Below are 142,199 nucleotides of genomic sequence, written 5' to 3'. Positions count from 1 at the left end.
CAGAGAAATGGATGCTGCTGCCTTCTGCCACAGCCGGCCCGTGGCCGGTCCCAGGGAAGGCTTGGGGCAGGTGGGGCAGGTAGGGCAGGACTGCCTTCTGCCAGCACCAGTTAACCAAGCTGGCAGCACCAGTGGGGTGAGCATTGCCGGTGCGTTCGGTATGGGGAAGCAGTGGCATGGAGCAACTTGTCCACAGCGGTGCAAGGTGTCAGCGGTACCAGCCGGCACATCTCTGGTGCCTGCCTTGTGTCCAGCAAAACCCCAACGGGCTTGCAGGGCAGCTGTCTGGGGCGGCAGCAGTGATTTTCGGCATGAAGGAGGGGAGCCATGGGGGACAGAGCTGTGTGAGGCTGGTGGGAAGGAAACCGGGGCAGCCCCAGGCTGGGGTCAGGGAGCTCCTGCATGTCCACATACACGCGATGTGTCTCAGGGGGCAACACGGAGCTGCTGCATGGGGGAAAGGAAGGAGGAACTGGGAAAGGGAATTTAGGTGTTCTTAATGGCACCTGAAAGTTTTCCTGGGGTTCAATTACCGCTCAATCAGGTCTCTGCGCAGCGCTTCCTGCAAGCACGGCAAAGAAATTGTGACGGTGATCAGGGCGTGCATCATTTAAATACAGCAGAAGTCCTAAAAATGTCGTTGACAGTGTGATCCAAGCGTCCAGCCTGGCCTCTCCAGTTTCTGCTTGGCTTTTTGAAGGCTGACGGTGGGTGGACAGCAGGCGGAGCAGACGTGCGGCACTGCAGGAGTCGGGGGCTGCCCCATGGAGGGGCTGCAGGTCTCACAGGAGCAACTGATGGGCCACAAGGGCAGCTGCTGGGCTCAGCTTATAAAAGGGGTGCGTGCCCTCCCCATCTGCCGCTGAGCTGCTGATGGGCTGCTCCCCATTCGCCCCGGTGGCCAGTGGTGCTGGGGACTCACTTGCCAGGAAGGGGCTCCCATCGGGCTGTTCCCAGACCGAGCTGAAGGGGTCCTGCGCGCTGGGGGGGCTCAGTGGGAGCAGTGTCCTGCAAGGGCCTCTGGCTGCTCCTGGTGTCACAGGGATGTGCAGCTTGCTTGCCTTGTTCCAAAACAAAGCCAAAGATGCGGGCGCTGCAAGCGGTTCTTCCCAAATCCTGACCTGAGGGTACTTTAAAAAGAATTAACTGTGCTTTTGTGGTATTGCCCGAGAAGGGCGAGGCTGGAAAACTTGCCTTAAAATAACATAGAAAGTCAGTCTCTTTCCTCCTGCAGCAGAGGAGTAATTACCACTTTGTAAAGCTTTTAATTTTTTTAACATTGCATATAAATACTGCTGCTCAAGAGTTCAGAGGCAGGGATTTTAAATCTAATCCACATTTAACAAGGCTATTAAAGAAAATGTTTAAGCTGCCAGAATTTAACTGATTACAATATTTAATAAATCTTACCCGAAAAAAAGATGTCTTTAAAAAAAGAAAAAAAAGCAGCAAGGAGCCAAGATCACATGGCTTTTATATATGCACTACTGAGAATGCTTTAATGGGAAATGGAAACCCAAAAGATGCAATAATCCTGCCAAAAAGGCCCAAATGTATTATAAAAATGTTTAAAGCTCCATTTGAGTTTTTCTAATTAACTTGATAATGACACCAGCATCCTCTCTCTATCAGTCTCCTGGAAGATCAGATGCTTCTCGATTGTTAGAGCAATCTTAAGAGTGGCAGGAAAAGAGAGAGGGTTTTTCCCTTTCCCCAGGAGGCCAGGGCGCTGCTTTTGAAGCTCTCGTGTGGCTCTGGGGCTGTGCGCGGCCGTAGCGTGCTTGGATCAGGGTTGGAAACGTGCAGGTAGTGAGAAGCTTGGCCACCGATGTCCACAGGAACCCCAAGTGCGGGAGGTGCCCTGCCTGCCCCCTGCCCACCCGCAGCCGGGTCTCTCTGCTGGCAGTTGGAAAAAGGCAATGGGCAAAAGCTGCTTCTTCCCAGGGGCTCTGGGCAGGAGCCAGCAGCTTCTCGGTGCTGTTCCCCGGCTCCCTGAGAGGCTGTCGTGTGCCAAGAGCTCTACTGGCGGGGGTGTGCGACCCGCACAGTAGTGCCTGTGAGGTGCAGCCAGGGCAGGGGCCACTTGTAAGGTGGCTTTGTTGGCTTTTCTCTCCCCTGGGCGGTGAGAGGGGTGTCAGGCTGCTGGAAGAGGGGTGCCAGTGGAGAGCATCCCTGCGAGCAGCAGTGCATTGCCTAGCCAAATGTGCCCTTAGAGCTTTCTGACAGCCCTCCTGAGCCCAGTCCCTGGGAGCTCAGGGATCCCTGCACAGGCCTCCAGTCTCTCGCCCCCTCTTGCTCTGCCACACACCCAGTTAGAGATTTTTGTTAGTTTTAAAAGTCATGTGTCTCTTTTAAACCCTCTGGAAGAAGGCGGGTGAATGAGGGCAGCTGCCTGGGCTCCTGGCAGATGCTCAGCCTGTGTTTGGATGGGTGTCTGCCTGCAGCACCTGTTTCTGCAGGCACAACAGGAGGAAGAGCCACGTATGGCGCAGGAGAGATGCTAGTGTGAACTGGGAGCAAGAGCAGCTGAGCTTTGGGATCAGCCTTTACTGGAGCCACCTGGGACCAAGGGTGTGGTGAGTGCAATGATGTCTGCAACATCACCTGTGGCTTGTTATTCAAGTCCCAGGGGATTGTTAAAAGGAGCAGGACTCTACCAGGCAGCCCTACATAAACTGGAGCTTCTTGTCCCTTTTCTGCAGGTCTTGTCCTGTTTTCACAGGCAGCACAGTGTTCCTCTGGAGCGGCCATAGGCTTTGATGGAGCATCAGTGCCTGGATGGGCTGGTGAGGACAATCCCAGCATGCGAATGGGCACGAGGGGAACCAGGTATTTGCAGGGTGATATCAACCCCATCACGTTCTTCAAACACAAAGGTATGTAAACAGGTGCTGGCGTTAGGTGCTGGAGAAGACCCTTGTTGTGAGCCCTCACTGTAGCAAGCAAGCTTCTGGTCTTGGTGCCAAGGCTGCTCTGAAAAGGGAGAAAGGCATCCCGGTGAATTACCAGGAATCCATATTTTGAGACTGCATTTCTTGTTGGCTGAGTCAGAGAAATGCCCCCAAGCTGCGGTGTGTATTCTGTAGGAGATATTAACTGTAGAAAATCTGAGGTCAAGGTAGAGTCATATAATTTCATGGTTGAAGACTCTGGGCTGCAGCAGAAACCTTACTGATAAGGTGTTTGGCATGGTAGGGGAAATGTCACCGGAGGAGTGCTGAATGCATTTGGGGCAGAGGCTCAACCCCAAACACCCCGGTGCGTGTCCTGAGCTCTGGGGGTGGCAGGAGCTGGGAGCCGTGGGGCTGGACCTGCTCCAAGGATCCCATCTGGAGAAATGCTGCGAGGGGCTTACAGCTCTCCACGTCCTGGCTGGCCCCTGCGGGGCGTCTGCCTCTCCCAATGCCAGCACCTGGGGTGTCCTGCTCTTTTGCCCAGCCTGGCCATAAAAAGATGGTGCTGAAGCAGTACTGAGCCTCCAAATGTCCACCAGAATGAACCTGAGATCATGAGCTGACTTCCAAGGCGGCTGCTGCTGCCATTTGCCTCTCTTTGCTAATCTGGTCCAGGCTTTGCTTTTCAATAGCAGGCGTCTTCTTGAGCCTTCCAACTGTGTTTTGTGGCTCTTCTTCCCTTTCTGCAACTTTCACACCTCATAGCAGCATGGGAGGGGAACAGATGTGACACTCCCGCTGCGTCTCCCCAAAGCTGCATGAAGAAGTCGTCCTCCCCGCTCCTAATTGGCGCCGCTGTTTGCACGTCAGCCCATTTGGCCACCACCTCACGCTGGGCCCTTATGCCGCCCTGCTTGTCGGCGCATCTCGAGTGCTTCCCAAGGTCAGCGCTGTGCAGGAGGCAGCTCCTCCTGCAGGACCTGGCCCCGTGCCCAGCTCCTGGTGCCCAGGTCCCACGCGGCAGGGCTTGCCCCATGCATGCATGTCGGTGACAAGGCTGAGCAGCCTCTGACCCATCCTTGTCCCCGAGAGGCAACTCCTTGGTGGGGATTCCTCATTGACAGTCGCTTCAGCTGCTGCTTAATCCATTTAGCACAGGGTCTGTTGTGGAGCACGATATTTCACTCAGAATGGCATGTGATACGGTGCCAAACATCTCGCAGAAGCCTGTTACATCAGTGTAATTGCCTTAATCAGCCCAACTTGTAATCTCGTCGAAGGAGGAGGTGGGGATTGTCTGACAAGGCCAATTTTCCATTGCTCCATGACAGCTGGACCTATCCCTGCCCATTAAATCTTTAGGGTCCCCCCACGAGCTGTCCTGTTGCTCTTCCTTGAGGCTGCAGTCGCTCCCCAGCACTGTCTCTAATTCCCCTTGGGGTAGCTCTTCTCTTCAGCCTTTCTAAACATCACACTCCTCATTTGTCCCCGTATAGTTTTCCAGAGCACTGCAATTCCCCCCAGCTCCAAGCCTGAATAGAAACGAGCAATGGGCTGGACACTTTTTCCTTCTGCCTCTTCCCAGGTTTTGTTGACGTGAATTTTTCAGGCGGGGGACACTGAGAATTGTTATAGTCACTGTCATTGTGATGTCCTCAGCTAGTCACTGATTGAGAACGTTTACCTGTGTGTGACAAGTGGGCACAAGGGTTCTGAGTGCAGAACAAAAGTACCTGCTGAATATATGTGGAACAGGTACGTACAAATTGGCATCATTGCTAAACCCCTAGAATAGATGGCCGTGTTGGAGTTTATTTTGTCACCAAAAGAATGTAATCTACTCTTAATGCTGTCAGAGAACGTTCTGCTGTCCTGGAACTTTTATCTGCTTCCCAGAGCTCCCAGCTTTGCCTGGACAGATATTGCCTTCCTCCCGTCTGCGCAGGCACCTGTATTTCCAGTTGCTTCCTCAGCTTCCTTGGGAGACAGCAGAAGCCTCTTAATCAAAGTTGTTGTTTTCTGCCCCTCCAGCAGCCTGCCAGCCACTCGGGCGCAGCCGGACCAGGGCTGTGGAGGGTGAAGGGATGCAGGTGGGACATTGGGACGAGCCGTCCTCACCGCGCCGGCTGCGGTGGCAGTAGTGCACGGCTGGCTGTAACTCAGCTATTTACATAGTGTGCCTGCAGAATGTGATGGATGTGCCTGTAATAGATGTGGGGCATGCCCGGCACGTGGTCACAGCACTCCTTTACAAGTCTTTAGTGACAAGTGTTCAGACACATTCTCGTACTGTACAAATTGTCTAACGCTTGAAGCTGTCAGACACAAATTCATTAGTCAGGTGTATTTTGAAGATACAATCTCCAGGAGCCAGCAGTGCTGCCTGCAGTCTCTCTGACAGCGGTGACACTGGCTCCTTGGGACTCTGCTGGCTGCTGTGCCATCGCCCCCAACCCGCTCGCCTGCCTCGGGGCTCCTGTGTGGCAGCAGCCCCCCAGCCCAGTGCTGTTGCCTCGCGATAGGGTTTTATTTCTCTCCTTTCTCCTCCAGCTCAGAGAAATTTGATTTGTTCTGCCACATCTCTCAGCAGTGTTAATCTGCATTATTGCAACTGAGATTTACTACTACTTAAAGTTTGAATTCAGAAGCATTTTCTAGGGCTGTAGATCTGTTCCCTTGCTGTGTTGCAGCACTTCAACCCTACAGCACAGTGGCTGTAGGAAAGGCTTTGCAGTGCCGTGCTCCGCAGCTGGGCCTTGGGGAAGATTTGGTGCTAATCAGACACTCCTTGTTCGGCATTTTGTTCCTCAAAGAGCAGCTTTGTGCGCGATGCGCAGGCTGGCTCGGCTCCGCGTCGGGGAGGGTCTGCTGGCCGGGCAGCATCCAGGCGCTGGGTGTTTCTAGCGTGGCTCGAGGGGCACCTTTTACAGCATCTCTGCAGCCATTTAACAAGTGGGTCCTAAAGAGAGCCCAGGAAAATGGATCTGCAGCATGTGTTGCTGTAGGCTTTGGGTGAGATGCACGGGCAGTGCAGGGTTAGCGCTGGAAGCAGCGGAGAAAATGACTGCTATTTATGAGCATCTGCTGTCTCTGGTCTGAGCAATGTAAAGCAGCTCTGACAGCACGTGGCTGACTTGACAACCGTTGAGGTATTCGCCTAATGCAGCAATTCCACGGCTTCAGTGGAATTCATGAAATGTGCCTCGACAGATTCCCTGAATCATCGCAGCAGGATGCCTAACCCCCGTGGAGACCGGGAGCGCAGGCGTTCCCCTTACAGTAATAATTGTATTTCTGAAGCATGTCTCTCCTGCCATGCCGCACGGGGCCCGGTGGACACCGTTTCCAAAGTAAAATCTGTCGAGAAGCGTGCGGCACCCCGCACCTACCCCCCTCACCCACCAAACCCCAGGGGAGCGGGGCACGGGGGGACCGGAGCTGCCGGGGACACCTCACCCCGCATTCCCGGAGCAGGACCGTGCGTGGTGGCAGGGTGACAGGAGGAGGGCAGGAACCGAGGGGAGCGTGGCTCCTGTGTGCAGGGGGGGGTGTCCCTGCCCGGCACCCCCTCCCCTGACAGCCTGCCAGAGCCGACCGGGTCGGTGCCCCCAGGGAGCAAAGCAGGGCTGCGGTGGGATGGGTGAGGACAACACCTCTGCAACAGGATCTTGTGCATTGGCTGCTGCATCCCATCAGGCAGAGAAAAGCCCTGTTAACCATTCCTCCTGCAGGAGAAATAAGCCTTTTTAGAGATCTATAAAACGCTGTCATTTTGTAAAGAGCGGACGGTGAAGCTGCTGTGCACTCTCTCTCCCTACGCTGGTACTGGTGCCCTGGAAGCAGCAAGTCATGGCGTGAAAGGGCTGCTTTCTTTTTTTTTTTTTTTTTTTTTTTTTTTTTGCTGGGGGTCAGCATGTGAGTTGGGAAACGAATGGAGTGTGTGCCTTTCCTGGGGATACGCGAGACCCGCTGCTGATGGCTCTCCTGTCACTGCTGCGGGTTAATCCGTCAGCGGCAGCACCTTGCTGCTCCAAGGCAAATATGTGACTTGTGCTGAAAAACAATAAAAGACCAATGGAGGAAAGCATCTTTGAAAACAGTAGGCAAAGAAAAAGGCTAGCAATTTTACATTTAAAAAAAACAAAAACCACAAAAAAACCAAACAAGCGATTTTTGACTGAGTTCTGATACCTGTCTATGGAAAATGGCTGTGGAAGGTGTGTTTCCTTGTTTTGAATTTTGCCGCAAATAAATATTGCAGGAAGTTTTGTAAACAAACCGCCTTTTCTAAAAAGCCACAATGTCCCCCTCCAGAGCTGCCGCCTGTGCAGGGGTGGGGGCTCTGTCCCCTGCGCCAGGAACTGGTGGCTGGATGCGGGTCCTGCTCCCTCCGCTACTGCACATCTGCACCAGGGGGAATGGGGGCATCTGCATGAGCTCCATGGGGACGGAACGTCTGCTGGGCTGAGCACTCTGGGGATTTCCCTGGACGCTGCAGCTATGGGGGGAGCGAGGTGATGTGGTCTGCGGCCCTCCTGGACCTGGCGGTGAACCGTTGCCTCCTAGACCTCATCCATGGCATTCCCTGCCTCAGCGTTACCTCCTGGGGGGGTTTCAAACTGTGCTTGCATGCGTTAAAGAGGCTTCAGGGGTGATAGATATTTTGAAAAACAAGATATTGATGCAAGTGTTGAGCCACTTTATTGGCTCGTTCACTTATTAGCGGACGTGGCTCCCTTCCTGCTGTTTGTGCTCGGAATGGATTTTTATTGCTTAGTTCTCTGTAAGTGAAGTGCTAGCAAATTGTAAAATCCTATTGCTTAACATGTAGCATTAAGTATTGAACTAGCAAAAGAATCAATTACAGGTTTGGTCACTGATTAGCTTGACTTTTTATGGAATTTAACGTCAAGTCTCATTATAATTCTGCTCTTTAATTCAGGAAATAAAGCACGTGTGTGGGGGGATAATGGCTGCGAGTGGCTGTGTTCCAGCTCTCCTGCTGGTGGGATGCTCAGGACCATGCTGCGGGGAGGACCTGCAGAGCCAGCGGCAGGGCGGTGACGGCCAAGCAGCGCTGCCTCTGTCCCCATCAGGGCAGGGCCGGCCCTGGGGCTCTTTGGGGGTCCCCCAGTCCTACAGGGGAGATGCCTGAGCCTGCGAGTCTGGCTCTTTGCTTCTCTGCCCTCGTTTTCTCGCCTTGTGAAGGGACCAGGGGCTGGCTGCATGGTTCAGGAGGGGGCTGGTCCACGAGCCCGATGCACTTTGATGCGTGTCCTTCCCACTCGCTCACCTTGCGATTCCCTGCAGGCTGGTGGTGAGAGGGAGAGCTGCCGAGCTGGCACCTTCCTCGGTGAGGGCCCTTGTAACCTGCTCCCCAAGAACGGGGCAGCATCCCACCTTGCATCGTGGGCTTTGCAATCAGACTTTGAGTATTTCATTCCTAACAAAACCCTGGGGGCAAAGTAACTTATATTTGGCATCTGAAATTCTGATCAGCCCTCTGAGCCTCCTGCCTTCTGGGAAACGGGGTAGGAAGTGGTTGCAAGTGGTTTGCAGGAGCCTTTCAGCAAAGGGCTGAGCTGGAGCCATGGGGCAGAAGACTTGAGCCTGGGTTGGATCACTGGGGTCCACCAAGGGCCTTGAAAATCTGCCTGGCTTCTGGTAAAATATCAGTGGAGTGACTCAGGGCAAGTGAAATATGAGGAGGTATCTGAGCCCAGGTTAAAGATCCTAGCAGAAACACTTAAATCAATTGTAATCAGTGTCTGCTCTATCCTGCAAAACCTCCAAGGAAGGAGGTACAGGGAAAGCCGTGCTTTTCTCTGGGGGACGGGCTATCAGTGGGGTGTCCCAGCAGAACCGACTGTTCATAGCTGTGCAGGGGGGTGGGGGCATCCTGCATTTTGCCTTTCCCTCCCTGCGTCTCCCGGTGCTGCCAGTGAAGATGGGGAGGGAGGGCTTGCTCTGAGCTGCTCTCCCCTTCCTGCTCCTGCTTCTCCTCCCCGTCTCATGGAGCGTTTGTCCTGCACGTGGCTCCCGTGTCAGTGCCAGCCTGCGTAAAAACCCTTCTGGGAAAAGGGCTGTGGACCGTAGCAGGGCACTGAGGCTTTGTACCACCCTGGGAATCCTTCTGCCCGGCGTGGGCTGGGGTCCCATAGGGCTGACCCCCCCCTCCCCTGCCCTGGTGCTGCAGGCTCCCATTGCCCGCAGCCTCCTGGCTCCCCTCTTCAGTTGCTGCCTTTGCTGATGGACAAGTGCAATTGGATTTCCAAATTACACTAGCTCGGATTAGATTCAATATCCCTTTTCTCTAGCCAGACAACCCTTTAATTCCTTTTCTTTCGATTGCGTGGGGACCCTTCCGTGCATCACAGACCCTTCGGCAGGAAATCTTTGCTGCACAGAGGCTGCCCTGTGCTGCCGCTGCAATAAACCGGAGAAAAGGAGCTCCGGCACAAATAGTGGGAGACCAGCAAGTTTTTCCTTCCATCACGGAGATTTCTGGAGGCTCCTTCTTGTCTGGCTGAGCTTATCCCCCTTCCAGGAGAAGCTCTGCTGGCATACTAATTTATAGCGTACTTGAGCAGTCCCCCTACATCCTGAGCCAGGATGGTTTGGGAAATTAAAGTTTGTAGGAAATGCATCAAAAATCTGATGTCCTCAAGCAAGACATCTGTTTTTCCAGGCAGCAAAAGGGAGGCTATAACTAACTGCGGTGACTTGGGGGGGGGTGTCAGCAGAGAGAGGAGGGAGGGACAAGCGCGCTGCTGGGGCTCAGGGTGAGGGGGGATGCAGCGCCTGCATCTCGGCAAGGGGGAGGTTTTGTCAGTGCCCAGGGTCTGTTGGCGCTGGGAGCACGGTGCCAGCCTGGGATCCACGTAACGCTGTGCCTGCACTGTGCTGGGCACGTTCCTGGTGCTGGCAAATAATAAATAACGATAATGATAATGAGAGCACTGTGCATGTGCCCCTAGGGCTCTGCAAAAAAACTCTTACATCAAAATCCAACCGGAACATTTTCCCCCTTGTCTAATTCACAAAATATGCCCATAAAACCAATAATTTAGCTGTACAAGGGCAATTCCCTAGGTATTTAAACAGAGATTGATAGCTGCTGACTGTATCCCATCCTAGCAGAGAGTGAGACCCAGTGGAATTACTGGGACTTTGCACAGATGCAGAAGCGTTTTGGGTTTGCATATTCAAAAAAGCGTTAAATGACCTGATATTTACTGCTTGAGATTAAACTCTGGGATAGGTCTGGTCCCACCCGCGGCCATGTCTCCTAACTTGCTTGAGACGTCCCTGGGCTCTGGGCCTGGCTCAGCTCCCGATTTTCAGGAAAGGAGCTGCAAACAAGTGCTTCTCCCTGTCTCCAGGTTTGACTTTCATATCGTGGCTTTTCAATGTGCTTAAATCTACGTGGTGTTTAAAATTCAGCTATGTTTGTCGGAATTCAATTACCCCTGAAGATTACACAAAGATTATCAAAGTTGTAAACAGCAGAATATGCTCAGAGATCAATGAAGCGCAACAAAGACCATATTTAACAGGAGAAATAAAAGTAAGAGCATGCTGGCAAACTCTGACAGTGGAGCGTAATGTCGCATCATCACGCTGAAGGTTGGAAAGTAATTGAAATCTATGTTATAGCACAATCTATGCCTGCGCAGATTTGCAGTCATGAAACACAATTTCAGCTCTAATACCCGAGCAATTCATTTGGTTTAAGCAGACCCAGGCTCCGAGGTGTTCTTGTTAGGCATCGCTGCGGAGCACGTGCACAGGTTGCAGGGTGGCAGCGGTGCCGCTGCCCAAGCGCGTGTCGTGTGTCCCCCCCGCCGCCCCTTGCTGTGCACCCTCTCCTGGCAGCCTCCCACCAGCAGAAACCCTGCACCAGAGGAAACTGAAGGGTTTGGGGGACAGGACAATTATCTTTAATATGAGTGAAGTACCTTGCCATTTTTGGGTTGGTTTTTGGTTTTGGGGTTTTTTTTGGTAGGAAGGTAATTTCAGCTCTGCAGCCATGCCCATGGGGCATCGCTGGGGCAGGCACCAGGGCCAGATGCGTGCCAGCTGCCTCCAGGGCCACAGATCCTTGCGTTGGCAGAGCTGCCCTGCACCAGGGCAGTGCCCTGCCCTGGGGTAATACCCTGTCCTGGGGTGTTACAGTGCCCTGCCCTGGGGTAATACCTTGTCCTGGGTTATTACAGTGCCCTGCCCTGGGGTAATACCCTGTCCTGGGGTGTTACAGTGCCCTGCCCTGGGGTAATACCCTGTCCTGGGGTGTTACAGTGCCCTGCCCTGGGGTAATACCCTGTCCTGGGTTATTACAGTGCCCTGGGGTAATACCCTGTCCTGGGTTATTACAGTGCCCTGCCCTGGGGTAATACCCTGTCCTGGGGTGGTACAGTGCCCTGCCCTGGCAGAGGAGCTGCTGCCTGAAGAGCTTGAGGTGGCTGAGGAGCAGCAGGAGGGACTAAGGATGCTGGTCCCGACCCCAAGCCCCCTGTCCCAGCACCTGGCTGTCCCCTCTGCCCCATGGGACACCGTACCCTGTGGTACTCCTTCCCTGCAAGCAGCCTTCCTGGCCACCCCAGCAGAGATCTCCTCTGGCCAGTCACACCTCCATCATGTTTTGTGGCTTGCCATTGTCATTCTGGAAGCAACGCAGCCAGCTGATTTTTCTTCTCTGTAATATATTGCCACTATAATACCAAGTCTAGCAGAACAATGAACTCTGGAGGATGGAGATACCTTCCTCCTGTTTTGCAAACTAAACATAATTTTTATTTGTGCTCAGATTTGTGGCTGCTGCAGAGGGGGGCATGGGATGGAGAGGGGGCTGGCGCGGGGCAGGGGATGATGCTCCATCCCTGGGTCCTGCCTGAGGACCGAGCACTCTTCCTCTTTGTCCCTGCGGGTCCCCAGCAGCATTGAGATTCAGAGGAGGATGCCTCCTTTTGTCAAACACCGCGGGGTTTCAGAAGAAACCCTTCAACCCAGATTAATTACTGTTATCTGTACCCACTGGGGCCCGGTCCACCTGCCTGTCTGCTGCAGCCAGAATGTGCTGAAATTCTCATTCCCTTTCTGCCTTTCTTTCTCTCTTTTTTTTTTTTCTTTTCCTATTTACTTCTGCTTTAATCTGCATATTATCATCAGTGCAAAGACCTCTGAAATAACATCTGACAAATGATGCCTATTAAAAAAAAACTCTGCACTGTCCTCTTTCACCGCCTTCCAATTTGGACTAGCACTATAACTATGCATCAATAGACAAGCAATATTATGTTAAGAACATGATAAAATACCAGCAGCTTCATAATGGCAGCAGCCAAATGGTAATTTCTGCTTCAGAAATTGGTCATTTATTTTGCTGGTCTGTTCTTACGTTCAAATTAGATGAAGTTTAATATACTGTAAAATTGAATGTATTCTATCCTTTTCAACAAATATGGCATGTATGAAATGATTTATGGGTCTTACAAACCTTAAAATGTTAAATAATCTCCTTTTTCCTGCGCCTTAAGTCAGTGATGCCAAATAGTTTAAGTACAGAGAAGCAAAACTTTATTAGCTCCCATCCTGATCATCACTTTATTTTGCTGCATTTACAGAGGCAGGAACAGTATTTAACATATTAGAATGAGTTTTAGAAGCAGCCATATTAATTGGTACATTAATTTTACCCTATTAACTGTAATTGGTAGGAAAGCGATTCTTCCCCGGTGAATGTTGTAATTTGTGGTTTAAATTTTTAATAAAGTCATGATGGCACTGCAGATCCCTAAATAAGGGTGCTCCTTTCGGCTCGAACTTCTGGCCTCTGCCGTGATCCCCCCAGCCGGTGCACTGTGGGGCTGCCCCATGGCATCTGGGGACACTGGCCCATGGCTTCATCTCTGCCCAGCATCCTCCCTGGTATCCGGCTCTGCACCCCAACTGAGGTCCCCCTTGATCCCCTAATGACAGACTCCCGTGATTCCGTATGAGCTCAGTCTTGCCCGAATCCAAACGTGCCTCCATCTGTGCTTCCCCTACAAGGAGTCGCAGCGTCGGGCGCGATGGGCTGGGTGGGTGTGAGGATGCTGCAGGTTTGTGTCCCTTGACCTGCTGCTCGTGGGTCTTTCCGAGGTGTGCGCCAGTGGGACGTCGAGGACGCTAAGGCTGTGGTAACCTCCATCCCTGACCGAAGGCAGGCGTGACAGCTGCTCCTTGCACATACACAGCCTTTGCTCCGGTCCCCGCTGTCACCATTGTGCGGGATCCATCCCAGCATCATAACCGCGCACACCCTGGGTTGCTCCAAGGGCTGACAGAGCTCCTTGAAACGCCTTCCAGCTTTGCACGCATGAGTGTGCCACACGGCAGAGCGGGCAGTGAGATCCTTCTGTAGTGATTTGGACGCAGCGGCCCTTGGAGAAATCCCTGCATTCCCGTGAGTGAGAAGATTGTCTGAGTCTGAGCTGAATCTGATCTACAAGTTGCTCCCCGTGCAGACAAGGATATCAGCTCCTTAACCGCATGAGGAGAAGGGAGACAACCTCACCCTGCCTGACATTGCTCTTCACAAGCACTGTCCCTGGGCTCTCTGCCAGCCCGCAGGCAGAGCTGGCTTGCAGGGTCCGGTGTCTCTGATCCGTCTTGGAGCCGGCAGCACGAGGTCCCTCCGTCCCTGCGGAGCCGAAACAAGCAGGGCTCTGACCCTCCCAGGTGGTGAGTGAGCTGCTCTGCTCCGGAGGTGCCGAGCAAGGATCAGCATTCTGGATGGGTTTGCTAAAAATTACTGACAATGTGTGAATCCCACCTCGAATTTGAAAATAGGCATTTATACCTGTTAAATTCAAAGTTTTCTAGTGCCTTGTGGCATCCAAAGCTTGCAGCAGTAGCTTGTGTGCAATCAGCTCCCTACGAGGCTGGTGACAGCAGCTCCTCCGAAGAGCGGGGAGGCTGGTTTGACGGAGGCTACCCTCCCCTGCAGGGTACCTGCTCGGCTACGGGTCAGGAAGTAATTCCTCTTCCCCAGCCTGAGAGCGCATTAAACCCTCTCCTGAGGTCTGGCCCCAGATCCCAGGAAAATCACTGGGGCGACTGCCCTGGCTGTGGGGTGGGGTGACGGATGGTGCAAAATGAGCCAAGGAGCAGAATGAGGGTGACTCTCTCCTGGCTTGTAGTTATTTAAAAACAACTTATCTCCTTGCCCTTAGCCCTTTCTCCGTTTCCTGATCCGCAGCTTGTCCCTGAGGATAAGCCTCAGAGCAGCACAATCTCCTGCAGTCCCCTGGAGCTGCAGCCCTGTGCACCAGGATAATAGAGAAGCCTTTTATTCTGTTTATTTGCTCTATATAATTTTTCCTGCTCTTGCTGACCCTTCTGGGAAGCGTTCCACCCTTCAATCTCTCTGCTGGGTGCCAGAATTGTTGAGCTTAGGCTATATTTGCATTTCATACCCTAGTTAAACCAACATCATCAAGGTCAGAACGCACTGATGAATTGGAATAGGCTACCAGACAGCGTCCCCCGTCATGGCGCAGGGGCAGCGCAGAAACCAGACCTCCACTCCCAGGGAGAGCCCATCCTCGTTCCAGCCCGCTCCCAGCAAAGAGGAAGGGGGATTCTGCCCAGGGGCCCTGTGGCTAGAGGTGGCCAGGCAGGGGCTGCTCCGCCTTGCATCCCGTGGGTCTGCTCGCGGGCAGGTGCTTGGCAGAGGCAGGGGCTTCAACTCCGGGGTTTGCTGCCCTGGTTTACAGCCCTTTGGTCACCCCCCTCGGACAACGGGTAAGGGCAATGTGGGGTTTTTAAGGGACGCTCTCCCCTGGAAACGGCTGGCTGTTCCAGCAACATCCCCTCTCTCTAGGGACCTCCAGGACATTCAGGGGCAGGGTTGGATGTCCATTCCTGGCCAGTTCCAAGCTTTGCTTGGGGCAGCAGGTACCCTCACTGCCTCCTCTCCGCCCTGCTGCTGTGCCGTCACCATCCCCTTCCCCATTCCCATCAGCCGGTCGAGCCAGGGAGGTTTCTCCACTTGGGCTGCCCTTGCTCTGACCAACCCGTCCTGCAAACCCTCGGCACAGCCGAGCCGTGGCCATGGGTGACAGTCCCCCCAGGGCAGGCGCAGGGCCCATGTTTAAACGCTTCTGTAAAGGCGTATGAGGAGAAATAGGCAGAATGAGAGAGAAAATTCAAGAAACAGAAGCAGCAACCCTCCTGCTCCCCAAAGGTAGCTGGAATTTATGCCCCATTTCAGAGCATAACCTCAACGCAGGGATGCTAATGTGCGTCTCCATGCGTGCATGTGCGTTCGTACAAACAGGCTTTAAAAGACAGCAGCTGTACAGAGCACAGAGCTACACTATAATGATTTTTACATCCGTGCACCCAGTCTGTCTTTCCTTTCATTAAGGAACATTTCTTATGGAAAAGTAGCTGGATTTCTAATGTGAAAAAACAATTCTGCTCAAGACTGAGAGCTGTTTAGAATAAACGCCAGACACAGTGTGATGGAGACATTGCATGGAGACTTAATGCTGGTCACATCTCTCTTCTCTGCCAGTAAGTCAAGGATGTGTCTTTGCTATTGTATTTGGTGACTCATCTTTCAAATAATCATCTCTGGAAGAATTTCGTGCCAAGATGAAAAAATGCCCAGATCCCAGAAGCATGTGTGTCTTTCCATGAGCACACGCTAGGAGGGAGCTCTGGGGCAGCTCTGCTCGTCCTCCCCGCCATGGTGGGCCAGGGCGGTGGGGAGATGGGCTGGCACGGTCCGCTTGCTGGGCCAGCGCCTGCTTTGGGCACCGGGTGGGGAGGGAATGGACACAAACTCTGGCAGGAGGTTAGTACTGCCTTTTGCAGGTCCTGCTTGCTGTGATTTGGCTGGAGAATGGTGTCAGGCAGGTAGCCCCAGGCCACCAGCAAGCCCATGGCAAGGGGCAGCCAGTGGCACTCTGTCACGCTTGCGTGTGCCCACCTGCCTCTGGGCTGGGGCCGCGACCGCTCGAGCATCCTTCCAGCACCTGGAGGTTTCCCTCACCCTCAGAGCAAAATATGCAAATGAGCTGAGTAAACGAAGTGCTGTATGCTAATTAATTCAACAGACTCACTGTTCCATAACATCAAACCTACACAAGGAGGATGTGCTGGAATTAGCTTCCCCTGGAAAACATTTCCTCGTCGCTTAACAAAAAGTTACAGCAACTTATTAAACACTTAACAAGAAGGTGAGTACCGGAGGAGCGGTAGGTGCTGTGTGGGCTAAATCCGAGCAGCCGTGCCCACAGAGAGAGCAGGATTCCTCAGGGGCACGGGAAGGCTCCAGCTGGTGAAGCTGAAACGTGCCAACAGCATTTTATTTGTAACCCGCAAGAAACCCGTAGTGCAAATGGCCCAGAAAGCAGCATGACCAGGCACCACAGGCTACAAACACCACCTCTTTCCCTCCGTATCTCATTGGGGTCGCTGCCATACGCACAGCACCACCAGGATGCTCACAGGGGTGACAGAGCTGTCACTCACGAAGCCTTAAAAGTGACTCCACAACCTGCTTCTCTTAAAGTACATGCCAGGAGTAAAGTACACTCGCATCTAAAGTGAAACCCAGCCCCAAACCATGTCTGTTTGGGCTGCTCTGTGATTTATCTGGGATAAAGCAGCCCTTAATGTGAAAGGGGAGATAACATTGTGTGTCTTCGTTAATAGCGGGGCACACTCAAATGCAGCAGCGTGCAAGCACCATCCTGGGGCACCGCTTCTCTCTCACGCCTTCCAGCTGTGCGGCGCCTTCTCCCTCTCCTTCTCTGCTGGGATATGAGCTGACACCTCCAGCGTACACAGGTCTCTCTGGACCCAGTCCGTCTGGTTCTTCCCAAGGGAATCCAAAGGGAACTGCAAATATCACCCGAGAGCACCGCCAAAATGAGTGACGGGGCTGCGGGTGCTCTCCAGAACACAAACTGGTAAAGCCCCGCAGCAGGAGCATTTGCTATCACCTCGGCACAGCTGGGAAGAGCGGGTGGAAGAGACTGCTACAAAAGCGAGGAGGAAAAGGCTTTAGCAGAAACGATTTGACAGCTGCAATCAGGCCAGGAGCTGAAGGAGCTAAGGAAAGAAAGACGCTGTTGGGTAGAGGAGGAACGGTAGCAGGCAGCGCACCAGCTCCTAAGGTATCCTCTGCACGAGCACACACATTTAAATCTCCAGAAGCCCTACGCTCCCGCAGAGATCACTAGGCCAGCATGAGCACAGGGCTTCGAGGTTATTATTTAGTCTGGCTCTTTGCTTACGTATTCAAAATGCAAAATACTTTTCCCACCTGGAAAGGGGAATTCCACCTGGTTGAGGCCAAGGGTGCAACTCTGCACAGAGGGGCGATGGAAAGCTGCGGTTCCCAAACCATCTGGCCGGCACACGAGGTGCATGGACGCGCAGGAACGTCCTAAAAACGCCCATGCTCTTGCAAGGCACAGGCTTTAATGGGAAGGCCGTGTCTCTATGCATAACAAGATGGTGCAGGTCAGCTTGTTCGCTCCACACCACGGGAGGAACAGTCTCCTCTGCTGCAGCGTTCGCATCAACACCGAGTCTGTCTCTTCTTCTTGGACACCATGCGCTGGTTTGTACCTTGCACCCTCGGGGATGCCTGACCTGTGTGTGTTACGGTCATAACTCCAGCTCTTATTGCTCTGTGGCTCCTTGTTTTCTGTGTTTAAAAGAATAAAGCAGATGCTGCAATTTTTGACAGGACCAATGGCTGGCTTTCTGGTTTGAGAGCTCTGCTGCCGCAACAGGGCGAGACAGATGGACAAGCCAGTGGCATATGCCATTTCCTCTCTGCATTGCATGAAAAGACATTTTTCCTAATAGAATGGGGATAAAACTCTCAGTTCTCAGGGAGTTAGAGTATTTCTAATGTACGTCTGGGAACACGGGCTTGGGTTTCGGGGTTTTTTTCCTCTCTGAGAGTAATTCTCATATTGTAAATCTAACAAATCTACTTTGCCACCTAAGTTGTCATACCTGGAAGGAAAACACCAGACTTATGATTTTATTATTAAATCTTGCTAGAAGAAAATGTTAGTTAAACTATTTTTCTACCTTACCCTGTAGAGATGGCCCCCAACCAAACGGATGAGCCGAGTGTTTGCTGTTGCGTACGCACTCCAGCTCAGGAGCCGTAGCTCTCCAGAAACTGCAAAGCCCCTCTCAGCGTGGACCTCCTCTTCCGTGAACTCCGACAGATTGCGTGAACTGGAAAGTGGCCAAATTGCAGCCCAGATAAAGAGAACTTTTTTGCATAGTCACTAATGAACTGTCTTTGCAGACTGGCATCACGCTCGGTGGAGGCTGTCGTGGTGCCAGTGTTTAGGATTAAGGACTCGCCACGGTTGTGGCATTCAGGAGATGCAGTGGGCTTTTAAGACAAAGCAAACTTCTGAACAGTAAACCTTTGCTAGACAGTAAACCTTTGCTAGACAAACAGGGCAGCCCAGAAAGGGCAGCCAAAATCATTGGCACTTGGGCAAAACACCGTAAATTGCTCGACCTCCTTCAAGGAGATCATCTGCTGAGAGTGGCTCATCTTCATCTGCCAGGCCTTATTCCAGCAGCGCCCGTTGCCCACAAGTGTTTTCAAAGCCATGGGACAGTGTGGAGCAGACGGTCACAGTGCTGAGAAATTACACAAAATTAGCAGGAATTAACTGTGGAGAGACACGTCTTCCCAGGAAACGGAGCACTTCTCCATCCTCTACCATCGTGCTGGACCAGGTGAGAGATTTCCTGCGCAGACACATCATCCAGCCCTCCAGCTTGGAGCCGGGCTGAAGTCTGACCCCCATCCTGGGTTTCATCCCCCAGCTCACAACCTGCTGAGCCGGGGGGAGCTGGAGGCAGCGCAGCCTCTGGTGCTTTCTGCATCTGCCCTCCCGTGCAGCGTCTGTCTGGAAAGGTTTCCTCCTCCTCCAAGCAGCCCAGCTGGATGGAGCAGACCCCCTCTGGCCGGCAGGTGGGGATGGGCTGCCCTGGGCTGGGTTGTGCTCTGGGTCGGCCCTGGGGTTGGAAAGATGCTAAGCCCCCCCTTACCCACCCCATTTTTCACTGGAGGTTGGGTGCCCTCCTCCTCCTCAGAGAAGGACGTATCGGGGTGCCATCTAGTGCCAGACCCGCCCAGCCATCCGGGACACTGGGGACATGGGCACTGTTGCTCCAGGACACGGTGAGAGCAGGGCACCCATCCGCATGGGACCCGGGAGCCCTGCGGGGTAGTGAGCCCTAATGAAAGAGGTGGGAATCCTTTCACCATCTCCTATAGTGGGATTTGCTGCGTGGTCACGGATCGCCCTCCCTTCCCTTCGTCAGCAAGGAGGGAAATGATGGCAGTGCCCTCGGTACAGAAGACAATGGCTGCTTTGTCTCATGGTCGTACACAGGATCTCACCGCCATGCGGGATCTCTGGCCTGCGTACCTGGCCCTGCCCAAACCCCCACGTCTCTCTTCCCTCAGACCCCCTCTCCGCTGCAGACAGAGGAGGCTGAGCATTCCCTGCTCCGGGCTGGAGCAAGGTGCCACAGGGAGCCTGGGGTGACTGAGCCCCCAGCATCCCGGACACACACTGGGGTCGGGGCACAGAGGAGCGGAGCGGATGAGAATGCCCACTCATGGCAGAGTCCCCGCTCATTGGGTCTGCGTCCACGGCATGGTTCCTGCTGGGAACCACGAGCAAGAGATTCCCGTAAGGGAGGAAACACGGCTGGGATCTGGCCAGTGAAACTAGAAGCCGTAGGTCACAGACACAGTGAAAACCTTAAAAACACTACTCAGAGAGACTGATGTCCAGGGGATTGTCACGTGAATGGAAAGATTTCCTGGAAAAAGCTGAATTTGTCAGAGGACTTGCTCTCGGCTGCTTATTCCGCTCAGAGGAAATCCTTCAAGAGGGGAGGGTGGTCACCCTTGATGACCTGCGTATTCCTCACTCCTTTCATTAACTGCAACTTATTCTGAGAGCAGCTTTCTAAGATAAAGGCAAAAATCATCCATCAGCTTTCCCTCGTTAAATTAGGGCTGAACTCCAGCTGAGTCCAAGGCTGGGTGCTGCGCAGGGTCCCTGGGAAGGGGGAAGGATGTCAGTCCTCAGGGAGGGACACTGGAGCGCTGATGGACCTGCCAGGGGCTGGGCTGGTGGTGACTGTGCCAGCTGGGGGGAGCATGGCTTGGCCAGCACCTGATGGGGCGATGAAAGCCACCCCAGCAGTTCTGCCCGGGCCGCTTACGGCTTCGTAACCCCTTGTCTCCTCCTGGGACGTGTCTCCCTCTGCCTCTGCTGCGCTTCGTTTCGCCTCTGCTAATGAGGGGCTGCACGCCTGGCAGCTCTGTCGTACCTGCTGCTCAGGCGCCCAGCCAGAGCACCGGCCCGCTGGCTGCACGCTGGCCCCACAGACGCTCAAGACAAGCTTTGAAGGATGCTTGCACTATTAATGGGGTATATTTATAACTGTTTATCTCTGTCAGTTGGGTGGAAAATTGCCAGATGTGTCGTTTGCCTTCATTACACAGACATCTCTCGTGTTATCTGGATCAGTGCTTTTAAGCGGTGTGACGCTACCGGGGAAAAGCTCAGTGCTTCCGCGTGGTGTTGATGTTTGTGGGATCTGCCTTAGGGAGTGTGGAGAGCAGCACCCTGGGGGCAAGTCTCCCTGCAGGACAGATCTCTGTCCTCCACTGCTCTGGATATTAGTCTCGTGGAAGGAAAAGGGAGTAGCAGAGCCGAGAGCTTCCTAACTGGGCTCCAGAGCAACCAGGGCTGCCTGGGCTGGGCACTGCAGCCTCAGAAAGCAGTACCCTGCCCCTCGGGCCAGCTTGTCGGGGACGGCTGTGTCTCTGTGCCATGGGGCCTGGCTGCCTCTGGGCAAACGGGCACGAGGAGGATGGGTGGAGTGGCCAGCACAGAGCGGGGCTGGCACTGCTGGGGTCGGCTGGCCAGAGGGCGGCTGCCCCTTTTCCAGGGCCATGATGTGCCAGCGCCTGCGGGGTAGGGACCACCCTGGGGCTACGTCTCATGCACAAACACAGATTATAGTGCCTGCCGCTGCTTAAGGTTACAGGATTAATTATCCTTCTTAAGAGCTGTAAAGTCCAAATGGGCGCACTACCCCCATACAGAAGCTTCTGTAACTGTTTCCTGGAGTCGATACCATGTGCCGGCCACCACCGCTTTGGCGGCATCAGAAAACCCACCGGATGGGGCCATTCCCCAGCCATGAGAAGTGCTCAGGAGTGGGAAGGGGCTTCCAGGTGGGCAAGGGGTCCCCACGTGCACTCCATGTGCAGGAGAGGCAAATCAGAGTCGTGCGGGTATCCCTTCCAACACAGAACAAGGGAGAAAGATAAGACCAGCTTAAATAGAAAGAAATTGTCTCCAAATAAAATGTTTTTCCTTGTTTCCCATGATACAGTGAAATTTCTTCACGGACAGATAGTCAGAGAAGAGTCCATTACACTCCACGCTTTTTGCCTTGAAACATAAATAGCTGCATATCATATAAGTGTTTGTTATGAGGAAATGTGTATGCTAGAAAAAGTTAGACATTAAATCATTATTTCATGCAGAAAGATATTGCTAAAGGGAGAGGATTACTTACTATATTAATTCTGTCCTTCAGCTACCCGTACATCTCTCTGCACATAATGACTTTAGTCACAAAACGTATTGTTGAAACAATCCTGGTTCCTCTCAATTCTGATTTCCTCGGAGACTGTGCACATAGTGTGCCTCCCTCCCGGCCCCATGCCCAGCTGCAGCACGGGGGGCAGCAGGGGCAGAGGGCAGTGGGGCAGCAGGGCAGTGGGGCAGCCCACCCCCCCAGGATGCCCACCCTGGGACAAAGCGAGGAAGGGTCTGCAGGAGGTTCCTCCATCCCGCCTCCGAGGATGGAGAAAGGGGAGGGAATCCAGTGGCTGCAGACCCTTTCCTTCCCTGCACAGCCGGGGTGCCTGGTGGATCCTCTCTAACGCAGGTGAGACGTGTCCTACCTCACCCAGAGCAGCTGTGGGGGCAAGGGCTGGTGGCACAGGGAGCTCACTGCTTTGTTCTGCAAAGCCACAATATCTTTCTCCTCTGCCATCCTAGACCATCACTAGGTTAGAGCAGAAATTCTTCTTCATCTGTAGGTAAATCCTTCCATGGAGAAACCTTCTGATCTGGCAGTCTCTATCCTTGCATGAGGTGCATACGGGCAAGTGCTCATATCTATTGGGATATTAGACCGTGCGTTACACCAAAAAATTTCCAAAATATCCTTGTTGGTAGTATAAAGTAACAGTCAAGTGACCCTCAAATGATTTCTTCTGATTCCAAGTCTTACCTGAAGTTGGAAAGAGCTTCTTAATAGGCATCAAGAACTTTCTAATCAGACTGTTTTTCCAGTGAGTGACTCACAGAGGGATAGTTTCTGAGGTCAGCAAAACCAAAAAAAAACCCGAGCAAAAGGCACCATGAAAGCTGGGGAGGTGAGAGCATTGGGGTTTTTTTTGGTGTTTCTGCCTGGAACAACCAGGACGCCACAGCCTGTTGGCCCAGAGCACAAAAGCCACCGCACTGCACCGCGCGGGGGTCACAGGCACCCGGCGCCGGGCCAAGGAGGCAGCGGCAGAGGGCAGGGGGCTGGAGAAAGGGGTTTATTCATGCTGACAAAGCTATAACAGGTCATTGCGGGTTTGCAACCTGGCCAAATAAATAATCCCCATGTTTCTCTCCTCCCAGGCTCGAGTGTCAAAGAAAAACTCTTTGTTCCGATATGTGGAAAGCTGATGGTTGGAGCTCTTGCCTGATGCTCTGGTTTCCTCTATTTGCTGACGTAGGTGCAGAAAGCTCAGTGCTACACACAGCACGGGGGAAAGCAGTAAGCAACAGGGTCTTATATCATCATCTACTATGTTATCCTTATTCAAAGGGCTCTGTTTGAAACCTGGCATTGGCATATACAGAACATGTTGCATCTTTGCCGGTACCTCTTCAATCTGGTTTGCGAGACATCCTGGAGGATGTGACCTTGGAAGGCAGGCGGAATATTGAACCTGCATAACAAGAGCATCTCCGCATCGGTGGCAGCCTGTTGGGTACAGGGCAGTTAATAAATAATGAGGATGTCAAAGATAACAGCAGGAAAGTGGGAGCAGGTAACAGCTTTGCAGCCAGCTTTCTGACAGCCGCCTGGCAACGTCCAATTAAGAGGTGCGCGCCGCCGTTCAGCCTAGCGCGGAGCATGTCCGGCGCCGGCACTGGGGCTGTCAGGATGCCGGCACCGGGGCAGCCTGTGACACCGAGCTTGCAGCACGCGATCCCAAAGGTGGAGGGAGCAGGCAAACGCTTTGCAGTGCTGTGCGGGTCTTCCGGGGAGCAAATCCCTGGAGGAAGGGAAAGGCACCCGGCTACGGCGCTGGAGAGACAAAACGGCAGGGGATTGCCGGGAGGAGCGATGGTCCTCGTGAAGAGTTGTGCAAAGGGTGGTGAAGCCCCACATGGAGCAGGGTGAGGAGACATTACAAGAGACAGTTGGATCTGCTAAATGTGGGACTCGCTATCTCGGGGCTTCCAAGAGAGGAGCACATCGGCCCCGGCCCCGTGCCGAGGTGCAGGCGCTGCCGGGGCAGCTCCTTGGGATTGCGGTCCCAGCTCACACAGGTGTTTGTTTCAAGGGTTGAATTATATCACGCCACAACTCAGATATTAGGAACCTGACTACATTTGAGGTATAATTGATCTTCTGATGACTTCTTAAACAATCTGGTAAGTGGGGACAACTTTCCAAACAGCAAAATCTACACCAAAATGATCTTGGTTTGAATAATAAGTATTCCATCCTTGTTTGGTAAATATACCCAGCGTTAATGGTGCTTAATGGTGCCTGTAATTGGTGTCTAAAGTTATTTAAAAGTAAATTTACTAGAAAATAATTAGCAATTTTATAGTTCACTACTTCCTAATTTTGTTGATAAAAGTTTTTCAGTGGTTTTTATCAGATGACACAATAGGGCCGTGCTGTGAAATAGCTTTTTTCAAACTGCCAGGAAATTGTGCACACAAAATAAGATAAAAAAAATTTTCCCCCTAATTTCTTTGCCTGGCAGCCAGCCCTCTCTCTCCTTTTATTATCCGCTGATTTATCCTTAATCAGCAGCAAGTGAAACCTCCCAGGCATTGCTCGGGGATTTGTTTTTTGTGACCTTGGGTGATGCACCCCGAGCTGCCAGGCCAGCGAGGAAAGCTGTCCCCCCACCGCAGTGACACGTTCTGCTGTCACGCACCGCGGGGACAATCCTGCTGTCCCCAGCGCTGGGTGTGGGGGGCTGGTGGCCGGTCCCTGCCTGCAGAAGAAAGCAGAGGTTGTGTTCTCCGTGGGTCCCTGACCTGATCCCGTGCAGGACATCTTTGGGGATGCTCCCCATCGGGCTGGAAACCCCTCCAAGCCTGGGACCCTGCAGGTCCGGTGCTGGCCCGGGTGGTCCTGGTGTGGGTCTGGTCCTGGTCCTGGTTGTGGCATGCGCCTTCCCTTGGCCCTTTTGGCACCGGGGCAGACTGGCTAATGGCGGGGGGACAGCCAGTGGTTGCCGTGGGTCTGCGGCTTGTGGGGTGTTGGTGCTGCTGGGGGGCCTGGGAGAAATGGAGCAGAGAAATGCGGCTGCTACAACGTTTTATTGTTTAGTGCTGTGGGTTCAAGTGTTCAGTTCAGGATTTTCATATTGTTCAGGTACAGAGTGACACCGACAGACAGAGACGCGTTTGGGAGAAGGCGACAGCACAGCAGTTTGGTTTCAGAAAAGACTAACTCTCCGTTTCCAGTCTCTGAACCATAAAGTACCAGCTTTTCCAGAACAATGAATCACCCAGTCTGTGTATAAAATTAAATATAATTTATGCTTTGCTAATTGAAATCAAATACAAAATTCAATTTCCTGTGTATTCTAATGCTGACATTTGAATAGTTAAAAAAAAAAAAAGTGTTATTAACCTGACTCCTTCTCGTTTGGCAGGCCACTCCCCGGCCAGATAGATAGAAAATAATTCCCCTGCCAAGCCCCTGCATTAGCACAGCAGACACGGGGTGCATTTCAGAAAAAAAAAAATAACCCCCCCAAGAGGACACCCCCCCCATGCTGCCTGTGTCCCCAGCTCCCCCCCCCCCCAAGGTGGCTGGTGTGTCCCTGCTCTCTCCCAGCGCTGGGAAGGGGATGGTGGCACTGCGGGGGCATGCAGCGGGGCAGGTGGGTGTCTGTGGGGCAGACGCTCAGGGCGGAGGAGCGGGGCATCTTCTCCTGTCCCAGACAGAGATTGCAGCCGATATAAAAAATAAACCTCTGAATATATGGCAGAAAGAATGGGAGCAAGAGTCAGGCCCAGCATCTCCGGTGGCCAGCCCTGCTTCTGTAAACCATGGGGTGGCCCCTCCTGGGGGGCCGGGGGGGCCAGGGCTGGCTGTGCCCAGCTCTGGGACTCCTCCCCTGGGAGCCCTTCTCCAGGGCCTGCTTCCAGCTGCAGGACTGAGCCCCAGGCATGACTCTGCTTCATCCCAGTGCAGGATGGACGCTCCTTCCCAGCCGCACACCGTGACTTCCCTAACGAGGTGCTTCATTGCGTTGTAATTCTCAAAGATGCGTTTTCAGATCTCCTGTCCTTACAGCAGTGGGCATGATGAGAAGAGGTGGCTTGATGGCAGTCGGACACCAGAGGCTCTTCCTGGGAGAAGGTGGCTGGAGATACCCAGGCAGACATGGGGCAGTGCTGAGACCAGACCAAGCCGGGGCTGGGGTGTGCAGGGACACTTGCTGGGTGGAGATGGAGGTTTTGAGGGACTCTTTCAAGCTCAAGGAGACCTTGCTTGGAGATACTGCTCCTGGTTAAGCTGTGGATGGTGGCTGCGAGAGTCCAAGCTTTGGCCATGGAGGTGATGCACGGTGCCATGCTGAGAACCATTAACAACCACGGTCACACACAGCTGCCAACCTCCCAGGTCCCGGCGATGCCACGACCTGGGATGGCATCCCCCCGCAGCCAAGCCCCTCCAGCAGGCAGCCAGGGCCACCAGTCCCACTGTGTCCACTGGCAGTCTCCACTCAGCACCGTCAGGGCCAGCCCGCCATGGTGTTGGGGCTGCAGCACGCTGGGAACAGGGAAAAAATTCTGGATATCCTGTCGGTGAGGAGCCTGGACACTGGGACTCAGTGAGCCCCTCATCCTCCAACTGAATCCATCAAGCAGCTTGCACCAAATTGTATAACAAGAGTTTTCGCTTAGGAGCCGATCTGACACTTTAATAACATGTGAAACACTGTAAAATTATTCCTATTACATGCTTCCAATTTTCATGTAATAATTTTGGGATTTGTGGGTCTGTGAAAAACCGTGTTATGTCAGGAGCTGTTTTTAAATCTAATCAGGCTAATAGGAACTGACACGGCGTTAGCAGGGACCTTGCGGTGCCCCCCCCCGCATGGCCCGCGGTGTAAATTTTCCAAATGGCTTCAGCTCTTCTTTCATCCAATCCAAGGCACCAGCACCACTCCACGGTGTAAGGAACCACAGGACAGGCCGTGAAACCCGGAGCAGGTTCAGCTTCTTACCAAACCTAATGGTGATTTCACTCGGTTAGCTGGATCAGTAGGGATTCCTCGATCAAAACTGAGTCTTGGTCCTCCCAGAACGATCCCACGCTGAACCTCTGCTGCTTCCCAACAGCCAGGGACCCGGCAGCCGAAAGGGGACAGGGGACTCTCACACAGCTATGCTCCACCTGGGAGGCATCCTTACCTCTCATTAAAACAAAGACAGCGCCCAGCAATATTCGAGTGCCCTTAGAAATCGCCCGTGCGAAGGGAACATTTCAGCAATGGTATTTTTTCCTTTTGTTCCCTCTCTTACTGTTTTTCTCTCAGTTACGGAGCTGGAATTGGTGCAGCTGCGTCAAAGAGCTGCTGTCCTGCTCTGCGCTGGTTCCAGCATGCAGCTCTCATCACACTGCTGGAGGATCCAGTTGGGCAATGGGTTTCTTCTACAGTTTCACCAGGATTTGCAAATTTGGTTGACTTCGTCATTTCCACTAGAAAGCGCACATTTTTTTTGTGCAGAGCAGTGCTCACCCTGGGAATTAATTGCTTTTTTGTAATTCTGAAGTAAAGATGAAGGCTGCTTCCCCATTTTGCTCACCCAGCCGCCAACAGCAAGCAGCAGAGATCTTGTTTTCAAGGTGCAAATGAAGGGCAGTGCCAGGGGTCAGCCCTGCCCAGACCCTAGGCTGGGGCTGTCCACCCCCCTCCATGCCCCTGCCCTGCAGTCACCCCCTCAGTTCCCACCAGGAATGCCCGGCTCCAAAGCCCAGAGCAGGGAATGGCACGGCCTTGCCGGGATGCGCTGCCGGGCACGCATGGCTCTGCACTGCGCCTCGGCAGCCCAAATGGGCAGAGAGAGCCCGGCTCGGTCCGAGCGGGTGCCTGGGAAGGGTCTTCGGTACAGCTTCCAGGAGGAGCAGGGGGGCTCCGGTCTCACTGAGCATCCCAGTAAAGCAGGAACAACTCTCTTCCAACAGCGGCGTCATACCCATCTGTTGGGGGAGAATCGGGCCCAGGTGTTTTGTGGCACTTGGTAAATACTAGTTTTAGTGCAACAAGTAATTGAAATGTCTGGTGCAAATGAAGTTTCTATACATAGTTCCTTTGCAGCATAACTGGCTTTATTCCTTCCACACACAAATACCAGTGTGCATGTGAATGCACGTGTCCTGAATTTACCATGTCTGATGCTGCTGTTTGGGCAAAACTAAAAGCCAGGGCAGGAGAAATCAAATCTGTTTGTTTGTCCCAGTGCTGCTGGGTTCTGTGAGCCACCCTCCTCAGCTAGCCATGGCAGGAGGTCCTGGTCATGCCTGCCTGGCTGCGAGGGGGACACCAGCAGTGAACAGCACGAAGCATCCCATCGCCCCGAGGAGCCCCTCTCCCTCCACTTTCTCCTCCTCCCACCTGCCCCCTGATCCCTCAGCGTCACGGGGGGAGTGCAACCCGAGGTGACGTGTCACTAAGGTTTCGGAGCCAGAAAGGCAGGGCAGCTTTGGCTGCAACCCTGACAGCGCAAGATGCTTGCGCTCGCATGGCTGAGCCTCTAGCCCCGCGTGAGTTTTGGGTCTCTAACAATGATTTGCATCTCAAAAGAAAAGAGCTTTTTTCCTGATTTCGTGGTTCTACTTATCACTTTCTTCCTGCTCCCACTGGAAATCTTGGCCCGTCATTTGGTAAAACATGACATTGAACGGTTTGTAAAACTTCCGCAGTCTGTGGATGACATCTGGGTCTATTTTGGGGTGAGTTCGACCCTTGGACTTGCCCAAGCACCGGGGAGCACTGCTGTCCTCTGGCTTCTTTAGACAGGGGAACCCCTTGGTTTTATTAAAGTAAAAATGTTTCTCTGTCACAATCCTCTTGAGGCCTAAGAAGTCCTGGACCTTGGCCATTTCCCCGGCCGGGTCAGTGATGAGCCTCTCGCCACTGACAAAAAGGATTTGGGAGAGGGGGAAGTACTGGAGCCAGTTCTCCAAGTGCAGCGCGTAGATCCCAATGCGGATCGCGCTCCAGGAGGCATCGATCAGCCCTAGGGTCCGGTTCTTGAAGGCCAGCACCTCGAAGGTGGGGATCTCCGGCTTCTTGGAGAGCGTCTGCGTGTAGTCCGAGATGGCCCGGGTGACCGGGTTCCTCACCACCACGATCAGCTTTGTGTCCTTAGCCATGGAGTGAATGCGCCTGGGGGCCTCGTTGGTGACGAAGTAGCTGGGGGTCTTCTCCATGGTGATCTGGCCGTCCAGCGTCTTGGGCATCACGTTCCTGCGCGGAAGCAGAGGAGGAGTGGTTAGCAAGGGGCCAGGCATGGGTGGGCACCTCAGTGTCCCTCCTGCCCCATGCAGATGTTGGTGGGACATTCAGGAGGAGGGATGCTGCTGCACCTGCGGGCCTTGGGGACCAAAGCACTTCTGGCTCTGTTTCTTCTCGGACCCTGGACATGGTGGGCTCCTGAAGTGTTAAATCAGCCTTGGTAACACATTATACAGTCAATTCGCCATAGGCATATGTAGACAAAAGTTAATTGACAATAAACCTGTACAATACCTGTCTGTTCAGCAAGCCATCTGCTTCCATTTGCTCAATTAAGCCTATTCACTTCAGAGCCTTGTACCAGAGTGGTGCAGTTAGGATTACACAAGACCTTTTTGTTATGATGACATGCTTTTAAATGTCTCAGCTAATAAAACTTAATACAGAATAAGATCCCTTGCTTCTAGTACAATAATTAAATTTATTTACTATCTTGTGTGTGAGAAAGAATGACTTTTCTTTTATCTCTAATTCACATGCTCTGTCAATAATTAATTGCTGCTGGGTTTTGAGCTTCCTGTGCAAGCACTTTTATTAGCCAAAAGGAATTTGCCTACTGGATAAATTAGCATGTAGCAAGACTTTCCTGGATAGCATATTACCATATAGTGAAATGAAACTGCAGCGAGATAGCATTTATATCTAAGAAAATGAAGAGGTAAATGCTTGTCCCAGCTGCCCCCAGTTAAAGATTACCATAGCAAGCCGGAAGGTATTAAATGATGTCCCCTGCAAGCGCGTTACAGCCTCTTTCACGCCTCTGGGTGCTGGAGAGGCGGGAGGGCAGCGCCACGAGCACTACCCACCTCCCACTCCGCACGTCTTGTGGCTGTGGCAGTGGCCAGTCCCAGCCTTAAGGCTTTCAAATACCCGTGCCTAGGCACAACCACACAAAGCGTACTTTGTTTAACCTGTTGTTGGTTAATTTGTCCCAAAGACGAGGTGCTTGCTAGCTGGGAGGCAGGAGGAGGAGCGGTGTGGCTGCTGCCGGGAAGCCCGTGCAGCGCTGGCCGAGTCTCCTGCAGCAGACACGGGGGATGGCAATGCTCAGGGTCTTGCAGGATTATCCCTTCACGTTGCGACTATTTTTAGCACAAACATATGGCGAGGAAACAATGTGAATCGGCTGGAAATGGTTCTGTGAGAGCACCTCGGGCACCGGCAACCGCAGCGATGCTGACGTCAAACCGTCGGGCCCCAGGAAACAGCCATTTCAGGAATTACGCAGCTGAAGTCTGCAAGCAGAAGTGCCTGTCAGGCAAGGCCCAGCTAGATTTGCCTGTCAGTGTTGCCTTGTATTTGTGACTGTTAAATGCATCGGCTTGCTTTAAAACTCCCTGTAATTTGTGTATTTACCGCCGGTGTAATCCACCCAGCTGGGCTTGTTTTGCCAAAGCGCTGCTGGAGGAGGTGCCGGGTCTCCTGTCAAGGCAGGAGCGAAGGTGGGTTTGGTGCTGCCACAGGGCTGCTCCTGCCTTCAGCATTTTGGGGTGAAGAGGCCAGCGGGGTCCTGGGGCTCCCCCTCTCCTGCAGTCAGCTCTTGAGCTCTGAGTCAGTATTTTACCTTAAGAAAAGCCTGAACAAATTGAGAAGGATGCAAGCACTTGAGGACTGCAGGTGCTGCAGAGTGACAGGCTGGCTTGGGGGTGGGGGGTGGGGGTGGGATCTAGCCCCCAGATTTAACAGCTCTATAGGAAGAAAGCATCTTTTATGGCTATCCACATCACAGCAAGGCCCACAGCATGACCAGGGGTTGAGTCCTCAGGTGCTCACTGCCGTACGAGTAGGGTACCCTTCGGCTGAGCGTGAGGCTGTGGAGGGGAGCGGGGCGAGGAAAGTGGACAGAAAAAGAGACTGGGAGGTTGGCTACCTGGGCAGGCAGCAGTTGCCCCAAGGAGGACTGGAGTAGAAGTGCTCCCTGCTGCTCTCCAAAAGCGTCTGATGGCCAGGAGAGCATTGCTGATGGCTGGAGCGGGGCTCTCCCTCCCCAGTGCTGCGCAGCACCCGCCTCCAGCTTGCCACCCAGGCCAGGGGCAGTGGCCAGCTGGGCAGAGGCAGCACTGGCCACAGGGAGCAGTGGCTGAGAGCTGACACTGCAAAGGCATCCCAACAAACTCCTGCAGCTGCACCGAGGCTCACTTGACTTCTCAGTCTCTGCGTGATTCCGACCAGTGTTTGTATTCCCACGGAAATTACGTTCTTTCTGCAGCAAGTCTCTGAAAGCGACTAGCCAAAGATAACCCCCGATTTCAGGACGTAATCCACTGCAGAAATCTCCCTGCTGCAGAGTCCCACTCCCTGGCCTTGGCAGACACTGCCTTTGAATGCGCTGCCAGCTTGCCGTGCACCAGTCCTTTCTGCGCTGACCACAAAACACAAGCGTGGCTGTGTAAAATTTCCCGTTTGATTTTTTTTTTTTTTTTTTTTTTTAAAAATATTGCTTAAGAAACTCGGAACTGAAATGCTAAAATTTCTGCACGGAAATTAGGTCTCGGTCTTGATGTGTCAGAGCAGCGGAAGGAAGGAGGAGAGCTGGGGGGGGGCTGAATGGGAGGAGGGCTGGCAGCTGCCGGGGGCTGCCACAGGCAGCACCGCTCCGTGCGGCTGTTCTTGCAGCGCTGGTGCCAATTGCCAGCAGCTGAGGGTGGGGAGTGATCCACCTCCAGCAAGGACTCGCACTGGAAACCACTTTGGCAGCGGCTGGAGGCGGTTTCCAGCCCTGTTGGAACGAGCACTGCACACAGACTGAGCCACAATCCCTGCCCCGAAGAGCTTCCAGAAGAAGAGTGGGAGCCTGCGAGGAGGAGCGGCAGCCAAACCGTGCAGGAGCCAGCGCCTGTGGCTGTCCTTGGGGCTGTGCGATCGGCCTCGGAGAGCACGCGGAGGAGTAAGGCAAAGAACCGAGACCAGGGAATAAAGGCACTTCCAATCCAGTGACTTTGCCCAGGGCACTCCCAGAACAGGTTTCTATTGAACCATTAATTACCAAAATCAATCTGTTACTCTTCTGTTCCTTGCTCCACAAAACAGTTATTTTATCATCAGCTATAGCTAGCAATTTTTATGCATTTCCTTTCTAAAGGATTCTATCACAAGCTAGCCACAGACCACGTTTTACCCTGCTGCTTGCTGTCCTGTGCTAACACCCAGAGCACCCCCAGAGCACCGGAGCTGCCAGCCCCCAGGGACAGAGGTGACACCACAGCTGGGAGTTTTCCTGCCAGCTCGCCTGTCTTTAACACTGGCCAGTAATGGGATCCCTTGAGGAAGGACTGAGAATCTCTCAACCAACTATGGGATTACTCTGCCTGTGCTCCTTTCCTCCTGATACCTATCACTGAATATTAAATGAAGTCCTGGAGCAGAAAGCTTTAGTCCTGCTTCTCAGCCTCTGTAGTTAGTGGCAAGTCTAGATATGGTTAACATGCACAGAGGCGTCCAGTCCCTCCTGTGTCGTGCTAAATTCTGTGCTCAAAGACATCAAGCAGCAACAACCTCCATGGACTTGTCCCTCAGTGCTCAGGCAGTTCTCCTTCGTACCGGCTCTGTATTCACTGCTGTCCTGCTCCGCCAGGATGGGAGAACAGAGTTCTCCACCTTCTCCCTTTATCCCAACCTTCATTTTACACCATGGTAAAGTCTGAAGGGCCTGGACCAGCTCCAATGCTCCCTTTGCCCCCTCTCCACAAGAATACTGAAGATCTCAGCTCACTGCAGGTTCTCCTGAAGCATCCCTTCCAGGCCAGGGTCTTGTTTGATCCTGAGCTGATAACCGGGGCGATGCTCTGGGGAGGCTGACCTGGGGCAGTCACTCCTGCTCCTGCTGCCCCAGCTGGGAGCTTGGATGAGGGCTTTGAGACAAGGGGGTCAAACGGGACCAACAGGATTGCAGTGAACCCGTGGCGTGTGGCATTATGGGCAACAGGAGGAGGCTGTGTGGTTTTTGTGTGATTTTTTCAGCTGAGACAGTGGCAGCCTGGATAACGGGAGAAGTAGCAGTGCGTAAAAGTCCTTCTGCCTTGCAAATGGTGCTGGAGTGCCAGGCAAGCAGAAAACACCATTACCCCGTGGTGTTCAATTACCCTGACACCCGCGCAGCAGCACCGCACACTTGTTTGTGCCGTCTCAGACAGGATAAGCTGTTTTCCCATGCAATTGTCTGAGCAGAAGGAGGGACCAGCACAGGCAGAGTTGGCTGGTGTACGCTCCTCTGAGTCAGGCACCCTGGCAGCATGCAGCAGGCTGTCAAATGTCAAAACGTGGCGATTATGAGATGCTAAAAGCTCTGCTGGACTACGAGCGGTGGACTCTCAGACAATAGGGCTCGAGGGGGCCATTGCTGCTGTCTGCTCTGACCCTCCGCGTGGCACGGCAGAGACCTGCCCTGGCCCACCAAGGAGCACTGCCTCTGCCAGCGCGTCTGCTCTGCAGCAAGGAGCTCCCGGGAGCCGGGGGGGCCGGGTGGTCCTGGGGGAGCTCCCGGGGTTAGTTAACACCACTCACTGCTCCTTAGCACCTCAGCTGCGCTGTGAATTGGTCTAGCCACAGCCACTGGCTTATTGGTTTTTTGTAATACATCTTTGTATCTGGAATCTCTCCAAGCTGACAAGATGCTGTTCTGCAAATAAGTGCCTGCGGACTCTCACGCTCAAAGCTCCGAGCAAATGGGGGCTGGCCGGGCCCCTGCCGCTCGTGCCGATGCTTGAGCCGTGCAGTCAGACCGGAGGGTGGTACTGGTGGTATTTGTGCTGCATTTGCTCCTGCTCCCCGCGACCAGCATCTCCCCGTCACCGCGAGCTGTCTACAGCCACTGGGATGTTTGGGCAGGTTCCCAAGGACCCGGTGCTTGCACAAGCCTTCGTTTGCTTTGTATTATGGATCGTGTTGGTGATTTGTGGGTTTTTAGATGACAATGCCTTAAAAGAGATGAAAATTAATCAGAATTCAGAGGAAGTATGGCTGCTCTCCTTCCCCCACGCTGCCGCTCCTGCCCATCCTGACGCTGGCAGGGCTGGGTGACAGCCAGGAGCGGGGTTCCCTCTCCTTCCAGGCACTGCCATGGCAATAGCCCCTTCATGGACATTTTGCAAACAAGGATTTGGGTTCCCTCTGCCCTAAGGTCAAGGCAAGACGATTGCCTTGCCTTTAATATTATACTTACTTAGCTTTTACTTTAAATTATGGTTTCAATAAGCTGTTGCAAAAAAAAAAAAAACCAAACCCAAATCTCTAAGCCTTTTCTCTGTGGTGGGGACGCTTCAGACAATACGCTGGAAGCAAGCTGGAGTTGCTGATGTTCAAGTATAAAACAAACACACCAGGGGTTTATAAAAGAAGCACGAACAAACTATTAATTACAACAGCCCCTTCAGATGATGGTATCACAATAAACAGGAGCCAAGAAATTGCAGAGCTAATAATCTGAAAGTGTTGCCACATTTAAGGACTGCGTTTAATTCCATGCACAATAAAGACAAATGGATAGATCGGTTGGCACTGAGGAGAGACAGCAGGGAAGTAGTGATCAAGGAAAAGAAGAGGAAAAGCAGATTCAGCTTTTGCTGTACAGTTTTAAGGATAACATTCGGAGCTGCAGTGTGTCCTTGAGACACCCCTGGCCTTGCAGAGCACCGGAACGACTGCAGCTCTGGGATGCATGTGCAGAAATGCTTTTTCCCAAACTCTGCCTTGTTTCAGAGTTACTTTCTAGGTGCTGCCTTTCCCGGGCAGGCACACGGACTGCCTTGCTGAGCTCCCATGGAGCAAAGGCAGCTTCGAAGGAGGCTTGAGCCCGTCAGCCCCGGGAGCCGGCGCGTCCTGCCGCCCACAGCAGCTGTTGCTGAGAGCAATACATGGCACCGCCGGCTCCTGCTGCTGAGAATAACAAGGGTGTTAAACCTGGAGCAGCCAAGCCTCTGGCACGGCAGGAATACTCCTCGGAGCAGGTAACCTTCACAGGGCTGCTGCCATGTGCTCCGCTCTAATTGTGTGCGTGCCGACAGAATGCTAACCAGCTCCATGCGTGCGGGCAGGAGGCCACGCTCCGGATCGCTCTGCGCCCGTGGCTGCTGCAGAGCTCTTTGCCATGCTGGGCCAGTGCTTTGCTCCTGGGGAGGACTCACACAGCCTCTTGGACATGCTTTGGTTTTTCTTGCAGCGTTTCTTTCCCTTTCGATGCCAGGCTGGTTGATGAGGAGGCACGGCCGTGCTGCTGACCACCTTCACGGAGCAGCCCAGGAGATGAAGCACTGGAACAGGACACGTCGACTCATGGTCAACTCACCTCTCGACCCTCCTCTGCCTCCATCGTACCCACCTGAAAATGGGGGGGCAATGACAACAAGCCACATCCACACAACAAGCTCCTTCCACACCCGTGGAAGGAGCTCCACCACCACCTAGCACTAATGACTCCTTCATTCTGTTACGGAGATGGGCGTCATTTCTTCACGCTTGCTGGTAGCAGCATCCCTGCACTGTGCAATGTCAAAATGAAACTTTTATTGCCATTCCTGGGCTTGGATCCAGGAATTACCTGGTCCTCACAGCAGATGATCAAATATGTGCTACTAAGTGCTTGCTTGGGCTTTTGATATTTCTCTCCTTTTCCTACTGACTCCCCAGTGCTGTGGGAGGCTAAGGAGGGCCAGGCTCTGCGTGCCCCCAGCACTGCCACCGCTCCTGCGGCTCCCCACTCAGCCAGGGGACTTGCTGCCATCGCCCCTTCAAGTGTTTTTTTGCTCTGTGCATAAAAACTTCCGCCAGCCACCATGTGGCGATGGACAGGACATCTGGCTCCTGCGCTCCTCCGGTTTGTGGCAAAGGCCAGCTCTAAGCCCTCATTGGGAAAATGTGCTGTAGTAATTGTTCTTAACTGCTGGCTTCAGACAAGCTCTTTATTTTCAAGGGATACATTTTATAAATTTGTGAATTTGCATGTTGCCAAAATCCCCTTGTGGTTTATTTAAATCCAGATTATCTTGTTTATTCCTTCAGTCACAGCTGTCATTTATCTCTGTGTGGGCAGCTTGCTCACGATGTTGCAGGTTTCCTGCAATCCCACTCAAAAGGAGTCTTTGTTAACTGTATTTTCACGTTCTTAACAAGAGAAAAAACTTCACAGCAACTTCCAGGGCTGGGAGAACCACAGAGAAGGACATGGGGTTGCACAATTGCTCTCCGAAAGAGTCGATGGCCAGGTACTGCAACAGTGTCACCTGCCCGCAGAGCTCATCTCTGCTGCTCCTCAGTGTGGAGCAAACATCTGCTTTTGTCTTCTGACAAGACAAACATGAAGTCATTTTCCTTTTTATTATTAACACATTCCGGTATAATTGCTTGAGCTGTCAACTGTGACCTGCCAGTAATTCAGCAGGCGTGGGACTTTCAAGGGGAGAACGGCATTGCAACTGAAGAGTGCAATATGCATTAAAAGCAGAACCTATTTGCTGTAAGCCCCCAAGTCAAATCTCTTGTTGAATTTGTTCAAACATAAATTTACAGCTGAATTTACATAGGTTTAATGTTTTATAATCTTTTTGGTCTGTGAATCTATATTCAAGACTGACTGCATTAGCTTAGAAATATTGTGCTTAACGCTGAAAATAATTTTAATCTCTCCAAAGTCCAATCCTTTGCACATCGCTAAACCTCAGAATCCAATCCCTTCTAATAAGGGACACAAAACTTGCATCTGTCGCTGCCTAATAGATTCATACTGCTCTAATTCAAATGACTTGCACATGTCTGTTAAAAAACATTAAACGCAAATTGTAAAGCACTTTCAGAAAAGCGTGTGCCAGTTCAGACTGGGGCTAAAGCAAAACAAATCTCCCCCAGGAGACTCACTGAGACAGTTCCACGGTTTGGAAGCTGGTGTGCCTCTGCCGGCTGTGGGAGAAGGGGTGAACCATCCCAGTCTGTGACTCCAGCTCTGTTCTTGCAGGACTCAGTGCCCCAAATTAAGGGCTGCGTGGGACCGTTGGTTTCCCTCTCCAAGACAAGCAGTTTTCCTTTGTCCCAGATTTGCAAAGCCACTTGGTGTCCAAGTGCAAAACACTCACGTGGGGCAGTCTGAGACTGCAAGGACGCTTCCTTGCTATGTGCCAGCCACCTCTCCTGACACTTCCCTGATGAGCTTCTCCTGTGCCATAGAGGACTCTGGGGCCCAGGACAACACAGCCGGATGAGGGGGCAGCCCTGGCTCCTGCTGCAGCCAGCGGAGTAAGGGGCAGCTGGGGGTTGGGAGCGTCTCGCTGCCCCACATCAGGGCCATCTGTGCCCCCTCCACACCCTCCCCTCCGGTGCCGCCTGGAGCCGTCCCTCCAGCAGAAGTGTCAGCCAGGATGGAGAACGGTCCTGTGTTGCCATACCAACGCAGGTGCTAACGCCGTGTTGACTAACTGCGAGCTGATCTGATCAGAGAATGGCAGCATCGAGTTGCTACGGTAACCGAAATGCCAAATTGGAAAAATGTGTCAATAGCAAAGTTATCCAAGAAGAGGCAATCGTGCGCAGCAGGGCACCGGGCAGCTGCCTGCCCAGGCCACCTGGAGCTCCTGCTTGTGGGCTGAGGAAACATCTCAGGACATCACAGAGGCTCGGCTGCATCCCAGGTGCCAGCCCCGGGACCTCCGTTTCACAGGGCATGGCTCCCCTGCGCCCTCCTTCCCTCTCCTGCTCCTCTGCTTTCCTCGCAGGCATGGCCAGAGAGCCTGTGCCTCTCATTGCAACAAACCCCGAAGGAACAGGACTCCCCTCCGGCGATGGTGCAGGCAGCCCGGGATCGCAGGGCACTGCCAGCGCTGGCTGGGCATGTGCCTGGAGGAAGGATGCCACCCTCAAGTATCATTTGAGCCATTCTCCCAGACGCTGAGGAAAATGCCTTTAGAGCACTCTGATTTTTCACTGTCTTGCTCAGTCTACAGTCCAACAATCGCAAAGAAAAGGATTCTGTGTCTCCACAAAATGCAAAATCTTTAACAGCTCATTGGCATGTGCTTAAGTTGGCCTGGATAAGAAGTTACTCCTGAGAGCCCGCTATTGATTCTGTCAGGGATTCAGAGGTTTTATAGGCATCGCTCAGGATCTCTTTAGTACTTGTACCTTCTTAATGGCTCTCATCGCCAATAGAACTGAAAATATCCCCTGCGCACTGGGAAGTGGCTGAATGTGTGCCAGGACACAGTGCCGCGCTGCTGCCGCAGGAGCGTGGCTGCCCTCCATGGCCAGCCGGGCAAACCTCCCCGGCAGCCCTGGGGAGGAAACCCTTCCATTGCTCCTTCCACGTGTTTTAGAAGGTGAGGGAGATACCGGGGCTACAGGAAGAGGTTGATGAACTTAACCCAGGAAGGCTCCTCTCCTCCTACCACTATGCAACAAAATCAGTGGGCAGCTGGCTGAGTAGCAGACAAAAATATAAATATGCTCCGATTTCACTGGGACCATCTGGCTCATGTATGATAGGCGGGTAAGAATGCTATAATCATGGAGCAGAGAACTAAGCTGATCCATTAAAGTCTTTTAGCAGAAGCAACTGTGGAACCTGTATTAATCCAGCGATGCTTTGTGCACAGGCATCACAAGGTTAGATCCATTCAGTTGCAATTAAAAATAACCCTCACTGTTCAGGCTGCTTGGATAGCTATTACAGCATTGCATTCCCCAAAGACTCTCGTGTATATAGATTGTTGATGCTTGCACAATGCAATCTGAAATTATGATCTTAATGCTAAATCTCGCTTTCTTCTGTTCTTTCCTCAAGTGGATCTCCTCTGGGATATGGCTGTTGCCTTGTGCCGAAATCCCTCGCCCATCTGACCGCACAGCTCACGCACAAATTGGACAGCCTCCGATTAGACAGCCTTACTAATGGGGAGGGTGCCCTTAACCACCGCCTTCCTCACCAGCAGCCACGGCGAATGCATAGGGGTGTGCTAACTCCGGAGCTGCCCGGCCTGGCCCAGCAGCTCGCCTGGGATCAGCCACCAGCGCTCCGCAAGCTCCTGGCAGGGCTGGAAGTGCTCAGCACATCCGCCCCAGCGCACACCATCGCGGGTGGCTCACAACTACAGCCCTCGGCACCTCTTGGCTTCAACCGCGCAAAGCAATCTCGGTCCTGTGGATGGAGATGCGTGTTCAGCGTGACATCGTTTTACCAGGGATAAATTTGGCCTGATCGCTCCAATTTTAGTGTAAGATTTATAGTTGGTCAGCGCTCAGCCATGAAACAGGTTGTGAAAGAGGCTGGAAATGCATATTTCTGAGCCCGCTGCAGTCAAAATTGTTTTGACTAAGCCTCACTGCCGTTCTCTACACAAGCGCTGCAATGCTATTCACTGGGAATATCTCCGTGTCATCTACCAGATTTAATTACTGTATTAATCACAGTTATGGCAACGCAGCACTGAGTGCCCTGCCTCACACACGTGCTGGAACTCGCTGACAGAGACAGGGTGAATCCTGCCTCCTTTGACTAAGGACATTCAAGTCAAGGAAGTCTGTTCCGAGTCCAGGCTTCCCTTCAACGTACACGTCCCTCGAGTGCTAGCTCATTCATTTTCCACTGTCATAGGAGGAAGGGAAGAGACCTGGACATCCATGACTTGGTATAAATCCTAGGGCTGAGAAAGCAAGCAGCCAGCCCAGAAAGAAGCATGCCCACCCTGAGGGTGCGTGTAACTACATCAAGCTCCACACTCAAGGGAGGCTTGGGCTTGCAGAAGGGGTTCAGACAGTTTGGGGAACAAACGGCAGCTATGTAATGAGCTAAGAAATACAAACTAGCTCTGAAAAACTTGGGGTGTCCCAACACCCATGTCTCAGTCATGGGCGGCTTGCTCTGCAAAGTGGGTCCTGCTGAAGAATGGAGGTGCTCTTGTTTCTCTCCACCCCTGTGGGGAGGTGTAACTAAAGGTGTCAGCCAAACCCACCAGCAGAGCCATTGCCACCCAGACTGGCCCAGAAAGCTGTTTGCAGCCCCAGCTCGGGCAGGAGCAGCGGGGGACAGGAGCTGGTACCCGGGGCTGGGCAGGAGCATGGGGCTCCCTCTGCCGTCCCCCTGCACACTGGAGCCCAAGCAGCGGCAAGATGCCGGCTAAGCTGAGGCATGCACAGGAACGCACACACATCCCTGGCTGTTCTAGTCCACTCATCAGTCTCGGACAAACCTCAGGACTGCAGCCGTGTCTGCCCACATGCCAGTCCTCAGCGTGCCTGTAGATAAAATGGGCACAAACTACATAAAATGCTGACATACATGTTGGTCTACACTTGCAGGACAGAAATCCTCCCCAAAACACTAGATCCAGTGCACCTCTTTGGCAGCAGGCCATCACAGGCCTTCCCTTCCCACTTCCTTGGGAAGACCCATTCCCAAGGTGGGAACTCACCTGGGACACACGGCAGGACAATCCCCAGCACATCCAGCCATGTCCTCCTGCCCTGGACACAGCTGGCAGGCATCTGCATGGGCACCTGTGCAGAAGTGTTTCCATCCAGCTTTGCCCTGCTAATTGCAAAGTAATATCTCTGGAAGTTTCAAGGCTGTTAATACATGCTATTGCAGGCTACAGTTCCTGGAAAAGCCAATTTGATGTGGAAAAGATACAGCTGAGGAAGAGAGAGCTATACACACAGTCCAGTTCACTTTAAACACTGAATTGACTTAACTGGGCAGTTCAAGCCATCCCTGTTTCCCAAAGACGGGCCCTTATGGAGAAGGAAGGACACAAAAATAGAATATTAAAATGTAGTTGTATGGAGCTATACATCGTGCGGAGTCCTTTTTCATCTTCTGGAAAATTTACTTCTACCAGGAAAAAAAACAACCCTGAAAATAATGGCTGCCTAAGTGAAAGCACTGCTGCTGTATCATGCTAAAAGCTTTTCAGAGAAAAACAGTAAATAAATTCCACTTTTCAGATGTATCTGGATGTTATCCTAACACAGTGCCAGAGTAATAGGCGAGCCATCAACAGCTAAAAGGCTGGGAATTGTTATGGAGGGACAACAGAAGAGCGATATCTGCAGAATAGGTTGAATAACAAATGTAATTGTACACATCCCGCTGCTGAGCTCTTGCACTGCTGGCAGACAAGTGAAAGGAGGAAGACTCTCACCCCACTGCTACAGAAAGGTTTGACACCAACCCACCAGTAAAGGCTGCCATAGGAGCTCCTGGCTGGTCAGAGGGAGGCAGCCAGAAGTACAGCCCTCCTGCGTCTTCAAATCTGTGCAATTACTAGCTTGATTTCTAGCTGTAGATGAGAAGGGTCAGCGCAGACCCACTGGTGTTGCAGGCAGAGGTGAACACAAGGGCAGGTGGGGAGGAGGACAGGGTCCTGCAGGGAGGTGACAGGCCCCCCAGGGGACAGAGTATGCTGGCGGTCGCAAAGCCAGTCCCAAATCCCTCCACATACACATTGGGTGGCCAGATCTTCCCAATTGCATTAACCTCTCAGATGTCCAAAACACAATATCCAACTATTTAACATGTTTGCGTCCAGTCTCTGGAACCCAATCCAGCACATACCATGGGCAGAGCCCTGCTGCCCTCCCTTAGCGTCACCAGGCAGCAATGAACACCACCACCCCGTCCCCCCTTACTGCTTCTTCCCTGCTGCCCCTGATCTCCCCAACTTGGCACCCGAGGCAAGCTAGCTGCATCAGTTCCCAAGGCACCAGGGCACCCTCAAGGCATTGCGAGGCACCATCTCGGTCCCAGCATCAGACAAGCCCATGGTGGCCAAGGCATCCCCCAAAGCGACTGCCCAGACCTGAGACTCCTCCATTCCCATCCAGGAGCTGCTCTTCTGCCCCAGGAGGGAGCGATGCCAGCCAGGCTGTTGCCGAGGGCACAGCTATTTATTATTTGCTTCTGTCGATTATTTTGGGGTTTAAGTTCATTTATTATGTATGCAAAAATGGTAATACACTGGCATCTGAATGTCTTTTAGGCATACAATATCCTTATTATTCAAAATGTTTTTTCCTCCATAATTGAATGGTTTACCTTATTATTACTTTATGTTAATGACCCAGCATTTCCATTTTTCTATAGGATGCTTAATTGTAAGCAAAGTGCAATCAGAATCAGAGATGCCATCTGTAATTGACAGCATCAGAATAACAGCCAGCATTGCAGGAACAAAGTACCAAAATAAATGGCAGTGGGGAGAAAGCCGCCTCTGAAAATACCCAGGAAGCTGTTCTGGGTTGGGACAGAGCCCCATCCACTCCAGATCCTCTCCCCGAGCAGTGACAGTTTGGGCATTAACACAGATAGAGTGCTATTTATATCAGTTTGTACATTTAATCAGTTTTTTTGCAGTTTTCAGCGAGATGTGAACTATATCCCTGTCCAAGGCATTTGGTTCAAATCAGCTGAGACAGAGAATAATCAAGATTTATGATTCTCATTCTGACTCGGATCACACAGTCAGTGCAATCGGTACAGCAGAGCTTCCTCTCTGAGCCCGAGTGACATCCCTTCACTCTCCCTCGCAGAAGTGATTTAACGTCCATCTCAGGAACTGTCAAAACACTGCTGCAGCTCCAGATAACAGCGACTCCGGGCTTCCCCCCCCGTCCCCCACCACACACAGCCACGCGGTCCCCTCCCAGGCCGCCAACCTGGAGGGTTGCCGCGACCAAGTTAGGGGTTGTTTGGCACAAATCAATAAAATATAATTTCGCAAAATAAAAGGGATTTCATCTTGTTCTGCCTCTCAGTACAGTTTAGAGCAGCCAGGAGTAGCAGTCTGTGGTGTGCGTGACCTTCGTTACACAGGGCATCTTTGCTGGGGGAACAACATTGCAGGTTCTGCACATGCCAGCGGTGTCTATGAGCCATACCTGCCCCACTGCAAAGGGAAGCAGCGTGGGAACAGAGCAAGCTCTGGGTCTGCAGCAAGGAGGGAGCCTGGGAACGGCTCAGGAGGCAGCTTCCAGTGGCAGAAAGGGTTGTCAGCGCTTCCAGCAGACAGGTCTATTTCCAGGGCTCAGCACTGGTCCAGGCAGCCAGAGCTGCGCTCTCCGAGACCTCAGCTGGGAAGCAAATGTTTAGATAAAAATTAAATGATCCAAAAGCAACTCTATTAAAAAAAGAGCCAGGTGATGGGAATACGGCAATGGCAAGGTTGTTTCCAAGCTGTTTTGAAGGCAGCCATGCCGCATGAACCGGCTGGCCATGGTGTGCTGCTGCTGGTGTCAGCTCTCAGGATGGTCCAGCGGGCTCTTCCCCAGACATCTGCTCCCACAAGCACAAGACAGAGATGAACCCAGGCCTGACAGCTCAGCAACAACTGCGGAGGAGGCTTCTGCGACATCATATGCTTTTGTGCCCCGGAGAGTCCCTGCAGGCTACATCCACACCACCCAGCAGACCTGGGCAGGATCCTTCCTTGGGTAGTGCGGCGGAGCCAGTCGCTTGAATCTCAGCTGATAAACCCCATCTCCCATGTCTGGTTCATGAAAACAGAGCACTGCGACCCTGGCGATGAGGGCTTGGCAGGCGCGGTGGATTCATCCAATAAACGGGGTGACGGGAGCTCTGTCTTGATTGCAGCAGGCGGTGAGCTGGGAAGGGGAGCGCGGGCTCATCTTCCCTCACGCACACCCTCGAAGTGAAGGCAGAGAAATACACCAGCCATGAAGAGAAAATAAATGCTGTTTGCTTGCAGTACTGAAGTCTCCACGTAGTGACTTTGTCAGTACAGGTACTTTTGTTTTCTTCAGGGTTTGTTTGGCCATCTTTTCCCCATACACATACGCACGATGTGCGGCACAGCTTAGATTTAGCCAGGACTCTCTGTTAAATTCACACATGCATTCTAACGTTCAGGTAAGTGAAAAGACAGAGTGATCCCACTCCAGTCAATAGAGTAAACAATTCCTGGTTTGGATAAACAGAATTACTAGTGCTGAAGAGCCCTGGGCAGCACTGCACACTCTGATTAGTGTAAAATGCTAAACACAAACCAATTAACACTCTCTAAGTCTGCTTATCATATGTCACTTAGTGCTAAAGTAAAGCCCAACACTAAATACACATATTGATTTAGCCATTAAATCTAGCATCACTCAAAATAGCTCATCATATTACTGAGAAACAAGTGAAGTCACCTTAATTTTCAGAACCTACTGTATTATGAACAATGGCTTAATTGCTCGATCCAGCACCCAGGAGTTACTACGGATACCAACATTACTTAGCCCAAAAATTAAACCTAGAAGGACCGCAAGCAGAAGCGGTGAGAGGACATCTCTGTGCCACCTCAGGCAGCTTCCTTGTGGAAACACTCAGCACCCTAGCCTGGTGCTATGCCAGCAGCTTACAGAGCAAGGATAGAAACTTGGCCACTGTTAGGAATATTATTGCCCTGCTGGTACCAGACACAAGTCATGGGAATCAATTAGCTCCTCTAAGGAAGAGGACAAGACTTACCACACAGTCCTGACAAACACCGCTGCCTGCCGGCGCCCTTTTCTGGGGCACAGCTATGTGCAACCAACACTGACAAAATACCAATCCTAGTCCTTGAAAAACCAAAGCTGCTTGTGCTTCCATTTGGGTTTTATAGGGCTGTTAATTTAGAAACTATTGGAAGCTGGTGTGTGGGAAGTTGATGATGGGAAAAGCCCGGCTGGAGGTATCCTGCCCTAACAAACACCAGGAGAAGGCAGGGATGGGACATGTGGATGTTAGCAGGCAGTGTATGATGTTTACATTCCTAATTACAAGAGCTAATTCTTCAGTTTGGCCAGGTGTCCCTTCTGCAGACAAGGTTAATGGGATGTGAGAGGCTACAGCTGCCACAGCACCAAGTGAGGAGGACAGGCAAGGGACAGCAGTATTAATCAGCCAGGAGCGATGCAAAAATGGTTATCTCAAGCTGTTTGGAGGCACGGATTAAAAATAAATCTCCCCGAGTTTAATATTCTGCCAGTCAGCTCCTTTTTGTAGGTGGAATCTATTAAAAAATTATCTTTCTGCTAAAATGCTAAAGTATTTTTGACATTTAACAGCTTGCTTCAAGCAAAAAAGTGCAATAAATACATGGGAGAGCTAATTGGCTCCAGTACACCCAACACCCAGCCCGTCATGAATAAGCAATGCAGTGCCAGCTTTCTGGTGGCTCCAGCAGACCCCGAACGCCCCCCCGGAGCAAGGGCGCAACTGCTCCAGTCTCCCCTGTTCACTCAGGGAAACCGGGACATTCCCACCGTGATCCAGCAGCAGAACAAAACCAGCCGCAGACTGAATGTTTAGACCCGAGGGTACCGGGGGCAGGGAGGCCACGTGCTGCAATTCGGTCTTACAAAAGTCTGTACTTCGAGGTACTCAGTTTGCTGTAAGATGCAGACGGAGCTGCTTGGCAACGTAGTCTTCTCAATAAAAATTAATGCTTTAACAAGAAGCCAAATAGCTACAGCTAATGTACTTCTGAATGAGATCTAAATTTTATTCATAAGCATCAGTGTCAGGACTAAAATAACAGTTTTATGGACACTATGAGCATAAACAGCTCTGCTGATTCAAAAACAGAAACTGCACTTCTGAATGAATCAACTCATTCATTTGGAACAAAAGCATCGTTTTAAATACATGCCTCAAATAAAAGAGAAAGCCAGAGACAATATTCTTCTTGGGAGCTGGCTTCCAAGAAATGCACTGCAGAGGAGAAGGGAGGCTGGCTCCTGGCGAGGGGATGGTGCTGGGAATGTGCTGGGGAAAAGGAGCAAAGATCACTCAGAAGCTGCCTGGGACATGGCTGGAGGCAGGGTGGAATGGCGTTCCCACCTCCTGAATCATCTGCATGTGGAAAAGAATCCCAGATGGGAAAGAAGAGCGCAACGGTGCTGCAGAACCCCCCGCTGAGCTCCAGCATTCAAGGACATGTTGGCTCTGGTGCCTGCTGAAATGGCCTTCGTTTATTTGGGGTGGATTGAACCACGTTTAGATATTTTTCTAGATTCCTGAGTACCAGGTATTGGGAAATCAGAAGGAATTCAAAGAAAAAGAAGTCTCACCTTTGTGGACATCACTCACTGGTGTGTGGGAGGATGCACAGAGACTCTGAATGTCCTTGCTCATGGATTTGCATGGATGCAACAGCATTTGCATGGATGGCTGCATCCACCCAGCCATCGTATGGGATGCAGCAGTGTATGATATGGCAGCAGCTACACTAAATTTGTGTCTCTGGAGAAAAATAATACCAAGGAGATGACTGTTTCTTGCCAGTGTTCCCAACTGTTGCTGGTCCCTGGTCTTTATGCTCTGCCTCTGTTGGTGGCGTTTTCCTTGCCCTCTCCTGGTGTAATATGCTGTGGTGGTTCCCAGGAGCTGCCGGTCATGGCACAAGGTGCTGCTGGCCGTGGCATGCTCCAGAGGCAGGACAATTTGGGCACGTTCCTCAGTTTGGGACCCTTAGCACTGCCTTACCTGTCATTCCCAGATGTGATTTAACTGGTGCTGGCCAGGGAAGGGCCTGTGGTACCTTGCACGAAGGAGTCTCCAGAAGTTTAGTCTGGATCTCGATGTGAATATTGATAACGCACAGATATCTGTTGCTAGCCCAACAAAGAAGTTGCAAATGCAAGTTAAAAACAGTGGTAAAACTGGAAAACGTGGAGAGGTGTATAGCTACCAGCTAACTGATGAAAGATTTCTAGAAAAGTACATCTTGGAGAGCGCGCTCATTACAGACAGAAAAGTCAGATAGATGTCAGGAAACTTTATAGACATAAAAGAAAATCTTTATAGACATGCATGACAGGACGAGAAAATTACAGTCATCTGGACTGGTGGCAATTCTTGTGCCTCAAGGCCTGAAATGAGAAGCTGCACAAAACGGCCAGCTCTGCTGAGCGAGGGTGAGGGCTCCCGCAGGGCACGGCCAAAGCCCAGAGGAGCTGCAGCTTGGAGATGGGCACCGAGCGGTTTGGCTGGGCAAGGGAGGCCGAGGAGAGACAGTGACACAGGGGATGGGGCTCCCTGGGAAGCCAAAGCCCTGAGTCCACACTGCTCATCTCCTCGTGGTGCCTCTAATGAGCATCTATGCAGAGACAGGGCTCCTCCTGGCCACCTTCGCCAAACCCCACCAGAGAACCCAGCAGGCGCCAGGTCACGTCTCCTGATGGTGCCTTTGTGGAGGATGCTGAGGGCACCTGCCCTCCCACCGGCACACGGTGTGGCATGCAGGCACGGGCTGTGGCGTGACCACGCCAGCCAGAAAGACCCCAGAGCATGGTCGAAACTGGGTTGAAAAACACATTGCGTCTGGACAGTTTGTTTACTTTACAAGGCCAATTAGGGGCCGTGCAAGAGGAAAACCGCCAGCTCCCAGCACCCCCTTGTTCTCGCACGCTTTCTGCAAGTGGCAAGAGGACAGAGCAATTGCAGTTGATAACGAAACACGCCGGGAGAAGCCATCCTCGTCTAGCCCTGAGCAGCCAGAGCTCCCAGCTGGGACAAAGCTGAGCCGAACCCTCCTGCACTTGGCAGCCCCTGTTTTCCTGACATCCCCCCTTAGCTCGGGACGATGCGGGGGGCTCTCCCTGTGCTGGGGCTGGGAGTGCAGGCAGAGCCCAGCTCCTGCCACTGCCGCGTTTCCCATAACTGGGGTAATATATCTGTGGCCACAAATGAAAGATCAATATTTATTTAACACACACACTACCCTTTAGAGGCCCTTAATTATAAATTAATCATCATTAACTGACAGTAATTGAACATGCTGAAAGCTACGATCACGGCGTTCCCCCGCAGCGGGAGGCCCTGGCATGGCTGCGGCAGCGGAGGGGAGCGGGCTGGAGGGGGAGGCAGGAGAGGGACCCGGCCGGAGGCACTGACGGTCCCATGCACCCACCCTGCCCGGGGAGCGGGGATGCTCGGGGGGGTTGCTGCCTCTCAGGCACCCTGCGCTTTGCTCAATCCTGTGCCGGAAGGACGGAGCTCTGTGAGCTGGGGGACTCTCACCAGACCATGACAAAAGAGGGGGTGACCCCAGAAGCAGGCAAGTGACGCACTCCCAGATCCTCTGTCTGGACACACTGATGCTTTAGCTCCAATCTCGCTTCCCATGGGGAAAGACAGTGGCCTCCAGAGAGGAAGCGTTCTGGGGGGCTGAGAATAGAAATGTGAGGAGTGAAGGGACCTTCACAGGGACCATCAGGGGAGAAGGGGCACATCAGCTGTGCTCTGCCTGCCTGCCCTGGGGCTGCAGATGGTCCCAGGCAGGGGAGCACCCTGCGTGCTGCCTGCGGGAGGCACAGCTAGGGACAGGCTCTAAGCCCCCGAGGGATGCCTTCCCCTTGGGAGGGAGGAGCCACAGTTTGTTCCTTTCCAGCTTTTACAGAAACACAAACCAGAAGCCCAAGTGCCAGTTCTTCCTCCCTGGGCTCCCGGGTGAATCGGGTGGAAGCCTGCCCGCAGGGTAGTGCAGGAGAGCAGTTGGAGGAGGCTGGGGGAGATGCACCATCTGGAAAGTGCTGCTTTTCAGACAAACTTGCACATTGGAGGGCTTTTGAGATACTGGTGTGCTCTCTGCTCGGGGGGGTTAGAGCAGGTCTACCCTGCATTTCTGGTGTTACAGTGATTAAGCAACAAAATGTGACTTAGTCCTTGGTGGGGAGTGCGGGAGAGTGCAGCTGATCTCTGGTGCCAGCAGGCTGTGCAGAATGAGCTGGCAGAAAGAAATGCAAATTCCCTTTCTGTAAGGACGACAGTGGCACGAACGCTGACTTTATTAAAATGCAGAATTATTTCAGGGCCCTTTGTTTAGCTCAGAGCCTGGAGGTAATTTATGCGCAAGGATGGAGCAGTGAGGGCTGTGCTCCGCTGCCTGGTGGTGCCAGCATTTCTTGGCTCATGCTCCCAGTGTGAAGGTTTTCCAGCTCCAGAAGGAAGGCCTGGGAAGCCCATGGTCTCCCTGCTTGTTCTTGCTGAAGAAGTTTTCCTGTCCCCACAGCACCTGTGTACAGCGCCTGGGGCCTGGGCCTTTAACATGGAGGCTAATTAAGTGCTCATTTATCAAGGAGGCTGGTCTACTGCTCCTCTGTGCCTGAGCCTTTCTCTCTCAGCCTGCCCTTCTCTGCGAACAGCAGCCTGTTGGCACTCAGCGCCTGGAGACTGCTGCATGGGAGATGCCATCCCTGAACGCTGGTGTCCCCATGTGCCTTCCCTACGGTTCCCTTGGGACAGAGTCAGGAACATCGCCCCCTCGCACCCTGCCAAAGGAGCTGTTGGAGTTGTGGGCAGCAAGGAGGAGACCCCCTGCTCTGTCCCACGCCTGGCTGTGGCTCTGCCATGCCACGGGGTGCGAGCGGCACCTCTCGCATGGGAAGCGCAGAAGCATTGACCCCTGTAGCCACTGGACTCGACATCACTGCTGGATCTGCCCCAAGTGCACTCAGGCTGGGCGGTTCATGGACTTTGCAGCCCATGAATTCTGTTTGGATTTGGAGACTTGTAGCTGGCAATCCGAGCCACGACAACCTCTGATCAAAATTTGGGGCTTCGTTGGCTCTTTTGGCTTTGGCCTCTGTACTGAAGGGAAGCAGGCAGGATTTGGCAGAAGAAATCCCAGAACCTGGCACAGAGATGACAATTAGTTTCTTACGATGAAACACTAAAACTCGGAGGGATGCAGCTCATTCGCTCAAGTCAGAACCTCAGCACGGCTCAGAACAAGCGTCCCGGTTTACAGCTAGGTGGGTTCTTGGAAAGGGACCTGGAGAGCATGGAATGGGGGTTTCCCACAAGCCACATGAGGTAGACAGAAGAGAGAAGATGCTGCCTGAGCTCTCTGAAGGGCCGCAACAAGCACACTTGCTCATGACCACAGTCCTGGGAGAGGGTCCAGCCGAGTGACTGACGGCCTGGGGGAGCTGGCAGAAGGCTCAGGCTGATGCATTTTGGAGGAGCAGGTTCAGCCGGGGGTACCCGGGGTGAAGCGGCACAGCCCGGGAGCGTGGGGCGATGCCTGGGCAGAGGCAGCAGCCGGGTGCTGCTGAGGCAGCACCGACGAGACGCTTTCGGGCACGGGGACCGACGCCAAGCACTTCACCTCTGCCTGAACATCATTGCTAAGGCAAACAAAGGCTCCGGGAGCTTGTTGACAGGGAGGTTTATTGAGGTGAAATCTTTGCATCAGGTTATGTGTTCTTGTTTTGAGGAGCTTAAACTGTGTCCGAGATCAGGCTATATTAAATCCTTGACTTCCACTGCCGTCCGGGAAGTCTCATCTAGGCTGATTTGCATTTTCATCTGCATACTAATGCTGGGCTTACAATCAGCAAGAAAACCTTCCCAGCTCATTGGTCCAAAGGTAAATGTCTGCAATGGAAAGCAAATAGGGAGGAAGGCTCCTGCCACTCTGCTGCTCGAACCGCAGCTCCCCCTGTGCTGCACGTAGAGGATTTGCCGTATCCTGAGTGACAGGACATCGGGGGCTCTGCCGCCTAATCCCGGGAGCTGCATGTCTGGCGTTAGGATGCGGACCGCTGGGGCTGTGTTTCGAGAATATTACAGTGTGTTTGACACGAAGTCTGGCTTCACTGAGCCAGGTTTATCGCCCGATAAAAGCTGCTACACTCAGACATTACAGGCAGAGCAGAGGGCCTGCTATTAACAGGGGAAGGAGACGAATAAATCCAAGACTTCTGCTTTCACGCAGGTGGGGTGCAGGTTTGGGACTGAAGGAGAAGAACTGTGCTTTCTGTGTGACTCCTAAATTACACCAAGGCCCTGCATACGTCGATCAGCAGCAGCTGGTGAGAAGCCGCAGGTTTGCAGGAGTCAGGAGGAGGACCGGGGTGCTGTGAGCGCCTGGAGCTGAGAGGCTGGAACCAGCCGCCCTTCTGGAGGGAGAGACTATACTTGGGTGGGTGTTTGGACGCAGTTCAGAGGAACCTGCCTTCTCACATTTAAATTCCTCTCCCTGTGGTGGCACGGTGACAGAAGCCTTCCCGTATGGCGCCGTGGGAGGGAAAGCTTCCTCCTGCCATTGTCTGCGGCGGATACCAAACGGCGCGCTGGGTGCCTGCCATCGGCAGCAGGCTGGCACCACGCAGGTCCATGCCCCCGGGTAATGCTGTCTGCTCAGCGGCCAGCGAGAAGCCCCATCCCCACGTCCCCCCATCCAGGAGAACACAGGGAGCATCACCCATGTCACCAGGACCCTGGCTGTGGACCATCATTGCAAGGCATTTAAACACACCGTTTAACTTCCCCACGTGCTCTGCTTTGCTAAAACCTCTTCACTTCTAGTTTCTCTGCATTTTGATCTCCTCACCGCACATGCTGCCAATTACTATGCAAAATAATCATGTTAATTTCCAACTCCGTTAGCAAACAGCCAATAAAATCCCTGGCGCTTGCCAAGAGCGGAGGCTGTGGCGCTGGGAGTGTGAGCGCGGTGCTGCCGGCGGAGAGGCTGGGCCGGCGGCGCCAGGGGAGCGTGGCTAGGAAGGAGCAGGAGAAGCCTGAAGTTGTATGGAAGGAAAATCGCCACGGCCTCGGCAGCAAGTGGGTTCTGTACTGTGAGCAGCCTCATGCCAACTGGCAGTGCTGCCGTGTCCTCCGGGAATGCCTATTTGTGCCCTGTCCTGCCCGAGGCAGCAGTGTCCAAGGGCACTGCATCCCACCAAGGCTCTCACGCTGCCATCACCGTGTCACCCCCACCCCGACCTGATCCCGTGCCTGCCCTGGTTCCCCACTGCCAGGGACAATGCCAACAGGTCTGGTCCCAAAATCAAGCAAGCACTGCATTCCCACTAACTTTCCTAGAGGAAACATTTCTCCTTTTGCACTTGAAAGTTTCCCGAAAGTTTCCAGCCAATTGGGGTTACAGTAAAGCAAGGTTGGGGTCAGCCTGTCCTGCACCAGAGGCAGACGTGCAGCCCTGCTGCAGCACACAATGGTACGAGGGAATTAATCCCTGTGGCTAAGCTCCTTTCCCGCCACTGTGTCACAGCCCTAATTGTGCTTGTTAAGTGGGGTGTCTTCCGTGCACTTGGCTGGGGCCGCAGCTGTTTCAGATAAGGCAGAGCCTGGATCAATGCCGTTTGACAGGTGATGCACTCCCAGCCTGCTCACCGGGCTCGGGGCGATGCCAGCGTTTGCAGTGCCCCGACCCCTGAGCAGGGAACGGGGTGTGCTCTGGAGAGAGCTCCCACCCTGTGAGGAGGGCATCTTCCCAGAGCCAAAGGACCCAAATGTCCCCGGTGTGCTGCGGGAAGGGACATCTCCAGCGCGGCGTGGCCGGCATGGCTCTGCGCTGCTGACTCCACTTATCTGCACAGCTCTCCCTGCACAGCTTCTGCCTGGAAGGCACCAGCCTCCCGGGGAACGTATTCACACTGCCAGGAATGATAAACCCCAACACTGTCCCAGCCCTTCTGGAAAGGCCGTTATTTCTGTTTGACTCCCTGCCCTCTGAGAGGCTTTGCCACAGAGGACTCTCGACTGCTCTGCCCTTTCATCGCTGCACTTAGCACAGGACAAAGCCGCCTGCATGTTTAACACTTCAGGCATTGCAGGTAATCCCATTAGATGTTTCTGTGTTCTCTGACCGGTCACAAATACCTTGCTCTAAGGAAGAGCCGGCTCTGCTGGCTGCAGCTAGGGATGCTCAGCTCGAATCTGGTCACCGCTGCCTGCGAGCAGGGGCTCACAGTGCAGCTCAGCCAGCGGTGGGCTCGGGAGCAGGGAGAGGGATGGGGACCTGTGGCCAGTTTGAGCACCTGTGCTGGCCAACTGGGACACCAGAGACCCAGTGGGGCAGGGATGGCCCTTCCCAAAAGCCACCGAAGCCCCAGGCACTAACGGTGACCCCGCTGCTGGCTGGCTGCCGAGCCGCTTGGTCCCAGCAGCAGCCCCGGTCCCCAGTGAAGGGCAGCCCTGCTGGATCCCAGCTCTCTGCCCCCTGCCCCGGGCATGCCCTGTGCCCCTGGGGAACAGCAGCCTGTGGGGATGGGGATGAGCAGCTCTTCCCACCGTCACCTGGGGCTTTTCCAGACTCCAGATATTTGCTGTGCCTTCTGCAGCTCACAAGGATGGGAAGTGCTTGCTGGAGGCAGCGGAACAACTTCCCTGCCTCAGACACAGCTCCGGGGCAGAGCACTCTCCATGGGCTCAGCCTGCTCAGCTGCTGGACACTGTGGGGATGCTCAGCAGCCCCACACTGTGTGGATGCATTTCAGACCAAACACATCCCATTGTGCAGCAGGAAAACTATGATATAGTTGCCGTTACTGAAAGTTGGTGGGATGAATCCCATAACTGGAGTGTGGCTGTTGATGGCTACAGGCTGTTCAGAAGGGGCAGGCAAGGAAGGAGAGGTGGTGGGGTAGCCACGTATGCTAGGGAGTGTTTTGATTGTCTAGAGCTTAATAATGGTGATGAGAGGGTTGAGTGTTTATGGGTAAAAATCAGGGGCAAGGTCAACAAGGCAGTTATCATGGTGGGAGTCTCTTAAAGACCACCCAACCAGGTTGAAGAGGCAGACTAAGATGGGTAGAAGTGGTGCTTAGGGAAGTAGTTTAGTAGTAGACTTGGCAGTGCTGGGTTAATGGTTGAACTTGATGATCTTAAAGGTCTTTTCCAACCTAAATGATTCTATGATTCTATCTCCAGTTTGGGAGCATGTGGGGACCAGCAGTGATGGATGGTGGTGGTGGCTGCCCTGGGCAACGTCAGGCTCATATGGTGAGATGTCTCCTTCCTGTCGCAGAAGACATAATCCAGCCTAACTGCTGCTGTGATTTTCTTATCCATCATAGTGGCAGCTTATTTATACCTGCTCAGGACCCATTACTGTGCTGGCAGTGGAGAAGTGGGGCAGCTGGCAGGGAAGCAGTGGGAGCGCCTGATGGGCATCCCCTGCTTCCTGTCATTGCAGCCAGATGAGCAGGACCAGCAGGATGAGTCCTGCTGACCAAAGCCAGCGGCGGGTGCCCATGGGCGAAGCCCCGGCTGCCCCAGGGAGGGGGTGCAGTGCTGGCCCTGTGCACCCCCAGGGCGGCGGGAGGCCCAGGTGGGTCCTGAGAGTGGATTTGGGTAGTTGTCACAGCAACAGCATCACTGACTGTCATGCCGGGGACAGCCTGGAAGGCTATGCCAGGGCATGGAGGGGGCTGCTTGCTCTCTGCCCTTGCCAGGAGCAGCGCAGGATGCAGGCAGGTATCGGCACAGGGGTCAGGTGAGGCAGGCAAGGGGGGGTCTGCACCACTGCACCCCAAGGCATGTGAACAGAACTCCACCGCGAGTCTTCTCTTCTTTTGAAATCAAACCAGGGGACAACGTGTCTCTGAATTCAATGCCTTCCTCTGGATTAGCTTGAGAGCGTACCATACCGCCTTTGGGAACATGCAATGTTTTGCTTTAAATCTACAAATTCTTGTTTGTTTGCTAGTGGTGTGATCAGAAGTGCTGTGCTCAGTGTGCTCTTCTGCTGACAGCGTCTCCGCTTGCTATCTCCATCTCATCTCCTGAGGGGTTAAACTGTAATCTTGCGGCTGGGAAATGGTGCATGCTAGGCAAGGTCTGAGGAGCTGAGCCTGGATCCTAGGATGGCTGTGGGGACTGGGGATGCCAAACAGGCTGTCAGGGTCCAAGAGATACGCACGGGGAGACATGTCACCACAAAGGAGCAGTAAACAGTTTCGATACTGGGCTGAAGGTTTAAAATCCTCATTTTATGGTAGGGGAAAGCATTCTGTGTGTTTGCATGTGTCTGTATGTCTCTGATGAGAGAGCAAACAGTCCAACAGTGGCGGCTGGTAGAAGATGCACGTAGTGAGAGTGTCTCCGAAGGAATGTATCCAGCTCTGGCAGGAGCCTCTCCTGCACCCCGCTTCCTTCCCTCGCCACCGGTTTGGTGGGTGCAGAGCAGCAGCCTTCCTCTGCTTTCACCACTGCTTTTCCAGCTTGCTTTTAAGCACCTGATTAATCCAGCTGGCTCTGATGGTTTTCTAGAGAGCAGATGACCTGCTGGCCTGGGTCTGTGCTGGAGCTGGGGGTCCCTGGGCTCAGCTGCTCCTGGCCTCCGTGGGGCTGAGGGCAGACCAGCAGCTGGTGTCTCTTCCCTGCCTCGACACTGTCCTTCAGCGCAGCTGCCGGGAAGCTCCACGGCCTCAGCTCCACATTTTGATCCTCATCTGGGCAGCAACGACCTGTGGTGGACGTACAGCCGCTGCGAGGAGCAAACCTTCAGCCTGCGAAGGATCTGCCCTTCACAGCCCAGTTACCAGTTACGCCTCCTACACGTCTCTTCTCTATTTACAGACATAAATCCTCGGCATATCACAAGAAAAGATTCAGCTTTGCCAGCCAGACTTGTAAACCACTTTACAGTAGCCCACGACTCCGACATAGACATTTCAATGTGGCACCATTTGTGTGCTGAATCATAGAATCATAGAATCGCTTTGGTTGGAAGAGACCTTTAAGATCATCAGGTCCAACCGTTAACCCAGCACTGCCAAGTTACCACTAAACCATGTCCCTCAGCACCACATCGACATGTCTTTTAAATACTTCCAGGGATGGCGATTCAACCACTTCCCTGGGCAGCCTGTTCCAATGCTTGACAACCCTTTCAGTGAAGAAATTTTTCCTAATATCCAGGCTAAACCTCCCCTGGTGCAATTTGAGGCTGTTTCCTCTTGTCCTATCGCCTTGGGAGGCGATAGGAGTCCCAAGTCCTATCGTTACTTGGGAGAAGAGACCGACCCCCACCACTCTACACCCTCCTTTCAGGTAGTTGTAGAGAGTGAGAAGGTCTCCCCTCAACCCCCTTTTCTCCAGGCTGAACAACCCCAGCTCCCTCAGCTGCTCTACACAAGACTCCTGCTCCAGACCCCTCACCAGCTTCATTCCCCATCTCTGGACACGCTCCAGCACCTCAATGCCTTTCTTGTAGTGAGCGGCCCAAAACTGAACGCAGCCTGAGTCAGCAATTGCCACATGAAACCCCTGTTCCAAGGCTTGGAGCACGGCCACGAGCCCTTTAGCGTGGGTGTAGCTCCTTGGCTCCTCACCTCGCCTGCCGGACCCCCCCCCGCCCCCGATGCAGCTGGGGGGCTGCAGCCGCCCTGTCTCGGGACTCGTAGCCAAGCCTGAGATGTGCCCCGTGCTCCCGGGGAAGCTCGGGCCACGTCAGCAGGAGGTGCTGAGAGGAGCTCCAGGGGTTTTCACCCTGCCCAGGGAAGGGAAATAGCAACTTTTCAGAAGTCAATTAGCTCTCTGTCAATTAGCTTACGCTGAAGAAGGTAATTACTTTATCACTTACAGCACTCCCGCACTCCTGGAGAAGGCAAACATTCCTCCTCCCTGCCTGGCGCAAATGATCCCCGCACTTAACGGCCAGCCTGCGGGGGCGATGGCGGGTGATTTCGGTGCCCCCCGGCCACCGCCTGCCCCGGGCACAGCACCAGCACACCCCGACTGCGCTCTTCCCCGGCAGGTCAGGCTTTCAGCACCTGCAAATACCGGGAAAAGTGTGAAAACCAGAACTGCAGCGTGACTCCCCGCTCTGCTCCATGGCAGCAGCACGAACCCCCACGGCTGCTGGCGAGAGGGGGGCTCACGGCAGGTCTGGGTCAGGCCTGGACACTGTGCAGAGCATCTTGCTCCCATGCCTGGCTCTGCTCTGTGCCCGGCCTCCGTTCTCTCCTGCTTTTCTACTAATGCTTCTCCACACCCTCTCCAAGGGCCGCCGTCCCGCAGCCTGCGGCTAAACAGGCTCTGGGTGAGGAGTGGGAGGGATACACTGGGTGCTCCCAGGTCCCAGTGGGATGCAGCACATTATCCTGGTCGGCAGTGGCTGATGAGCTTTTCTTTGGCGTTTGGCAAACGCCGCTGTTTCCCAGGCTGTTCCCTGCAGCGATGGCTTGGCAGACTCACCGCAGAAACAGCCCCGAGTTCATGAGCTCTGTCTCCAGAGGAAGACGTTCTCCTCATGGCGGCCTGCCTTGCAACATCTGCGGCCAAGCAGCGTATCGCAGGCGTGTCAGGATGGGAAATCTCCATAAAAAATCTCCATAAAAAATACGGCAAAATAAAAAGGTTCCATTGTAATCCTATTAATGCATCTCCACACAGGTTGGTATCTCCTGAAGAACACTTCCCATTAAAGAAATCAATTTAGTATTCGGCTTTCTTCCTGTGGTGCATATTGAAGTGGGATTTGACAATGATGGAAAACAGATTTGTGTTAAATACTGCCAATAATGTCTCATAGCTCAAGGTTACAGCTTCTTGTGAGCGACAGACGCTCGTAATCCAAGGCGTTGAAAATACTGCACTCCACTATCAATTATCTGGAGTTATTAGGTTTTAAAATAAACTGCACATCCGGACTTCAGGCCACACGTTTATTGTATGTTTTCCTTGCAGTTGCTTCACCCTGTTCTGGGCTTTCTGGGGCTTTCCGAGGCTGTCTGCCACCAGCCCTTGCAAAGCGCAGGGCTGCTCTGTGGCACAGCTGGGTCGGGCTCCAGCTGCAGACTCACTCCGGCCCTTGTCCCCAAAATCCCGCTCGGTGCAGAGTCTGTGTCCTCGGTGCCCCCGGATTTCAGACCTGGATGGAGCTCCAGACTTCAGAGAGGCTTAGAGCAGACAGGTAATTTCTTGAGCCTCTTCTGTTCGGCTAAACACAAACCGCGGGTTTCAGATTTACCAGTTTAGTTGGTAATTTCAAACAACTGTTTTTCTTCCTCTGGTTCCTCAGAAGCCCACAGAAAAGCAGCTTGCTTTGTGTCCTAAATCCTGGCTTTGATGCTTGACAAAAGCTTTCCTTTCTTTGAGAAAGAGAAATGAAGCTAAACATTAACGGATCCTTTTTTTCTCACTTGAGAAGGCAGGGGGGCCTTGCAGGGGAGTCAGAAGACCTTTTGGAGCATCGTTTTATTTTGAGGCTGTGGAAGTATCAGCCGAGCCGGCGGCTGCCCCTGTGAGCTCCCCCTGCCCAGGAGATGCCCAGGCAGAAGCACGAAGCGACACAGATCTCACGGCAGCTGGGTGCCAGCATGGCACGTCTGCTGCCCAGGGGCGTGCGGGGAGCTTGGTTTCAGCCATGCCACAAGTTAAAAAAGGGACAATCTGGGAAAAAGCACAGCGGGCTGGATTTCAGCCCCTGCTTGGGGATGCACAGCGTTACGTGTCTGCGGAGGAGGTACGGCCGAGTGCCAGGGAGCAAAAACAACAGGCAGAGCTGGGGAAACAGAGACATAACTGACAGGTTCATCTGACAGGTAGGAAGTGCAAAATGCATCCACACTTGGGTAGTCGGGCCAAGGAGCCTGGACCCCTATGCACTCATTGCTAGGCACCTTCCCAGTGATTTTTTACCCTAATTTACAAGCCAGTAAAGCCATACAGAAGCCCTGTCCCATTTTTGGATTGCATTTTTGAAGCAGTGTTCCCTCGGACAAGGAGTCTGTGGCATGAATCCTTACAGACATCCCTTTGCCCAAGCAACGGCAGCAAAGTCAACCAGCCACAAAAGAGACTACAAGGGTGAGCAGAAGGCTTGAGCTAGCCCAGTCGGGCTACGAGGCAATCATAAACTGGGGCACAGCTGATATTTTTACAGCCCACAAAGACATTCATTGGTCCTACAAACCCCAGGATAACAGTGAATATTCTTGATTCCTGTCTATCAGCACTTCATTAAGCAATTACAGATCTACAGACATTTCTCGTCTATAAAGTGTTCCTGCATCAATGGCAACAGCCTGCAAATATTCTAGAGGCATAAACAGAGTAATTAATCAGGGTGCTGTAATGGCAAGAAATTAACATAAGGAAAACACAGACTGAATATCGGAGAAAGTTTTCTGGCAGCAAACCATGTTAATCAGAGAATTGCCATCCCAGGGAAAGGGGGAAACTCCACAGCATGATACAGGTCAGAGATCCCTGGCAAACATCCCAGAGGGAATGCACAAATGCTGGCTCGTGAGATGGACAGGATGACCCAATATATGACTTGCTTTTCCTCCTATCAATCACTGCGTGGTTTCTAATGATGATTCACTGCTCTGGGTAAAGGCGCATTCATTCACGGCTTGCCTGGCAAGGCAGCAATGCGCTCACCGACGTCTCCCCCTGGGTGAGGGCTGAGGGACCCAAGCACTTGCTACCCAGCTCTCTCCATGCTCATTCTGCTGCCCTGCCACGGGCTGGGCTCTGCAGCAGGTTATTTCTTTGCAGCAGGTTATTTCTTCGCAGCAGGTTATTTCTTTGTGCATGCAGTCCCTGTGCACCTCCCATCAACCCGCGTACTACCCAGGCGGGCAGGAGCAGCCCCGAGCGTGTTGGCGGCTGTTTGCCGAACCCGAGAGGAGAGAGGTTCTGCCAGGGCTGGTTTCTGGTGGACGGGCCGCTCGCAGGCTGGCCATGGCAAATGCTGCCTGTAGCTGAGCTCTAGGGCTTGTACCCACTGCAGCCCCCTCGCCCGGGTGCAGCGAGCACCGCTGGCAGACTGCAGCACAGGGAGCTGCCGGGGAGAGCACTGGAACCAGCTGCACTGGGTCCTAGGAATTGCCAATCCCATGGAATAAAACCAATTTCCGTTTGGATTGCTCTTTCCACATACGTTACTGTTTTGGGGCAGAAACAGGGGTAAATGCAGTTCTACGGAGGAATTACAGCTGCAGCCTTGCCTGGGAGCGGAGGCTCACAGAAAGGGGGGTGGGACAGGACTGGTTCCAGGCAGACAGCGGGGGGGTTGGACTAGATGGTCTCTGGAGGTCCCTTCCAACCCCACCGTTCTGTGACTCTGTGAAACGGCGTGTCTGCCTGACAGCTACCCGGAGCATCCTGCAGCTTCGCAGCAGAGACCCGCTCCTGCACGGCAGCTGCGAGCACGAATGCTGGGCTCCAGCCAGCCTTTGAAAGAGCAAAAACTGCAAGGTGAAGGAACGAAATTATCCCAAGCCATAAATTCTATTTTTACAGCAGCTTTCCCCGAAATTTGGGCACACCGTAGTGAGTGCAAGAGTGCTGCTGTGCCTGCGCTGACCTCCTCCCAGGAGAGCCCTGTAGAAACGATGAACTCAGATCTCGACTGAGGTTGAAACCCACTGGTCGTGGTATCCCACCTCGTGTCACCCACACAGCTCTGACCATGCTGTGCAAAGCCGGCATTTTTCAAGATGACAAAACATGCCCAGTGCTCCTCCCAGCCTTCCTTTAACCGTGGAGACTCCAGCGTGTTGCACCATGGTGCCTGTAGGCAGAAGCCCCCTGTTTCCAGGTGCAATCATGGAAACCAGAAAAAAAGCTCTCTATATCTGTGGCAAAGAAATGAATCCAAAGGGATGGGACACATTCAGCTGCTGCCCGCTGCTCCCTCAATGCCTTCCAAAGGCTGTGCCCTACCTGTTGTGATGCTGGAGGTCGAAAGCAGAGAAGACACCATCTGATTTTACAGCACATGCCAGGAGCTCGGGGTAGTAGCAAGTGCCGCCAACACAGTCTGGGAGTGCACCTTGTGCAGCTGCAATGGATGGCAAGGTTACCTTTACCTGCCATCAGAGGGGAGGCAGACGCTTGTAGGACGCGTCCCCTCGAACACTGACAGATCATTTGCTCCGTGCGTCCTGTTGCAAACAGATGTCTCCGTGCAACAGAGCAGCCACCCGAATGCTAAAGCAGTTTGTTCCTGGCGCTCCATAAAGATGTTATATTTGTTCCCAGAAGTTAATCTTTAAAGATTTTTAGAGCGATCAATAGCCAGTGGATGTATGCAGAGCAGCCTGGAGCGGCATCCAGGAGCACCTCCCAGTGCAACGAGCACCCGTGCTGAGCCCAGTGCTGGCTGGTGGTGACTGTCCCCTGTAGCTCGAGGCTGGGGGGGCACCCCGGCACTGGAGGGCTGGTGTGACTGGGACACTGAGCCCCACGGCACTGGGGGCTCTTGGCACTGATCCTGGGTGCCTTTAAGGGACCTGGGCAGCACTAAGCCAGGCCAGCAGCGGTGGGGGTTCCCAGGGCACACCAAGTCCTGCTGGCACGGGACTATAGTTGGGGGGACACTGAGCCCCAACCGCTCTGGGGCTCCCGCACGCCTGCAATGATCCGCAGGCTCTGGCTGCTGCCGGCTGCCCGGGCAGGTTGTGGGCACGCAGATGCCTGTGAGGAGCAAGGGGAAGTTTAGCTTCAATCTGGCAGGCAGATTAGCAGGGAGAGGAGTGTTCAATGCCAAGAAATTGGAAAACCACTTCATTTGCGTTGGGCAAACAGCGTGATGCTGGGCTGTGCTTGCTGGCGGGGACAACGCATGCTGAACGAAATGTGCCTGCTTCCGCAGCCCGCACGGTGCAGTCCCATGGTGACTGATGGAAAACCGGGTGCCCTTTGCGCGGGCAACGCCTTGTCACCCTCACAGAGCTCCCCTAGGTGCTTCCTTGGGCCCCTGCTCTTCTCTTGAGAAGGAACCAGCCCAGCTGGTCCTCGGGGACCAGCTGCCCCCCGGTCCCTGCTCCAGCTGCCCTGGCTCCCCAGACCCGGGGAGGGCTGGGTGCTGCCTGCGTTGGCGCTTGCCCTGGGGTCTGTTTTGAACCCAAGCTGCCCATCGCTTCGGCATGTGGCACTGGAAGAAAGCCAGGACGTGAGCATGAGTGTTTCAGGAAAACACCCCAGGTCCCAGCGAACCCCCTCCCACCCTCTGAGAAGAATTTCCATATTCATGAGTCTTATCACTCCCCTCAAGCTGCTGTGTGAACGCAGGCAATTCAAAAAGCAGCACCACACAAAGACAGATTTTGAAGCCGTGGGGGAATCAGTAATATAGTTGCTCAAAGACTCACTCACCCTGTGCCTGTCCTGCCTGATTTCAGCTTGTGCTCCAGCACCGCTAGTCCCAAGGCGGTGAATTAGTCCCAGCAAGGCCAGTGAAGGTCTAACGTCCCTCATGGCACTTGACGTCTGGCAGCTGGCACGGGGATCAGTCCTTGCACTACCGGCAGAGGGGGGCACTTGGACTTCTCACAGGCACCGTGCCCGCCAGGGCTGGCTCCCTGCCGGAGGGAGGGTAGGAGCGGGCTCCTGGTGAGGTGCTGGAGGCAACGGGTGCCAGGGTATGTGCAGGCTGAGGCAGAGCTGGAGCAAGCCTCCAGGTTGCCAGATCAATGCTGCGACCAGCTACAAGCCACTGCAATTAGCCAGCCCGTGGCTGGCCCACCTGGGCAACGCTCCCAGGCTGGGATGGCCATGCATCCTTTGGTGTTTGCAGCTTTCAGCCTTGCCGGAGTGTTGTATTTAGCATTTTATTAAGGAGAGCCATTATCATTTGAAAAAACATTCCAGACTTAGTCAGTGCTTATCCTTGTCTGACTCTGCAAAGCTTGTTCGCGCTTTTATCTCCGGCAGACTAGATTACAGTAATGCCTTGCAGCTTGCCAGCTTGCCAGGAGGACTGATTACCAGCCCTCAGTCCCGCAGGGCAGTGCTACAGCCCTGTGCGGACCACGGCCACCATCAACCCAGCGCCTCACCCCAGGGCTGGTCCCGGGTGGTTTTCCCTCTTGGAAAGGTCTCGAAAGAAGAGTGCTCTAGGTCACCAGATTTAATGAGTGCTCTGCACAATTAGTGCTCCTAGTGCCCCCGTCACCCTGGCCATGAAGCGCTGCCAGGGCTCTGCAAGAATCACAGATTTCATCTGGGGTTTGCCCCCCGGCAGAGAAGCCTTTGGTGTTTCATCGGCTGCCTTTCCGCTGCGCCAGGAGAGCGGCTGCTCTTAACGGCGTCCCGGTTGTTTCACTGTTCACCCCTCGCTACAGGCAGCGATCGCGCCTGGCGCTGCAGAGTGAAACTGTTCTGGCATTCGTGAGGCCAAGCACATCTGTTAATGCTCCACTGGACTGGTGTAAAACTGCCTGGGAAGTGACTGCCAGAAGCCTCCTCCTCCCAGGAAAGGTCCAAAATGCCATTTCCCTCTTCAGGCAACAAAGCTGGGGGCACCGGGGCCACCTGCGCTGCCCGACCCCTTCCCTGCTTGTGTCCATGGAGAAGGGAATGCGCTGGGCACCGCGCTGCCCCATCGCGGCCAGTCTGCAGAGCCCACTGCCCCTCGTGTGACCACCCATAGCCATGCATGCCGCACACACACCCAGCACCCACTGGAGGCACGGCCGGAGCGATGCTCCTGGACCATCCCCATGGGACGGAGCCGCGGGCCCTGCGGGGCTGGCCGGGCAGTGGCAGGGGGACAGGGAGCAGAGGTGCAGGAGTCCAGGGGTGCAGGGCTGCCGGTGAGACCTGCACTCCTGGGCTCCTCTGCTCGCAGTGCTGCCAGCTCCCCTTCCCATCACGTGCCAGCTCCTGCACAAACAGCCGTGCTGCTCTCCCTGTGCTGTTCTGCTACAGGCTAAACTAATTATTTCTAATAAACCCATGTTTAAATCACAGAACCAGGCAGGGGCCAGCTGATTTGAAAGCTTTTCACTCCATTAGCTTTACTGCAGACAGCTTTGGGCCGGGCAAAGCCTCCAACTGTACCCCTGTGATCGCTTGGGAGGGAGTCCCCCAGTCTCCCCTTCCTCTGCTTTCACAATGGAGGATCTCGGCCACCTCTCTGGGCCTGGGGGCAACCCGAAGGGGCTCACCACACACTCAATCACACACCTCAGCTCTGGGAGACTGGGAGCAAACACCTCATCTGGTCTGTGCCAGTGACAGAGAAGATGTCCCAGGCAAGAGGGAGATGGAGATGAGCTGGCTGTCCTCTGATCAGGGCTTCCAGCTCCTATTTTGGGGAAGGTGCAATGATAATACACACTAAGCAAAGAAAGTGAATTTATAGCCAGCGCTGCTTAATGAGCAGGTGTTTCCCATAGCTTGCTACAGTCAGCAGATTTGCAGAGGCAATGCTGCTTTGCAGAGGCAGGTGCTGGGACAGGGGACACGCCACGGGGGAAGAGGCTGAAGCACCTGGGTAGGATTTGCCCTACCCTGCCCCGGGGTATCTCAGCTTTACCAGCCTGAACCCAGGGAGACGAAGCAGAAACACTTACAGGCAGCAGGTTCATTTCAGCACGTTGCAGTCAGAGCATCTAAGCTTGTCTGGCTCCCCCCACAACTTATCTGAATTCTTCCCAGATGGCTTTTATCTTTAAACTACTGTACAGCAATACAAAAAAAGACAACAATAATTTAAGATCCTCTTTGATTGCAGGCTAATACCAAGTCACTCCGTCTGCCAAAGGATGGTACTTTCCCTTCTTTATATAGCCTCTGTGATTTTTTCAGCGTATGCAGATAATCTCATGCTCCTCATAAATGCAACCATAAACTTTCCTCCCTCTGCCCCCTCGGAAGTGCATAAAACCTGCAGGATAACCAGCATCATCCCAGGAGGCTTCTCTGGAGAGGCAACAGCTGAAATGGGGCAGCAGCAGCCAGGCAGGTTTCGGAGGGAGCTCCCAGAAACTGGAACCCATCACTTGCCCCCTTCACAAGCCTGAGCGGAGAAGGAAGGACAAGCACAAAGCGAGGGACCCTGAATTCCTGTATGTACAGGGTGGTCTCCACAAGGGTGGCTGCCATCCAGGAAGGTCTCCATGGGCAATGCTCTTGGCTGGGCATGTGCTGGGGAGCATGGGACCTCCAGATACAAAGGGCTGCGTGGCTTGAAATCAGCTCCTGCTCTCTCTATCTCAGAGCCCGCCCGGTTCGTACAGACGCTTCTCAGGGACTGTCTGGAAGTAAATCCTGGTTACAGACCAGCCAGAAATGGTTCTCTGCTCCTGAAGAGATTTTGAAACATGAAAAGCTCTTCCCATATGGATGAAGGACTGACGTCTTGGAAAATGTTATGATCTCTCTGAATTATTTGGTGTCTATAGAAAGGCAGCCTTCTCAGATTTCAGCCCTATTAATTTTGTTGTTGTTGGTTTGTTTTTTTTTTTTCCAATACTAGGTCTGAATTAATTAAGCCTTCAAATTCTGACTCATTTTCAAACCTGTTCACTGGAGCAGCTGGAAGAAGGTATTCTGTCAACAATGGAACTTTTCCCCCACACACTTTAAAATCTGAAGGTTCATCAAAATCAACTTTAGTTTGCAAACTGTTTAGGTTTTGAGTTAGCAGCTTTTTTGTAGCAAAAAGAACGGTTAAGAAATGCTCACAGGCATCTCTGCTGCAGATTCTGGGAGAGCAAAGGGGGCTGGCACAGATCTCTGATCCTCAGCCAATTTCTCCAGCACCGGATTATAAGCATCCTTCTTCCTCTTGCTGGAGTGCAGACAAAAACTGCATGTTCTTGTAAAAGCCTCCAGCCATAAAGAAGACAAAATGGTGTAATGTTTAACAGAGCACAGTCTCCTGGCTATGGCTGGGTGTCCTTGGGTTTACACCTTGGCAGCTTGGGCCATTGCTGGCCTCCATCACTCTCAGGTACCCCTGGTGTGTAAGTACATCTCTGGTTGAGCAGCGGGAAGATGCCACCATGGGCATCTGCGTGCGTTATCCCCAGGCACCAAGTAGACCTTTCCATGTGAACAAAATAACGAAAACCCCTTCCCTGACAACAGAAACCTCCTGTCTCTCCACTGGCTGCTCTTTCTCAATTCTTCATTGGGAGCAATAATGAAAATGAGCACTTTCCTTTGGCCTCTGGTGGTGAAACTACCAGAAGTACGGACATCTCACACTGCTGGGAAAGGGTGCTGACACACAGGGCCTGGGCTCAGTGCTGGGCTCTGGGGTGCCCGGTCAGCTTTGACAGTGAGACTTAAGGTTCTTTAGGTTCTCTTGTGAATGTCCTGCTTGACCATCCCTGTCCCGAGGACCACCCAGGATCTGTAGGTTCAGTGCTGCATGCACAACTCCTTCAGCAACGTTTCCCAGTTTACTCCCCCCAAGAAGCAGCATCTGTTTTTTCCAGGAGCCGTCTTGCTCATTACAGGTGCCTCCATCCTGCAGATGACAAATCACTCCCTGAATGTACGGGCTGCACAGCATGTCTCTGGTTGAGTTGAGATTTCACCCAGAACCACATCCCCAAGAGTTATTATCGCTTTCATTAGATTAATGATTGCAGAACCACCAGCAGCATAGCAGATGAGGCATTTACTTTTGCATTCGTGTACAGTAGCAACCAGTTGCATGGTTTTGCTTAAATCAGGACAAGAGACTGACTGGAGACTGACACAGTGAGGTGTGATTTCTTGCTGGCTTTAGCAGCAAGGAGACAGATTTATGATGCTTAAAAAATACAGACTGGACTGGGAAACGGACAGAAATCTTCTTGGTCTGTCCATAATGACACACAAAACTTTAACCCCTTGCACACTATAAATGTCTTCCCAGTCTATTCTCAGGTTAGCCTGGTGGTAGAACCCCCCCCCCGCAATATAACGGGGTGAAGAAAGCAAATTAGAACACATCCTCTCGCTGCCTAGTCTGTCATCTGTGCTGCTAATAGTTATGAGTAGACCACATGGTGGGCATGCTGAGATAAAAGGAAGCTAAGAGATTGTTTGTACCGTTAATACATCTCGTGATAAATGATGTGTAAAGTTTTACTGCAAGGTCTTAAGGAGTTTGTGAGCAGGGAACAGCAGCTGAGGGAATGCCAATTTGGGGGAAGGATCAAAAGGTAAATCTGAGGAGGGTGGGGAAGGGCTGGAAGCAGCCAGAGCCCAGAGAAGAGAGGCAGGGAAGGTTTACCCCATCTCCTCCAGGTCCATGTGATACCCCAAGGACAGACACAAGGTGCTGAGATGCTAGATCTGATGGTGGACAAGGGAGGTTGGGGCATCACATCCACACCGGAGAGGTGAAGTCATAGACTCCCATGATAGCTGAAACACTGAGGCAGACAAGGCTAATCCTAGTACCTAAATATGCTCTTAGTGGGTTTCCTTGCTTTATCTTTTTCTTTATTTTTTTATTTTCTTTATTTTTCCTAAATTTATGACCCAGTATTAAATGGAATAAAGTTATTTTTCATCCTGAAACCTTCCCTGAGATCTCTGGATCCTCCTTCCCTCTGGGAGTGGAGAATTATTGAAGAGTCATTGCAAAGTCATTGGAGACTGTTAGGAGCACGAGCTACAGAGGTGCCTAGCACAGGGGCTGTGTCTGCAGGACGTGTGGGCACCGGGCAGGGTGGGCTCCCCAGACCACTCACAGTGTGACTCCTGCAGCACCATCCTTTGGAAAACACTTAACTTCTTAGTAAACATCTGTGAAACTCAGGGCCGCTACTGGTGTCTGCCAAGGTTTCCTTGAAACAGCAGCTGTGTAGCAGCAAGAGAGATGCCGGCACAGCCTACGCTTTCCGTCCTCATTCAGGCTGACTCTTTTGGTGCTTTGTCCGCTGCTCGTGGCTGCTGAGAAGCAAGCGGTGGGTCACTGTGCACCAGAGCTGGTCTCTGTGCCTCCGGCCAGAGCCCATGTTTGAGCCTCTCAGAAGAAACCTGAGGGTCACTGGGAAGCTGCCACCCACCCACATCTGCTTCTCCGTGCTGCATCTACCGGTACTAGATCCTGATGCCAGCGGGGAGGCCGTGACTGGTGACTCTTTGAGCCCCTCTCCTCAGCTGGGATTTCGTGACATTCCCAAGGCAGAGGATTAATGCCGTGGCTATCTCATAAATGCCATGCAAACACGAAGAGGATTGAGCAAATGATAAAATGGAGATGAATTTTTGGGAGCAGAGAGATTGAATTAAGAAACAAGGCATCAAAATATGCAGTTTATGCACAAGAAAGCTATATCTTGACAAGGACTAATATTTTATGTGAAGCAAATAACTCACTAGCAACAGATATGCACATTTAAAAATGTGGTATTAGGAAGAAAGTCCTGGTTTCCCCTACTTCTCATCAGAGTCCTTGCCAAGTACAACCTCCTCACCCTGCACTCGGCATTGCCTTGTATTTAAACATCCTCCTCTTCCCTGCCCTTCTTCTTTCCCGTCATCTTCTCTCCCCGCTGGAGCCTGGCATGCTGAGATGGGATCGTTGCTCCAGATCTCCGATGTGGAGGAGCACTTTCTCCTGATGACCGACACCGACAACTTCATGTGTAGGCTTTAGGTGCAGAAATACCCATCCCACACCCTCCAATCGCCCTGTCGCGCCTGATGCTGCATGGTGCCCACTGCTCCCTGCCACCGAGGGCATAAGTCTCTACACAGGGGATGCTCTTCAGCTCAGCAGTGTAAGTTATTCATACTTGTGTGGTTACCATACCTTGAGACTCTTTGAGTTCACCCCAGAGGAAGACGACGTGCTGAGGGACTCGTGAAAACCATGACCTATGAAGGTAGGAGCCAGCCCGCGGTGTGAGTGGGAGTCAGGACTCCTGTTAACTCTCACCGTCATGACTTCAGAGGGCTCTGCCACAAGGCAATCAGGACGCCTTTTAGAAAGTGTGCTTTAGCAGGCTCCCAGCGCGCTTTCTGTGCCAGACCATCTGTCTGTGCTCCCCATCTCTCCTTGCCACAGCCAGAGATTTGCACAATCGAGCACATTTAACTGTCACTGGAATCTTCCTACCTGGCGCGAGGGCTGTAAGCCTTATCTGCATTTAGGAATTGCGCTAAGCCAGCAGATCTCCTGCATATTTGCTCTTTGAAACCATGCTATGAAAAGCTCTGGCAGGAGGGCCACATAAAGGGAAACCCTACATCTCCAGCCTACAGACAAAGCTTTGCACCGTACAAGACATTTTGATATTTTATGCTAGAATTTGGCATTGCTCCAGAAGAGCTCCGAGTTATCTTAAGCTGCGTAAATGCAGAGCTAAAGCATTAGCCGGGGAATTGTTCCTAAGTCAAGGGTTAGAGGCGCACAGCAAAAAGGGTTCTTACGGGGTACTCTCACACTGGCTTTGGCGGGGATAAGTGCATGCTTACACCCTCCCCACCCTGGGGAAACCGCAGCACGCTCACCAGCGCTAAGCTGAAGGGCTTAGTGAAAAACTACAGCAAACCAGTTCGTCCGGGCTCCTAAGTACATAAAAGCATCCAAAAGTAAAAATGTATTTTAAACGATGGTGATTAATTAGGATGATGGATGGGGACACAAATCTGGTTACATTGCTTCCTTTGCACAGATGCAGAAGCTGCTCTGAGCGGAGGAATCCGAGACGTTCAGAACAAGATGTTGCTCTGGATGGTTGCAGCTTGTGCAGCCATGGGGAACACCAGGACGTGAGACCGCGGCTACCAAACACATGCGAGAGGCTCCTGCCCGCATTAGCACAGCTAGAAAGGTGCAAGTGAATCAGAGCTGCCTTCATGCCCACCCTGGGCTGCCCATTTTTGCAGGAGCGGATGGTAGGAGCTGAACAGCTAAAACAGGCGGTCTTGAAATAATCTTGAAGGAGAGAAGCGAGGCAGCTGCTCAAAGGCGTGTGCCAGCCTGGAGCTGAATCTCGCTCCGGGAAAGGTGCCGCAGCAAAGGAGACCCTGCGTCTGATCAGGAAGCTCAGTCAAGAGCTGGAGTGTTTAAACAGCAATAGCAAAGGAACTGGGAAACAGAAAACAGGAAAGAGCAAACGGCTTTTAAACAGTGGAAATGTTCTGCTATGGAGGAGGAGGAGGACTGAAGAGGGAGGATTAGCCATCTATAAATACAAGCAGCACTGAGTTAAAAGGCTAATTAGAATAGCAAAAAGAAATACAGCAGCACATTTCAGAGACTATTTCAACTAACAAAGAGTTTTTCAAATCTGTTTGCAGGAGTGAATATGAAAGAGAAAATTGGATCCCCATGAAATGATTTCAGGAATTGGAGGAGGTAAAAGGTAATGGCAGATCTCTTAAACAGCTAGTCAAGCCGCCTGACATCTTCATCTGTTGCAAAGGTAGAGAGAGAGACGACAGGCCTCAGTTTTCATGTCTTGGGAGGAAAAAAGAGCCGGTAACAAAGGATGGATTTGTGAAGAGATGGGGCACAAAGGGAAGGGCCAGGCATTCTTCCCCTGTCAGCCTGGAGAGAAGCAAGCAATCTAATTATTTCAGGCTGAACTGGAAGGGCGTGAGCCCTGCCTTCCCTCAGGGGCTGGGGTGGCCCCGTGATGCTGTGCAGGGACGGGGGGCACTGCCTCTTCCCATGGCCCCACTGCCATCCCCGGACCTGGCCCCAGCTGCTCCCGGGGATGGCTGCAAGTCCCAGAGGTTGCCCCAGCTGCACAAGAGGCAGCTAAAGGGGTGTCAGAGCACAACCACGGTCTGTGGAAGTGAACCATTGAGGTGATTTATTACCTACGGCCTCAGCATACGCCAGAATCACAGAATCGCAGAATGGCCGGGGTTGGAAGGGACCTCTGGAGATCATCTAGTCCAACCCCTGCCAGAGCAGGGTCACCCAGAGCAGGTGGCACGGGAACGTGTCCAGGCGGGTTTGGAATGTCTCCGGAGACGGAGACTCCACCACCTCCCTGAGGAGCCTGTGCCAGGGCTCTGCCACCCTCAGGATAAAGAAGTTCCTCCACATGTTGAGACGGAACTTCCTACGCTCAAGTTTGTGCCCGTTACCTCTTGTCCTGTCCCCGGGCACCACTGAAAAGAGCCTGGCCCCATCCCCCTGACACCCACCCTTTAAGTATTTATAAGCATTGGTGAGGTCCCCCCTCAGTCATCTTTTTTCCAGACTAAAAAGACCCAAATCCCTCAGTCTTTCTTCCTAAGAGACGTGTTCCAGTCCCCTGGTCATCTTGGTAGCCCTTTGCTGCACCCTTTCCAGCAGTTCCCTGTCTTTCTTGAACCAGGGAGCCCAGAACTGGACACAGCACTCCAGGTGCGGCCTCACCAGGGCAGAGTAGAGGGGGAGGATGACCTCCCTCGACCTGCTGGCCACACTTCTTGATGCACCCCAGGATGCCCTTGGCTTTTACCTTCCCCAAAAGCTGTAACAGATGGTCCTCAAGTTCTTAACCTATTAAATATATACATACACGCACATACATGTACATACATATCCATATCCATATAAATACACACCCCCCAACCGCCTCATCCTGCAAACACGTGTGTCTGGGCTGGACTGCTGCAAAGCAGCGCCGGGAGCTGCTTGGTTCCCCGGCAATGCACACCCTGTTCTCTTTCTCCCTGCCAGACTGGTTTAAATGCTCCTTGGCCTGACGGCACTTCTGCTGAGGCAGGCGTGCAGCTGGCCTTACCGCAGTCTGGTTTTCTTACCCAGCTCAGCTCTTCTGGCAAAAACTGTGATCCTCATGCGACACGTCCTGCAGCTCTTCCTGGGCTCAGGGTGATGCCAGAGTGGCTGTGAGGAAGGATGTCTCTCTATTGCCCAGTACACTCTGATTTTCCCCAGTCTTTGGGACACAGGAGCATTTCAGCCCTACAAAATGCTTGGAGCTAGCCTGAGATGGAGTTTGTCCCACACACCTACTGGTCAGAGGCAGCAAGGACAAAGGAGATTGTCACTGGAGCAGAGGCTGGTTTGGATTCACATCCTTCACCTGGGCTCCCAGTAGTTCAGGATGTAGTATGAGGGTGACATGCAGACGCCTCTGCAGCTGGAGAAGAGGGACTGGCAAGCCCAGGGCTCACATCAAGGTAAATGGCTGAGGATTAATGGGATGACTTGTATTTTTCATCTGTTCATGATATCACTGGTGGCTGCTGTGACCAGAGCCACAGGTCACGATGACATCAGGCCTTTAATGGGACAAAAGGGTGACAACTGGGGATGATTCAAGAACCAGGGATGGGGCAGGGGGGAGGAGGTGGTCACAAAGAGCAGACACAGAGTGCTGCTGTCTCCTCCCTGGTAGACTGCGCGAGCTGGCCTCCCTGAGCGAGCACATGGCAGCGTGCAGACAGGGACCGCGCGGTGGCTGGGGAAAGGGCTGGCTGTCTGGGAACTTTCTGAAATTAAACTAATTACATTGCCTAGGAAATCACAACAGCAGCTATGATACTTTGCACTTCTCCAAGGATGTGGAGTGGCTTTATGAACGTTAATTAACTCAGACTCATACAACACGCCTCTGAGGCAGGTACAATTAGGTCCACGGAGAGGGGAAATCAGTAGCCCTGTGTCCCACGGCGTGGCAGCGCAGAGCCAGCACACACAGCCTAGGAGATCCCGCAGTACCCCCAGGACCGGCTCCCTCCCCGGGGTGCAGTTACAGCCCAGGAGCTCCCAATCCCAGGTCTCCATGCTAATTACCCATCCCAGCTCCCTGCACGCTCGCATCCACGTTCATCACGACTTCCTGAAACAAACAGAAGGCAAAACCATGAGGAGTAGTTTTGCTAATAAACAGCCCTCTGTCCTGCCCAGGTCCAGCAGAGTCTGTCTGTCCTCTTCTCCTGACTCCCCCGTTGTGTCCATTCCTCTGCTCCTGTCTGGTGCACCCCCCCTGAGCAGCTCATGGGGCCTTGCAGCTCCGCATCAGACTGTTCCCAGTGCCCGGTGTGTGCCAGCCATGAGGCAGCAGTCGGACACAGGACATGGCTCCTGGATGCTCTATGCACTCGGCTCTGCATCCCTGTCCTCTCCCCACTAAAAGCCACCAACTCCATCCAGCCTGTGTTCCTGGTGATGTCCTCTGTAGTAGGGAGCGAAGGGGAGCGAAGCAGAAAAATTCACAGACGTGCACCTAAATAAAATATTTTTTAGTGAGATTCCCCTGAGGTGTCGGCAGCTCTTTAATATTATGCTGCCTTTGCTGGCTGATCATGTCATCGCTCCAGCTGGTGGGGAGAGTTGCTGCCAGCTGCCTACAGGAACAGGAAGACAGCAATGTCTCCTCTCGCCTGGAAGGCCTGCGCTGGCTCATCCTCAAGCACCACTCTTGACTCTCCAGAAGAATGGCTTCTTGCAACGGGCAACAGGATGGCAGCAAGAGGGTCAGCAGCAAACGTGTGCAGTCACAGATTGCTGCTCTGTCCCCAAAGAGGAGTGGAGCAGGAGGTCCCAGCCGCAAGGTACATTTTGCTCAGAAATGAAGAGCTTTGTTGGTCTCAAAGGGGTGGAACTGGATGTAGCCTTCTGCATCACACCATCCCTCCAGCTCTGCCCAGCTGGCAAGCTGGGACGGCTGCCCTGTCCCTGGAGATCTCTCCCTTCCTCCAGCAGCCAGCAGGAAGCAAAGGATAAAAGCCACACAGCTGCGCACAGCCCTGCCTCGCTGGCCTCCGTCCTAGTCCTGGAGCTGGGGATGTTTGAGATTATTAGGGAGAAATACCATATATATTAGGGAGAAATACCTTGTACATAGAGGGATGCCCTGTCTGCATCCCTGTGCATCCACCTGTGGCCACTGTCAGAAGGTGGGATACTGGGCTCGCTGACCTGCCGCCACAATGACCACTTGTAAGGCGTTGTGCTCTCCCCACCGCTCCGGTCACTGCTGTCACTCCAGCAGGTGGGAGGCTTTTGTACAGAGCAGGGATGGCTGCTACCAATGTCAGCTTTAATAGCAGACTTCACCTTAGCTGGACAAAAAAGCTCTTTGCCCTGTGGCAAAGCCAATGCAGCTGAGCTACATAAACTCACCAGGTCAAATCTGGCCATTTGCAATTTGCACTTCCTTAGCACGGGGAAGAAATAGTTATTTCCCCTAATTACATGTTAAATGCCAAATAAATGCCCTATCCTGTATGGTAATTGCAATGTCACTGAGTGATTAATGCCTGCTCTACAAGCTGAGAATCTGCACAACATTTGCAAAGCGTAATAACCCAGCTCCCCTGAGTTACCGAGCTCTGCGTGGCCTTTCTGTCACTGGTCATTTGCTGGGCTCTGGTGAGCCAACGCAAAGGGTGGTCTCCAGACTTGCCAGAAAATGTCTGGAGCAGGACACAAGCTGACAAAGAAAAGCTGTTCTGCACCAGCATCAAGAGCCGTGGCTATGCCCAACCCACGGCCCAGCCCGAAATTCCCCTCCGGGTGGCAGTGCACTGGTGCGGGTGGCACACGGGCTGTGTGCTTTGCACAGCACGGGGTGCCAGCCACTGGCCTGCAGCAAGATGTGGGGGTACGGGGGGACAGCCCCGCTCCACACACCCCCGTAGAGAGCCCTGGCAGGTCCCCGGGGGCCGGAGCAGAGAGCTCCGCACGGGCTCCCGGTGCGGTGCCAGACCTCAGCCCCGTCCCCAGCAGCTCCGCGTCCCTGCGGTGTGAAGGCACCCACATCCGTCCCAGAGCGAAGGCTCCTTGAAGCTGCTCATGCCACAGCCAAGCAACCCATCACGGCACTGATCGATACGAGGCTGAACATTAAAATTGATTCTCCAGCCGATCTCACGTTCCGGTAGCGAGCGGCACCCTCGTCCTGATGATTTCTGCAGACTTGCCATTGCTATTTGTACCCAGCAACATGGCAGGTGAAGAGGAGGGGTCTGGCCCCCATCACACCCCGCCAGCCAGCCACAGAGGCTGCCGCAGGAGGCCAGGACTGAGCCGCGCTCCCTCGCCTGCGGCCACTCCTGAGCGGGCAGCTGCCGGGGAGGAGGAAAGGCTTTCAAGTTTAGTTTTATATGTATATGAGGGTCTCAAATGGCGACACTTGCTAATTACATTTTAGAAAATAACAAAAGGAAATTCTAGAGAAAAGCTCAGCATTTAGTCTTCCTCCCCCACCCCACACAGGTTTTTTCCATTTTTTAAAGAAATAATCTTTTAAGCGTTAAAAAACTCCCCAGTGCTGCTGGTACAAATGCAGTGTAACCTTGAATTATATGTAGCAGGGCTGGCTTTCATTATTTATTAGCAAGATCAATTAGAATATTCTGTTTGCAGAAGAATATAATCCAATATGTACTTCAAGCACTAACAGCTAAATATATGCTTATTTAAAAATCAATCTAAAAGTCAAGGTTTCCTTTGTAAATCCTTACTACAGATTAAAAAAAAAAAAAGCTTTGAGTGTTACCACCTGCTGAATGCTGTAGTCTCAAGGAGACAGTTATACATTTTAAAACATCTCAAATGGGAATTGATTGTAAAAGGCAAACAATTGCTGAACCCCCCCCCTCCAGCACTGAGGGCTGATGGCTGGCAGGAGCACGTCAAGGCTGCGTGGCACCCTGGGACCCCACGGGGGAGCAGGGACAAGCACCCCCTGCCTGGGCAGCAACAGCCACCCACCTCCCTCCACACCGGGGAGGGCACCGGTGGCACCCGGCTGCCACCGGCACTGGGAACGTGCCAGACCTGCCGAGTGACTCACCACCGACTCACAGCATCCCGGCAGAGACTTATTTTTCATTGACTTGCCTGGGCTGACATGCAGCCAAAGCATCCGCCTGACAGCCCGGCCCAGGATCCGCAGTGTCCTCGCCTTTCTCCCCCAAGTCGCAGGTTTCTAAGATTAATTGTCATGTATTATTTATTGACCTCAGCCGCGACCTTGGCCCGGCGCGGTTTCCTTTGCGAGTGCCTCCGCACCGCGGCGATGGTGGCGACAGGCAGCCGCTCCGGCAGGGTGGTGGGCAGGGGGACACCAGCGGCGCAGGGCGGTTGGTGGTCCCAGCCCTGGCCATGCCACGGGGTTGCTCGATGGCCCTGGAGACACCCCAGCTGCTCCATTCCTGCTCCATTCCCACCCTGCACAGCCATTTCCCTGCCTGTGCCAGCGCTTGCTTTAATCTCTCCCCCGCCACAAGCCAGGCGCGGGTGAGCTCAGTGAGCTTCCAGGTTCTCCGTCTTTCTTAAGCTCTTTCTCTTTTGTCTTTCATTTTTAAATCTTATCTCCAGGTAAAGAGGGTATTTGATGGGATCAAAAGGTGACCTTTAACAAGGTTAGCAGAGCCTCAAACGATATCCCTGCAAGTTCATGCACACTCGAGCGTTAAAGGGAACGGTTCTCTGATCTCCTGTTCCTCGGTGGAAAAGTTATTTCACAAAGATCTCTGCCAAAAGTCCATGCAGCTGTCTGAGAAAACTTTCTTAAAACCCCAACACCGAGAGTTAGGCACAGGTTGTCCTCCAGCTTCTGAGAAAGCAGTCATTAAAAACTTCTGAAGTATTTCTTTCTCTGTTCCAGTTCCCAGCCTCTTGCCAATTCCCTGGGTCTAACAGATTTCCGACTATCCCCCATCTTTCACTTAGCTAAATAAAATCACTCGAATGCCTCTTAGGAGAAGCATTAGTGCTGTGGAGGGAGGTCAGACAGAAGCAATCAGCATGATTAGAGAGTGATTAGTGGACTGGAAACGCATCCAAACAGGGTGTGGAATGGGGAAACCGCGGATGCCTGGTGGGCAGAGATGACGCAGTGGCACTGCCTGGAGACCCCTCCAGCCCCAGGGGAGTGAATGGTCCTGTCACACTGGGGCTTCCTGATGGCTCCTCCGCAGCGTTGTGTCCTGCATGGGTCTGAGGTCCTCCCAGTCATACCGGGAGAGATGCAAAGAGGGATCAGCAGCATGAGTTAGTGGATGGCAAATCCTTTCCTGAGGGCTATTCGACTTACGAGCGGGGCGTCACTCCAGCCTCGGCCAAGACCAAGACCTTCAGACCTCTTCTAGACACCTTGTGGATAAATTCCAGGCAGGAGAAGAACAGCCTGGGCTAAGGGATGATGTGGGCATGTGGTGGCCTGGCTCCTGATCTTCCACCGCACTGTGGGGCCAACTGGCTGCAGCCCCGCTTCCCTCCGGCGGATGAGGAGGGGAGCAGGGAGGGATGGAGGCTGGGCTGTGCCGGATCAGGAGGGCAGCCACCGTGGCACTGGTGGTGATGGGACCCCCATGCTACCAGCAGGGCGAGGGGCCGCGCACGGGCTACCCTGTCTGCAGTGGAGCTCGCCGATGCCTCTGCGCATGGCAGGGCGCCCGAAGCGAAGTGAACAGACGGGAGCAGGTGGGCGGGCAGGGATGATACCAGCGTTAATCATTTCCGTGCCACCGTACATGAACGCAGCAGTGCACAGCCTGCGCCGCTCCACTGCCAAGCACTGTGCGCAGTGGACGACGGCACGGGCCACCGGCTCTGTGCAAAAGCTGCCCGTTCAGCCCTGCCAACTCGTCGCAGCACCACTGGCCAATGGAGTCCCCACCATGCCCCCACACCTCTGGGGAGAGGGACGAGAGGCAGCAGGTCTGGGTGCTCTGGGACTGGACGCACCGAACCCTGCTCCCACCTCCAGCCTCCTCTGCACACACATCCCCACAGCAGCTCGCTGCAGGGATGGTGTAACCACCCCAGGCAGGCCGGCAGCCAAGGGGTTAAAGTGCCTTGTTATTCCTTTCATACCCAGGCTCCACTTATTTGCAGACTGAATTTCCCAGAAGCCAAGGCTTTTTACTAGTGGATCTGCTGTAGAACCATGTTATTATAGATTGCAAGTTCCTTAAAGGTCAGATAACACAATACAATTGAATCATATTAGTGAGGATAGCGACTTGGTATTTTACTAGGAAAACCCATAAAGCAGATTGTTTGTTGCAGAGAAACATACGTTGTATAATAAAGTCGGTGTAATTGTCTCCAGAAACAAACAGTCAGTTTACGAGAAAAAAACCTCCTGTAATTGTGGGTCCTCGGTGCATCCGCCGTCAGGGCAAAGCACTGGCAGGGTATCGAGTGCAGATACTGCAAGTCTGTATTTTACAATTTAGGTTACAGTACCTAAATGCATTGCAGAAGACCTAGTAGGGAAATAAACAATTTCCAAGTGTGTTGTTGAGAGACAAACATTCAATACTTCATTTAATGTATGGTTTGCAGTTAGCGGTTAATCTAAGACAATGCAGAGCGAGCCATGTTTCACACTGCTATTAAGGAAATGCAGAATTGATTGTGAGGATGATTGAAGATTTCTGAAGAGCACAATTCCCAAGTCCGTGATGACCCCTCCTTTTTTTTTTTCTAATTTGCCTGTAATCTACTCAGACAAATCCTTTTATCACGTTTATTTCCTTTCCAAGTTACAACCAGTGTGATTAATTACTTAACTTTGCAGTCCTGCTTACCCTGCTGTACGCTCTAATTTTTCTTCCGTTTAAAACGGTTTTCCATCCCAAATAGACATATTTCCTTTTTAACCTCCTTTACTTTGTCCCACTGAAGCTCGCTGTTAATATCCAATCCTACCGGCAAAGCCTCCAGCTGAGGTTTCCCCGGGATCAGCCCGTTCCCCCTCTGATTTCGCAGTTCCTTCTGGAGGCAGCCGGTACCATTCCTCATTCCGCTTCCTACTGCAGAGGGGCTCAGGACTTTCCACGGGGAGCGGAAAAGCACAAAACTCTTTCTCCAAAAAGTCGGGCGCTCGTCAGGCCCAGGGGGTCGCAGCTGCTCCGTCAGCCTGGAAATTCTTATTTGGCTCTAGATTTAATCTCGTAACGAAAAAGGAATTGGAACCAGCACAACTGTTTTAACCTACCCTAGTCACAGAAAGTAGAGGAAAAGTAATTTAAAAAAAAAAAAAAAAGAAAAAAAAAAGAGTACACAAAGCCACATCTCCTCTCATCCACCTTTAACACCCACGTTGGCTGTTCACCATCCAGGGGGAGAGGAGGAAGAGCTCTGCATGGCTCCCACCTCCCGCCTCGTGCTGGTTCCCGGCTCCCTCTCCGCAGCCTGCCATCGTGTCCCAGCCAAACGGCAGCGAAACACACGTGGAAAAGCAATTATATTTAAATCTAGCTTCCTCTTTCTACCTTGCCTTTCTCTTTTGTCTACTTAGGTGCTCTTCAGCATTGTAACTAATATGATTTGCGTTTAGCACAGTGTGAAACGAGAATGATTTATGGGTCTGTTAGCGCTACACGGCTACCTGACGCCATCTCAGCCCCCCAAAAGGGCACTCCAAGAGCAGATTACCGAGAGAGTTCTGGCACTACTTGTAATTATTTGTACACCCTGCCCACATAATCACTGTTATTCTGGCTCTCACGACGCCTGCGTGCTTTCCTACACCACGCTGGGCTCTGCTTCGGGAGAAAACGGGACCAGGACCCTCGACCAGCCCGCGATGCCATGCACCGGCTGCTTCCATGAACTGAGCTGCCGGCTTTAAATTGCTGTTTCAGCTCAGATTAACTTGTGCCTCACCTAAAATAACTACGGGCTCAGTCTCTGCATTTCTTTACCGACGGCTAATGCGAAGGCTCTGTGTGCTTGGGAACCGATCAGACCCAACTCCTCGAACGTGTTCAGAAGCCCAGCATGTTCGAGGCTAGCTCAGAGACTGGGGTGCCAAAGTCCTATCGATAGTCTCTGGCACGGGTCAAATTTTACCCGTGGCTCCGAGAGCGGCTCTGTCAGTGAGGATCCCGCGCCTCTGTGCTAGCGAGTGCCCTTCATTAATTCTTAATGCTGCCCCAAGTACATCCAGTGTCCTCCTCGCCTTGGCAGCCCGCCCCTGCGAAGCGGGGCAGACAATAAGCAGAGCCCCCCTCCCATTCCTTCAACAGAAAACAAGAAGCCAAATGAAATAATGAAAGAAACTCATTTTAATGCCACAGAGGGAATTGTTTTATTGCTAAAGCAGCAAATAGAACTAATTGAATCCACTGGAAAAGAAAAAAAAAAAGGAGTGAAGGAAAGGAGAGGATAGGTGCAGTGCACAGACAGAAAGGGCGAACTGGAGTCTGAATATTCATGGACCTGGAAACTGCAAATCCTTGAATGCAAAATATCTTCATAACTGATAATACTGCCAACAGCGATGCATGCACAGCGCTCAGAGAGAAGAAGTCAGGAATGGTTGCATTTACAATATTTATTTTTTTTTTAAGTAATATTATGGAACAAATGCTCTGGTTCATTGAGCTGCTTTGCACCTCCCTGGTAAAACAGAACAGCCTGGGAGTGAGCACCATGGCCGGCGCTGATTCCCACCCGCGACTGAGCGCAGGGCAAGGCTGGGCAGGGCAAGGTGCCCACGCGGGCAGGCGGCAGAGCCTGGACAAGCTCCACCAACACCCATGGTGTCACGTTCACAGGCTCTGGGCACCTTGGGACAGTTTTGCTGCCCGCCAGGGACAGGCAGGCGAGCGGGCAGCTGCCTGCGGGATGTGGGGGTCTGGGAAGGCAGCTGTGATCCACCGTCCCTGCGGTGGGCTCAGCCCAGTCCCGCATGGCTGGGCTGCAGAGCTGGGGCGCTTCGTCCCAAATCACTTCCCATTTCACACGCCGCCAGTTAAACCTGCCACAAGCTTTTAAACGCACTGTTTGCGGTGAACCTTAATTTTCAGTGGCAACATATATATTAATGTTGGGGGTTGCATTTTAATTAAGGCAGCATTCATGTTCTTCATTACAGTACTAAGTCATCCAGCAAGAAACACCAAGGATATAAATCCTGTTAATGAAGAAAGAGCTACATATTCTGCACTGTACGTTTAAGCACAGAGGCACCAACTTACAAAAGGACTGTGACATGAGGTGCAAGGGGGTGTTCTGGGAGAAAAACTGGATTAGAAATGCAATTTATACTCTGAAGGGCCACACAACATTAATTTGGCACCACCACATCTGTAGGCACCTAACCTGCATCCCAAAGGCACAGCAAACAGCCTGTTGTACCTCAGTTTCCCCCCCTAGAAAAAAAACAAGGCACAGCTAGGCTGCATGGGTTTGCCAGTGGGGTTGCACTGTGCCCAGGCTCCTCCTGGCCCCCGTGGGCAGGAGGGGAAGTTCTGCGGAGACCCTCCGCAGCAGGAGCCAGCAGAGCCGCAGGAGAAGGGGGCTTTCCCCCCCGTCCAGCTCCTGCAGAGCACTGTGCACCCAGGTAAGTGGTAACTCGGGGCTGAGCATTCCCCAAGCTTGCTGGAGGGTGAAATCCGCCTCTCTGCAGAGCCCCCCCCAGTCCCTCCCTACGCCAGCATCCCAAATCCTTGCCCTCTGGGCACGGCAAGGAACCTCACGCTCTCCTCCACCAGCGATGCACTCCAAGCATTAGCAAAAGTTAATAGGGGGCATTGGCAGAGCCGCGCTGGGAAGCGCCTCGCCAGGTTACCCCAGGGAAGGACCTCGAACCAGGCAGCAGAAGACCACGGTGCCCTGCGGGGACCTCGGCCAGCAGGATTCCCCCGCTGCTGAATACATTACCCCGACTGCAGTCAGCAGCTTTGAACTTCAACATTAATAAATGAGGTCCTTAAACACTCTGGCAATGGGAAAGCACTTTCTCACCGCTGCCTACCGCAAAAAATGGCTGAAGAATTTCTGCTCAGGTTTTCCAAATGAACCAGTCCGTGGCAGGGACAGGGATGGTCTCCCACAGAGACAACCACATCCCAAGACGAGAGTGTTTCAGAATATTATGTGGGAACAGGGTAATAATAAAACACTTTGATGTAACTTTACCAGCAGTGACTCGAGCAGAAAAGCCTGTAATGATCTAATAACACATTTCCCCTGCTGCCACTCCAGCCTCGAGAAATCCAGGGTAGTCTGAGCCTTAAATCCATCCCAGCTCTTCCTTTGTCATTAATTGTTAGGCTATTTGTATTACCCATTTTACATACCAAATAGACTCCAATTTCATGGTGGGCTAGACTGCGGAAATGCTTCTTTTAATCTTTCTAATTCCAAAGTAGTATAAAACTTTAATATTTTCTAATGGAGTATACATTTACTTACATCTAACAATATCACTACAATTTAGGAGCAATAAAAGTCAAGCTCCCGTCTGTATGATAAGCTTGCAGCTTTATTTCCAAAGTTCAATCAGTTAACCTAGGAGAGCAATAGCTTCCCTACAATGAGTAACAATGCAGAATAATATTTAGATAGAGATAAACCCTTTTTGCATAGGAAATTGCATTATGATTTGCTGGGTCTTAGAAATTCTCAGCGAGATGCGTTAGTTTACCAATGAAGTTATTGCCTCAGGCATTTTTCCACAGCACTTTGATTTTTTAGGGGCTTTCTAGAGGATTTTGAGCTGAGTAAGGAACCTTTATTGTTCCTGATCCAGGCGTGTGTAGCAGACCCAGCAGCACCGCCTGCGTGCCCTCCTCCTATGCTTATTCACCTGCAGCGAATCCCCAAAAGCACCCGAAGAGCATCCCAAAGAGCGGCTGTGGGAAAGGACCAGACCCCCATCTTGAGTCAGGACTGTTCAGCCCCAGGCTCTCTGCCCCTCATGAGGGGGAGGTGGGTGGGCACTGCCAATGCCACTGGCCAGGGACTTCCAGGGCTCCCCTGGTGCCCAGGCCCCCGTTGAGCGTTTGCCCTGCCAGGCCCAGCTCCCTGGTGGGGGGAACACACGTGTGGTTACAACAGCAGTTGCAGCGAATGCCTGGCTAGCTTGGATTGCTCTTGTTTGGGTAGCCACTAATGAAGACTAGTGAGCAAGAATGCTGCCAAGTGTCTCCCCTCCACTGCTGGGCCCTGGGCAGGTTTAATCCCCTCCTGCCCGTGGCAGAGATCAGCATACAGCACCAGCCACCACGCTTACACAGAATGTTAGAGTTGGAAGGGACCTTAAAGATCACCTAGCCCAACCCCCCTGCCCCGGGCAGGGACACCTCCCACCAGACCAGGCTGCTCCAAGCCCCGTCCAGCCTGGCCTTGAACACCTCCAGGGATGGGGCAGCCACAGCTTCTCTGGGCAACCTGTGCCAGTGCCTCACCACCCCCACAGTGAAGAATTTCTTCCTAATATCTAATCTAAATCTCTCCTCTTGTAGTTTACCCGTCTTCCATCACACCAGCTAAAGCACCTTCGCCATCACGCTGTCCGGCTCCCCTAGAACCTCTCGAGTTTGTGCCCGGCTGTTGACTGCAGCAGTTTGCCTTTCTATATGTTTTTAATGGCTCAGGTGAAAAAATCAGAGCCCTTTCCTGATTTCCCCTCTGTGTATTGCCCGGCTCTGCAGGCCCCCAGACCGCGGAGCAGCAGAGCAGAGGCAGCAGTCGGTGCTTTGGGATTAACACGGTTCAAATAAATAGCCCAGAAATTAGCTCAGAGGTGCGAGTGCTGACAGTGCAGGCGAGCGGCAGCGGGATCAATGCTGGCACTCCCCAGCGGACAGACCAAGCAGGGATGAACCAAAGGCCAATTAAAGACCTCCAGCAGCAATGGCTTCAGGATCCATGGTCTGCCATCAGCATCTCATGAGTCAGCACTTTGGATGTAAAAGGGTCAGTTTGTTTTTAAACAAGTGGGACTGGAGCCGAGTAATTCACAATTAAAACCTGCCCAAGTGATGCGGCCCCTTCCACCCACAGGTGAGCCAGGAGATGACTCCTCCTGCCACGTTTGGGGGCTCAGAGGTGAGTCTTGAACATGGGGAGGGGGCAGCGGAGCTTCCCAGGGTGTGGGGACACCTGGAGGAACCCCAGAGCCTCTGGAGCTGGTGCCTCCTTGCAGTTGGCCTTACACAGATTGGGTGGTTTTGTCTTTCCCTTGGCTGGGTGATGGCAGCTCATGCTGTCAGCTGCTGAATCCAAATGCGAATTTAATACGCGCTTCCGACGCTGACGTTCGCTTTCCATGAACGTGTTGGCTGCTCAGCTTAATTATATGAATGTCCATCAAGAACAAATAGAGAAAGGGCAGAGCTGAGGCTGAAATAAAGTTATTTGCAGATGTGGATGAACACTAATAGAAAGTATATTGTATTACTGTACCCATCTCAATGCAAGATGAAAGGAAATACGCTCTAAAGCAAAGGAGGGCTGTAAATTCAGGCTACCAGAGCAACGTGGCTCTGCTTGGATCCAAAATGATTACCCACTAATAAAGGAGGGGGCCAAGTCCACTGCAGCCTGGCTCAGGAGGGAATGGAAATCAGATTTTGGCTTGAAATGTGTTACAGCAATCTCTGTAATACAAAATAAAGTCTGGCAGATGGAGTTATTTTTATCCAAAGCCAGTTCTGTTTAGTAGGTCTGTGGCTATAACTGAAGTCTCTTTGCTATTTCCTCTTCCCCCTGGTGCCCCTGCCTCAGTTTCTCCAAGGCACCGACGAGATTGGAGCAGACAGCCACGGGTATATTTTGGGAGGATCCCACATTACTTAGCTGTAAAAATCAATTGTGAATTTTGCATCCACCCTCAGCATTTGGCCTGTTTATATTACCAAATAAATTCTTTAAAGAAGTACTGTACTTCACAGGAGAGCTTGTCAAGGTAAATACCTTCATTTACATAAAATGTGACTAGCAATTGAAATGTTAAAGCCATAAAGAGCAAGTTTATGATCCATCCTTGATGCTTGGATGTATAATATGACAAAGGGGAAAATAGTGCGCCTTGCAACATTTACTAAATTGGTGTGTTGACTCTGGGGATGGAAACGGGAGATTTGAAAAAACAGGTTGGAGGGGTTTTTTGAGGTTGGTTGTTTTCGGTCTTTTTTTTTTTTTTTCCTCTTTTTTTTTTTTTTTCCATAAATAGGAATCCTTTCCACAGCCTTCAAACAGTTGGCTTTTAAATACTCTCCTTCAGCTTGGAAACAGCAGCTACCTAAACAAACAAACAGACGGCCGGGCAGGAATCCGCGTGGGAAGGAGCTACCTGGCACATGGGGCTCCCCGGGGGATGCTCGCCTTGGGTCACAGAGAGGGGGACAGGAACCTGGCAGGGGACGTGTGCCCTGGCCATGCTCTCCCACCCACCGGTGTCCCATGAAAAAGTGGAAGCGGAAAGTGCTGGCCACATACTATTACGTGTACAGCAGAGGTCTGAGAAGCAGCTCCTGCAGCCCCATCGCTCATGGCCGGCTTCAGTGGCCGCAGGGGGCTGAGCTGCTCCCGGCATGGGTCAACGGGGACCGATCCTGCCCGGGCCTCTCTCTCTCTACATCCCACACCCCAGAAGAAAAGGCAACACCAAGCTTTACTGCGGCTGACCCCGTGCCTTTGATCTAAACAGTAATTTCTCACTGTGATTGAAAAGACTCTTATAATTCAGGGTTTTCTTTTAAACTTTTAAAAAGGGAGGGGAAACCAATTTAAACCACTTCAAATCCTAAATAATATTTTCGAAAAAGTGAATAAAAAGAATAAAATGGACTGTTGCCTGCATACATACCACAGTGAAATTATAATATCCACACTTAATGCTCTGGAAAGTTTGATAGTGCATGTTCCTCACCTGAACTCAGTATGAACATTTCAGACACTCATTCATACTCGTACCCTTCTCAATTCATTGAAACCACTTCAAGCAAAAATCATTTGAAAGAAATTACCTCTGTGTATTACACCACGAGCAGTGAGAAATGTCCCACATGAGCCTCTCCAGCCCCCAAAGCAATAAAATTTCTGTTGAAGTGCATGATATAATGACTCAGGGAAAAGAAGTCCCCATGACAACAAGAGGTAAGAGAAATCCATGAAAAGCAAAAGACTCCGACCTCTCTCGATACAAGGTGTCACCAATTTGTGCTAGAATTTTCACTTTGAAAATCAAAAGCCTTTGTCCATAACTTTCTTTGAGAACCTGTTGTTCCTTCTTTGCTAGTCTGGGCTTCGAGCGGAGCGGAACAACCCTCGCTAAATCAGAAACCGAGCAGGGGTCAGGCTCATCATTTAAACCCATGAATGCAACCAACTGACTCTTCCCCTTTCTCTTTTCTAAGGGCGCTGTTTTTCCCCAGGCCTATTTTTGGATTTTCTGTAGCGTCTACGTGCTCAAGCCATACTGCATTCACACAGAAAGCGAAGCTCACAAACTTTGACACTACGAATAACACTAAAACTATTAGCAGCGAAGCAGTGTAGTGTTTACTTAGTGGATTATTGAGCAAAATCCTAGAGAAAGAATGTTCTTGAAAATACAGTGCAACGGTTAGATTATCCCAGGTGCGGTGACATATGGTGGTTCCCCACATGCTCCAAAAGTTATCAGAAGAGGCACCTCTGCCTTGCTTGGCTGGTTTTCTGAGCCCTGGGTTCATAACCAAGCCTGGGCTGCTCCCGTTCGCAGGGTCTGTGCACATGCTGGGGCTCAGAGGGGGAGCGGGGCAGGACCCAGCTGGGTGCAGTGGTGGGATGTGGCCCTGGTGTGTCCCCCCCCGGACCATACTGAGTGAGTGGTGCTGGCCGCATCCCTGCCAGGGCTGCCAAGGGGCTTCATCCATGGCCGTGCTGCCTCCCTCTCCCCCTCCCTTGTCACCTGTGAACAAATCCATTTTACACGGAGGCAGAAGCAGCGAGCAGCTCTGCAGGAGCGGGTGCTCCCGAGCTCTCCCCTGCCAGCGTGTCGCCCCTCGCGCTTCTCTCACTCTCTTTGCACGAAGAGCAAGCACAGTGTGGAGGGGCTGCGGGTGCTGAAAGCAGCTGCCATTCCCATGGCTACAATCGAGTAGCCTGTGGATAACCATCATTAGGTGATAAAACACTGCAAAGAAACCTGATTCATTCCTCCATCCCATCCTTTGAGCTGAAACTGAGCAGAAAGGCAGGGAGGAGACTGCTGCCCAGCAAGGGTGCAGGGTGAGCTCCCCTGGCCCAGCACACAGGGCAGGGGCAGAGGACAGGAGAGCCCCAGCTCCAGCACATGGAAAGAAAATCCATGCCTGATGCTGGAGTGGCCTCTCTCCAATCTCCAGACAGGTGAAACACAGGGACCAACCAGCAAAGAGCCTCACATCCCGCTCACAGCCTCCCCCTGTAACCCAGCTCAGCCCAGACCCTCCACCAGCTTCACCGAGAGCTGGACGCAGGCATCGGTGGGAGGTCAGTGCTGCATGCGTGTGCTTGCTCTGCATGGGAGACTTGGGGTAGAAAAAACAGCGCACATACAGGATTTAACCCAGACCTAAGGGTTTAGGAAAGGTGAAAGATACAGAGTATTGAAAGAGCTGTTACATGGAAATACTCGTACAGTCTTCAACCCAGATTAATCCCAATGCATTGAATCCAGAGAGGAGGGAGAGCAGCTGAGTCACTACATTTCAGCAAAAGCCAACTCACAGCAGGTCCCAGAAAAAAAAAATAATAATAAAAAAAAAAATCAATACACTTTTCCTAAGTTACCAGGAGTGCAAAGGGCACAGTACACTGGGAAAGCCTTTTGTAGAGAAATACATGAGTTACCAGGCTTCTGCAGCCGTGCCTGTCATTAGCAGCAAACCCCGATCTATCCATCCACTGTAGGTGTTCCTGTAGTGCCCATCAGCACAGACTCACAGCGCTGATGGAAGTGGTTTGATTTTCTGAATATCCTGAGCTGATCAGAGAGGCACAAGCATTACCCAGCAAGGCAATTACAGCTCACAGTGAGGGTCACACTGTGTGGGACGGAGGCTGAAATGGCCCCAGGCTATTGCTGTACAACAGCTGTTAAGGGATGCTGCAGGGGGGTCTCATCGCACAGCCTCGGACATGACCGGCTGCCAATGGCTGTGGTGGCAAGAGCTGGAAACTCCGAGGTAGGATCAACCATGGCACACACAGAGACGGCCCTGCCATGCCAGCCTCCAGATCAGCACAGCAGGAGGGTAGGTGAGATGGCGAGCAGCCCCCAGGAGGAACAGAGCCCGTTAGAGCGATAACAGTGCATGACAGCCGCTTCCCCAATACAGACGAGTTTAATGTCCACAGGGACACGACTGAGAGCTTTGGCTCTGCAGCCACAGCCAGCTGCTCCTTGGAACCGCTGGCTCAAGAGCACATGTTTATTACTGGCAGAAGAGCTCCCTGTCATGGTATTATTCATTATTTGTATGAGGGTAGCAGCTCACCGAATAACACACCGGCCTGACTGTTAGGGAGATCGCTCCAAAAAACCCAGACAGGCGGTGAAAATAGCATTAGACATGCAAACCATTTCATTGCCTGTCATGGTGACTGCTCCCTGCAGTGGCTGCAATGGGACCGCTCTGCACGTAAAGCTACACCCCTGTATAAGTGCTTAAAGTATGGAGGCCTAGGGCAGAGTGAGAGGAACATGGTCCAATTAGAGAGACATTGCTGTAGCTTCTCTGTGAAGGCTCCACTGAGAGGGAGGCAAGGAGTAAAGCAATACGTGTTTACATGTAGAATTCCACTCCTGATTATTTGGAATAATATTCAAATCAGTGAACTTTAAAACTCCATAATTTAAGTTCACTGCTTTCAGATACTCTCTTTGCACTGTGGAGATCATATTTTTGTTAAAACTGCACATTTGTTTTTAAAATACTGTTACGAGTCCCCAGTTTTCTGCTAAACATAGGATGTTGAGATGGTCTTGAAAGTGTGAACGGACAAAACTGAACCACCTCCCTGTGGTGAGCCTGCAGACAGCTGGGAACGGTGGACTCTGGGCTGTTCCACTCAGCTCGGAGAGCTACCGAGATGCCAAAGTGCTGAGATCTACTGCGCTGGACATTCACACAAGCAAAACAACCCAACTAAAGCACCTTCTGTCCCGGTGCTAAGAGCCCCTGCTCGCTTCACACAGCCACCCGAAAGCGTTTCTGTTTTGACACCTCCAGACCAGTCACCAGCAGTGTCTGAGCATCTGGAGGTGCACACGTGAAACCATCCCACAACTGAAACCGCTGGCAAAGGGGCAGCACGACAGCTGTGCTATGCCAAGAGAATTGCCTCTCCCTCTCCTCCAGTCCCATAAAGCCACCTGGGACCACACCGAAGCCAGGGCTCCCCTGCAGACCCCAGGTCCAGCCCTCTGGTACATGGCCTCTCCAACAGCTGTCGCAGCAGACACCAAACCAAGGCCTCCAGCACTGCAAGGTGACAAACCTGTCCAAGTGTTGGACACTGCAGGCAGTTTGCAGTTCCCATTATCCACAATATCCTCTCATGCTTGGGCACCCTTATTTCATGCCCAGGCAAGAAACTTGGGCATATCCCAGGTGCTGCTTCCTTTTGTGCTAGTAATGAGCATTTGTAGATGTAAGCTAAATTCCTTCCGTGCTCAGAGGCTTCCAAAGTCTCCCCATCATTCTGCTGTCCTTGTTGCACTCTCAGAAAGGCTCTCACAATTCATTTCCAACTGCAGGATAGCTCGGGGCAGAGCTCACGGCATGGGACATGCCCACTGAGGCATGAGCATCACGCTGGAGAGAGCACGTCACCCGTGCAAATGCCTCTGGTCCAGCCTGGCCACGGGGGCCATGAAGTGGGGTTAGCAGTGCCTGGGCTGAGTGGGCAGCAAGATCTGCCCTGGACACGTGAGGGAGCAGAAGGACACTTAGCACTGGCTAAAAATCAGCAGCAGTTCCTACAGGGAAGGATGGCGTATCCTGTGGCTTAGAAAGAACGAGGAGGTGGAAGAGAGCAGCCAGCAACTTCCAAAGGAAAGGCAGGTACCTGCTCCTCGTCACAACCTTTGTCCATGGCAGGACCAAGTTCTGGCATATTGTAAGGGGTGAAGTCAGCAAAGTTCATCACCAAAGATAATATTTACTGCCAGCTATCAGTGTCCTGGACTTAAGAGAGAGAGGTGAAGATATGCGAGTAAGAGAGAAGTATTGTCACACTGTTAACAAAAGGAAAGGTTAAAAGTCACTTCCCACTCAGCCTTTACACACTGTTTAATAGTAGTCAAGTTACATTTTGCATTAAAGAAAAAAAAAAAAGCAGCAAGTTAGGAAATTTATCAACAAAATCTAATGTACATGGGGGGTATGAAGCGCAGTTTAAGGAAAGCTGTATCATTGAACTTGTCCTTCAGACAGCCCAACATTAGGATGTACGGCATCACAAATGAAAATTACACAAACAACAATTACACAAACAATTCTGGCAGCATAACACTAACCAACTGAAAGAAGCCTTCAACCCAGTTCATGTTGGCACAGGTGTAGGAAGACCTCAGTTCGGCAATTTCTACATAAACTTTGACTGCAGAGCTAAAGCAATCACAGACAGCATAGCTTTCCCTAAAGGTTACCAGGAAAATAGAACAGACTGCAGAGAGCTGGCGTAACAGGCTTTCCACACTGCACCAGCCAACAGGCAGAAAGCTATATTTGCACTAACTTCAGCTTCTGACTACTGTCCTGATATAAATCCTGGACACGGTGTTTATAGCCAACTAACCTCAAGGCAGCAGAGGCATGAATAACACAGCACGGGACACACACAAAAGAAATGGTAGTGTTTAGGTGCTGTCTCCATTTTACAGGTGGAGGAACCAAGGTGAGGAAACTGCTTCTCTGCCCTACAGCTCTGCCAGACAAGAAGATATTCTCAGTACTGAATAAAAAAGCAAGGAACCCTGAGGGTCTGCTGTTTCCTTATTTCACTGCATAAGGAAAAACTTGACAGTATTAAAAGCTAACAGTTTATAATGCACAAAAAGAAGTGTTATATGCAAAATATAAACAAATGATAGAAGTCACTGTAAGGAGAGGCTGGTATAAACACTTCAATAGTTGCTTCTTTGCTTAAAGAAAATTGGCAATTCTGTGGATAGGAAAAAATCTCCAATTACTCTACCTGGGACACAGCTGCAAGCAGTCAGCCTTCTTAGTGCACTCAATCAGGTAATCTCGGAGAAGGTCAGGAAGAAATAGCTGCTAGCATGGATGGCAATCTACCCCCGCCCCTCCATTTTTGCTTAGTATTTGTACAGCACCAAGCACACCAGCCTCCTGGTCTGTGACAACAGCCTGACACTGGTACAGCACCAGGGGAAACCTGTCGCTCCTGCTGAGGCACAGATCACAAACGCTGTGCGACCTGGCATCCCATCCCAGCGAGGCTGACAAACTTTTGCAAGGAGGGAGGAGAAGCAAGCTGTTTGGCTTGGATAGGTGTGAAGATGGCTTTAGGTTAAACAAACAGGACAAATCCTAATGGCAATTAAGCAGCAGGGTAATTTATTTATCCCATGACCAGAGAATCCATCCCCCAGCCTACTCTGCCCAGGACCTTCACAAATCAGTTCTGACCCAACCTTTTCTTCTCCCACCTCTCTAGCAGTGCAGCACAGCACCAGTGCTAGAAATGAGCTAAACAAACCACAGAGCTACTGCAGGCATGAAAAATTTCAGAATGCATTCAGCAAATGAAAACCTGCGTGTGCCTTTTACTCCACAAGAGGAGTTATACCCACTCTCTAGCCCTTTTCTTGTAGCATGACTTTAGAGATGAAAAAGCAGCTGCTTGCCATATTCAGTGCTTGATCCTCTTCTGCCTGTTTTGAATAAAACAAAGCCTTTTTAGATGCCACTTTCTAGCCTATGCCAGCAAGTTTCTAAACTTATTTTTCAAGGCAAGCCTTTCCTACAGGAAAATCGAGTAAAATAAGACACTGTGCCTGAAATTATATATATAAACAGAATAACCACAGTCGGTCCTTTATTCTTTCCTCATGTTGGTACAGCACACTGAAAACACTCTCAGAGACAAATGCGCTTTCTCAGCGCTGATCTCCACTTTATTGAAGTCCCTCAAGAAAATCCCTCAGCATTTTAACAAAGCCAAGTGGATGCTACACCAAATAAGTGTTATGAAGACTTTGCCTCCACAATTGCCACAGAAAATCGCCTGGAGTTCCTCACATTTAAATGCCATTGACATGAAGACTGTCTATTCTATTTTAACAAAGAGCGACCAGATAATCCAAGCAGTAACTAACTTGCTGCCTCTATTTATTTTTCCCTTCATTTTCAGAGCAGCTAAACGGCTACCATACCAAGTGCAACAAAAAGACAGAACTCAGCTTAGCTACTATTTCTTATAAAGAAACTAGTATGGGTTGCTTTTAACTGTAAACTACAGAACTACTAGTAATTTCCAAGTTCCACTAATGTACTGCATTCTTTTTAGTTTTGAGATTTTTAAAGAGAGAGAGAAACCCTGAGCCATTACAATTCACTGATTTGCTAAATCTGCCAAGGCATTTAACACTTCATTACTGCAGTCCAGTATTTTCTAATAATCAGCATAAGGTACCCTTAAAATGTTACACTATGTCAGACAACAACATTTAGAGACTTCTTCATGAACAGAATTAAATCTTGTCAATGGAAAAAACTTTCTGACTTGGAACTTGTTGAATAAAGAGTGAATCTTATTCGTGAAGTGAACCCTGCAGCTTGTATGAAAGCTGGCACCCTTCTTCACTTCAAAGCCCCTATCATCACCTGGAACAACTTGCAACCTTGTTTATTTCAGTAATTATTAATTACTGACCCATTTATACATGTTTTAACACCAAGTGCAGCTGAACTGCTGCGATCTGCTCAAGCACTCTGTGCACAGGAGTTACAGAAGAGGGATGTTTTTACACATTTTCTGCCTTCCCATCAGAACACCGCATTTTAAACCACGACAGCTGTCAGGCGAGGCACCAACGCGATCGTCTGGCCTGCCCTGACAGCGCGGTTCGGCTGTCGGGCTCCGCACCTGCCGCGTCCCCGCGAACCCACGCAGCAGTCCCGGGAACCGCCGCGGCCCCTGACTCGCCATCGTCCGGGGCCCCGGGTCCCACCGCCCAGCCACCTACCGGGGCCATCCGGGGGGGACTAGGACCCCCCGTCCCACGGCCCTCCGGGACCCCCCGCCCCGGCGGGCACGGACACACATCCTCTCCTCTCCGCCCCGCTACCCCGCGATCGGGACGGCCCCGCGCTGCCCTGCGGGTCGCGGACGGAGCCCCCGCGCCCTCACCTGTACCACTCCAGCCCCTTCTCGTAGTTCCTGTCAAAGAAGTGGGGCTCGGTGCCCACGGCGCGTACGTCGGGGTGCGCCCGGATGGCCTCCAGCAGCGCCCGCGTCCCCCCCTTCTTCACCCCGATGATGAGGGCTTGCGGCAGCCGCTTCTCCCCGTAGTCCGGCGTGGTGCTGCCGCCGCCGCGGCTCCCCGGGCTGCCGGCCCGGCTCAGCTCCTCGTCCGTTGTGCTCGACTCCTGCGGGTCCCTCTCGAAAGCTCCGCTCTGCGCCGTGATCACCTCCCCGGGGGCCAGCGGCGTCCGCAGCCAGGCGCCCGCCGCCCCTTCCCGGCTGCTGTTGGAGGCCCGAGTCGGAGCCGCGGAGGGGGCCGGGGCGCTGGAGCTGCCCGGCGGACCGGCGGGGGAGCGCGGGGCCGCCGTGCCAGGGAGCGCGGCGGGGGAGCGCGGCGCCCCGGGGACCGCCGTGCCGGGGAGCGCGGCGGGGGAGCGCGGGGCCGCCGTGCCGGAGAGGGCGGCCGGGGAGCGCAGGGCGCCCGGGCCGGTGCCCCCCATGAGACTGTAGCACAGGTAGGTGAGGCAGAGGGAGAGGCTGCACATGCAGAGGAGCTTCCGCGCCGGGGGCACCTTAGAGCCGCGCCCGCCCGGCACCCCGGGCTGGGCGGGGGGGGACATGGCTGCTCCCCGCTCCTCGCCCCGGGCACCGGGCGCACATGGTGTCAGCCGCCGCCCGGCCGCCCCAGCAGCATGGGGCGCCGCTGCCCTCCCGCCCCGCCGCCGCCGGGGGGGGGGAGCCCCGCATGGCACGGTCGCCGCCGGCCCCCGCCGGGCACGGGGGCGCCTAGGCTCAGCGCGGCTGCGCTCCGGTGCCGCCGGCTCCGCACTGTTGCCGCCCGAGTTCCTGCTGCTAAACTTTGTGCCGGGTGGGAGGCGGGAGCGCGCTCCCGGCGCGGGGAGGGCCCGCCCCCGCCCCCGCCGCCGCCGCCGCCGCCGAGAGCGCGGGGAGCGCGCCGGGGCCCGCCGGGCGCCGCGCCGGCACCGCCGGGCCGGGCGGGGGCAGCGCCGGGGGCAGAGCCGGGAGGCACTGCGGACCGGGGCCGATCAGCACCGCGGACAGCGTCCGGTCAGGACCGCGGACAGCGGCAGGCGTGTCCGGAGCAGTCCCTGGGAGGTGCTCGTAGCCCCGCCGGGGGCAGAGCTGGCCACGGCAGGCCCCGGCTGGCTGCGGCCCTGCTGACCCCCGGTGTGCTGGGGACAGCCCCCAGCAGCCCCACACGTCGCCTGCCCCACCTGCTTCCCAGATCCACCTGCAGTGCCACCTGCACCCCCTGCCAGTACTCACGGATGCATGGAGGCCGTGGGCTCCCAAGAGCAGGACTCAGTGCCAGCTATCCTCTATGCTTCTCCTTTCCCTCAGCAGAAATCACCATGCCACAGCTCCTTCACCCCTTGTCTCGGCCTGCTCCCCTCTGCCTCCCCCAAACTGCATTCTGTATTGTCACCCTCTTGCTCCACTGCCCCCAGCCTATGGCTCCTGCCCAAATCCTCCAGCTCCCCAAAGAGGAAGACACAGACAGGTCCTCTGGGACAGCCCCATGTAGCACAGCCAAGGTCCGCTGGCTTTGTCCTTCTGAGGATCTGGAACAGAGTGGAGAGGTTTCACAGGGTAGTCTGATGCCTCTTGGGAGCCTGAGAAGTGGCAGACCATGGGCAGCGGGAGGTTGTAGCTTCTTTGCTGGTACAGTGTAGTTAAGGGCCATTTGGAGCATGGAGGGTTTATAGTTTAGGTGTCAGGAGCTGCACTAGTAGGTGAGGCCAGCTACACCCTTGCATGCTGCTCTTACAGGATTGCTGTCTCCAGCCTTGGTGAAGCAAGCTGGAGCTGAGAGCCTCCCTTCTCACAGTTTTTCTGGAGCAGCCACCACATCTTCCCAGCTCCACATTTTGGCACTTCCCACCTCCAGTTCTCAGCTTTGGCTTTAGCAGGGATTTTCTGAGGGGAAGAAATGCTTCAGTGTCTCTCAACTTCCTCCTATCCCTCATTCTGGGGTCTCCCAGGAGTCTCATCTTTGTAGGTATCGTCCTGTGGCATTGAGGCACGTCACAGCTTTTGGCATCCTGGACACCATGGTCTTCCTCAGCAGAACAGTGCTGGCCTTGCTGTGGTACAGAGATGAATTGAAGAACGCAATCATTTGCTAAAGCCCTCACAGGTGAACAAGCAGCAGTCTAATCTGTTGCATCTGAACTGTTATGTCAAAACCACCAGCACCATCTGAATGCTGCAGATCACCCAAAGAGTCAGCACCTGATCCAGGTGTCAAAAGCTGCAGAGCAGCTGCACTGCCTGTTAACACATATGAGGGCTACAGCTGGGCTTCTGAGCAAGTGGTGGAAAAGTGCAGAGTACATTTCCAGCCTCATGTAGCCATGAGTGCTGGGTACCTCATCCTGCCTGTGAGCAGGAGGAGTATTTAGAGGCAGTGACCCTTCTCCATTAGCCTCTACTTCAGGAAACTGCAGAGCTGTGTATCCCACCACACAAAGGTGCTCTGGGTGAGGGCTGGCCAGAAGAGAGCTGGCCAAGCTCCCTCATGCTCTCCCAGCTGATGAGCTGTGGCCTAGATTTCACGGGGAAGTCCAGGGATTGCTCCAAATCTTGCCGTTGCTGTGTGAAGCTCAGCAGGGAACACCTTAGAGCAACATGCCATTGGAGTCTCAGCTATGCTCCATCTCACGGCAAAAGCAACATCTGAAAAAAAAATTAAGTGCCAATATTAACTAGATACCCAGAGCTAAGAAAAATATTCATTGAAAAAAAGGAAGAGTGCAGACTTTTCCCATAATGAACAAAAGCTCAATGCTGCTCTCAGCTGGACATGTGTTCTCTCTGTGCAGCTCCAGTTCCGATAGAGATTATTCCTTCATAATATATTTTTTATGGTACACATGAGACCTCTGAAATGCAGTGTCTTGTGTCCTGTAAATCATTTCCTGTAACTCGTGGATTCCTTTTCAACTGCATTACAGTAATGTGAATGTTAAGGGACTAACTTGAACTGACAGAAGCAATGCCTTGCATCCCTTACTCACAGCTTCCTACCCTGGTGCTCAAAGGAGGCTGTACAAGTCCCTGCCCGGGGAGTAGGCACTTGGCCTGGGGGTGTCCCCTAGAGCTCTGCATAACCCACCAGGGAGGCGTGCAGTCCCTGCCCTGGAGAGGCTGAGCCAACAGAGAGGTTGCTGCAAATTTAGCAACCAGAGTTGAACCTTAAATGAAAATCCTGAGTATGTGCAGTATGGGTCATTGTGGGGGGAAGCACATGCTGCAGGACTGAGGACAGACTAACGTTCTCAGGAAGCCCTGAGCAGAGTGGGCTCACTGTGCTGCTCTGCTTAGCTCATAGATATGTCTGTTCACATAACTGTTATAATATGTATAGATCTACCCTGAGAGAGATGAATCCTCATTATATGTGGAGATACATTTATTCCAAATTGGAGAACCCACAGAGAGTCTACTGGTGTCAAAAAGCCTGCTCTTGAGTTTCACAATAGGACACACAAAAAGAATATACAGTTTTCAATGCCAAAAATATAAGATAAATCTCAAAATAGACACCATTTAATGAAGAGTCGCAGTGCTTTGGTCTTTCTTATACTAAGCACACAACTAAACCACAGTGCTTAGCAAAATGCCCTGGTTTGACATCCTCATGTCTCTTCTCCTGTGATGTGCTGCACAGAAGACTAATAGGATTTGCAGGCAAATCATACATAACGGAAAGACTATTTCTTCTCAGGCACCAGCTTCCAGCCCAGAGGAAATTTTACAACCAGAATGTAAAGCCCCCTAAAACAAATGGTTTAGTCTTAAATGCCTGCTGCCTGGGCTCTGACTCTTTTTATTCATCTTAGAATGTGTATTTCTCCTGCATGGATGTCAAACGCATCCATGAGCAGATCTGAGTGTTATCCAAGCGTCTGGTGGTGTTCAGCCAGTGGATGCAATAGGAGCTGATGGAGTGTAACACTTTATTTGACAGTTCTACTTTTAAAGGCTTATGTATTTACACTGCATACCTGCACACTTCTAGTCGCGTTAATTAGCAATAAGAGTGCTTCTCAAGCATTCAGTAAGTGTCCAGCCTAGCGAGGCCAGCTGGTGCTGTTAGACCTGTGTGGCAATTGCCAGGATAGGTCATTCTGGTGGATCTTCTAGTCCGCTGCCCAGATTTTGGCAGGGATCTAGGCCAGTTGCTTTAGAGAAAGGTGGAGGAACTCTGGAGTGGGCAGACATGGAGCAGTCTCCCCTCAGATGCACTTTCTTCTAAGTCCCCATCACTTAGTGTGACTTGTGGCTGTCCCAGCCTGGTGGACACATCTGTGATGCTCTCATCTCCAAAGGGACAGCAGCACTGAGATTCATGTCAAACTTTTGATTATGGGGATGAGTTACAATAAGTCACGACAGGCAGCTGGGAGCTCTTCCCTGCACCAGCTAGTAGGGCCTGCCTCTGTGTGTACTAAAGGCAAGACTCTAATTAGAGCCCTTTTTCCCACATAATAGACTGGACAGTTCTTTCTGAGATGTTGCTACACCTCCAAGCAGCCCCAGGATCTCTCACCCCTGGCTGGTGCTGCACAAAGGCTGGTGGTCTAGCTTGTGAAGGGGAAGCAGAACTCCGGTCCAAGGCAGGGATGGGTGAGGGTTGGCTCATTTGCTGTTTAGACTTGGGAACGTCCACCATTCTCATCACCTCTGCTCCAGGAACATAAACTGTGAGAGGGAACAGGGGCAGATTCAGACTCCAAGGACAACCTCCAGACTGAAAAGCCCATCTGAAGGGACCTGGGCATATTTAGCCAAGTGAGAAGAGGGCTGGGGACTGTATCCCTGCTCTCTAAACGCACAAGCAGAAGAGCACCAAGGAAGAAGGAAAATGGCCTCAGATAACAGGCAGTGCTGGCACAAAACCAGAGGGTATGAATTGGCACAAATACATTTTGGCTGCAAATCAGATGGTTTCTAACTGTGGAGAAATGTTGTTCTGGAACAGATTCCTGAGAGGAGTATTGGGGGCAAGGCATGCAATTAGTTTTAAGATTGAGTTTGAAATGGACTTTACAACATGGCTGCCAGCAATTGCAGGGAAATGGGATTTGATGGCCCAAGCTGTCCCTTCCAGTTCTATGCTCCTGTTGTGATTCACAAGCACCAATCTCAGAAAAAGACCTCTGACAGGAAAGGGCTCGTTAATCTATCAAAGGCTTAACAAGACCCATTGATGGGAAACTGGAATTAGACACATTAGAGTGAAATGAAAAATGTATATTTCAACAGGGACAATAATTTCCTTTTGTAATAATTTGTGACTTTACATTGAGGCTGGAAGGCTTTTTGAAAGAAATCATCCTACTGGACCAAGCCGTAAGCCGGGGATGAGGTCCCTGCAGGAAAGTCTCTGGCCTGTGAATATCTACATGCCACTATCCTAATTATTGCTTCTGCTAAGAAGTAAGCTTCCAGAGATTACCACCTTTATTTCCTGACTTTTACAAACACTAGAAATATATTTTTCAGAAAACTTCAGAGGTTAACCTCCCGTAATTCCTCCTCGTTATTTACTTGTCATCAGAAGCACTGAAACACCTTGAAAAGAGATAGATTAATTCACTCAGTGCTCCACCTCCTTCAGGGAATGAATGAAGTTTGTAAATACACACTGAATAGAAAACAAACAGAAAAAATGCAATGACATTTAAACTCTAGTCCAAGAAGGCACTCAAGATGTTTTGTAGCGGCATTCCACACTGTTAAAGCTTTTTCCCCTTCATGCAAACAGCTTCAGGTTTAGAGTAAGTGTTTGTTCTGATGGCTTTTAGTCGTGGCTCCTGTGATCTAACCTATACAGCCTAGGAACCTACATCCATCTTCCTTGTCTAAAATTAACAAAAGGTAGAAGAAGAGCATCTTTGGGCAAGCTGCTTAGAAATCAACCCCCCTGTTTCACTGATGCATTGTTCACAGTTGCTATAAAAAAGGGAAAAGCTTGTAGACTTGGAAAATTGTTTATGCCACAAATATGTTGTGGTACATGATTTATACAGTGAATAGTCCTGAAAACGTAGCCAGAGGGAAAGCCATTCAGTCTGAGAGGTGCATGCTGGCAGAGGCAATAGAAGAGGTTAGACAAGGGGCAGTCTGCTGTGGTTTAACCCCAGCTGGCAACTAAGCACCCCACGGCCGTTGGCTCACCATCCCCCTCCACAGTGGGATGGGGAGGAGAATGGAAAAAATAGTAAAACTTGTGGGTTGAGGTTAAGACAGCTTAAGAGGACAGCAAATGAAGAGATGATGATGATGAAGATGATGATAATAATAATAATAATAATAATAATAGAATATAAAAAACAAGTGATGCACAACGCAATTGCTCACCACCAGCTGACCGATGCCCATCCCATCCCCAAGCAGTGAGCACCTCCCCCCTGCCCCCAGGGACAACTCCCCCAGTTTATATACTGAATGTGACTTCACATGGTATGGAATACGCCTTTGGCCAGTTTGGGACAGCTCTCCTGGCTGTGTCCCCTCCCAGCTCCTTGTGCACCTTCTCGCTGGCAGAGCATGGGAAGCATGGGAAGCTGAAAAGTCCTTGACTTAGTACCAGCACTGCTTAGCAACAACTAAAACATCAGTGTGTTATCAACATTATTCTGATACTAAATCCAAAACACAGCACTATACCAGCTAATAGGAAGAAAATTGCCTCTATCCCAGCTGAAACCAGAACACAGTCACAGGTGACACAGAAATAGGAATGAACTAGATGGTCCCTCAAGGTCCCACCAGCCCTTAAAGTCTGTTTCTGTACACTCTGCGTGGCCAAAGATCATAAAGGCCCTTGGCTCCAATTGTATGAGCAATCAGAGAGGTTGTGGCAAATGCTGGGGTAAGCAAGGGCTTCTGGGCTCTCTTGTTTCTTCTGTCACTGTTTTGATAAGCCAGTCCTTAGGAAAGCTGTGAAAAGACTGAAGCCAGGAATTTTCCTTCCGTTGCTGAACACCTGAACTACGTATCTCCTCCCTCTAATCCTTCCCATGCTTGCAGTGATGGTTCTCTCTCCCCTCCCTCTTGCTTTTCCTACAAGCAGCCTGCTGTCCACCTGGACCCATGAGGCACTTTGGGGAGAGGTGGCCTTGCTTCTCCTCAGGAAGGAGCCTGTCCACAGGAGATGCGGACAGAGAAACATGAAGGCTGCAGCCACCACGCTCGTGGGAAGCCCAGCCTGGGGCTGCTGGCACCCCCAGAGACATGACCCCAAGCAGCGAGGCTACACAGGGCTCAGCCTGACGAGTGTCCCACTAAGGGGGGCTGCACATCGAGGTCATACTCTGCTGTGGCCAGAAGATCAAACCTCCTTTGGCTCCTAAGCAACGTGATCCCACTCTGCAAGCCCCAGTTATTGCTCAGGACTGAAGCCTCCAGTTCCCCTTACAGCTGCCCTCTGTCTCACTGATAAGCACAGGAGCAGGCTGTTCTCCCTGTAGGAAGGGTATTGTGGGACCTACCCCATCTGTCATGTACTTACTCAGTGGAAGTGGGTGAGTGGCTCTATCTGCACGTTATCAGGGGATAATCTCCTGTTCTAATCTCAGCTCTTGCAGAATGAGGACCAGGGCTTGCAAAGGAAGTCCTTTGCTGATCGCATGACAGGATGACATGGCAAAGCCACGTTGAACACAGTGTTAGCTGGCTGTCTCCATCCTGTGCTAAAGTAGTGATAATGGTAGGAAAGGGGAAAGCAGCAGTCACAGAGAAGCTGTCTCCTGTTTGCAAGGTGGCTGAGTACATTATCACTTGGCTACAGAGGGGAAACCACGGCCGGGGGGAGGAAGAGATCCACCTGTGGTCACAGAGTGCCTTTGATCCCAATCTTGGAAGGCACATTGTCCGTATCGCAGCCCCGGTGTGGGCACAGCATTGCCCTGCTCTGCCTCAGTGCTCAGGGCCGAAGGCTCACAGAGGCTGGCAGCACATCACACAGAGACCTGGCCCCAGCTGCCGATGCTGCAGCTCTGCGGACAGGGCTGCCTCCAGGGCAGCTGTGGCCAGAGCACAGACATGTCCTGATGCTGACGTGGACTGCAACGCTGCTGGCTGCAGTGAGCTCATTCTGAGCCATCATGACATCATGCAGCCAGCCAGCCAAGGATGAGAGATTAGCGGGACAACCAGGACACTGCCTGACCTCTTCACCTCACCATCTGAGCCCCTCCACGGATGCTGCTGATGTCCTGCTCACTTGGTGCTCACTGGAAGACTGGGGCAAATCCTGAACTGGGAAGGAGTGGGATGTACCTCCCAAACAGCGCAGAGCCCAGGGCCTTGGATAAGGCTCATCTGCAGCTCAGCCTGCTGCCAGCTTTGCATCCGGAGGCCGGATTAGAAATGTTTTGCCAACATACACTATGGTTTCTAAAACACCCTTCACCAGCTGCATGGTCCACTCCAGAACACCACACTGGTCAGCTTGGTTGCCCGAGGAGCATGCTGGGCCACTGTGCTACTGCCTTGCACAGCAGCATCCGCTCTGATGCAGGACATCTTCCGCACTTTCTTATGGGCCAGGGATGATGGTCTATGGCAAGATGCCATTGAATCAGCACAGTCGTGCCAACCTCCCAGCTCTACCTCGGGTAGCTGGCTCATGCTGCACTCTGAGGTGCTCCTCATGTGTTACCATAGCAATCGGATAGGCTGCCTGGAGAGGGAACAGCCAGCCTAGCCTCTGCAGCCATGTGTCCAGGGGGTGCAGCACCCCTTGAGCCCCAGCCCAGAGCCCTACCAGCCAAGATGCTCTCCCTTTCCCTCTCCATCACACACTGATGCTTGGGCCATGGAGCTAAGTCACTGTCACCTCACTCACTTCATCCCTTCTCCGTGGAAGACCTTGTGGTAGTCAGCAATGCTGCCAGTTTAAGCTGTTAAATTAGAGCTGACAAACCTGTACGGGCTTCAGAACCTGATTCTGCATCATAACATGTGATTCCCCAGCACTGCCCCAGACAAGGCTCAGCACCCTGATGTTTTTGATCTTGTAGCTTGGGATAGCCACAGAGAGCTCATGGCATCTGCTGCTCATTGCCACAAGCCTCGGCGCTGGCTGTAGCTGGGTGCTCAGCCGGGAGGGCTTTCACCCTACTGCCTCGGTACAGAGCTCCCCCCCAAAATCAGCATCAGGTTTTACAGAGACCCAGCAATGAGGCTTGCCAGGACCTGCCCATGATCTACTGGCCTTCACTGGCAGGAGCAATGCCCAGTGTGAGTCTTTGTAAATCATCCCTGTTCTTACTCATCCTTTCCTTTCCCTGCACAGTTCCTCCTCCCCTCCTCACTTTCCACTCAGCCAAGCCCTGCCAATTTCAGTAATTTAATCTCTGCTCATTAGATGGATCCTCCACCTCCCTCATCATTTCTGTAGCTCTTCTGTGAGCTGCCTAATTTATCACTCTCTGCCTGGTAACGAGGTACCCAGCGTGTTCCCACTAAGATTTATTCTTCAGAAACACCCATGCCACCTACTCTGCGGGGCTCTGCTCTCTTGACTGCTTAGGGACTCTTTCTTTCACAATTTTGAATTATTTTACTTGGGATAGAAATAGGATTAGTAAGTGATTATGACTATTCTTTTACTAGATTTTGATACCACATCTGCCACCTTTGGTTCTGCTATCTTCTATAGTCTAGAAAAAGAAACCTCTGCTGATGTATCCCTAATTGCTGTGACGCAAATAATACCTGAATTTCAAGTGGGGAAATGAACTATGCTCCATGCCTTATATGACCAACCTGACAGCGGGCTCTGAGCGAGACAGCAGTTAATGTAGCCTGGGATGGCATTTAGCGAAGTCTGAAGTCATTTTTTCTCTATCAAAAATGAGAAGTTCTTGCTCTCTCATGTTAGTAATATCATTGCAATATTAAATTTTACAAATCTGTCTGTTGTTTCATCATCATCTGGCTACCGGCATGGGATCAGAGCCTTGTTTGGCCAGCAACAGCACAGACACAGCCCGAGACCTCCTGGGAGCCCACTGCGGTGCAAAGCCAGTTCCTATTACCCCTCCTTCACCAGCTGCAAACCAAAGAAGGCCACTGCCTGCCGCAGAAGAGCAAGGTGATGTTGCCAGTGCTTGCCAAAATTGGTGGTGGGATGCAATCTTCACCAGCACCAGAACATCCCCCAGAGGTGGAATTCACATCCCACAGGTGCAAGTGATGGAGCAGTCCTGCCCTGGAGTACAGAACATCAAGGGATTAAGAAAAGGACCAGGAAACAAAATAAACGTTTGCTACCCATTCACCAATTTGCATGCAACCCTCTCGGATAAATTTTGCAATCTGAGCTTGTCCTCTGCTGTGTTAGAATTGAGTAAATGTATTCAGCCTGTAATTTAGTCCAGCTGTAGGTGCAATTTCTAGGTAGAACCGACTCATGTAAAACATTTGGCTTCATTTGGGAGCAGAAAACTCCTGCAGTGTGCCAAGTGAATGAATTTCACAAGCTTGTGTTGCTGCGTGTCAGGACAGGGCATTATCTGCAGCTAAAGCACACAGTCCACAAGGAAATATCCCAAATCACCTCCTCTTGAGGCTGTCAGGAACCACAGCAGAGCTGCACTCACATCTCCTGGGCTGCTGCACTTCGACCACGCTCTTCTCTGTACCTTCTTCTCCCTTGGTACCCACCAGCTTGGAACACCAGGGCTTGGCCTCGCTGGGAGCCAGCAATCCCTGGGTACCCCTGGGAGCCCAGCGGCAGGATCAGGCTGGCAGCACACACTACCTGCCTCTGGCCTTTCCCTCCAACAACTTGTAAGGAGATGGCCAGCATGGTCCAGTGCTGTCCTTGCTGTGAGACTAGCCCAACTCCCAAGACCTCTTAAATCTTCAGAATGGATTTAGGGTGCTCCTGGGCTGGCTCCAGACCAGAGGCAGTGACCGAGAGGGAAAGGCTGCTGCCTCTCACCAGGGACACAGCAGGGAAAGGGTGGAGGATGGAGCTGGAAATGCCTACTCAGGGATCACTGGACCATTTTGCTGCAAGGATTTCCCACTCCTCTCTCCTCGCCCCCATCCTGTGGATGGCAGGAGCTGTGCTGGTGACTGGCGCTTGCCTTCACATCCCCTGCCCGTTTCCGTATTTCCAGCTGTGCAGCTTTCTCTTACACACGGGTAATGCAACTGGTCCTGGCAGCATTCAGTTTTTCTTCCATGACATGAGAAGTGACATCTCATAAACTTGACAGAGTATCTGGAATGTTTGAGGAAACGGAAAGCAAAGAAACCCCGCAATGCCAATGCAAGGGGACAGGATTTGGATATCTGGCATTTTGGGATTCAGAAATCCACCATGTGGTGACCTGAAAATAAAGTGGCTGCCTAACTAGCTGCTTAAACAAACTTCAGATTCATCTGAGCACAGTTTCTAAAGACTCGGATATAAAGGTCAAATAGTCCTTGCCAGCCCATGAGCCTCTTTTACAGAGAAGAATCAACTATGGCCCTCGTTATGGAAAACAGTCAAAATAATACAGTGATGCTACCTCCAAGAGAAAATAAATAGTGCAAGTTATTCCATCTTCCCTTTCAGCGATATCAGTTTAGAAAAAGCTAGGCTATTTACAGAGAGCATTTTGCTTCCAGTACTTTTGAAGTAAGTGAATTTTGAATTAGTTTAAGTGCAGGATAAATCAGTGAAATAGGAAGATCTTTACACTCCAATAAGATGCTATTACTCATAAGCATATTGCACTCTAGCTTGTGGACTAAAACTATCAGTGCATGACAGGACACCAAGGGCGTGAAACACAGGGGATCCATGAAAATTAGCAAAGCACCTTCGATATGAAGAAGTAATTTGCAATATTGATTGGTGATGATGGCAGTCCAATCCTGAGATAATCTGGCCAGATCCTGTGATCTTGGGTGCTCCAGACTGCTGTGAAAACTCCAAAACCCCTCCAAGAGCAATCTATATTTCTTCAGATTTCACACCAGAGGCTGAAGCAGGAACACAGAATTAAATGTGCTGTTGTTAAGGACACTGTGTCCACTGTTACTCTTGTTTATCACATCCATCATGCTGGCGTGGAAGAACCACAGGCAGGAGCCCGGTCCTTGCTAGGCACACCAAAAACCTGTCTGGTGGCGGGTCACTCTAATGAGCCTGTGTTAGAGCAGGGTGCACAGGATGGCAAACGCACAGAGACGGAGACGAAGGGTGGAGCAGAGAAAGATGGAGCATCACCACAAGATGTTTGAGGAAATAATAATTATTCTTTTTTACACCTATGACCTCACTGCATGTGGACACCCGCAGCTGGGCCGAGGAAACTTGGCGCACAAAGCCCCATGCCCTGCTCCCCACTACACAGGTTGTTCTGATGGTAGAACAATATTGGGGCATGCCCTGCCCCTGGCAGAACATCATGGAGCTCTTGGTGTCTCCAGTGTCAGTCTGTATGATACGAATGTGATAAGCAGTCAGAAAGGCAAACCTGGAGGGCTCCAGGGATGGTCAGACATACCTATCATGCTACATGCACACTATCAGCCCCTGCGTGAGACATGCAGCAGAGACAGTCGGTTTTGGCCCTTATCTTTGGACATCTCTCCAGGGAAAGAGCCTTCTTGGGTTGCAAGTCCAGACAGAAGCTGGTCAGAAAGGAATGATGCAGAGTCTTCATCATCCACAGTCCCACCTGGTTTCATGCATGAAAATAAGAGGGTGAAGAGCAGAAACGGCTTTGCAATTTCCACCATTTCTCTCCCCCTTCTCGTTACAGGGGAGGAGTTTCTGAGGTGAAGACATTTCCATGCCTTGGGACAGTGCTTCCTACTCGTGACCCAGCCATGCCATATCAAAGCAGCATGCTGATGTATTTTGTGCTGAGATACCCACCGGGTTCCCAGCTGCTTTCCAAAGACTAGCCAAGTCACCTTCCTCTGGGCTTGTGTCTGGCTCTTGTGTTGGCAGCAGAGGTGTCGGGGACCTTTCTGGGAAGTGAAACACAGCTATGCACTGGGTGCAGAGAGACACGGAGAATCTCCCCCTTGACATCTTTCACCCTACTCCTCAGAAGCTGCTTGGATTTTGTGTCAAGAGGGTGATTCTACAAATTAAATCAGTTCTTGTCTCCTCTTTGTTGGCATAGCAACCTGGGAGGATAGATGGCACAGCCTTGCCACAGCTTTCTAGCTTGGCTGGAGGCACATCCCGGCTCCTTCGTGCCGGTGCTCCTGCTGATCTAGGCAGATGGTGCAAAAATCACAAACAGAGCGGGTCTGTGGGCAATGCTGGGCCCAGCTCCTGGGCTGGCTTCCCAGCATCTGGGCTTGGATTCCCTCTGGTTGAAGGGCCGAGCTCAGCCCAGGCGAGGCAGGAGCAAACGTTGGTGCAGGAACCGGGCGCCTGGGCCAGCAGAAGTTACGGACCTGGAACAACCACAGCAAAACTGCACATCAGCACGGTCGCCTCCAGGCTGTCGGACCTCCCAGTCCTTGGCAGGGATCCGCTTTTCCCTGCTGTCTCAATAAATGAATTTAAGCATTTTCCAGCTCAGCAACTAGAGCCTTTGCTAGTCTTGCATTTGTGTTTGATTAATGAGATAGCCAGTAATTTAAACATCTCTTGAGGTCTCTGTCTTTCCTGAGTAATTCTGAAGTTATTGCTGTTTACATAGAAGAAAATCATATTGCCTCACAGAGAGCATTACTGTGGTGATAAGAGTGGAATTGATCCTCAAGGAGCAGAGGCAATGGCACTTCCACAGAGTTTCAGTGAATGCTCATCATTTTCTGGAAGAGTAAAACACCTTCTGCAGGCGGACTGTTGCCCACCCAAAACCCGGGAGAGGCTGGGGCCGTTCCCGCCCCACGAATCCGAAGTGCCTGAGACTGTCTGCTGCTTCCTTGGGAGAGGCACCAACAAGCCAAGGGGGCCAGGACTCACCATCATGAAAGCCCCCATATTGTGGATTCCTCCAGGCTGGGGTGGGGAGGATAAATTTCCACGAGCAGACTGGCTGTCAGACCCACTTGAGATAAATATGTTTGCAAAATTATCATGTTAAAAGGTTTTAATTATTGGGGACATGTTAGGAAGACAGCTGGGATTTACCTTCTGTTGTTCCCACCAGGCCTGATCAGGACTGTTTTTTTCTCATATCCAAGCATAAATCTGGAATAATCCTCCAGATCAGAGGAATCAGGCTGCTGTCAAGGCAAAACCCGGTCTGGGAAGAGAGTGCAGACACTCATGATTTGGGGGATACTTTTACAAAACCAGGACTTGCTCCTAAGCAGCAGACGTGAGATTAGCACTGAGGCTAAGCCACGCAGATTTCTGCATGCGTAACCTTGAAGCCGCTTTGCCTTTGAGGAGAGAGTCCTGCAGCCAAGCATCGCACGCAGCACCCCAGTCTGGCTGGTTTTCCAGAAGGAACTTGGAGCCAGTTCAGATCCTCAGGTCTGGTTAGGGAGAGCTGTCATCCTGCCACGGCTGCCATCAGTCACGGTCCTTTCCTGGGGCTGCAGAACCGCTCTGGGCAAATCCTGAGCAGAGGATTATCTGCATCTTCTTCTGCTCCTTTGAACTGAGATCCATCACCCACCACCCTCCAGTCACCACTCGCAGGGTGAGGAGAACCCCAGACTGCGGAGCTGAGCCAGGACTGGCCCCCAGGGGGGACTGGGCTGAGCAGCGGCCACCCGGATCCACGGTGGCAGTGCCAGGGGACAGAGCGGGGACACCAAGCCTGGCAGTCCTCCTGCCTGCTCTCGCACAGGCATGGGGAGCCCCAGCATTCTTCTGCTGCTCATTTTCTTCAACTGCCTCAGAAAAAACCTACAGAAATGGCTAAATCCAGATGAGGTTAGGAGTGAAACAAGAAGTGAAAAAAAGGGGCTAAATGAAGGCCCATATACTCTCCATGTGTTCTCTACATTTCTGAGTCATCCTGTTACATCTGTCTGTCACCAGAAGGTCACCCTCTTTCCCACGCATACCGGTCAGCCCAGCAAGCCTAAATGCTTTACAAACACTGGGCGACTGGGAGCAGTGTTGCCTGAGGGCAGCAGAGCTTGGCTTTGCCTACGCAGCTCTTTCTACTGACGAAACGCAGAGGAGCCCGGCGCCAGGCTGAGCACGGGTCTGGCAGCACGGAGCGGGCGAGAAGGGGTGGGCCCGAGATGCCCCCCGCCCAAGGTTATTTATCGCAAGGCTCTCCCGGAGCATCCCGCTCCAACGCTGCCAATCCTCCCACCAGCAGCCCCGCTCAGGACAGCGGGCTGAGCACGGGCCTGGCAGCCAACCTCCCATTCGTGTCTCCTGCTCGGATGGACTTGAGGCCAAACTTTCCCAGAAACGCGGGGTTTGATACCTCCCTGTTCTCTAACAGAGCTTTTCGCAGGCGCACTCTCGTGGCCCTGTATGAAATAATTTCAATTTAATGAGCTCAGTTAGCTGCAGATTAATCGAAAACAATTTTGCACAGGTTCCTTCTTCATTATAAGAAAATTCTGATCTGTCTTCTCATTTCTCAAACTGTCTCTCTGTGGTCTTCTTCCTTCTCTGCGCTCTCCCCTCATGCTGCTGATACAAATTACCCTTCCCTACACGTGCTGGCTGGGAGAGCAAAAGCCTCAGAAACTCCCTAACTCCTGCATCTTCCCATGGGAGAGGTATAGGGAGCTCCTCCCTGTGCATGTGGAGTGTCCTCAGGAGAGATGCTTAAAATTCCTGCCATGGCACGAGGCAGTGTTTGCTGCAGAGCAGCATCTCCCCTGTGTGCCCAGAGCGCCTGCAATGGGGCCAGAGCTGGCAGCAGCTGGGAGAGCCCTGGGCTGGGCTCACACCGAGAGGACAGAACATCCCCAGCCAGGATGGGTGAGAGACCTCCCGGCTTCCCAGCCCCACCAACCAGCCTCTCCCAGCACCGCTTCCTCCCGTCGGCTTCCTGCATGCCCGACGTCTGGGCCCACAGACCCTTTTGATTCTGTTCTCCTGTACCCAGCAGGCTCTGAGCCTTCTCTTTTTCAGGGCACTCACACTGCTGGGTTTCTGCCCTTAGGAAGTCCAGCTACGGAGCTTTGAAGTCTCCTGGTGCTTTTGATGTGCTCACGGGAAGGAGAGCGTCTGCACAACCCCACCTCAACGCTCTGGCCAGCCTGGGAGTCCTGCACTCACCAATTTTCATCCAAGCTCCTAAACTGCAGTTTCTTTCTGCTGCCAACCACATTGCTGGGCCCAAGGGAGCTGCAGCACATGCCAGGCTGACGAAGTTCCTAGCGCCGGCACTGCCGAGGCTGTGGCACATGTTGCAATCAGCTTTTATCCCCAAGCAATCCCCCACCCCTCAGCCGGCCCACCAGCTTTCCTCCTGGGAGGCAGAACCAGCTCACCAAAGTCACACCCTTTTGGATTTGGGTGTGATTTTCAGCTGCTCCAGGGAACGGGAGGAATGATGCCCTGGGCAGAGCTCTGCTGAGCCCCCACTCCCTCCAGGTGTCGGCTGCCACCCCTTGGGAAAAATTCCCCAGACTATCCCCTGCAGCTTTGCAGGAATCCCCGTGACAGCATAGTTCCAGCTCAAACATAAAGGAAATATTAATCATCTCCATTATCTCCCAAGCAAATTAACCGCTACATAACATAAACAACCTTGAGCCCCCCAGCTCCAGACGGGGCGTGTAGCTGTGCCAGCAGGGCTGGGGCTGGGCTCCCCCGGCGCTGCGGGGCAGGAGGAGCTGCTCCCTGCCAGTCCCTCCAGCAGCCAGGCGGCTGCGTCCCCGAGCACCGCCGTGTCCCCTGCGTGGGGCCGGCAGACACCGAGTGCCCGCTGCGCTGCTGCCGCAGGCTCCTCACCCGCCGGGAGCCGCTGGTTGAGGTAAGCGACCGTCCCCTTCGCCAGCTGGGCCCCGAGCCATCCTCCCGACCGGGCGAGCTCCATCTGAAAGGCAATCCATCTCGCAGCCTTATCACTGCGTGCTGCTTGAACCTGATTTACTGTTATTGGCAGTCAGCAACCTTTGCCATTTATATTCAATGCCAAGCTTCAATTTACAGTATACTTTCTGCTTCAGCTCACCCTGGCCTCTATCTCCACCTTCCACGTTAATGCAGGATATGCGTGGAATTCATCTTGGAATTTATTTTAAAAATGTCAGCCATGCTGGCTTTAATACGTTCCCTCATCAAAGCAGCACAAAGCTCAATTTAAATGAAAACTAGCGAATTACGGACTGTTATCCGAGCCAGAACCCTGTTTAGTCCCATTGAACTGGCAGTGTCCCCAGCAGCACAGCAGTGCTCCATGCCAGCAGCACTGCCCCAGGGTGGCTCCAGTCACTTTTTCTGGGAAGCCGGGGAAAGAAAGCAGGCGATGAGTTGCAAGCTTGCAGCCAAATGGAATTTGGTGGCAGAAGATGGCTAGCCACAACCTGTGGTGTGTCCCTCTGGCACGTCCCTCAGCAAGCCTGCTGTCACCCCACCTCAGCCAACCCCACGGCTGCCTGGGGGGTTCCCACAGCCCTCCTGTGCACGGGGACCACCACCTGCGGCTCTGTACGTCTGCCTGGGAGCAGTGACCCCGTCCCCGCCACACCAACCCAGACACAGGAGGCCCTGCACCCGGACTGGCACATGATGGGCGATGGGGATAACGGGGGGGTGGGGGGGGGGTGGTGGGAAGGGAGGGTGGGCGCAGGGAGTCAGGAGAAGGCGAAAAGGACAAGAGCCTCCCCAGGTCCCAGCTTGGGGACCTGCATGTCGCTGGCTGTCTGCTCTGCAGAGGGCTGAGAGGAACACACAAAGTATTTTTAATAGCTATAAAACATGAAACTGCGAGGCAGCTCTCCCTCCCAGGGGAAGGGCTGTCCCCAGGACGGGCCACGCTGTACAGGGATGGAGACCCTGCTCCCCAGCAGCGTTTAGTGGAGACTACGGGCAAGGACCAGCAGCTGGGCACACAGGGGAAAGCAATAGCCATTAATTAGGATAAAAGCAAGAAGGAGGCATGGCTGCCTGTAGCTGTGTGTTCTTGTGTTCAGGATGGGAGAGTGGCCATGCCACACCAGTCTTCCTTGGAGCATCTTCTGTTGTTTGAATTACTGGTTTGCTAACTTGTGCTCCACCTCTTTGGAGCATATAGGGCTGTTCCGGATTTGGGGGGTGTTTAGGGATGTCTATTGAGACAACAGCTTCTGCTTTTTGTGGTTCTAACTAACTCCATGTATAGATTTACTTTTGTGGTGGTTTCAGCCTTAATAGGAGGCTCAGTCAAGCCTGCGCTAAAAACTTTGATGTGAACAGCAACAATTTTGGGAAAGAGAAAAGCTGTAAAAGGAGCCCTTAAAGGGAGTTTCATCAGGGCTTAAGGAAGAGTCTTCACCTTCACAGTCAGCAAAGCCGGCACCTCCTGGTGCGAGGGGCACCCAGCACCTTCTCCGGCTCTGGCCGTGGGGTGGAAGCTGCCCTGCCTTCAGCCTGAACCTGCTGGCAGCAACCTGTGGTGGCTGCTGCTTTCCTTGAAAGAGAGTGGAAAATGGGCTTATAGCTAAAAGAGAAATTAAAATACTGAAGGAACAGCCTGGTGGTGAGTAGCATATAATCCCCCTGCAGAATAAGCAGAGATAAAAAGCTGAAATGAGCGTAAACAGAAAATGAGAAAAGTGGAGCTGGCCGAGCCGGGGATGATGTGACGAGCAAGAGGCGGGCCCTTGCCCCGGATTATACAGACCCATTAGTTTCCCTGTAATTAAATAAACAGGCTTGATGGTTTACGGTGTGCACTGTGCTAGACCGTGGGAGCTCCAGGGTGCTTTGGCTCATTGGCACCAGCCGCTCTGCCTGGATTTGGACACAAGAGACCCAAAAGGCAGGGTCGGGGGGGGGGAGTGTAGGGCTCCTACCCTGGGGGCTGGTGTCCAGGGCGTGCAAAGGTTCCCAAAAGCAGCTCCAGCTGCTCCCCACTGGCTGGGGAAGGGATGGGGATGTGTGTGCTCGCTGCTGGGGGGAGAGGTTTCTCTGCACAAAGTCAGGAGCAAACAACAAACATCATTGCAGAAAAATGTTGTTTCCCACGTTTTGCACCAATTAATATTCTTTTGGAGAGCTAACCATTGCTCCTTTGAGAAAGGGACAAAAGAAATATCATTGACAATTTTTTCAGCCTCATTACAATACTCTGTACATCAAATGTGCCCAGTGTACCAGAAAATACAGATGTTGCAGCTGTCATTTGGGATAACCTGATTATCCTTTTATTTCTAGCTTTGTTCAAAATAAATTAGCTGTGGTAGTCTGTTCAGAGAGATAATTAGAGTCAGGCTAAACACCAGAATGTAAGCAGCCTTCTCTAGGTCAGGGACATAACTGAGGCCAAGCCAGGCTGAAGACTCAGCCCTGCGCAGGAGTCTGCGCATCCCACCGTGTTTGGGACCTTCTCTTCTCCTCCCTTCCTATGGAGGGGATGATGAAGAAATGCTGGTGAGAGACGAAGCCGTTGCAGGCTGGTGTGTGCTGCTATACCATGGCAGGGTTGCCGGGCAAGGGTTCCTTTTGCTAATTGCAGTACAAACACCCAAGAAAAGGGGAGTCCTTGCCTGCAGCTGCCGGTGGGCAGGAGAGTGCGGGGAGGTGTGCAGGCAGCGAGCCGGGAGGGCTGCGCAGAGCCGAAGCCTTTGCAGGATGCTCCCTGCCCAGCCCTGTGTCACCAGAGAGTTTCAGGAGGTTTCTGCAGGAAGATTTTTCTCTGCATTAGGACTGGTTTGGGAGAGAGCCGCGGGACGCTGTGGCTGCAGGCAAGCTGGGTCTGGCCAAGGCTCCCTGCAGGTCTCCAAGCAGCGCCCCAGCTCCGGCTGAGTATTTAGGCTGAGAACTGCATTGCTTCTAAGGCCTGATTTGCAGTCTAATTAACAAATAGACTCAGTACCAATTAAATGCTTCCATTCCAGTTATTAGCCCTACTCACTTTTTAACAATAAAAGAAGTGAAGACATTTTCTTTTTAAGACTGATGTGATTTTGGCAGCTGTTGAACACGTCAGTCTTAGCAGAAGCTAATTCTTCTGAATTAGGCCGTAGTCAAATATCTGTTTTCTAACTCTAAATATTTAAAGCCCGAATGATTAGATAATCCAGAACACAAATGAATAAAGCCTGAGAAAAAGGAAAAACAAGCCCGTCCCATATGTTCTAACAAAAATAATGCAAATAAATGCAGATGCAGATGAGTAGCAGAAGACCAGTGTGTAACCTTGTGGCACTTGGTCCAAATTGCTGCTTTGCCTGTGCTCAGTACGTTGCTTTTTGGAGGTTTCCCCTCGCTCCCTCTAAGGGGGATCCCTTTCAGTGGCACCTTCTCCAGGCTGATTCCAGTACAAGCTGCAAAGTGGCAAATTGAGTGAAGTTGCATGGAGCCGGCTGTCGTTAATTAGTAATAACCGCTGCAGGTCATTAACATGGCCAGCGGCTGCTCCCTGCTCCCTGCCCAGCTGACAGAGATCAATCCTGGCCACCCTGCACCCTGCGGCTGGGTCACGGGGAGCCACGACCAATTCCTGCTTAATGAAATTACGGTTCATAAAATTTGCTGTCTCACAAGAGACAAGTAAGCACATGCTGAGCCTTCCCAAGGAGCGTAGCAATGTACGTGTCGGGGCTGGGGGACGGACACAGGCGAAGTGAGTTGGGCTCAGCCTCACAGCACCTGGGGATGCTGAGCTGCCCCCAGGGACCTTCCCTTCCGTGGGGCTTTTCAGGGAGGGTTCCCGCCCAGGAAAGGTGAAACACTTGCTCTGAACCAGTATGTGTGAGGATCTTGGGTCTCTCGGGGGTTTATCGGTACCGTGGGGAATTAGAGGGTGGCAGGAGCACCATCTGAGCTGCCAGCCCAGTGTGCCAGCTGCATCCGTGTGTGCAGAAGAGCTTATGTGTGTGTAGCTGCTCTGGTGGTCAAGGAAAGGCTGGCCATCCCTGCCTCCAAGGGAACATGTGGACAACATAGGCCTTGCAGTTATCTTCTCCCACGGGCTGGGGTTTTCTCTTTGCCAAGGACCGCTGGCTGCTCTGTGTTGCCCTGCATCTCACAGGTCCTGGACACCTGCACCAGCCCCATGCGGAGCTGGCAGGGTGAGTGCCGACGGGCTTCCCTCGTGGCAGAGGTGAGCAGCCTGAAAGAGCAAGAAGATTCTGGGTTTGATTGGGTACCAGCATTTCTGGGGATGCTCACGCATGCTCTTGACAGGCAGTGTGGAGCCACCAAGGCTGAGCAGGCTTCCCCAGCACGGTGGGAATGGGTGGGAAGGAGCAGGAGCACTCAGGCTCTCAGCAAGCTTCAATGAAGCCATCATCCTGCTGTCAGGGTCCATGGCGTCGTGTCAGGCACTCACAAGGCCCTGGCTGTCACTGCTTGCCCCCTGGGTGCTGGCACGGGCTGGGGCTGGCACCGTGTTGGCAGAGGAGCTTGGTCTCTCCCCCTGACTTGCTTTTCTGCACCTGGCCAAGGGGAGACCCCGCACTGTGGGGCTGCTCGGGGGAAGCTGTGCAATTTGGGGTGAATCCCCTGGGGTAGGGTCGGGTGCTGTGAGGTCCCTGCCCGGCAGGAGGTGGCTTCTGCCAGGCCTCATATGGCTGCTTGTGCTGGGGTGGCAATGTCCTGTGCACAGAGGCAGGAGGACCCCAAGGTTTATTCCTCGGGGGAACCCCAGCTCGGCTGTGGAAGCCCCGGTGTCAGCCCCGCGTGCTGCAGTGAACAGGACGCACTGTGGATTCGCAAGGAGGCTTTCCACTGCCTGCTTAAAATCATCGTGTTTTAGAAAAGTAAAGAAGGAAAAACTGCCTGATGAGAGGCTCAGAAGAGACGGTGCACGTACCGGGGAGTGGAGCGGGACACACTGCCCGGGGAAACCCGGAGCTGCAGAGCAGGTGCCAGGCGATGCCAGGGCTGGGGCGCTCATTACCGGAGCAGAGCTGGCTGCCCGTACATTCATAAATATTCTTGATGCAGGCAAGACTGGCTGGGTTTTGATCGCGGTTTTGCTAGAGAGCTTTTGCAAGGATCTTTATCATTCAGTGTCTGTGTAAAACACTTTCCAGAGTCTAAATTCCGCTATAGAAAAACTATTTATCAACTGCCCCCCCTCTGCTGATACACGGGACAGGAGTTGCCAGCACGGTCTGACAGCCGGCTGGAGGCAATATGATAGATATGTGGCTAATAATCAATCGATACTTTTGTTTAGGCCTCTGTCTATCAGTCTGGCATTGTGTGAACTAATTAGATGATAAAATGTGATGAATGTGTATTAAAGTCAGCTTCCTCCTGTTAGCACTCCAGGGACCCTTTCCATTTTCTAGCTGACCTTTTAGATCTCAGCTTTATTGTACGTGAATGCAATTAAATCAATTTGTCGGATATTTGCATTGCTCCTGCTAGTTCAGAATTCAATTAGTCAGTGTCACTTTACCGTCCTTGTCAGCCTCTGCACCAGCTTGGGTAAAAAAAAAAAATAAAAAAAAATAAAAGAATCCTGTGAAAACCAAGCCAAATCCTGCCAATACTCAGCTTCTCTCTCCGTGGCTCATTCCTTCGTGGCTCGCACTATTTACTGCGCCAGGGCCCCGCACAGGAGGCTGAGCCCTGCTGGCATGTGTGGCCGTGACACCCGGGGTCCCCGTTGCGTGGGGCAGGGGGGGACCCAGCTGGAGCAGGCAAATCGCTTGGGTCTGATGGGGCAATTAGCAGGCACCCCTCGTTACCTCTGCTCTGGCTGTGCCGAGTAGAAATCTTGTCTAGCAAAATTATTCACACATGCAGAATGAAACTGCAACAGCCTTCTCCATGCTACAAGGGTTTTAAACAATATTCAAATGAGACCCAACCTTGGCAATTATTTTTCTTCCCGCTGTTCTAAAGTGATGGCTCCTTTATCCATATTTTATCAGCCAGTGAGGAGCTCTGATAGTTAAGATTCTGTTGCTTGCTTAGATCCACGAGAGCACATCCTGAAAGTCTGTTTGAAATTAGCATACAGGAATGCCCCTGGCGAGCCAGGACTCGGTCCGCACCCTCCGCACTTGAATTTGGAGTTACTTCTCAATGGCGAAGCAGCTGCTCGTGGCTCCTAGACGGTGTGCTGCCCCTGTCCCTCCTGCGGCTTTCTCGGGGGCTGTTCTTAGGCACGGGCAGTGGTGGGTGGAATGTGTTTGCAAAGGCTGAGCGAAAGGGACGGCAGTGGGACAGGAGGGGAGAGTGAGCGGCAGGATCAGGCGCTGCAGGGCTGTGTCCCCCTCCAAGGCTGGTTGGGGACAGGGTTGGGTGCTGGGGCCAAGGGAGGGGGGCCAGGCTGGGGCACTCTGGGGGGGTGGCAGCAGGACTGGCATGGGCAAGAACCGGACTGATGCACCCCAGCTGGAAGCATCCCTTGTGCTCTGCTCCTGCAGCCTCAGCGTCATCCCTATCCCCTTCCCTGGTGCCATGCACCATCTTCACCCTTTCCCATGGCTGATGAGATGGGCGCATTCGTTCTTTACCTCCTCAGAGGTAAAAATTCAAACACGGTGGGGTGCAAGCACCAAGCCCGCTGCCAGAATGCTGTGTTAAAGTCTCTGCTCACTCTATGTTGAGCTCAGACTCATCAGTCACCAAGTCCCAGCCCGAGCTCTGACCGGAACCTCCCACCACGCTGGACTCGTGCTCCGACTCCTGCCCTGGCAAAGGCCTGCCCAAACCCAGCCCTGAAGGGCTTTGAGGGAAGTTGTGTCTGAAACCACCCACCAAGGTGCAGCTGCAGGTGCTTCCAGTGGGCAGCTATTACTGGGGGCTTCCCAAACCAGTGAAATGCCAGCAGGAGGGCACTGGGGAGAGACCCTGCAGGGGGGCTGGAGCAGCGGGGAAGGGGAGGGAGCTGCCGCGCTCTTGCACCCTGCAAGCATGTGGTGCCTTCGAGCAGCAGCCAAGGAGAGGAGTCAGAAGCTTGCTGGATCTCATGTTTGGATGACAAGAGTTTTGCTTGCACAAGCTCACCTTCCTCCTCCGAGTTCTGGCTGGGATATGAATATCTGAACCATGGCAGGTATAATTAACAGATGGAACTAGCTAATTATGTCCTTTGCATGTGAGCAGAAGACGCAACTGTTAATTGCTATTTGCACATTTATTATTCCAAGCACCGGGACTGCTGGCATTTACTGTGACATGTGCCCTGTTTAAAAACAAACAAACTGCACTCCTGTCTGTGCTGTGGTACAATTTAAGGCCTAATTAATATAAGCTGCTATGTCGCCCTGTTGCTTTGAGGGGGAGTGTGGAGGGAGTGTGCCGGTGTCAGAGACAGCCCCCAGGCCCCGCAGCCGGCTGCACTGGAGCCTGGCAGCCCATCTACACGGCGGGGACAGCACTCCGAGCCGTGCAGGGGAAACGTGTGGGGCCACTCATAGGGAAGCAGACATCACCCCTGCGTTGCAGAGCTGCGAGCGCTCCCGATGAGCCACGCTGACCTCCAAAAGCGCCTCTTCACGCGGTTATTCCAGAGACAACTCAGGAGCCAAACCCTGGATGTCAGCAGGAGCACCCTCACTTGCCATTCTGCATCTGCCAGCTTGGAGATCTGAGACCAACTGCAGTTTAGAAGTTTCTTCCAAAACTGCCTTTCCATCCTGAGTTTGAGAACCCTTCACAATGAAGCCCCTCCAGTTTAGAGCAAGTCCCAGCCCACGCCTCATCCCTACCTTTGCTCCGAAATCTGCAGCAAAGCTTCCCATGAGGGGAAGTCTCCCTTGGAGCCTCTCCCAGGCTCAGGCAAGGACCGACCTGCACAATGAGAAGTGACTCCACACACTGGGGGCTGATCTGGGGGCTGCAAAGACCAAGGAGGGGTATGCAAATGCCGCCTCCTGCTCCATGTCCGGGCACAGGACCTGCAGCATTGGAGCATACCCGTAGCAAACCCAAGTCTGGTCTGAAAAAGCCACTCTGCCTCTCTCTGAAATATAATAAGAAAAATAACAGCTATGTTTTCAAAAGTAATGATTAAATCTCTAGTCTTGAATAAGTATTTGTTTGAGATCAGTGCTCAGAGTGTGCCTTAGCTCTGTGGTTAGTTATATAAATATCGGAGATGAATAGCGGAGGAATTTCTACCTTTTCTATTAAAGGGTTGAGATGGATTTCAACGACCACACTTACATCAGGGGGTCTGAGCTCATATTCTCTAGGTGAAGGCTTTCCTTTGTGATTGGAGAAAGCGGTTTCTGAAATGCTGTTATTCCCCAGTGAAGGAGGACATACTGCACCAACCTCCACTCTGCTATTAGCGCGAGGTGAGAGAGCATCCCCCCCGCCGGGGCTCTCACCGGCACAAAAAGGGGTCTGAAACCACCATGGGAGAAATGATAGAGCCTGGGCTCCAGGAGAGGCCAAATGCCTTCCCCAGGGAGAGCAGGGATCCCTGGCTTGTCCCGGATGGGGACAAAGCCAGCCCGGAGCTGCTGCCCCTCCAAGGGGCTCTGCAGGCAGGTGAGCGTCCAGCCCATCGCCCTGGGGAAAGCAGCTGCCTGGACACACCAAGGGGCTCTTGCTTGGCCACCTCCCCTTCTTTTTCCGAGGAGGTTAGTCTTTCCTTGGCGTTTCCAGTGAAATCGTTCCTCCGAGTCCCTTTCCCTGGAGCAGGGGACCCCAGCCCTGCATGCAGCCTTTGCATTGCAGCTTGGAGGGGGAGCTCTGGGTCCCGGTGCCTCCTCCCACCCCTGCCCACAGCCTGCAGCCAGCTCCCGACGTCCCTCTGAGGTGACCCCGTGACTGCAGAGTGAGAGCACATGTTTCCATCGAAATGTGGCCTTGGAGAAAAGCATCCTGTGACCTTGGGACCCTTCCTGGCTGTGTCGGAGAGAGCTTTTTGCAGGTGAATGCATTTCTGGGCTCGTTAGCAGGACAAATAAACTGGACTGAATAAGATTATAGATTATAGACCGTGAAGAAGTCCCCAGTGTCATTTTCCTCCTGGTAGAGCTTCTCCCAGGGCCTGCCTGATGCTACTGGTCCGCAGGACCTCACGGGGACAGGGCTCCATGCGCGTACAGAGGGCAGGCACCCAGGGACCCCCAGCCTGCCAGCACAGGGGTAGCCAGGCAGGGGAGAGATTCCAGCATGATTTCTGATGAGTTAAGCAACCACCACATACAAATCCCACAGAGTATATTCCGAGTGCATCCAGGATACTGGGTTAATGGAGAACTACACGACACAGAGCAAAGTCCAAAGCCACAGGCAAGATGCTTCACATGTGATGAATCCCAGCTGCTGCGGCTCAGCACAGCTATGCTGTTGTGGCGCTGCCCTCTGCCTGCCCTGGCCCTGCCTGCGCTGGGAATGAGGAGGAGTGTTCCTCCAGAGCCTGCCTCACTCTCCGCATCCACGCACAACCTGTGGGATTCAGTGATCCCGCACTGTGCGTGTTGCAGGCACCATAGAATCAGAGAATCATAGGGTTGGAAGGGACCTCTGGAGATCATCTAGTCCAACCCCTGCCAGAGCAGGGTCACCCAGAGCAGGTGGCACAGGAACGCGTCCAGGCGGGGTTGGAATGTCTCCAGAGACGGAGACTCCACCACCTCCCTGGGCAGCCTGTGCCAGGGCTCTGCCACCCTCAGGGTAAAGAAGTTCCTCCTCATGCTTAGGTGGAACTTCCTATGGTCAAGTTTGTGCCCATTACCCCTTGTCCTGTCGCTGGGCACCACTGAAAAGAGCCTGGCCCCATCCTCCTGACACCCACCCTTTAAGCATTGATAAGGTGCCCCCTCAGCCGTCTTTTTTTCCAGGCTGAAGAGATCCAAATCCCTCAGCCTTTCTTCATAAGATCATACTCCTGTGTGGGGATGGGGAAAAATAAAGGTGTGCAGGAGGAGGCTGGCAGGGTGCTGGGTGCCCGGTTTATGGGAAACCAGGCTGGAGCAAGCTGAGCAGAGGGGAAATTAGGCAGGGCTCCTCTGCATGCAGCATGAAGCAAAGCCCTGGGATGCTGGGGAGGGACTGGGGGCAAGGGGCTGTGTGCCCAGGGCGAGCTGCCTCATGCTCCAGAGCCCGGCCAGGCTTCCTGAGCTGGGCACCCACCGGCTTCTGAGGGACAAGCCCCCTCTGGGCTGGAGCAGGCGAGGCAGCAAACAGGGTTAATGCCAGTTTGCTTTGGGAAAGGGTCTGAGGATGAGAGAGCAAGTGAAATATTTATAAGGATGTGAGAGATTCTCCCATTATAGACAAGCCAACAGGCCGTGCAGCCCCCGAGCAGATCTCCTGAGCACGGCTCTTTGAAGTAGAGCTCTGCAGAGCCGGCGTGTGCTCAGCTAACGGGCCACGCGCGGCTCCTCACAACGCTGCCAGGCGCTGCCCCTGCGCTGGGCATGCCTGTCCGTGGTGCTCACACACTTTTGGGGCTTATCGGGCTGGCAGATCCCGCCACCGGTCCAGCGTGCCACTGTGGGAGGGCCAGCACACCAGCTTTCCCTGTGGAGAACGCCCCATAGGTGGGGTGGCAGCTGGAGTGGTGGCACTGCCCCGGAGCCCGGACCCCCAGCACTGAGCCCCCACGGAGGGAGGGTGCCCGACCCCTCCAGAGCAGCTCGCCCAGCGATGGGGAAGTTGATGCAGTGAAAGAATGAAGTTATTGGGAAGCAAAGCGTTGATGTCTCTGCTGAAAGGCATTGAGCAGGGCTGGGGAAGGTTCCCCTCAGCCCCAGGTGGGCGTCTCCTCCGGATCCGGCCTGGCCATGGCTGGGAGCCAGGCAGCACCCCGGCTGCCGAGCAGACCCCAGAGCGACCCTTTGCTGTCAGCAGGTTGCTGCTGTAAGTAAATACCACCGCTTACATTAATTGTTTTGTGTTTCCTGTAAAGGGCTTGGGCTTCTTCAAATGCAGACAACTTTTGTGGGTACCTAATGAACATATTCCATGCCAAATACCTGTGAGTTCCACTAAACAGCTGTTTGGGACCACTGGGTGCTGATGTACCACACATTCTAGGAAATATATTAAAAGTACTGTGTGAGGTATGGGGACCCCAGCTATCAAAAGCAATTTCTTCAACCTTATCTCAACGGCAAAATTATGTATTGGAAATTTCAGAAAGCTAGGAAATGCAAAAGTTAAGTTTCTAATACTGATGTTAACTCAGACCCAATTGGATTTAACTTGTCCGTTTTACATAATATGTCTTGATATGCACTTTGTCATCAAACTCCAAATAGGAAATATTTAATGTGTGCAAGATGATGAATTTTGTGTTCCTGTTACAAATACGTATTTTACATGCCCCTGACTGATGACTTCCAGAGTACAGTTTAAGCATTGCAATGCTATTTTATAATTTCAGAACACAAAAAGGGAGGGGCAAGATGGAAAAGAAGGAACAAAACCAAATGAATGACCTTGGCATTAAAACTGCCTTCAGCGTTCATATTTGATGTCCATTCCCTGTGCATTTCCTGCAGATGTGGGTTCGCAGCTCCGCACAGCACCTGGTCTGGGGCAGCAGCGTGGCGACCGGCTGATGGAACCCTGCTGCAGTGATTTTGGGGGGACTTGAGGGAGATTCCTGGTTTGGAGCCACTCAAATCCAAAGGTGGGCTCCTGCAGAAAGGGAGAGGTGGTGAAGCTGACGGTAGGGAGCAGCAAGTGCCCAGGCCCCAAGCTGGGATGGTGTTCAGGTGTGAAATGTTTAAGCTTTTCTGAAGGAATTGCATTAAAACAGCTCTTGTCCCAAAGAAGTAGCAAATGCTGCAACTGCTTCTTTAATTGCTTGGGGCTTTTTTTATTTCTTTATTTAAAAACTCCAAAGTTGGTCCTCGGTACTTATAAATTCATCAGGCATCGACCTGGTGATTGGGGTAAAATAACCGTGGAGCAAACTGGCGGCGGGAGGAGGCCCCAGTGGGTGCAGGGTCTGCAGAGGAAAGCTTTGCCTTGCGAGGTGGGGAGGAATTTGGGGATGCTGGAGAGGTGGCTGAAGCAGAAGGGGGTGAGCCCCCCGGGATGGTAAGGGGGTGACCCTCCCAGGGCGATGAGGGGGTCCTGCCAATGAGGCTGGTGCGGCAGCTCTGGTCGGGGGGAGGCACCCGACACCCCTATGCCTGGCACGGTGACACCCTCCCAGCACCCTGCCGGTGCCCCCCCGACCCTGGAGGGGGAAGGCAGCTGCCTGTGGGCTCCGGCAGCACCTCCCAGCACCGCGCAGGACTGTCCATGCAGTTTCATCTTCTGCCCATCCCCTGCCTGTGCACCTGCCTTCAGGCAGCTACTCTTTATTCCAGCCAGTCCCAGCGTGATAAACAAATGTTTTCCGGAGGTCAGGTCTAAATGTCCCTTTGCAGAGCTTGCTCCTGTTTGTCCCTCCCTGCACTGCTGTGCGCAGCGCTTTACAGCGCTGTGAAGAATTACAATTCTGCACCACAAAAGCAGGAAACAGAGCTATTAATTTCCTTGGGAGTCCACAGGGCGCTTCCAGGATGGATGCTGCCTTAAGTAAATGTTACCCATTTCAGGAGGAAAAGGGGAGATGCACTACACAGGGCCAGGTCCCCAGTGCCACCCTGCACCAGACCCACAGGGGACCTCATGCGGGGCCACACAAAGTGTGCCTGGGAAGGAGAGGGGAGAGCTGAGCCCCTGGAGGAGACCCTCCTCCGACTGGCGGTCTGGAGCGGAGTTGGGTTATGTGCCTGACAGCCTGGAACGCCCGGCAGGGGAAAGGTGGAATCCAGGGTGGGTAGAATTGTCTAAACACCCCAATTCTTATAATTGAAGCAATTGTGAATCATTTGAAATGCCAAAATCTTGACAGGATAACGAGTTAAATCCAAGAGTGTGAATTCAATTATGTCTCGGGGTGCCGCTCAGTGGGAGCTGCCGCAGCGCATGCCCGGAGTGCCAGCGGCGCGGGGGGCATCCAACCTGCCAGACTGGGAGGCTTCCCGCTGCCCTCGGCAGGCTGTCTCCCATCCGACCAGGCTGGTACCATGGATGCTGGCAGTGCTCCCCGGTCCCCTTGCGCTGCAGCCAGGTCAATGCAGAGCCGCAGCTCCCTAAGGTCTGGGGCAGCCAGAAACAGTGGGCAGCAACCCCAAATCACACCCTGGCCCTCACCTTCTCCCACAGGCTCTCGGATGGCTCTTGCTGGGGTCAGGACCTGGTGATGGTCTGCTGGGACCCAGCAGATACTGGTACCCTGCACCTATAAATACCAGGTGAGGAGATGTTTGTCTTGCTGTCTGATCCTGCCGCGGCTGGGCGGGCTGCTCCCCCAGCTCCCACCCTCTGGGCGCCATCACACCGCCCCGGCACTGCCGGCAGCGGCCGCAGCTTTGCATCTGGCTGGTTATTAGCTGTGCGGCGGGAGCCGGGGATGTGCAGGGCATTAGTCATTCAGTCAGCCGTGCTGGCAGAAAATATGTTCACAACTTTCCCTCTCCTCCAGCGCTGCCCCTTCCAGCCCGCACACCGGCGGTGTCTCCGTAATTGCCTCGGATGGCTGGCTGGAATGAGGGAGAGCCATTGGAATGGAGATGGATCGGCAGCCAATGTTCGTGGGAGGGACCCCAGGTGGACAGAGCCCACTGGTCATCTCCTGGGATGCCCTGGCTGGAGACAGCCGCCAGGGTGGCAGAAACCTTGGCTCAAACATCTCTGAAATCAGGGAGCCATTTCTGTGCCAGAGCTGCTGCGGGGGGAGAAGGGATGAGCTGGGACAGCCCCAGGGAAGCGCCTGGGGGGACAATGCAGGGTGGGAGGGGGCTCTGCGGGTGGGGGACAGCACTGACCATCGGCGCCTCCTGCCCGGGGCTGTCCAGCTCTCCCCTCCAGTCACAGTGAGCCCTGAGGTTGTCACCTGCAGTGGCAAGACCTGCCATCCCCTTTGGCACTCTGGAAAGGGTCCCCGTGCCTGCTGCCAGCTTGGGGGGGGGGGGGGACGACGACATCCTCCAAAACCCATGTGGGTCCTTCGCGGGTGCACAGTCTGCACGCTTGGGAACGGGCAAAATCTGCCTCCGTTCCAAGGCTGCTTTAGCACCGATATTGCAGGAGCATCTTTACATCAAGCCCCCAAGGTCCTCGCTGGTCGTGCTGCGGGTGGTTGGGGTGTTGTCCTGTCCTGGCATGCTCTGGGCTCCGTCTAGGGGCCACAGTGCCTGAGCCCCAATGGCCACAGGCAGCACATGCTGGCCCTCCCTGGCTGCCTGCCCTGCCCATCCACGTGGCACAGGGACCAGGCAAGGGCTGCAGGGTCACTGCCACCCATTGCCTCCCAGCTGATTGGATCTGCATGAATTTTCCGTCTCAAAAACCATCACCCTTATTTCCCAGCTTGTGCCAGATCCAGCAAGCTCTGGCTACTTGCAAGCACTGCAAACTTTAAAATAGAGGTGGCTTTGCAGGATGATGGATTTCGGTGTCTCTCTGCTCCAGCTTATTGAACAGGGTGAATTTTTATGGACATCTCTTTCCTCTCCTCATCTCTATTCATCCGAGTGTCTCCAGAGCACAAGTGGCTGGAGGAGCACTAAACCAGGGGACATCAAATTGGGGCTGGACGAGGGAAGAAGGGAGCTGCCCATCCTTTTCATTAGGTGTGCACATCCCAGCGTGCTGTTTCCAGAGCCCATGTCCCATGTCCTGGGCAGCCACAGGGAGCGCTTTGCACCAGGAACAGCTCAAATAGGATTTGTCACCTCCTTAGTAGCGGTTCGAGGACATCCTCCCTGCAGTCCCCCAGGGCATGGCTATGGGTTGGCCGGAACAGGCACACGTGGCTGCGTTGGGGCTCATTTTGCACCGATGGCACCGGGCAGGTCCCACACAGGGAGCCGGCACCAAGTGGCCATCTGTGCTGCCAGGACAAGGCCAGCCCGTGGGACCAGCTCTGTGTGGGGAGAAGGAGAGGAGGCCAGCTCGCTGGGGTAAGGGGTCCAGCAGCGTGACCTCCAGCCCTTCTGCCCAGCACAGGGGGCCAGAGCATCCTGGGGGGCAGCACCAGGCTGGGCTCTGCTGCTTCTCAGAGCCAGGAACCAAACACCGGTGGCAGGGATGTTGTTCAGCCCATCGCTATCGTGCAGGAATGGCAGGTTCAGCCATTGCCACCACCAAGCAGTGGCATTTCCAGGAAGGGACAGTGGGGCTGGCTGTGGGGCGCGTGGCAATCACCCAGCGTGTCCCTGTCCCCTGTCCCAAACCTTCCCTCCTGTACAACCACGTGAGGCCGCCTGCCAAGAAACTCAATATGAATCAATCAATGTTTGTGCCCTCTCAATAACTCTATTACATTCTCAAGGACAGATCTAAACCACCCAAACGGGCCTGAAGCAGATGCTTTGCTGCCAGAAGAGCGGACGCGCAGGAGATTGTAAATCATGCAACATTAATATTGTCACCGACAATGAAAATCTCTGTATCTCCGCATCTGCCTGTGAGTGGTGGCCTTCAGATGTGCTTAATAAGCACCCGAGCTCCTGCGCCTGCAACAGAGGGTGGGTGAGGGAGACGCGGAGCAGGCTGGGGTTACGGCACCTTTTGCCAGGCAGCCGAGCCCAGGCAGCAAGCCGGGGCCAGGCGCGGGTCCCTGCGGGGTGCGTGCAGGGCAGGCATGGCCTTGGGGCTAGGCAGGGTTTAGGAAGCGCACCCAGCACTGCTCCCAGGGGCTTGGAGGGTGAGCTGCAATCCCCGGGGTTATGTAAACAGAACCTTTTCTGACATAGTTGAAAGAGCAGAGAGCCTTTTGCCCCATCGCACATCACCCCAGAGCGGGGAGGCTTTTGCCAGGCCAAAGCCCAGAGCAGACACAGCATTCCCAAGGTGTCAGGGCACTGCAGAGCAGGCAGAGGCGGGCAGGAGGAGGAGGAAAAGGTGCAATGGCTGCAGAGAGCTGATGGGGACATGGACACATGTCTCCAGCCTCCAGCAAGGAGGAGAGGGCTGGCCCAATGGGTGCAGTGCTGAGGCACTCACCAGGTGGAGGGGGTTATTTGAGGGGCTGGAGAGGCTGGCGCAGCGGGGAGCTGGCGCTGCAGGCAGGGCCCCTTGCTCTCCCTCGGATATCAGGCAAAGTGCCTTGCTGGGAAGTTGAGCAAGACACGCAGGGACTTGCTGATGGAGGTGGCTGAGCCTGGGCCCGGAGGATGCAGAGATGAGATAAAGCACTTAGGAGGATGGTGGAGAGGAGGAGCCAATGCTCCACGGAGGCTGCCTGTCCCGGGGAGCCCTCCCTGTCCCCCAGGACAGAGCCAGCCGCCTGAGCCCACCACGCCGGCACTGCTGGCTCTAAGTGCTCCTCTCAGCTGGAGAAAACACAGCCTCCCACGGTCACACCAGCCCCTCCTGCTACCGGGATTCAGCCCAGGACGGCATCCTTTTTGGAATTCTTTGGATGTGCAAGATGCTATTAGAGCCATGTCTCCAGAGCTGGCCTGGCGGGACTGAAAGGTCAGAAGACATTCTGTCGCTTGTAAATAAATAATAATAAATTACCATGTTTGAGCACACTCAGGAATGCCTCTGCGTGCAGAAACATCAGGCTGGATTAGCTCACAGCACTGACGTGGGGACGGGAGGGGTTGCTGCTGCCACGGCCTCCTCCCCGCCTGCGGCGAAGGGCACATCCTGCCACGGTAGCAGCTCCGCCGCGGCTGAAATGTCACTGTCATGCGATGGGCAGCGCGGGATGGCCCCGCTCCTCCTGAACGCACGTGAGATATAGACCGAGGCCCATGGGGGCTGCGCCCATGGGATGCTGAGACCTGCTTGCTGCGGGGCAAGGCTGGAGGCAGCTTTGCAGCAGATGCCGAGAGGACAGCAGTGCCCCGAGGAGAGGCGAGGGGCTCCTCCCACCACGTCCCCCAGGAGAGGGAGACCTGGCGGGGAGATGATCCCCCTGCTCCTGCAAGTTTCAGAGCAAGCTAAAACTCAGTTTATTTTTTCCCTCAGCCCGTAGCTCGCCTCAGCCCTGGCAGCTGCTCCATCCATCGAGCCTGTCTGTTTGGGGTCTATATGAGCATTCATATGGAAAAGATCCGTTCCTTTGAGTCATTTTTCATTAGTTGCAATACTACTGAGCAAAGCAGAGCTGGTTTTGTAAATTAAAATGGGTTGCAGTTCAATACAGAATACTTCATTTGCAGCCAAGTTAAATAAGAGAATTGACATAAATATAATGCAATTACTTTTGCTACTTTCAAAATGCCTTTATGAGGAAGATAACCATCCACATGAATACATTATCCCACAGTATCTCTGCATCATTCCTGGACTTAACTCTTTTGAGTAGTATCAGAAGAATGGATACATTTAATTAAGTATCTTATTTTAGAAGTCAATTTTACGATGATCAGGAAGCAGTATCTTTAATTTTAAGCCATAGAAGTGGCTTTCTTTTCGTCTCCAGAATGTTGTAATTTTAAGGATGCGATCTTGAATGGAGCCACTACACGTGTGTGTCTTGCAGGAGAAGCTGGAAGGTCTGAGTGTCATCTCGCAGCCCCAGACAGGAGAAGGCTCCCGGGGTCCCCCACTGCACAGACTGCCTCTCCGTTCCCAGCCTGGCCGCAGCCCTGGGACGGCAGAGATCCCCCTGCCCGCTCTGCGGGGTTATCCCTTCTGATGGCCGATGCTGGGCTTCAGCAACAGCGAGTAACAGCCCTGCAGGCGAGGGGCAGCGCCGAGTTGGGGGGCCATGTCCGGAGCAGCAGGGCAAGCAGAGCCCTTTGCTGGGCTGGGCATAACGTAACCCCCGCCTTGTCTGGGGTCCTCAGCACCCACCGGTGAGTCCCGGTGACCTCAGAGGGCTGGGAGGCAGCAACAGGGCTGTAGGGCAGCACCAGGGAGCTGGCACTTTGCTTTGCTGACTCGTTAGGCTTACTGCAGCTTTTTTACCTTTCTGCTGCCTTTACAATTAATTCTCAAGTGCTCCAGTGCAGCTATTACCTGCTGCGCCCCAGCCCACCTCCACCAGCTTCCTTCATTAGCAGTGACTTCTAATCAGTGCAGAATTAATTGCGGGTTTGCTGGGAGAAAGGTGAGTTTGAGAAAGCGCATGTTGTATTTATTGTTGCTCTCAGCGAGTGTTTCATGTGGGGACCAGGAGAGACACGAAGGGACAGGGATGTGTGTGGCAATGCAGGGAGACAAGGGACATGGAGCAAAGGGATCCCTCAAGCTGTACTTTGGGTGCAGGCGGGGAGGGGGAGAGGTACAGGGCCAGCCCCAGCCCCAGCCGGTCTGGGGTCCCCCCAGCTCCTCTCTGTCCCCATCCTGCAGGGCCATCACCCAGGTGTGGCAGCCTGGGAATCATCTAAGGAGCCTGACTCCACCACGAGGGACACCACAGAGCTGCTCTGGCTGGAAAAGAGCATTCCAGAGGCAGGAGGGGGATGTTCAGTGGGGTAAATAAGGTTTATATTTAAAAAGAAAATCCTCGAAGAGCATAAATCTTAGTTAAATTGAGAACGTGTAGATCTTACTTAAGAGCGAAGACCTCCTATACTTCTGTTGAAAGCAAATTAAATTTTTTTGCTAAAAAAAAGATAAGGCATCTTTAGGAAACACCATTTTTTGGTGAAATCAGTATTTCATTAAAAGACATTTTCCCATGCTCCCAAAACCACCCTCAGAAGCTGCTGCCTGGTGCCTGGCCTGGCACTGTGTGTTCCCTCCATCTGCAGCGCTGGAGCCAGCGGCGTGGCCATGTCGGCCACCTGAGGCCAGCAGGCGATGAAGCCCCAGCCCCACAAGCACCAGCCATCGCTTTCCACGTGAACGCCATGGCAACTGCTGATCCCTGCTGCGGGTACCGGGCTCTGCCGAAACCATCCACCTCCTGCGAGCCAAGATTACTGTTCCCCACTTCATATTGGATCCTTGGCTCAGAACACCTCCTGCTCGCTTTGCTGGCTGGTTTTGGAAAGGCAGGGCTCAGCCGCTGCCTCTCGCCCGGGCACCGCAGGGTGAATGCCCTGCTGATGCTGCTTCTGCAGCTGGGTCCAAGAGACTGGAGTGCCTGGTGCTCTGTGGGCAGGGACGAGTGCTGGGTGAGGAAGCTGCTGCCTGTGTGGCTGGATCCAGGGCACACGGCTGCAGGAACACTCCTGCCCACCCTGCCTGCACCCCTGCCCGTGCAGCCTCTGCCTCCACAGCAGGAGTTCACAAAGCCTCAGAGGGAGCAACCGACAGTGGGAAGAGACTTTTCCTATTCTGGCTCTGTTCCGTAATAACCTTCACAATTTCTGTCTCCAGGTAAGAGCCCCCAGGGGCAGAAAGCCCCAGGGAAGACCCTGCCTCCCCAGAGGGACCTGCTCTGGATGCCCTGGCCAAGGCTGCTCCCAGCTCCCCTCTGCCAGGCTCCACTCACAAGAGGGGATTTGCTGTGTGCATGATAAACCCCTGCTCACATCACCCTATCTCACTTCAGTCTTAAAATACAAAGAGAGAGAACAAAATCCCTGAAACTGGACTAAAACCCTTTTGAAATGTGCTTGGTGCCAGAGCAGATGGAATCTGTTTCCGTTGAGAGGGGGCCTCTGCAGGCACATTCCCTAGATTTGCTTTTACATCAGTAGCTATTTCAGACTTGCCATGCCACTTCTCTGCGAGCGGCCAATAAAAATATCCTCCTGGAAGTGATGGGATTCTTACCTCTGTACTTAAAGCAAAGCTGCTTGTCTTGAGTGGAAAGTGCCTTCAGCTCCTTGGGGGAAGGAGCACCTTCTGTGGCCGCAGGACAAGCCCCTGATATTGGGACTATCCGTGGCACCTCCATAAAGGCTGCTCACCCTCCATTACGTGCTGTCCCTGCTCCCCATGGCATTTCTGGACATGCTCCCCCCAGCCCTGGCTGGGTGCAGTGTCCCTTGAGGACACCCCCTCAGCACCGCGGTGCAGGCAGGATGCTGGCTTGCCTTTAGCCCTATGCACTAACCAGGCGAGAGGCAAGGTGTCCCCAAAGCCCTCGCGGGGTGGGCAGGGACACGTTGCCTGGGGGCAGCTCATAGTGCAGCACAGGGAGAGAGAGTCCCGGCCAGCTCTGGCTGCGGGAGCACTGGGGGACAAGGACGCTGTGTGGATGGAGATGGGAAGTGGCCCCACAGCCAGAGTGCGGGTCACGGTGGGAGCAGGGCTTGGGGCTGGCCGGACCCAGCAGCACAGGAGGACAACGTGCCCATCTCCTGGCGAGGGAATCGACTGGTGGTCGCTGGCTTGCAGCTGCCCTCTGTGGCATTTTAATGCCACAGCTTTTCATCTCAAGGCTGAGCAGCTACGTTTTTAAATATAGAATATTAGGATTTTATGACAAAATCAAACAACACTTGCTGGAGAATTGATTCTGCACCTTGTTTCCCTCCTAGCTGGTGCCACAGTATTACTCCTCGGTGAGCGATATATCAGCCCTGTAGGAGCGCAAGGTTTGGTTTTCAGGACGCTCTTATGGCTGGCTTTTCAGCATAAGGAATAGCAGCCCAGCTGTAGATGGGAGGATAAAAAGTCCCTCTAAAATTCCTCCCGGCAGATCCATACTCCATTTCTGGGGGTACGAAAACAACTGCACAATTGATTGGCTCTTAAGTCCAAATTTGTGAGTTGCAGAAAGTTGCCGTCTCCAAAGTCACTTAAATTCCCCGCGTGTCCCAGGGGTGCTGTTAGTTCTCAGGAAGCTGAAACCGCAGAGCTGAGCCCCAATCCTGCACACCCACCTGCCTGGAAATCGTCTGCGCCTTGGACTGCCCACGTAATCCAGTTCCTGGGGAATGGATCCCTGCCCTGCAACAGGGCAGCTTCTGCGATTCGTTATGCAAGAGCAGACGAAGAATCCCAATCTTCCCCTTAGTTATTCCTTCCCTACTTTCTCCCTGATTGCTCAGTACAAAAGCTTTGAGCCATCTTTAAACCAAATTGCTTCACAAATGACAAATAACATGAAAATAGGCTTCATAACCAGGAATAATGAAAGAAATCATTCACTTTGATATCAGGAGATGGTCTGTGGTAAAGGAGCCCTTCAGCCTGAATAGCAGAAAAGCACATTGCAATTTTCATGTACTTACTGGGATAAAACTTGTGACTCCATGGATGCTGCAGCTGTCATTTCATGCTGGTCTTTGCACTTTGATTCTGAATTGCATAGGTTATCTTGACACTTGCTGATAAATTTTAAATCACCTCTTTTGCTGTATGTGAGAAAGGGCAAGGAGAGCATATCTGAATACAAACGCTAATGACATTTTTAAGTCCTTGCCAGAGAGCGGGAACAGCCCTGGGGACAGTATTCAGCGATGTGTCCCCATCTCTGAGATCCGCCTGCCACAGCAGCCGTCCCGTGTCCGGAACCTGCACCAGAGCTCAGTTGCCTGCTCAGTCTCTGCACAGACGGGGCACCAGGCTTGCACCGTTCTTGTCGCTCACGGGGACAGTCCCCAGGCTCTCCCTCCCACGCCGTGCAGAGGCTGCCCACCCGCTGCCGACGCTGCTGCACTGGGGCTGCAGGAGTGATGCCCTCCGCATGCCACAGCACCAGGAGCTGGGAACACCCTGGGTGCCCGCAAGGCCAGCTGACGGGGCAGCGGCAGAGTCCTCATGAAGCTGGTGGGACTGCGGGGTGTCTTGGTTTCTCCTCCGGCACGAGCACAGCTGGATGGAGAGCGGTGGGGCACCTCTGCAGTGCAGTGTCCCAAAGCCCCCAGCTGCCCTGGCTCCCAGTGTGTTGCAGGAGTTGCCATCTCCACCAACCCTCAGAGAACAGCAGCCGGAGGGGTTTGGAGGAGACCAGAGGCTGACAGGACCCAAGCGGAGCTGGGGCCAACCGGGGCTGCAGACGTGGCTCCAGGCTCTGCCCTCCAGAGCCCTGCCATAAGAGGGGACCCCCCACCGTCCTTTCCACCCCCTCCCCTCAGTTCCTCACCTACACGCCATTGACCAACACCATAATCTTAGTGTAATTAAGCAAATTTCTGAGTAAAATTTAATAATTTTTCAAAGCTTTTATCTTGGCAGTTATGAAGATCATGGATAAAAATAGGTGAGCCCATAACGACTGGCAATTAAAACATCAGAATTTTGATTCCATCATGTTTTAGTGCACAGAGGGCTCTGCTGGGAGTTAGATTATCTTGTTGTGGCCAATTTACTCATCGAAATATACATAAAAAGTGGAGCAACTTGGAAAAACACCAGACAGCAGATTCCTGCAGAGCTCCCCAGTCAGATGTGCCACCCCGGAGGGAGACAGGTGCTGCCGGTATTGCAGTGTGGGTTTTGGTGACACAGGGCATGGGGCTGGCAACTGGCCGTGGCTCCCCAAGCGTGGGGCAGCCGTGCCCAAAGGGGCAGGTGAGCCATGGCCAGAGCGGGGTTCTGCACCAGCTGCGGGGCTCACAGCATCCCTGGGCAGCACCCTGCTTCCCGAAATCCTTTTTACCGTGTGTTCCCCTCTTGGTTTGACTGGAGCAACCAGGCCCTTTCTCCACCTTGGCGATGCTTTTGCCCTTCTCCCCTTTCTTCCCCAGTTCAGACAGAACAGCTCAGGGTTCAGAGAGGAGTTTGCCCCGAAGAAGTTCAAGTGTTAGGAAAATCTCCAGTGCAAACAGATTAATTAATCTAATCAGACGCATCTCTCTAGAGGAATTGGATTAGTGCTTTTTGGATAAGGATTGTATTAAGCTGATAAGAGAAGTTACACATGCAATGAGATGCTGATTTATTGCAAAGAGAGGACTTGACAATTCTCACAGGTTCATGATCTCATCCATAGGGCTGCAGGTTGCTGCTGAGCAAATAAGACAGTAATGTGCTCCAAAGTTTCCTTTGACATTGCAGAAGCCCCTTTACGACCGGGGAGCCACCTCTGCCCCAGCACGTACCAGCACTGGGCCAGCTGCACAGCCAGAGCTGCATGACCACCAGCCCGGCAACCTCCATACCCAGTGCTGCTGGAAAAATGGATTTTGGGGATCTTCACACAGCACCAGACCACGCCATGGGGTAAAGAGTGGGTTGTGTGAGTATTTGCAGGCTGTTAGTCGCCCTGCTGTTAGATCCGGGAGCTCTACAAGGGTTGTGATGCCCTCGGGAAGGCCATGGATGTTGCTCAAAGCGGGCTGCAAAGTGTTTAACTACCCCAAGACGTTGACTGATCTTTCTTGCTGGTCGCAGGTCAGTTCCATGAGGGCAAAAGCTGATGCACGAATAAGAACAGCCAAGATGTGATTTTTTTTAATTTATTGCCAGAACATGAGCATACTGAGGGAAGATTTTATCTGAAGATACAGAATTCTGCTCCTCGCCTAGCTCACACTTTAAGTGCCAGAAGAGACTTCTCTGCTCTCATCTTGTGTGAATGCAAAGCACCATCTGTTTCCTCTTGTACCACAAGTCTTGGCATGCAAAGAGTTACCAGGTGCTTCACTATCTGTCTTCACTCTGAGACAGAAAAGTCCCCAAGACACTTAATCAGGGCAGGACTCCATTTATAGTATGTCCATTAAGTGACTGTCCATGGGACAGCAGACATCCATCCCCCATTTAATCAAGTGTCATTGGTAGAGCCTACCCACATTTGGCATGTTTAAGTGTACCAGTGTAACCCATGCCCATGGCTTCCAGTGCCATTTCAGTGGCCGTGGCATCTATGCCAAAGCTGGTGGCACTGGGTCTTGCTCTGGCTCTTCAGGGGTGGACGAGCATATTTCCAAGGTCCTTGTCCCCCAGGCAGGGGACAGCGTGGATGCACCGTGGCACAAGGAGCTGGATTCAGAGCATGTCCTGGCACAAGGCATGGTCCTAGCTGTTACAGGGAGGAATGGTGCATGCACGGAGGGACCAGGTCACCTCGTGCTTCAGCACCTGGTGACTGGCGCGTGGAAGGGGACAGACCAGGAGGTCTCCTTGGCAGGTAGAGCACGGAGTGGGCGGGAGCACAACAGCAGGGCAAGGTGCCCAAGCACAGTTCCATCCTTCATTAGGTGCTTGGTAAGCCATGCCACGATGGCTTTGTCAGCAGACGTTTTCCCCGCCTCCGGATTTCCCTACAAAGCTGTTGCTTTTCTTGCTGCAGTTCCCTCAGCATCACTTCAGGAGCCCGCGTGAATGTCTCTACACAGCTACACTTGTCCTTTGCTTGGCTCTGTGCTGCCAGCGCAGCAAAAATACGACTGAAATGCACATAGCAGCAGCCGCCCGGGGAAGCGCCATCGGTCATAGTTACAGGGTGCTTAACAAAGTGTAATGAAATGGCAGGTGCAGGCGCTGCGTTTTCTGGAGTCCCATCTATTAGCAGCGAGGGGACGTGAATGCTAATCCTCCAGCCCTGCTCCCTCACTGGGCTGCGAGCTGTGGGTGCCCCCAGCAGCAGCTCTGGCTCTGACGGGGATGTGGCTCCCTCGGTCAGGACATCAGGCCTGGCTCCCCACGGGCTCAGGGCACATGCTCAGACCTGCTGAGGAAGTCCCATGGCACCCTCTCTCCTCTTTCCTTCACTTTGTCCAGCTGCCTGTACAAAACCAGGCAATGGAGAAGGCTGTCTGGCCACATGTCCTCCTCCTGAGCCTGGTCTGGGCTTGTTCGTGCCCACATGAGGATCTTCTGCCCAGAGGTTGCCCTGGTGAGCCCCACAGGAAATGCCGCAAATCCTCCTCTTTGCTGAGCCCCCCAGATTCCCTCCATTGCCATTCCCAGGGTGACTGTGCATCCTGGGACGAGGCTGAAGAGCCACCAGCACTGCGAGGAGCAGAGGGGATCCCTGAAATCACCTCTCTGCAGGCACATGCGTGCCAGGGACGCCAGCTGCCTGCGTGCCTCTTGAGTTCACGAGGTTAATTCAGCTGGAAAAGCCTCTTTATGAGCAGGCAGCAAACACAGCCGCTCCCCACCGCCTGCCTTGCCAGCCACGGCCTCTCCTGCCCCAGGAGAAGAGGATGAAAAGTTCACTGAGTGAATTTCTCAGCTGGAGGAAAGGCAGAAACAAACACAACTTGAACTGTCACAGCAGGTGCATTGTTGCCTGCTGCTCAGGAATCAAACAGGCAAGCAGGCAAGTGGCTGGTCTTAAATACAGGCAGTTGTTCCCCAGGAACCAACCGTGGCACCCAGGAGAGGTGGACCAGCCTTTGTTTCTCCACCCTGGGCACCACACAGGGCACGAGCTTCCCACAGCCCCAGTGGGCAGAAAGCTCGCCAGCCCCAAAGGGAGGTGGACTCTTGGGCTGACACAAAGCTTCTGCCCACGGTCAAGGCAAAGCCTTTCCCGAGCAAGCAGATCCAGCTGCAGTGCTCCTTCTGCTGCTCAGGAATGACAATGGCAGGAACTGGAGATTCAGCTGGGATGGGGTGTCCAGCTGCCCAGTCGCTCTGGAGGGAGATAGCAGCTCCCTCCCACTGCTTGCTGTCACCGCTGTCCTGCCCAGGGCAACAGAGCTCCCTCGGCTGCTGGGATTTGAGAACCTCCATCCCTCTCCAGGAATTTTAGACCACCTTCACTGTGGTAGTAAACTGACATACCAAATTAAAGAGCCCAGAACAGAAAGTTGCTTTTCTTTCTGTTCCTTCGGGCAGTGGAGATAAAAGAAGATGTCGCTGCTACCCAGCTTTGCTCCGCATGAGTATATTGCTCCCATATACCCATGCAGGGTGACAGGCACTTGGACTCCACCATGCTCAATCACGCCAGCACGGCAGCAGTGTGCAGCTCGCAGAGGGAATGGGTCCAGCTCCAGCCTGGCAAGAGCACCAAGGAACTTTCTGCTTGCAGAGCACTATGCAGTATGCTGCTTTCCTCAGGGACAGGCAGCTCCGGGGTGCTGGGGAGAGGCAATGCCACTGCTGTGGCTGGACCAGGCTCCCCCATCCCACCAAGCCTCCAGCCAGAGGCCGTGTGGTGGCACAGCACAGGGGGCTGGCACAGCACTGGCAGGGTACAGAGCCACGCTTGTGGGCAGCACCTCTGAAATCGCTCGGGCCTCTCTAAAATCCAGAGGTTTGCAGAGTGGGAGCTGAAGCAGGCAGTGTGAGCGGTGGCCCTTGCTCCATGCAGGAGCTGTGGCACTGGGCAGCATCGGGCAGTGTTGGGCAGCGTCTGCTCACACTCTGCCTCAGCCGCTCCCAGCAGGCGTTTGCCTGGGAGCTGAGCAAGCCGCATCCTTACTTCCCTTGCCTTTCCCAGCCATGTGAGTTTGCTAATTGCAAAACAGCCGCATGCTTTCTAGGTGAGACAGAAATCCAACAGAAGTGACCTTGCCATTTCAGCACAACTCATCAGGGTTAACAGAAGGCATTTTACTACTTCATTTCTTTTTCCTTTCCCGAAAGAGATCCCCAGCCGGCGCGATAGCAGTGCAGCTAAAGCCCAGCCTAATCCTGCTTCACTCATTACTGCAGAAGGTGAAGGAAGGGGTTTGTTGCTTTGAAGCCTCTTCAGAGGCTCTCTGGGGGGCCAATGAGCACAAGTTGCTCAGAACTGCTGGGAGGGTGTGATGATTAGTGAAACCAGCTGCTAGCTCCGCAGTGGCCCAAGTGACAGGATCCCCTTGTGAGCCACACGCAGAGCTGGGCAGGAGGGCATCAGAGAGAGCTGGACTGCAGACTCCTTTCTTGATGGAAAAGGCTGGTGAACGAGAGGGATGGGGCTCCGTCTTCTTTCAGGCAGGCTTTCTCCAGAGCGGCAGGGCTTCGATTCAAAGCATTGCAGGAAAAGAATATGCAAACTTTCCTCCTCCGAGGCAGCAGGAGCAGCTCCCTGCCCACGCAGGCAGCGTTGTGCGAGCAGAGAGCACACTCTGCTGAGCCACCGCAACACCGCAGCCTGGGTGATGGCAGGGCCAGGTGAGCAGGAAGGTGCCTGGCTACACTGGCCCCACACAGGCCAGGCACGGCCCCAAGCCTGCCCTACAGACAGGGTGCCGGTGAGCTCACTGGCCCCGGGGGGCCGCGGTAGCAGAAGTGAGTTCAGATGTGGCAGTGTCAGGCCTTCCCCTGTCACCCCCTTCCTCTGCAGGGCAGGAGCTGGGAGAGGCCCCTCTCCGAGGAGCTGGCGGTGCAGGCAGGGCCATGCAGGCAGGACAGTGCAGGCAGGACAGTGCAGGCAGGGAGGGCAAGCAGGGTGGGGCAGGCAGGGCCATGCAGGCAGGGCAGGGCAAGGCAAGCAGGGTGGGGCAGGCAGGGCCATGCAGGCAGGGCAGTGCAGGCAGGACAGGGCAAGCAGGGCAGTGCAGGCAGGGCCATGCAGGCAGGACAGCACAGGCAGGATAGCACATGCTGGCCCAGGGCGGAGCGTCCCAAAGCCCCAGGCAGGGGCTGCCATGGCCCCTTGTTGGAGCAGCCCGAGCTGTGTGGCCCACAGGGACTTCTCCAAGGGGCCTGCCTATCCCCAGGCAGCGTGGGCACCTGTGCGGTCACCCAGCGGTGGGGACACGGCGTGGTCTGAAGGGGTCCCTCAACACCCCCCTCGACTCTGCCCCACTCAGTGGCAGCTGCTGGGGGACGGCTTGAGGGGCTCCTCAGGCGTGGGGGTCCCGCATGGCCGGGGGTCCCACAGCACAGCCCGCTGCGGCGGGTGCGGCCTACCCCGGCCTGCCGCCCCCGCAGGGCCTCGGGGCCGCGGGCACTGCTTTCCCCGTCCCCTTCCCCGTTCCCCGCCGGCCCTGCGCTCTATGGCCGCCAGGGGTCGGTGTCGGCCCGCAGAGCCCTGAGGAGAGCCCGGGGTAGAAGGGGGAGGCCGGGCGAGGGGCCGCGCCATCGCGCCTTCATCGGTGTGACAGGCCGCGTCGCCCCACGCAGGCCTTGGCCATCATGGCGAGCTGCATGGGACCGGTAGAAGCCCCTTGGGCCACCCCTTGCCCGCACTGCAGCTGCGGCCCAAGAGGCTTCTACCGGTCTCACTCAGGGGTTTTCTGAGGGATTCCTCAAAGCCTCACACACACAAGGAAATCAGAGTAATTTCCTCCAGTTTAGGATATCAGAACCTCCAGCTAATCAAGCTGTATGCCACGCTACTACTTTTTTTTCCCGGTGCAACATGCATCTAAAAATTGACCTTGCTTGCATGGGGACAAAAAAATGACGTGGCTGCAGTTGCGATTCTCTCTGCTGGTTTTAACATCAGTTGGTCGCTAATTGCGTTGACGTGGTGGTGGTGCTCCGCTGGACGGGGACGGGGTGTAGTTGCGTGACGGCGTCCATCTCCATCCATTGTGTGTGGAAAAGCCTGCATGCTAGAGGGAAGGGATGCCATCCAGAGCGACCTGGACAGGCTTGAGAGGTGGGACTGTGCGAAGTTCATCAAGTTCAACAAGGCCAAGTGCAAGATCCTGCACCTGGTTCAGGGCAATCCCAAGCACAAATAGAGGCTAGGCGGAGAATGTACGGAGAGCAGCGCTGAGGAGAAGGACTTGGCAGTGTTGGCTGATGAGAAGCTCAACATGAGCCAGCTGGAGCCCCTCTGCTGTGAGGACAGGCTGAGAGAGTTGGGGTTGTTCAGCCTGGAGAAGAGAAAGGAGACCTTATAGCTCCTTCCAGTACCTAAAGGGGCTCCAGGAAAGATGGGCAGGGACTTGTTACCACGGAGTGGAGTGATAGGATGAGGGGTAATGGTTTTAAACTGAAAGAGGGTAGATATAGATTAGATATTAGGATGAAATTCTTTACTGTGGGGGTGGTGAGGCACTGGAACAGGTTGCCCAGAGAAGCTGTGGCTGCCTCATCCCTGGAGGTGTTCAAGACCAGGCTGGACAGGGCTTGGAGCAACCTGGTCTGGTGGGAGGTGTCCCTGCCCAGGGCAGGGGGCTGGGAACTAGGTCCCTTCCAACGCAAACCAGTCTATGGTTCTATGATGTCACTGGGGGAAGAAGCTGTGCCAGGGATGGGCCAGAGCCCAGCCATGCTGGCAGAGGGATGTTGTGCCTGGCAGAGCCCTGGCACATCCGAAGTGCCTGGTCTGGGTCAACGAGGGTTATGGGGAGGTGCCTCCACTCAGCCACCTTCCCCTGCATTTCACAGGGGGACTCCTGCACGCCTGGTGCCTGCATCCCATGAGAATTGCTCTCCCCTGCAGCCACAGCCAGCCAGGCAAAAAGTTATCCCGTGTCACTTATTCAATATATTGATCACTTAATATTTAAAAAATAGCTTTCATTCTTCGCTCAAAGATTTCTGAAGGCCTCGGTGACAAAGACTTATTTTATAATCGATAACTGTTAGCATCATGTTAGGCCCATAATTCATGCTAAAACACTTGGTCCATCAGTCATCGGGTTACGACGTTCATTGGTCAAACTGCTAAAATATTGCCTGCTGCCTCTGCATCCAGAGCAGGAGAGATGTGCCAGCACCCCTGTCCTGCTGCCTGCTGGCAGAAGCTTGGCTCCCACCCTACCGCTGCAGCACCCACAGCTGAGGGTGTCAATTCCCAAGGCTAATGTGAACCATAGAGCTCATTTATGGTGCCTTTGGCTGCTCCCAGTGCTTATGGGGCACCCACCAACAGGTCTCTGTCCCCTCAGAAACCCTCCAACATGGTTGACCACAACATGGTGGTGAGTGCGGTGTGTTTGAGTTCTGGTTCACTGGTAACGTAGCAGTTTCTCTGGCTGATCAGAAAATGACATGGCAGCTCCACTACAAAAAGTTGGTTCCCTATGGCCACGTGTACGGAAGTTGCAAAGTCATGCAGCCGTTGCTACTCTTGTTTGGAAACATTCATGCTTTGCAAAAAGCCAGCACAAAAGACAGTTTCAAATCATGCACAAGCCCAAAGCTCACGAGCTGCTTTCTGCCTCCAAGGAGGATGGACCATTGCCGGGAGCTCTGGGATCTCGGGGACCACTGCGGGGGAGTCACAGCTTCACACCACGATGTATCACAGTGTAACTGGAACATTTGCAACATTACAGCTGAATGAGTTGAAAAAAATGGGGTTTTTATAGAAAAACCTTCCCACGTTACTTAGGATCTGATGGATGCTTTGAAAATGTTTTGTCTGATGGAGCACTGCAGGGCACAAGATAGCATCTTCCACGACCTCTGTCCCTCCCTGGGGCCTGGGAGAGTGGCTGCCGCTTCTGCAGGCAGGGAGGCTGGCTGGGGTGACAGCAGGCAGCGTTGTTTTCATTGTTCAGTTTGGACCTGTGCCCAGGAACTTTAGCAGCAGAAGCAAAACTGTGGCACTGAAGACACTGAAAAATAAAATCAGTGGGAGAAGACAGTAACACGGAGATTTTTGCACCAGAGCTGGGCAGTTTGCTGCTGCATCTCCATCCCTGAGAAGAGCCGAAGAATTCTGCAGCTGCTCAGAGTTTGGCCAAACCGGCTGGGCCAGGTTGCCTTCTTGAATGGCTGAGCTGAATTCATGGCCCTGCAGCTTTCACACCATATGAAATCCTTTTGCTGACCTCCTCTTGAGTAACTTTGCTCACAACCGTTCCAGCTGCCCTGAAACCTTTCTCTGAGTTTACAACCCAAGCACTGCAGTTTGTTCCAGTGTGGATGGCGAGGGCTTTGCATTTTCCACGAAACACCATTTCCGTACAATCTTTCATAGTGACAAAGCTGGACCGCGGCATCAGGCCTACGTTCCCACCAGCTGGGATCTTGCTGGGGTCTTTGAGAGAGACCTGACTTATGGTATTTTTCATCTCGTCCCCCCTGACCCCCACCATGCTATCCCAGTGGCACATGTAGGACATGGTCCCAGGTCGGGGTTCAAGTTCTTAGGACCATGTCCTACACAGACAGAAACACAAGGAAAGTTACTAGAGCAGTGCTTGTGCCACGTGTCGTTGGTGGGCATGGGATGCTCTTGCTCCATGGCGTATTGCACCAGCCCTCCCCCGCCTCCTCCTTCTCCTGGGTGCCAGGCCACAGTGCCCTCAGGAATGCAGATACCCAGCTCCAAATTGGCGTAAAGGTGTAAATTTCAGTGTAAAGGTCTCAGTGTTTCTCTCTGTGCCAATACCTAGAAGAGGGAGTTTCGCTTTTCCCTTCCTGTCCTTCCTTGCAGCCTCCCTCCCACCTGCAGCGCCTTCCCAGCCCTATAAATACCCACGGCTCCGGAGGAGAGCTGTGCCGCCATGCCTCCTCGGCTGCCTGCCCTGCAGCCTCACACGGCCCGGCACCTTCATTCTCAGCGTAAACCCTTTAAATCACACCTCGTCTAAAAGCGTGAGGGACTAGCAAACAACACAACTTATATGGGTTCCTGGGCCATCTGGGAACCTGATTTAGATGTAACATTTTCTGAAGTCACCTGGAGGAGGCTTTGGATGAAATATTTCAGGCCTATTGATTTCTATATCCATCAGTCAATCCCCTTTATGCTTCCTTGTTACTTCCAAAGCCATTGGTGCCGAACAAACCACCCAGGCTTCCCACTGACTTAACGCTGTTCTCTCAAGCGTGCACAGCCAGCCTGTCCCGCTGCCCACACGAGGTGACACAGCACGCCTTATTCGCTGGTCCCAGGAACAAGCTGTCAAACTCCCCAGTGCAGTCAGTGTCCCCAGCCTGCGGGGTTACCCCCTGGAAATAATCTCTCCATCATGCTTTCGGACAGAGAGCTCCTTGGCACCTGGTGGTGCTGCCCGAATGGGCATAGCCATGGTGGGTCACTCACTGAGCACAGTAATGACTGTTGGGTGCAGCCAGGGCAGGGGTCACAGTCACCAGCTGCGTCTCTGCAAGGCCAGAGTGTGGGTGCTCACAGACAGGCACCCAGCGCTGCTGCTGCTGGGGACAGGAGAGCTGTAATGGGGATGCTGGGCTGCAGGGTCCGGCCGTGCAGGTCAGGGGAGCAGGGTGCAGGAGGGGAAATCCCAGCCAGCTGCAGTGTTCTAGACAAGGCTGCAATAGAAATAAGTACAACACATGATACGATCCTCCTCAGCACTCGCTGATGGCCACGGGAAGCTGGAGTCCTGCTCTTCATAAAGGATTCAAATTGATCCTTTCAGCGGTTGCAGCCCTGGAGCTGGGGTGCTGCAACCCAGAGCCCATGGGCCGTAGTAGCAGAAAGAGGGGGGTAAATCCCTGGGTTCCTGCAAAAGCACGTATCGCTGCTCCTGGAACTGGTTACTGTCAGCAAAGTGCTGCGCTTTGAACACTAGAGAGCAGTGGGCTTTTGCAGGGACCGCGCTGCCTGCCCTGCCCACGCTCTGCGCTGCTGCATCCTCCATCCTGCCCGAGGGAAACCGGCCTCCAACTCTGCTTGAGGGGACGTGGCTGGGAGCGGGGCTCAGGCCAGCAGGTCCCGCGGGGGGTCCTGCCTGCGGCCACCCTCACAGGCAGTGGGCACAGACCCTTTCTCTGAGTCGGCTCCCCGCTCCCCCAGCCCGGTTTTGCAGAGATCTCTCCTGAGGTGGAGGAGGAGAAGTCCCCTCTCTCAGCTGGGGTGTCCCCATCCGCCAGCCCACCCTTGCTCCCGCTGCCCCGGCCAGCTCCTGGGGCACCAACAAGCAAAACCAGGGCAAGTGTAGCATGGCAAGGCTCACTTCTCCAGGGGGTCCCTGGCTTTCCCTGCCTGACCCTCAGCTTTCCCTACCAGAGACGCCAGCGCCCAGTGGAGCAGGTTTCGTTAAACAAGGGAGATGCTGTACACGGCTTCGCGCTGAGCTGTTCATCCAACACCTACCGAAGGCTCTGTGTTTATTTTCCTAGATAAGTCACTGACTGAAAAATGAGCTTTCGAAGTTCACCTGAGTTACTCTGGATTGATATTTAATGAGAACAGTAACCTCTGGCAGCTGGGGCAACACCAGCCTGGCTGTGCATTCAGTAATAGCGACATTTGATAACGAGGGTGTAACTGCACAGACACAGTCTGGCTTTAACCAAATTAAAAG

General features: G+C 53.0%; 1 protein-coding gene across 1 annotated transcript; it reads right to left on the bottom strand.

The window, feature by feature from the left end:
* Window positions 1–28,127: 28,127 nt before the first annotated feature.
* HS3ST4 (heparan sulfate-glucosamine 3-sulfotransferase 4) lies at window positions 28,128–92,956 on the bottom strand. The gene is made up of 2 exons (XM_054212448.1): window positions 92,283–92,956; window positions 28,128–28,764 (listed from the first exon to the last, which is right to left on the bottom strand). The coding sequence occupies exons 1-2, from the start codon at window positions 92,954–92,956 to the stop codon at window positions 28,128–28,130; spliced, it is 1,311 nt and encodes a 436-aa protein (XP_054068423.1).
* Window positions 92,957–142,199: the final 49,243 nt, after the last annotated feature.

The sequence above is a fragment of the Rissa tridactyla genome, chromosome 8 (assembly GCF_028500815.1).
Source record: "Rissa tridactyla isolate bRisTri1 chromosome 8, bRisTri1.patW.cur.20221130, whole genome shotgun sequence".
Taxonomy (NCBI): Eukaryota; Metazoa; Chordata; class Aves; order Charadriiformes; family Laridae; genus Rissa; species Rissa tridactyla.
This window is presented reverse-complemented; position numbering and strand designations above follow the sequence as displayed.

Bases quoted from the DNA above. Each gene is read 5' to 3' on its own strand.
- HS3ST4 (XM_054212448.1), bottom strand. From the start codon at position 92,956: ATGTCCCCCCCCGCCCAGCCCGGGGTGCCGGGCGGGCGCGGCTCTAAG. The intron at 28,765-92,282 runs GTGAGGGCGCGG...GCTTCCGCGCAG, and splicing joins AAGGGGCTGGAGTGGTACAG to GAACGTGATGCCCAAGACGC.